Source organism: Geotrypetes seraphini, chromosome 14 (assembly GCF_902459505.1).
Source record: "Geotrypetes seraphini chromosome 14, aGeoSer1.1, whole genome shotgun sequence".
Classification (NCBI taxonomy): domain Eukaryota; kingdom Metazoa; phylum Chordata; class Amphibia; order Gymnophiona; family Dermophiidae; genus Geotrypetes; species Geotrypetes seraphini.
In genome coordinates this window covers 56222779-56324145 of record NC_047097.1, presented here as the reverse complement: position 1 = coordinate 56324145, position 101367 = coordinate 56222779, and the positions used below count along the sequence as shown (strand labels likewise).

Genomic DNA, 101367 nt, shown 5'->3' with positions numbered 1-101367 from the left:
CTGTTTGGAAAAAACAATGTTGATGCCCTCCCTCATCGGGCCCCCCTGACCATTTTGGACCCTAGGCACGTGCCTACTTGGCCTATTGGTTAATCCTGCCCTGCTAGCATGTGCCCTATTTTCAGTCAAACAGGAGCCTAAACTTTCAGACGAAAATACATCTTAATTTAGGAGCTTTAATAAAGTTAGACCTGCAAGGGTCCAATTTTATAAGTTTATGAGCTTAATTTACAGGACTTAAGTGCTGAAAACCAGTGCAAAGCTCATCACTTCTTTTCCTCACCATAAATCACCCCCTCCCCAATTGCCAACCACACTTTATGCTTCTAAATTTGAGTTAAGAGAATTTTTGGCCCTGATTCTATAAAATCCTCCCAACTCAATTGAACATTAAGGTTAATCGGTGCCGACATTGGCTCTGAACACCTCACAATCAGCTTTAATTGGTCTTAATTAAAAGTTAAGCGCCTAACTAAAAAAAAAAAAAAGATTCTATAAAAAGTGGGCACTAGCTCAAAGCGCCTACACTAAAACAGGGCGTGGCTAGGGGGGGGGCAGATCACAGGCGCGCTTTTTGAGTTAGGCGCCTCTTTGTGAATTAGGTGCCGTTAGTTGCCGATATCCGGTGCCTAACTTTAGGCCAAGAAAAACTCTGACATGAATTGGAGATGCCTAAATGTTAGGCTGCTGAGGGCTGCCTAAGCATGCTTAGGTGACACTAAGGCCCTCTTTTACGAAACCGTGTAGCGCGGGCCGCTGCGGTAACGGCCCCGAAGCCCATAGAGATTTAAAGGGCTTCGGGGCTGTTGCTGCACGGCTTTGTAAAAGAGGGGGTAAGTGGGATTCCATGATGGGCGCCTATGTTGTATAGAATCGGTGCAGATATCTACGCCTAACGTTTGGTGGACTTTATAGGACCAGGGCCTTTGAGTATAAATTGAGGCACTCAGCTCTAGTAAATTTCAAAGAGGACAATTTAAGAGCATATCTGTCAAAATTAGGAGTATTAATCCTCTGAACACCAGGCCCTAAGTTTTTATGTGAGGCTATGGATGGTTGTGGGACTTTACCTCGTAAGATCACCCAGAACTACAGTGGGATTTGAGCACTAGTTCCCCTTGTTCTCAGTCTGCTGCTATAACTATTAGGCTTTTCCTTCACTCCTGTGAAACCTTGGCCGTGGTATCCTATTAATGCATGCAATTCCTTTTCACAGTTTCTCCCTCTGTTGAATTCCAAGTCTTGTAGTGCTTCTCATGTATTCTCCTTGCTTTCATTCCTGGTGTTCTCATCTCTGCTCCATTCCTCTTCTTTGATCCCGTCTGCTAGAATCCATATTTTCATTCCATCAGCACTTTGCTGTCTTGGCCCTCCCCATGTGAATCCACACTCTTCTTTCTTCTCTGTGGTCATTGCTCCTTTAATACAATTTCTTTCTCTTTCCTTTGTGTTAACGATTTATTTTCTTTCCTCCGTTTTACAATATTTGGAGAAGCTTAGCTTATTTATCTCAGCGTGTTGCATATATTCACTGGGGTAAGAGGAAAGGATAAAGAAGCTAGGGCTCTTCGGCTTATAGAAGAGACAACTGAGGGGAGATACGATAAAGGTCTATAAAATACCGAGTGGTGTGGAACAGGTAGACGTGAATTGCTTGTTTACTCTTTCCAAAAGTACTAGGACTAGGGGGCACGCAGTGAAGCAACTAAGTAGTAAATTTAAAACAAATCAGAGAAAATATTTCTTGATTCAACATATAATTAAACTCTGGAATTCACTGCCAGAGAATGTGGTAAAAGCAGTTAGTTTAACAGGGTTTAAAAAAAGGTTTAAACAAGTTTCTCAAAGAAAAGTCCATTAGCCGTTATTAAGATGGGAAAATCCATGGCTTATTTCTAGGATTAGCAGCATAATATTCATTTTACTATTTTGGGATCTTGTGACGTGGATTGGCCATGGTTGGAAACAGGATACTGGGCTTGATGGACCTTCGGTCTGCTCCAGTATGGCGATAAATACATTCTTAAGGGGTTCCTGCAATAGATAGAAGGTGTTATGGTTGATAAACAGTCAAATGTTGTTATTTGTCAAATAGAATCATATGAGCATGTGTTGAAATCTTTTAGCATGCAGCAAGCATATTCTGAGATACCAGCCAGTGGCAAAGTCACGTTCATAATGCTTGAGGACACATCATAAAGGTGGTGACCTCAATGAAACCTTAATAGGACACTGAAAATATGGTAAATAAAAAAGATTGATAACTGACCTTTCTTCATTTTGAAATAGAAAACAAGTGATTTTAAGTCACTGAACATTTCATCTAATTCATGTGTTCAAATCTATGTATCTCCAGCACTGTCCAGCTGGAGATAAGACATTCTGCACTCATCAGTCCATTGTGGGTTATCTGCACTTCAGGTTAATTTTGCATCATGTGGTCATTTTTGCGGCCCTAAGATTTCTCAGGTTGACTCATGATTTCTACAAAATCGATTATTACATTGGAAGCTATGTCTGTTGCTGAAAGTGCTTATGAGTTCATGACAACAACTCAACGAAGATGCTTTCCCTTCACATATGCTCCTGTTACTTGATCCCACAAGTCAGAAAAAGTTTTAATGCCATTTCTCTCATCAACCTTATCACCACTAGTTTTGTCGGAGGGAAATAAAGTTTGCACTTTAAGTATGCTTTTTATGCTGAAAAATGAGCCATCTAGCGACTGTTCAAGCTGAAAATGCTAACAAATGAGGTGGCAAAGTAAAACATCTCACAAGTTATTAAGATTGAAAACCTGCATCATATTCAAATTTATTTGGGGGAGGATTTTTGCCCAGTGTAAACCATTTACTGGAAAAGTGCTCCATGGGAATGATAGATTGCTTGGATGACAGCCAGAAAACCACACTCTGTTTCCTTATTTAAGGACTTGTACTAGGAACTTTTCAAAAAAAAAAAAAAAAGTCTGTGCTTGGCTTTTTTAAGTGGTAAGGTTCCGGAATTTGCTGCAAGGCAGGTGCATTTCACAAGATGGCTTTTACTTGCCCATATGATCCAGACCTGTCAGTGAAAGGAGGGGGGAAGTGAAAACCAAGAAATGCCGTACTAGAAGAGGATCATTAATGCAGCCATTTTTGATTGGTATGAACAAGAGCATTACAAAGCAGATGGCCCCTCCAGTTATCTATTAGAGCACACAGGTCAAGCACCAAGGCCCGCGGGCCTTGTTGTTATTTTCAGAACATGATTAATGCATGAGGATGACGTGTGATATGGTGTCTCAGGGTGAGGAAGGATCTATACTTCTACTAAGACTAAGTATCTTAATAAAAAATTCAGCCCGCAACTTAGCCTGTGTTTTGGATTGAGTTTGACACTCCTGCATTAGAGCATTCAGCTAGAAGATAGAAAGTATCTTACGTATCAGTGGATTTCCAGATCTTTATCTTACCTTCCTTTAGTGCAGTGGTTCCCAAACCCTGTCCTGGGGGACCCCCAGCCAGTCGGTTTTTCAAGATATCCCTAATGAATATGCATGAGAGAGATTTGCATATAATGGAAGCGACAGGTATGCAAATCTCTCTCATGCAAATTCATTAGGGATATCTTGAAAACCCGACTGGCTGGGGGGTCCCCCAGGACAGGGTTTGGGAACCACTGCTTTAGTGCATAATGACTTGAAGCCAATTCTAAGCTTATGGTCCGCGACTGGTTCATTTCTAAAATCAATGCTGATCTATATAATTTTTTTTTTTTTAAATTAGGGAAATGAATGTATAAGAATCCCATTAAAAGAACGAAATTGGGAAGGAACAAACAGTTTTCCTCAAAGCCTATAATGAGTCCAATACTGACAAACCCCTGCTAATGTGAATGTGTAAGGAACTATGGAGGCAACAGTAGAACTGGGCATCTCCATATAGGCCTCGAGGGTGGTCAGTAATGGGGAAATTTTATAAATGGCACCTAAAAGTTATAATAGGTAAGATATAAACCAGGAAGCGTTTATTCCTATTTCCTCCCAGTGCAGCTTCGTACTTATAAGAGTAATTTATAGTGTTGGTATAAGAATATGACAAGATCTAGTTTAAAGATAAATATAGAATATAGAACAGATTGAAGTTTGCTAAGCTGTGAGGAATCTACAGTGTTAAAAAAAAAACAAAACTAGACAAAGATTGTTTTGTGCACAAATATCAAAACATGAACAATATCAATAAATTTGCAATATGCCTTCACTCACACCAGGCACCTCACCTAAAAATAATAATAATTTTAAAACCCTAAAATACATCACCACCACTTAGTGATCATCATGATGATGCCACTTTGCTTTAAACATAAATAGTTACCATGGGTTTCAGTTGAGAGGATATGATCCTTATTAAAAATTTGTTTCTAGAGAAAGATTATGGTTCTCATAGACTGGTGCAAGTTAAAAAAAAAAAAAGAGGTGGAAGAGGGTAAGTGTAGAATTCATTTTGAAGAAATTGAGAGGAACAGGCTCAACTGATCGCCAGTCAGGAAGCAGAAGAAAACAACCTGACGGTAGAAGGACCTGGTAGTGAAGTGTGGTTGTTTAGGTGAAATAGCCAGCGTGAATGTAGGCTTCTTGCCAAATGTTATGTATTCCAAATTTTATTGAAATTGGTCATGTTTTGACAAGAGTTATGCAGAAAACAAGCTTTGTATATAGGGTTTTTTTTTTTTTTTTAACAGTGTAAAGAAAAAATTGCAGTATCCTTATTAAAAAGCAGAATTCTGTTTTCTCAAGGCAGGGTTTAGCTGGGCCTGGTGTACTTAATCTCTTAGGTTAATTGTTGGTGTGTGGTTAAACAAGGGCCTGTATCCACTTGTGCTAGAAGTGTTATGTAGTTGAGGCCACTAATTTGTATACCTGTCAGCAGTTATAGCAGTTATGAAACCCCTAAATACCCCTAAGTATGCCTTTAGCTCCTTTCATAATTTGTACGTGAAGTAGTTTTCTGCTGTTTGGTTCTTGTGAAGTAGTTTGCACCATATGTTGAGAGAGGACGGAAGACATGAGTTTGCAAATGCTACTGTCTATATGAGAAATTTAATTGAACCTGTGAGAGGTCCTTCAGGTAGATGGAAAAAGAATTCCATTAAAGCTGAAAAGTGCTCTTCTGTGCCTTGAAGCTTTCCAGTTCATCTTTACAAAGCAGGGTGCCTTCAGGGGCCTTGCAGTATGTCATTTTCATCCCTTCTTTTTCCTCCAGGCCACCTGCCTGCTGGCAGTCGATTAACTTATCCAACATAACCTTCTTTCCATGCTGAAGGGAAATGATGTTTGGTGTGGTACAAGTGGTTTTCAAATCTAGTCCGCAAGACCAGCAAAGAGGTTTTATATTCAAACAAATCCTTTTCTTAGACCAAATGTGTGCAGATACGTCTCATTCATGCTCGTTATACATCCTGGGAACTGAAGTTGTTTTGGGAGCTGCGGGGGGGAAAAAAATCTTGAGGACCGGATTTGAGAGCAACGCGTGTGAAGTTTCAACACTTGCTATGCATTCAACATGGCCGTCACCTATTTCAGAAATCGGGAGGATCTCAGCAATCAAACATATTACCTTTCAGCTCCAAGCCACTGAGCTAAAGGAGAATCTCCCTTAGCTGATCTAGTCAAAGAGTCCAGATCAGTCCTATCTATCCCTTTCTTACAACTATGAGAGAGCTTTCAATTTAGTCTGGGCAGGTACCACATGACACCAGCCTACAGTAGAGTCTTGTGAACTGTGCTGCTTGTGGCCTCTTATCCACTTGGGTTTGTTGTGACTTTTTCATGTTTTTATATTTAAGACAGCCAAGGACCCTATAAGACCCCTGAGGAAGGCATTTTTATTCTGCCAAAACACGGCCCGTGTTGGGTCATTTTTATCTTATACATTATTTGATCTCTTATCTTGTGGGTCACTTGTGACTGTATACACCCTTTTGTGGATTGTTTTTAAGTTATTCGGATGGTTATTATATGACAGACTGGTACATCTGATCTTCTGCTCCACCACCTTTACGCTGTTTTGCCGCTTCATTTCCTTTGTGGAACCTTTTGGTGCTATTTGGATTTTGTTGTTTTGTCTCGGGTACCAGTTTCAACATTTATATGTACCTTTGTTTTTCAGAATAAAAGAGATGATGTGGAACTGCCCCCACCCACCCCTTTTGGCACAATGGAAATATCTGATTCTGCACGAAGCAAAGCTTTTCAAAGTTGTGATGGGCTCTAGGGAAAGGGAACTGAAGCCAACAAAGCAATCCGATTGGCTGTACAGCACGTTCCCTGTCTTCTTGCCATGCTCAGAAGAGTGCAGAACCTCTTGTCACATAAATGCCAAAATTCTGTCTAAGCTACATACCTGCTTTAACTGACGTAACGTATATTTGCAAGTGGGTGTACACACGAATACAGTATGGATGGACTCACAGTTTTGTAACTTATAGACTACTATAAATTATGCACATATCTCTAGCATCTAGGCACTAATAGAGCTGGCATAACCACTTGTGCCTCACTGTTACCTGCATATTTAAGTGGTTATGCTAATATTCTAGAAAGGAAAGTAGGTACCTACCTACATTCCTGTATCGAACAGGCTCCTACCAGGTGCCTCTTATAGAATTTTTGTTCTCTGTATGTCTCAGTGCAACAGGTGCCCCCATATTGTTGGGTGACAATGCCATGTAGCAATTTGCAATGTTTTCTGCTTACTATGGGTGAGATGAGGATGATTTTTCCATATTTTAGCATGAAAAGATTCATCATGCCCTGCTGTAACTCTGATAGCAGAGCTTGGGTTATTGAGACCAGTAGTGTGTGTGTGGGGGTGGGTGGGGGGGGAGAAGATGCTTACCTAGTTGCCTCACTCATTCATGTTCATCTTGGTCCTTTCGCATTGAATTGGCGGAGATGAGGGGCCCACTCTGGGCAGAATACATGTATTTTGAGAAGAGGAACTGAGCTCCTTACTTTTCCAGTTCTTTTCTCTGCCTTTGTAACATAACTCTCTTCTGGATCCATCCATCCGTTCCATAGGGTTCTCCTTTTGCCACGTCTTATAAAAGTGGAGTATTTTGAAGAAGATTTTACGGTGTTTAATAATTTGTTATCCACTCTGCTAAAAATACTCCTATTAAGACATCAGCACTCACCACCCCTGGAGAGGACATACTGGTCTTTCCACAACAGCAGCCCCTTACTGTCACACTCAGGGCCAAGGCTGCAGGATCTTGGGAGGAGCTTCAGGACTGTCCACATCATAACTGTACTGGGTCATTTGGTATAGCAATCAAAATCTGAGGTATTGTTTTAGAAGGCTCAAGGTTTAAGTTTTGGTTCACTTGAGACAAAGTCCCAAGGAACATGAGTAAACTGCCAAATCTTACTTTCTTCCCCATGTCCTCCGCCATCCCCCCCTTGACCCCCCCAAACAAAACAAGAGTAAGTGAAGTATTGAGGATGGCATAACTTGACAAGGGCTTTGAATCGTTTTCGGTGGTTTTGCAAAACCTTTGAATTTGAAGGTTTGGAATAACCTGCCGTTGTCTGTGTCAGACCCCCAAAAGTACCAGTTCAGGAAAACACTAAAAACATATCTCTTCTCTCTGTAATACCCAAAATTTACTCCAAATATATAATTGTAATGTAAACTTCTGATATCTTATTGTAAGCCACATAGAATCCTCGTTGAAATTTTGCGGGGTCTAAGAAATTGTATGGCATGGTATTTTACAAAGCACTTTGGAGCTCTGCAAATTTTTAGGAGTAAATATTTTCATATCTTCACATGGAAAGCAATGGAACTAGAATCTTGTAAAGGAAATAACTATTATTAAGGAAGTTCTTCTTCACCCAGAGAGTGGTGGAGAACTGGAATGTTCTCCCAGAGTCTGTTATAAGGGAAAACACGCTCCAGGGATTCAAGACAAGTTTGGACAAGTTCTTGCTGAACCAGAACGAACGCAGGTAGGGCTGGTCTCGGTTAGGGCACAGGTCTTCGACTTGGGGGCCACCGCATGAGCGGACTGCTGGGCATGATGGACCACTGGTCTGACCCAGCAGCAGCAATTCTTATGTTCTTAAACTTTTTGTCTTCTCTAAGTCCTCCCATTTGCCTAGGGATAATGCTGAGTTTGCTGTTCAGGACTTCAGTTAGTCATGGGCAGCTGTAAGAAAACTTTCTAATACTGGCTGCACATTTTCCTAGCTCGTATCAGCTGCAGATGAAAATGCAACTCCATGAATCACGATCTGCAATTATTTATTTACTGGCCGAATCTAAAACCTGTGTAATTCTAATGAGACTTTGAGTTAGTAACTCAAGCTCTCCCTTCCTTAAGGATCCAGGACAACTTTCAACCTTCCCCACACATGCAGAGTCGCTCACTCTCCTCTTAAATGTGTCTTTTCCCATGGGAGGGATTGGCTGTATTCTCCCAGTGATGGCATAATGATCTAGGGGAACTGCGCGCTAATGATTAGAACATGGCGCCCAAAATGGTTAGCGTGCCTTAGTAAAAGGAGCCCCTAGTTATGGCCATGCATGTTGCATTGTATAGGAATTTTCCAGTGTGATCTGTGCTGTTCCATCGTTTAAGAGGATTACGGTCTCCCTGGGGAAATGTATTGAGAATTCAGAGAGATTTATGGACTATTCCAGTGAACTGTACCGAAGCCTCCACAGGGTCTGTGCACATGTCAAAGGCAATGCTCACGTGATCACAGAAGTCAGATATTCAGGGTGTGGATCACTGAGACCCCCCCCCCCTCTGCAGTGAGTCTAGTGATATATTCAAGAATCAGGCTGAGCTCAGTGAGCGCCCTAGTCAAGGAAACGACCAACTTCAAGCCTACTCGCAAAGGTTCGAGAAGTAAGGCATGGCATCCCTGGCTCTGCACACTGCTTCCTCGCTCAGTTTATAAGCCTTTGGGGAATTAGAAATTTGCTACACTATGAAGCTTTGCTAGATCTTTTGGGATATATTTCTACCGCACAGTGCTGAAGTCAGACAATCACATAGAGCTGCTAGGATTGAGCCATCCTCCAATTTGCGCCACAGCGATCCTTTGTAGCCCTTTTTTGTGTGATGCTCCATTAACTCATTTTTCATACCGGTGGTGTGTATAGGATCCTGCACAGTTTTATATAGTGTATATTTCTGGCTCTACTTTTATAAAAAAAGAAAATATATGTACATATCGATGTACATCTACACTGAAAAAGCTGGTATGTTTTGGATGCAATAAAGTACTGTATTATATATGCTCTGTTTCTGTGCAGTCTGTCTTATTTATATGGATTTATTAAACTGCCCGATGAAAATTCAGGGCACTGGTCGCCGTACATGAAGAAGGACACAGTACTCCTCGAAAGGATCCAGAAAAGAGCGACTAAAATGGTTAAGGGGCTGAAGGTGTTGCCATACAGTGAGAGATTGGAGAAACTGGGCCTCTTCTCCCTTGAAAAGAGGAGACTGAGAGGGGACATGATCAAAACATTCAAGATAATGAAGGGAATAGACTTAAGACAGGTTGTTCACCCTCTCCAAGGTACAGAGAATGAGAGGGCACTCTCTAAAGTTAAAAGGGAATAGATTCTATAAAAACGTAAGGAAGTTCTTCACCCAGAGAGTGGTAGAAAACTGGAACGCTCTTCCGGAGGCTGTTATAGGGGAAAACTCCCTCCAGGGATTCAAGACAAAGTTAGACAAGTTCCTGCTGAACCAGAATGTACGCAGGTAGGGCTAGTCTCAGGGCGCTGGTGTTTGATCAGAGGGCCGCCGCGTGAGCGGACTGCTGGCCACGATGGACCACTGGTCTGACCCAGCAGTGACAATTATTATGTTCTTATAAGAATAAAAAATTGCTAGAAAAGAAAAAGAAGGCAGAAGTGAAATTTCAGATATCTTCCACACCTGGCTATGATGCATAAAAAGTCACTCTGCCTTATTGGCTTCATTCTTTTTTCCGCAGTTCCCTCCATGTGCAGGACCAACAGTCTCTGAATATCTGCTTATCATTTACTGAGATACTTCGGCAAATTTATGCATGATTGTTGCAGTTTTCCAGGTCTCACCGCATCTGGGTAGGTAGAACCGACGTTTCAGCTAGCATGCTGAGGCTTCCTTCAGGGTGAGCTGTGAAGTCTGCAGTTTATCTTTATATACAGGTATAGTGTGTCTTCAAGCCTAAACTAAACTAAAGCTTAACTTTATATACCGGGTCATCAACCTAAGGAAGCTCGACTCGGTTTACAACAATTAAATAAAAACTGAAGAAAGTAAAAACAAAGGTTTCAAAAGAAATGAATTTTCAAAATGTTTGGCAAATAGAAAAGTTTTTAGAAATTTACGAAAAGATTGGAAAGGACTGGGGCTCCTCAGAGTTAAGGGGAGTTCGTTCCATAATTGAGAAAGTTTAAAAGCCAAAAATTGACTGAAGATCTTAACTCCTTTAATTCCCTTTCTAGAAGGAAGGGAGAGTTGGAATTGTTGGATGCCTCTTGCAAAGGAAAATCTGTAAACGTTTTATAATAAGGGAACGAGGGGAATAAAAATAGCATATAAAATTTTGAAAGAAATGCAAGCAAACCTGATTAGCTGGGGCTTGAGGTGACTGAGGCAAGAAAGTCCGTTGGTCACGAATTTGAATCTTGGAAGGAGAGTCTGTTGGTCACATATTTGAATTTCATCCCAAGCCCCAGCCAATCAGATTTGAGGACCTACTACATAAAAAGACAAACTGCAGACCTCACAGTTTATCCTGAAGAAAGCCACAGCAATGATGACTGAAACGTCGGTTCTATCTACCCAGACATGACGAGATCCGGAAAACTGCAACAATCATGACGCCAGCCACGGAAGCCTAAGAGAACACAAATGTATGCATAAGTGCAGCCAGCTTGTGTTTACCTATTAGCAGGGTGTTCAAGTGCAACATTAAATATTTCTACTCTGTTCAGCTTTCATTGAAATTGTGGAACAGAAGATCAGATATACCAGTTTGTAGCTTAATAAGCGTCCAAATAACTTAAAAACAATCCACAAAGGGTATATACAATTTTCTCTCTATGCAGGCAGAGTTGAAATCAAGATGGAAGCTCCGAGCACTGAAAACACCGAATAAAGTACAAAAAAGGGAGGCCAGAACAGAAACACTCCTTCTGGCTCGCAGGTGGCAGTAGAGATCCCAGTGAAGTAGGAGGAGCACAGAAAAAAAATCCTGAGTGGATTCCTTCTGCATATGGCTCGCGGACATGCACCTGCTTGTCCAGAATGACACACCTATTGCACCGGAACAGACAATATTGCAAATATATATACTGTAAATTAACTATTTACAAAATGTATACAATTAGTATGGGGCTAATATCAGACTGAACAAGCTAATGTTAGAGAGTTGTAGAGGGACAGAAATTTCACCTATCCACACCCATCCCCCAATGTAATCTAACCCATACCTACCTGTACCAGCTAAGATCCATTCCCCATCATTAATCTATATCCACCAGTACCCGCAGGAGTCAACACTATTATTTACTTTCTCGTATCTCTCAGTTTTCTCCCAATCCTAACAGCCTCCCATGGTTTTTTTGGGGATGGTATTCACTATTTAACTAATGAGTGTTCCAGCTGCCTCTTTCATTGTCTTATAACTTCTACCATCTCCACAGGAATCTCTCCGCTATTTCTTTTGGGCCTGTCCTTGCTTCCATTGCTTTCAATGGAAGTAAAACCCGGACATCTAAATCTGTCCTCCTTTTTCTGGAGCCACATGGTAACCCTACCCACGGGATTCCTGCAGCCCCCATTTCCCGTGCAGCTTCTGCCCCATACCATCTGTATCAAAAGGGCCAAGTTTGGGGAGGGGTGAAGTTAGAATACAAAATGATCCAGGTAGCAGCAGTGGCATAGCGAGGGTGAACGGCGCCCTTCCCCCGTACCTTTTTAACTTCGGCATGGGCAGCCATCTTGCCGCCCGTGTTGGCTTCGGTGCTCTCTCTGACGTCAATTCCTAGGCATGGGTGCCGGAAGTGACATCAGCCAAAGCGGGCAACAAGTTGGTGGCTGCTCGTGCCAAAGTTAAAAAGGTACAGGTAAAAGGAAGGGGCATGTGCACGGCAGGGGGAAGTGGTGGAGCGAAGGAGGAATGACGGCATCCTGAGCAAGATGGCGCCTGGGATGGACTGCCACCCCACCCCCCTTACTATGTAACTGGATAGCAACAATATTCAGCTTCTATTTTCGACAGTTTCTGACTTGCTGAACAGAAGCCTAAATTAAACAGATACATGCTGGTGTGACACTGATTTAAGGTATTTTTTATTTAAATGCTGACGTTGGAATTGTACCAGCTGAATATTAACCCACTATCTTTGTATGACTGAACTGCAGTTGCATTATACATCTTCTCTAAATAAGGTTTTACATACTGTATATTCATTAATTCAGATCTGCATTTTCATACTGTTACTGGATTTAAAGCACGCATACTGTTTGGGAACCCATGATGATTGTATCTGTTTTACACTTTCTGCTGTGCACTCCTATTCCAGACCACTGGATCTATAAAGCCAGAAAAATTACATTGAGCTACTTTTTTTTGATGCATTTGGGGTTTTTGTGAGTCTTCTCCACGCTGTAATGGAAGAGGCTGACTAGAAACCCCTCGAGAGTCCAGCTGGCCTTATTTTTTTACCGGACCATCGTCATTAGGCGTACGGGGAGCTTTTTCACTGCTGCACCCCTGTTACCTTTTCCACCTTCTGATCATTAACACCCATCCCCTCTTATTGCCTGTGCTAGGGTTGTCATTTCAGACTGCAGGAGGGATTCCGGGGTGGAACTTTTGGGTTCTGAACCACCATTACACACACCCCACCCGGGAAGTCCTCGGATTGCACGGTGTACTTTCCCTTAGGTTCTTTATTCACACGCGCCCATTCTCGCTCTGCAGTTCCGCTGCCTGCCACCAGGGGCCGCTCGAATGGCGCAGTGATGACCATGTTGCTGTGCCCCCCCCCCCTACCCTTAGGGGCAGGGATCGGGAGGAGGTGCAGATACCGGGAAAAGTGAAAGAACTACGGCGACATAAGTGCGAGGAGAGAATTCCTAAATCGGGGGATCGCCCGGTGCATGATATGTGAAAATTGACTTCCTTCGTGTATTTTCAGGTTGGAGAGGGGGAGAAGGGGAACAGCAGAGAGCCAAGGGTTATAGAGGAGAGAGCAGAGTTCCGGCCCTACATCTGCTCATGCGCACAAAAACAGACTTCAATTGCCCTGCGCTTAGATCCAGTGACGTCGACACGCAGCTCCAATTGAAATGCCCTAGCAGTGACATACACGCTCAGAGCCCAAGTAGCTCGCCGTGATCGTATAGTGGTTAGTACTCTGCGTTGTGGCCGCAGCAACCTCGGTTCGAATCCGAGTCACGGCATTGTGAAAAAGCAATGGCACGGCAGTTGGGCACAAAATACTCTTTTTATTTGTGGAAGTATTTGAAAAAAAAAATGTGCTTGATAGCTGGCTTACAGTACACATATATTTTCATATCTCAAGGAATTTCCAAACTTTTAAACTTGCGCTTGATAAATGTTTTATCTTTGCATTTAAAATTCATATATTGCCTCTTCAGGTTTAGTACTTTTAAAAATATTTATTTTTATACACTTAAAATACATCTTGTTTCTAAAACAGTAAAATATAGAATCACCTGAAAAGAGAAAAAAAAAAAAAATCATGCACATATATGGTTATGAAACGCTACTTAAAGATTTCATGAAACAGAATTCAAAGAAACTGGGTGACCAGAGAATTGGATAGATGTGCTAGATGTGGTGAATTTAGATTTTAACAAAGTCTTTGACAGTGTTCCACAAAGACATAAACTGAGTGCCTTCGGGATGGGTCCCAAAGTGATGGGCTGGGTCAAGTGGAAGGTGACAGAGGGTAATGGTCAATAGAGAGCGCTCTGAGGAAAAGGTGTCACCAGTGGTGTGCCTCAAGGTTCTGTTCTTGGGCCTGTTCTTTTTAACAATTTTATAAACGATATTGCTAAGGTGACCATACGTTCCGTGTTCAACGGGACAATCCCGTTTTTTGATTGCCTGTCCCGTTGTCCCCACACACAGCTTCGGGACACCGTTTTCAGGGACAGCGTCCCGAAGCTGTGCTCGGGGACAACGGGACAGGCAATTGCTTCCCCTCAGTCCACCGCAGCTGCTACTTGCCAGCCTCTCTCCAGCGCCATTCAAACCACCCCCACCCGGTCCGCTGCTTGCCGTCCAGAATTCTTCATTCCGACGTCGGAGAGGAAGTTCCGGGCCAGCCAGGCAGTGATTGGCTGGCCCGGAACTTCCTCTCGACGTCAGCATTGACGTCGGGAAGAAGGATTCTGCCTAATCTTCTGAACCGCTTCCTTAATTTGCCCCTTGACTCCGGCCACCTCTCGCTGCAGATCGGCTTTCGTTATTGCAGCCGAGTTAGGAGGCGGGGAGGCAGCTCGCGGTTCATCCTGACCGGACTCAAGCTCGGAATCGCTGTCACCCGAACCATTTTAGAACCGCACCCATGCTCCGATCCTCCCAACGGCACCTTGTCAATCACCGGTTTCCTTTTGGCGGCATCACTCTGCTCCCCCACTCTTCCGATTGCAGGAACGCACTGGTAAGGGCCGGGAAAAGGGGTGCTAGCGCTAAATCGGGAGGTTTTAAGTCTCAAACAGGTCAGCTCCAGCTCTAACCGGCCATACTATCGGATGATGTCACCTGAAGCCAAGGAAGAAGGATTTTGGACTGCAAGCGGCGGCAGCGGATCGGGGGTGGTGGAATCGAGCGCGGTAGGGAGAAAGCTAAGCAGGCTGGCTTTGGGGTAGGGGGTGGGACAAAGGCTGGAAGGCAGTGAGGGGGAACATAGGAAGGAAGGAGAGAAAGAGGCAGAGAAAGGGGGGGATTGTAAGTAGAAGAAAGACTAGAGAGATAAAGGCCTGGACCAAAGGAGAAAGACAGGAGGCAGAAGCAGGACTAAGGGAGGTGCAGAGGGGGAGAGACCCTGAGGAAAAGCAGAGAGAGGCAAGATCATAACAGAGGAGGGAGAGAGAGGGAGACCTGGAACAAAGTACAAAGGAGAGCTGACACTGGATCTGGGGGCACTAAGGACATAGGAAGGAGGCACTGGGGACATTAAGGACATAGGAAGGAGGCACTGGGGCCACTAAGGACATAGGAAGGAGGCACTGAGGGCACCAAGGACATAGGAAGGAGGGAGAGAATAGAAAGGAACAATTGTTGGGCCTGAGTGAAAGAAAGAAATTAAAGAAAGGATGCACAGTCAGAAGGAAATGCCAGAGAATCATGAAATCACCAGTCAGCAAAGGTAGGAAAAATGATTTTATTTTAAATTTAGTGATCATAATGTGTCAGTTTTGAGAATTTATATCTGCTGTCTATATTTTGCACTATATTTGTCTATTTTTCTATAGTTACTGAGGTGACAACTTTGAAACCCCCCAAAATATAAATGATAACATTTTCTTTGCGTATAGGGTACTTTGTTTTTTAAAAAAAATTTTATGGTTACTGTTATGAAATAATAAGATATTGTGTGTACATGAAAAATGAATGGGAGAAATTGGGGGCGGGGCTATGGCGGGATTGGGGGCGGGACTGAATATTAATAGATGTCCTGTTTTGATGAAAAAAATAAATGGTCACGATTGATATTGCTGAAGTGCTGTCAGGTAAGATTTGCCTCTTTGCGGATGATAACAAAATCTGCAATAGAGTGGACACACTGGATGGTATGAATAGCATGAAGAAAGACCTAGCGAAGCTTGAAGAATGGTCTGAAATTTGGCAGCTAAAATGCAATGCTAAGAAATGTAAGGCCATGCATTTGGGCTGCAAAAACCCGAGGGAATGGTACAGTGTAGAGGGGTGAAGAACTTATGTGCATGACAGAAGAGCGGGGCTTGGGCGTAATTGTATGCAATGATCTTAAGGTGGCCAAACAGGCTGAAAAGGTGATGGCGAAAGCTAGAAGGATGCTAGGGTGCATACTGAGAGGTATGGCTAATAGGAATATTGTGGGCACTTTTGAGGACAGCACCTTCAAACAGATATAAAAAGGATGGAGTTGGTTCAGAGGAAAGCTACTAAAATGGTGCGCGGTCTTTGTCATAAGGCATACGGGGACAGACTTAAAGATCTCAATCTGTATACTTTGGAGGAAAGGCGGGAAAGAGGAGATATGATAGAGATGTTTAAATACCTATGTAATGTAAATGCGCATGAGTCGAGTCTCTTTCATTTGAAAGGAAACTCTGCAATGAGAGGGCATCGGATGAAGTTAAGAGGTGATAGGCTCGGGAGTAATCTAAGGAAATACTATTTTACAGAAAGGGTGGTAGATGTGTGGAACAGTCTCCCGGGAGAGGTGGTGGAGACAGAGACTGTGTCTGATTTCAAGAAAGCCTCGGATAGGCACATGGGATCTCTCGGAGAGAGGAAGAGATAATGGTTACGGCGGATGGACAGACTGGATGGGATAGGCTTGTGGGATCTCTTAGAGCAGTGTATCGCAAACTGTCTTCTGAGATTTCTGGTGTGCCGTGGTACACTAGGGAAGAGGAGAGGTACCGGCGCTGGATGACTGTCGACAGGAAGTGCCTCTCGCGAAGAGAGGCACATCCTGTAAGCAATCTCCCGACGCCGGCACCTCTTCTTTCTGCTGGCCCTTCTCTTCAGCGTGGGTCTTTGCGCATATGCTGACGGCAGTGCGCTAACATCGGGCAGACCTGGGGGGGGGAGGCAGGTCTAGGGGTCCAGATTTTCCAGACGGAAAATCTAGTAAGCCTAGCCTGGACCTAAAAGGCCCATGTGGGTATCCAGCCCTGAAATACCACTCAAGTAGTCCTCAAAGTGTTGGAGAAAGGACACTGTCCAGAGGGGGGGGGGGGGTTTCCAATGACCCACAAACCACAGGGATGGAAGCAGAGCACGAGAAGCACTGTATTTGTCTTTAAACACTGTTTCTTTTTCACTTTCAACTTTTTCATCCTCTTAATTTAACTGATCCCACCTAGAAGCCAGAGAAGCCTTTAAGTGCATCATCTCTTGCTGCTAGGGCCAAGTGATCAGAGTTGTGCCAAGTTGTGGATTTTATCGTGAGAGCTAGCTCCATCAGCAGGAGAAGATGCACTTGCATGCTTCTCTGGCGGGCAGGTGGGGGCTGCATAATTAAACTGAAGAAAAGTACAGAATTAACTATGCTTAGTCTTCCTGGTGACACAAATCACATGGTACCTAATACCTCAGATGCACTTTTAAGATGCCTCCTGAATACCATGTAATTTGTGTTATTTACCTTAGGACCCCTGAGGAAGGCTGAGCAATTGCCGAAACACGGACCTTGTAGGGTCCGAGCCTCCCTTTTGTGAGCATCAATCATCAGTGACACATTTAATACCTAAATAAACCCTGAGGTTGTTTTTATTATTATTATTTTATCTGATAATTTGAATAAACACATATTTCCTGGACCTCCGGAAATTGGTGTTCCAATTTGTGCTTTTGACCGTAGTTGGCTCCAGTTGAGGTTTATCAAGCGCCATGGAATAAATAAATAAAAATTAATTTAAATGATCTCCGTTTTAGGAAAGGATAGGCACAGAAGGGCTTAAAATTAATTGAAGAGGTGAAAGAGGGAGGTTTTCCTACCCTTGCATGAGCCCTGCTTCCTGAATCCTGCTTTAACATTTATTGAGGGGCAACAAAAAAAAAAAATTGAGAAATTGAGTCACCACCCCTTCCACTAGAGGGAGGACCTCAGCAAAATTTTGTTTGGGAACCCATCTGATGAGCAGAGTTCTATTAGGCTCTATGCGTTATAGATCAGAATATTACAATTGTGTCAGAGGTTTTTTTTTTTTTTAAACTTTATTTAAGTCAACATGAAACAAGGTACAAGCAAAAAGCAGAGTTTTATCATTTTTCTCCTAGTCACACATTTATTGCCAATTAATTGCATAGACAAGCTTTATGGCCTGATTCTTGCTGACAATAATTAGCCCATAAATTCCAACTCTGCCTTTTCTAATTACAAAAGTCGTAAATAACGCAGTCCATAAAAGAAAAGCCTAACCATGCGTGCAAACAGATGTACGATGCCATGCCTTATTGAATTTAATTTTCAGAATGGAAAGGTGTGCAAAATATTACGCACTGAGTAAATCTCTGGAATGCATAATCAAATCTGTTCCCAATCTCCTTTACAGCATGGGGAAAACTGCTACAGCAGTTCAGTTATGTTTAGGGCTTAGGCAATGTTGCTGATAGGAATGATCATATGTCTTTTTCATGTTGTTTGTTACTGGATAACATTGGTAGCTTGCATCTAAGAAGAATATCTTGCAAACTCTTGAAAGTCGTCAGATAAGTAACACAAAATCCCAACTTGCCCTGTGGTGTGAAATGAAACCAGGAAACCACCGTCACATAATGTTGTTGGTGATGAAAGACCTTCGCTAGTGTCCTCATAGAGATCAGAAGGTCAAAATTACACCAGGGCACTCAGTGCAAGAGGAAGTTACCGAAGACTCTGTTTGGTCAGGAAAAAAATCTTGAGAAACAGTGTTCCATTCTGGGAATATAGAACCCTGGATCCAAAACACTGCTGTTAAACTAATACACAAAGGAAAAAAAATTGATCCTGTAACCCCATTTCTCCCTGCCCTGGCATATCAGCCTCTCACCTCCCAGCATCTACGGCTCCCTCGCATTTCAACTCGCCAAATGCACCACTCTCTATTTCTTTGCACTGAACTTTAGTTGTCAGATATTAAACTCTTGCAGATCCTTTTTTTCATTTTCCACTTTCCCCGGTTCGTGCACTCTGTTACAAATCTTGGTATCGTCCGTAAAAAGGCAATGTTGCTCAGGAAGAAGATAGATGACAGAACTCCTTGAGTGTGCCTCATTAAAAAAACACAACTCTACTTCTTGTTTGGTTAAATATCCTTGATCAAAATCCATCTGGGCAAGATTCTTCATTTGCATCTGTAAAGATGGAGTGGGGTCTTCTTGCAATTCCTCATAATCGATATAAACAGATAATTGTTGCGTCATTGTAGTCACTCCTATCGAGCACCACCACTGCCCCACCTTTATCTGCCCACTAAGGGCTCCTTTTATGAAGCCGCGGTTTAATGCGTGTAATAGTGAGCGCTAAACTGCCGGCCCCGCTAGCCGCTACCACCTCCTCTTGAGCAGGTGGTAGTTTTTCGGCTAGCGCGGGGTTTCGCACGTGATGAAAAGTCGCATGCGATAAAGCGGCTAACGCGGCTTCGTAAAAGGAGCCCTAAATGATTACATCATAGTTGATATGGATAGGGACAACATCGCTTAATTCTGTTCTCTAGTACAGCATAACAACTTCACTGGCTTAAAAAAGAACCTCCTCATCTTAAATTCTGCTTTTGAGGATTCCTCATTCGCGCAGACTTACGATTCACTACTGTTTTCATATCAGGACTTAAGCCTGCATCTTGAACATCACCATCTCCACAGAGTTTTTGTTTTCGCTGGATTTGCATTTTCTGTGGCATTAAGGGTCAATCTCTTGCAGACAAAGTGCCGGGTTTTGAAAAGCCCTCTGGACTTCTGGTAACTCCAGTGACGGGGGAAGTCTTTTTGATGAAGCCTGTCTGCCTTCACGCTGAGTATACTGTAAATAGGTAAAGGCTGTTCTGCAATCAAGTTTAATAAATGCTCCAGTTGTTTTCATTTACACCAGGGGTACACAACTCCGGTCCTCGAGGGCCGAATCCAGTCGGGTTTTCTGGATTTTCCCAGGGCTTTGCATGCGATCTATTTGCCTACACTGTTTCCACTGTATGCATATTGATCTCGTGCATATTCATTTGGGAAATTCTGAAAACCTGGCCTGGCGAGGGCCGAAGTTGTGCACCCCTGATTTACACCTTGGACTGAGCTGACCTTCATTTGAGGGGGAGAGTGAAGAGTTCGAGTGGGATGAGTGAGACCCCAACATTTGCCGATCCTCTGGCCTACTTGAGTTTTCTGGTCTTGGCCAGCACCCAGGCTTGAATGAGAACCGTGAGTTTGTGAAGGTCTGAAATTGAGAAATATCTATCCTTTTTGTGACCCCCGGTGTCGGGCGGGTGTCCCCCTGGCTCGAAGAGCTGGTAGGAGCCCACGGAGCGAGCCACACAGCGAGAAGCCAGGGCTACATAGTGATATATAAAAATGTGATGAACAGAGTTTATCTATGGGAAAAGAAAATACTGAATAGAAAATGATAGGAGGAGGTTTTATTAAGCCAATGAAGTTAATTTCCTTTTTAGTCTATAAGCCAGTGGTCTCAAACTTGCGGCCCGGGAGCCACATGCGGCCCGCTAGGTACTATTTTGAGGCCCTCGGTATGTTTATCATAATCACATAAGTAAAATGAAACAGTTTCTTGATCATATGTCTCTTTAGCTATAAATGACAATATTATTATTAAGACTTAGCCAAAAGGAAAGATTTAAAAACTATAAAGAGTTTTACCTCATGCAAAATTGTCATTTCTTTAATAAGACATTAACTATTTTTTTTTTTTCTGAGGCCCTCCAAGTACTTACAAATCTAAAATGTGGCCCTGCAAAGGGTTTCAGTTTGAGACCACTGCTATAAGCTATCAGTCTTGCTCTAGTCATAATCTGCTATCTTCATCTTATCGTAACTTTACGTTGCTATTTATCCCCAACAGGTCCTGTCGGTCATTACCTACTAAAATGTACATATTACATTTTCGCTCAGCAAATTGTATTTCTATACTATTGCCTCCTGAGGCCTCTAATCTCTGTATTGCCTCTGAATATCTACTTATTGTATTTCGCTGAATGTCCAGCACTCTTGATTGTAAACCGCCTAGAAGTCGCAAGATTGTGGCGGTATAGAAGAATAAAGTTATTATTATTATTAGACAGGGCTCTGGGGCTTTTTTCTTCCTCATTCTATGCACTTAAATTTAAATATAATAACATACACCTTTTGTGAGTTGTGATTTAGAGGTACAATTTATATTTTGAAAGAAAGTTTCTTTTCTCACTTCCCAATCAAATAAACATGGAGGAAGGCCTATGATGCCAGAAAAAAAATGTCACATGGGTGTTGATGGTAAGCAAAAGGGAAAAGGAGAAAAGCACCAGAGCCAACAGAGGAGGTCCAGAGCAGTGTCAGGAGCTTTCCTGTATACCTGAAAGCTGTGGGAGCAAACTCCTCCCCGCACTCATACAGACACAAGCCCACTGTGATTAATGATTCCTCACTCGCTAATCTTAAAGGAGCAAAACACAAAGGTTTCCAGGTATGTTGCCAAAGTGAGACGCAGAAGGAGGAACTGGTCACTTGTGCCACATAACAAGGAAGAAATGACTGTTTCAGCTCTTGCTTATCTTTTCGTATGAGAAACGTGATTGCAGTTAGTAGCTAGTTTTTTTTATGAGAGTGGGGGTTGGAGGAAGGCATTAAAAGCCTCAGGGATGATTGGAGCTGGTCAAAGTGATGGTGTCTCTGTCTCAAAGATACTTTGGACCTTGTTCTCTTTTGACAATGCGTGCCATGGATGCAGTCTGATTTCAAGACTTCTTGCATGAAAGAAGCAGGATTGCAAAATTTACAACCGACAGACCCTGCCGGACATAACAGAGGCCGCACGATGAGTATGAAAATATTATTTTCTTTTTGCAAACAGTAGGGGCTAATTTCTCAAAAGCGAATTTGAATGCACACAAAATACTGGGCACTTTTATAGCCATTGTTAAAGATGACGGGGACAGTTTTGCAATTGTTCACAAGGGCGTGCACTTTTCACTCTGAAACTTTGCTGGATTTTCAAAATGAAAGTCCGTGCATTCTTTCACTTAAAAAATGATCTCAAGACAGGTACCCGCACATATTTACACATACTGTAAGATGGAACTCCTCTCGTATAAGGAAAGACTAAAATGGTTAGGGCTTTTCAGTTTGGAAAAGAGACAGCTGAGGGGAGATATGATGGAAATCTACAAAATTCTGAGTGGAGTAGAACGGGTACAAGTGGATCGATTTTTCACTCTGTCAAAAATTACAAAGACTAGGGGACACTCGAAGTTACAGGGAAATACTTTTAAAACCAATAAGAGGAAATTTTTTTTCACTCAGAGAATAGTTAAGCTCTGGAACGCGTTGCCAGAGGATGTGGTAAGAGCAGATAGTGTAGCTGGTTTTAAGAAAGGTTTGGACAAGTTCCTGGAAGAAAAGCCCATAGTCTGTTATTGAGAGACATGGGGGAAACCACTGCTTGCTCTGAATTAGTAGTATGGAACGTTGCTACTTTTTGGGATTCCGGAATCTTGCTTATTCTGAGATAATGGAATGTTTCTACTCCTTGTGTTTTGGCCAGGCAATAGTGACCTGAATTGGCCACTGTGAGAACGGGCTACTGGGCTTGATGGACCATTGGTCTGACCCAGTAAGGCTATTCTTATGTTACTAGTATTTTAGCCCGTTACATTAACGGGTGCTAGAATATATGTCTGTTTGTCTGTCTTTATTTCTGTCTCTCTCTCTCTCTTTCTCTCTCTCTGTCCTGCTGTCTTTCTTTCTGTTTGTCTCTGTCCCTGGCCCCCTTTGTCTGTCTGTCTTTCTGTGTCTCTCCCTGTCCCTGTGTCTTTCTTCTTTTCTTTCTGTCTCCCTTCCTCCCCCTGGTGGTAGAATATATGTCTGTCTTTCTTTCTGTTTCTCTCCATACCCCTGTCTTTTTCTTTCTGTCTCTCTTCCTCCCGCTGTCTTTCTTTCTGTCTCTCTCCCTCCCTGGCCCCCTTTGTCTGTCTGTCTTTCTGTCTCTCTCCCTGCCCCTGTCCCTGTGTCTTTCTTCCTATCTCCTTCCCTACTTCCCTGTCCAGCAGCCGCAGCATTCCCTCTCCCTCTATTTACCGCGAGAGGAGCCTGCACGGACCTAACAGCCCGAGCCCCCAGCAGTGTAACTTCCCGGCGGCTCCTCTCACGATCGCCGCCTTCTCCGACACAGGAGCAGCTCGTGAGAGGAGCCGCTGCAGCGTCTTTGAGAAGTTGAAAAAAACTTCGGCCCGTCTCCGTGCTCGGCCGCGGTGGGCTACAGCTGCCGCGGCCGACGTCCGCCTTGCCGTATTTTTTTTTTTTTAGTTGAAAGACGCGGCAGTAGCTCCTCTCATGATCCCCACCTGCGTCGAAAGTCCGACGCAGGCGGGGATCGTGAGAATAGCCACCGCTGCGTCTTTCAAAGAACCGTGAGCCGCGCATGCACACTTCCTATGGGTCGCTACAGCTCACGGAAAATGGACCCACGCGATGGGAGTGCGCATGCACGGCCTAGCGTTTTATTATATTAGATTATGTAAGATAGGCTTAGTCAGCAAAGTCCATCGAGCCTAGCATCTGTCTCAGGTAGTGGCCAGTCTGAGTCATAAGTACCCGGCAGAACCCAAAGAGGAGATCACCACTATTACTAGTTCTATAGCGCTACCAGACGCACACAGCAGCGCTGTACATTACTTTTTTTATAGCTTATTTGCAGGGATAAGCATTGGTTTTCCTTAGCCAACCTGGATCTCAGTTTTCTTAGGCCTTTCCTCTAGGGCAGGGGTATCCAATGTCGGTCCTCGAGGGCCGCAATCCAGTCGGGTTTTCAGGATTTCCCCAATGAATATGCATTGAAAGCAGTGCATGCACATAGATCTCATGCATATTCATTGGGGAAATCCTGAAAACCCGACTGGATTGCGGCCCTCGAGGACCGACATTGGACACCCCTGCTCTAGGGTCATGTCCAAAACTCTTTGGAACTTTGGCTATGTTAGTCACTTTGAGCACGTCCTCTGGCCACGGATTCTACAGTTCAATTATGCGCTGTGTAAAAAAAAAATAATAATACTGTCTTCAATTTGTTTTCCATCTGCTGGTTATTAGTTTCACAGTGGGTCCTCTGGTTTTTGTGTTGTTTGACAGGTTGAATAAACGGTTCCCTATTTAACTTGTGATTTTATAAACTTCTATCGTTTATCCCTCTCGGTCGTCTTCTCCAAGCTGAAGAGCCTTTTCATTTGTTTAGCCTCTATTGCAGGGGCGCCCACACTTTTTTGGCTTGCGAGCTACTTTTAAAATGACCAAGTCAAAATGATCTACCAACAATAAAAATGCTAAACGTATATTTATTTATTTATTTATACCAGGGCCATTTCATAAATAATGCACCCTATTTTTTTTTTTAATTTACACGTTTTATTTTTTATTTTTTTCAAGTATTTCTTTGCAATCCTTCAACATAGTCTCCCTGCTTTGCAATGACCGAGTCCCAACCTCCGGGAAGCTTCATTATTCCGTCCACGACACCATTTTGGTTCAGTTGCCGAATGGCTCGGGTACCGGCGGAAGAAAGCTCTTCCAGAGATGCAAAACGATGTCCATGCATAGGTGGTTTCAACTTTGGAAAAAGGGCGGAGTCTGGTGGACTCATGTGGACTGTAGGGAGCATGAGGTAACACCTCCCAGACGTATTTGCTGGTACAGGGAGGTGGGGAAGAGGAGGCCCAAGCGTGGTCGGGGGGGAACAGAGAGGTGCCGGCGCCCCTACCAGGATGGCACCCTGGGTGGTCTGCCCCCCTTCCTTACTGCGCCATTGCTCAAATCATAATTAGTGCCAGTAAGTACTCGTTAGCTCCAATAATTAAATCGTCGGAGCACATTGACAAATTATTTTGGACACCGATCTGGCATCTTTATAGAATCCAGGGGTGTATGTATGTGTGCATATTTTATAAAGTACACCCACAGAATGCAGCTCCACCCCTGGGAACACCAATGTCCACCATACATATAAACATGCACTTTAATGTACTTAATGCAGCTTACTAATTTTTGAAAAGCTACTTTTCGAAGTGTAACAATGGCTTTACAGTGTTCCCCCGCGAATCACGGACTCACTCATTCGCGATCTGCTCCGACCGCCTCTTCCTGTAGTAAAGTCGGGCTACAACAATCTGGAGCTGCGTGTCAAAGCAGCTCCTGATTGGGGTAGCCCGACTTTACTACAGGAAGAGGCGGTTGGAGCAGACCGTGAGTGATTTTCTTCACCCGCCGACGCTCCAGCTGCCCTCTCCTGCCTCCCTTGCCTTGCGGTTTTTCTAAATTCGCAGGGGTTCCTGGAACGGAACCCCCGCAAATTTCGGGGGAGTACTGTATATGCTAAAAAGCCTTCCAACAACAGCCCTGGCAAAGTCCAATTTTGTATATATTGTTTAGGCCAGGAAAAAAATAGCTAAGCTGGGGCATGTAGAGTACATTCTTGCTATTCACTGGGATTAAAGAGGACTGCAAAGAATTGCAAAGAGGACTGCGAAGAATTGCAAAGAGACTTGAACAAACTAGGGGAATGGGCGACGAGATGGCAGATGAAGTTCAACGTTGAGAAATGTAAAGTACTACATGTGGGTAGCAGAAACCCAAGGTGCAGCTATACGATGGGAGGGATATTATTGAAGGAGAGTACCCAAGAAAGGGACTTGGGGGTAATGGTGGACATGACAATGAAGCCGACGGCACAGTGCGCAGCGGCCGCTAAGAAGGCGAATAGAATGCTAGGCATAATCAAGAAGGGTATTACAACCAGAACAAAAGAAGTTATCCTGCCGTTGTATCGGGCGATGGTGCGTCCTCATCTGGAGTACTGCGTCCAATATTGGTCGCCGTACCTTAAGAAAGATATGGCGTTACTCGAGAGGGTTCAGAGAAGAGTGACACGTCTAATAAAAGGGATAGAAAACCTTTCATACGCTGAGAGATTAGAAAAACTGGGACTCTTTTCCCTGGAGAAGAGGAGACTTAGAGGGGATATGATAGAGACTTACAAGATCATGAAGGGCATAGAGAGAGTGGAGAGGGACAGATTCTTCAAACTTTTGAATAATAAAAGAACAAGAGGGCACTCGGAAAAGTTGAAAGGGGACAGATTCAGAACGAATGCTAGGAAGTTCTTCTTTACCCAACGTGTGGTGGACACCTGGAATGCGCTTCCAGAGAGCATAACGGGGCAGAGTACGGTACTAGGGTTCAAGAAAGGATTGGACGATTTCCTGTTGGAAAAGGGGATAGAGGGGTATAGATAGAGGATTACAGTCCAGGTCCTGGACCTGTTGGGCCACCGCGTGTGCGGACTGCTGGGCACGATGGACCTCTGGTCTGACCCAGCGGAGGCACTGCTTATGTTCTTATGTTCTTATTAGATTCCTAGGAAACCCCCTCAACATTTTATATACCCTTTTTGTAAAGAAAGCTTACTTATTATATTGTGCATTTTCTAAATGTATTTTAAACAGTTAAAAGAAAAAATAAAAGTACAGTATAGTGCTCCCCCGAAATATGCGGGGGTTCCGTTCCAGGAGCACCCGTGAATTTCAAAAAAACCTGCAAATGCGGTTTAGGAGTGGCAGGTGCTGAAAATCGGGTGCGGAATTGTTCTTAGTATTTTCTGACCGCCTCTTCCGGGAACTAAAGTCAGGCTACACCAATCAGGAGCTGCTTTGACACGTTATCTGACTTTAGTTCCTGGAAGAGGTGGTCAGAAAATACCACGAAAGACTGAGTCAGCGAATTGCGAATTCACAGGGGTTTACTGTCAGTGTTCCCGCTAAGCTGCGCTGGCGTGCGCTGGCGCACAAAATATACATCGCAGCGCACAAGTTTCTCGTCACAGCACACGGCGTACGGCAGATGGCAGGGCGGCGAGAGGAGAATCGGGCGAGTTGGCTCATAACTTGCTGGCGCCCGATATTTTTAGCTCACAGCGAAAAAAGGTTTGCTCACAACACCCGCCCGCTTAGAGGGAGCACTGTTTACTGTATATACCAAATTCTTGAGATAGCAAACCTCATAGCTCTCTTTTCCCCTCTGTACCATCCTGTAGAACAAAATGAAATTGTGGTAATGAAAACAATACATTTATTTCACCTATGACTAATGTATATGAAATTCTTAAGAACATAAGAATTGCCGCTGCTGGGTCAGACTAGTGGTCCATCGTGCCCAGCGGTCCGCTCACGCGGCGGCCCCTAGGTCAAAGGCCAGTGCTCTAAATGAGCCCAGCCTCACCTGCGTACTTTCCAGTTGAGCAGGAACTTGTCCAACTTTGTCTTGAATCCCTGGAGGGCGTTTTCCCCTACGACAGACTCCAGAAGAGCGTTCCAGTTTTCTACCAATCTCTGGGTGAAGAAGAATTTTCTTACATTCATACAGAATCTATCCCCTTTCGATTTTAGAGAGTGCCCTCTCGTTCTCCCTTCCTTTGAGAGGGTGAACAGCCTGTCTTGCAACATATTTCATATGCTGGACATCCAAATATATATATTTTTTTGGGGGGGGGGAAATCATCTTGGCCACCAGGACATCTAGGCAACTAGAATGTCTAACTTGATACCTCATTTTCGATCAGAAAAATATCCAGGTTGAAAACGTCCTAATCTTGACTATTTGGACGTGGATAGAGCCAGCATAGTAGTGGATTGCCCACATAGACATCCCGACAGAGCAATGGGACACCTCAGAGGGCACTGTTGTGAACTTCACATAAAGGGTGCCAGCGGTATATCTCAGCATAATCCCCTTATAATTTACGGTGACACCCAACCTCCCCCCAAACTCTACTATACCCTCCTGTGTACCACCCCAGTAGCACTTATAGGTGCAGATAGCAGCTATATGGCAGTACAGTAGGTTTGGGGAGGGCTCACACATTCTACCATAAATGTAGTGGTTAGAGTGACTTATAGGCCTTGGTCCTCCTCTCTATGGTTCATTAGCCCAGGCTACTTAAGACACCTGTGTGCAGCTCTACTAGGCTTCCCCAAACCAGATGCTGCTATTGTAGAGCCAGGTATGTACCTTTTTGTTCTCATTTTTGTGTGGTGGAAGGGGGTCAGTAAGCACTGGGGGAGTGTGGGGGTGTCTTACCTTGATATGTGCAGTGGTCATCTGCTCAGTTTGGGCACTTTTGTGGCACTTAAATGCTTCTAAGACAGGTCTAGTACCAAACGTTCTGTCCAAGATGTCTTGCAAAATGATTGTCGCTCCATCTGCCCTTGAGACCGCCTAAAACCGTCCCATAACACACCTCCACCAATTCGTGCTCTGGACGTACAGAGGCTGGAACACCTCGCTTGATGTACAGAAAGACGGTTTTGTTTATCGGCACTTGGACGTCCTGGCAATTAGGACATCCAAATGCTGATGTAGGATGCTTTTTGGACATTATGTTTTTTGATTATGAACCTGCTAGTCTTTATCTGCAGTCATTTTCTAGGTTTCTATGGGCATATTTTCACATGCACACCCCTACTCTCCTGAGTGATCTTTTTGTATGCATTATGAAAATGCAAATAGACAATATTGACTAACTCAACCTTATCTACATGCTTATTTACACCTTTAAAGAAGTCTAATAAAGCGTAGGGCATGTCCTTTCTTTGCTAAGTCTATGCTGGCTCTTCTCCAGTAAAATTTATGTTATTAAAATTAGCTTTCACCATCCCTATTTGCTAGACTCACCCTTTAAATCAACTTATCTATGAGGGAAGATTGTGCAACCATCACTTATCGACTCCCCTTGCACTGACCCTCATTCTTCTTCCTTCCTAAGGCTTCAACTTTTAGGGCTGAATTAAGGGACCCATTTCTGATTCCCAGCACTTTGTTCACCGTGTTTTGCCTCTCCTTCAGAAACAGGCCAGGTCTCCAACCATGTTTTTCGCGGTTTCACCATATTCACGATGGTTTTTCATTGAAAACAGCAAATAACATATAAAAATGTTATTCGCGGTTTTTCAGTATTTGCGGTTCTGTTAATCCCCTATCACAGCGAATACGGAGGGAGCAGTGTAATCAAACCTGTATCTACTACCAGGGGGAAAGTCATCAGAATACAGCAAGACAGTAGACATTTGCTAAATGTGTTCCCAATGCTGTTATTTTCTTGAGCTAAATGTATCTTAGAATGACGAAGAGAAAAGGTAGGGCTAGAGTCTTTTCATCTGGCTCAATCCCTGTTCCTGTACTGGGTCTGACTGACCATATTACACTGAGGAATCAGTGTATCTTGAGATAGAGACATTGGAGGTTTACTGGGGAGAATTCTCATAGGCCTTTGAGATCACCAGAAATATCCAACTGATCTGGCTGCGATATGGTGTTTTCAGAGTCATGTTGCTGTTTGATAATATTTCTGAGTGTGTGTCTGCTGGAACCACGGAGCCCTGATGGTCTTTGTGCCTGCTAGTTGCATCATCTCAACAGTGCCAGCTGGTGTGACCTCAATCATTTGCAGCAGCCAAGTAAGATCAGAGGGCTGTCCTAGAGACTATTAGAATTGCCATGAGAGCATCCGTTAGGTCAGGATTTCATCTGACCCTTTTCACTAGGCACAAGGATTTTCACCAAATTTCAGTTGGTATAAATCAGGGGTGTCCAACCTTTTGGCTTCCCTGGGCCGCATTGGCTGAAAAAAATGTTTCTGGGGCCGCACTAATGTGCAAACGCTGCAGCAAGACAGAGGAGGGAGCCGGCAAGACGGTAAACACCGGGGGGGGGGGGGGGGGGGGCAGCAGAGGAAAACACTGCATCGCCCTCGACCGGGGCTGCACCAAATACTTCACGGGGCTGCATGTGGCCCTCGGGCCACAGGTTGGACACCCCTGGTATAAATCATTGCGCCCAAAATTCAGCATGGATCCCAGCACCAGATGCAGTCCTATAAATGGTGCCCAACTCTGAGCACCTTTTATAGAATAATAGCCCACAATTTTATCAGCACTGATTTTTTTGCTGCTATATACAGAATTTTGGTCTAAATCACCTTAACATGCTTTGTTTGGGCACACTTATTGAATAAAAGTGCTCAAACAAATGCATAGCCTTAATAAATCTCTATAATAACCATTCTCATCATCTCTTATCCAGGTTTTCCTTTTCCATTCACTGCCCTCTTCACCTAAACTCACTCATATATTTGTAAAATAATGCAAAAATGAATAGCTCACTTATTTGATACATCTGTAAATACGGTCATTATTGGTATTATATTTTTAGTTGCCTTTTATTTTGCCTTACATTATATTCTAATTTCTTTTTTGGAGCACAATATGTTGTTAGAGATCTACTTTCAGGGCAGAATGAGGCAAGAGATCTCCAGCAACTGGAAATTAGAAATCTAATGTATAAAGTGGAGGTTGTCAGTAAACGAACTACTTTCCGTTAGTGGTCTGGAAGCAGAAGTGATGAAATGGATGTGGTATCAAATTTATGAAAGTCAATATCATAAATGAATAGCTTTTTCTTTCAAGTACTCAAACTGTAATGAGCTTTGGAATCCCATTTGGTCATTAGATGTTATCTATAGAAAGCCTTTTCAATAGTTTTATTAGTCAGCTATACTTAGTGGGCGGATTACTATTCAAACTATATCTGTAAAGTTTAATATATAAACCAGGTTAGCTTAGCAAAGCAGTTTGTGGAATTAGCTGAGCATAATAGCAGAGATCAGCTAATTGCCTCCCTCATCATGGCCAATTGTCTTGGCGTCAACAGCCATTGATTTTCTAAAGATATTATAAAGCACCAGAGGGCATTTATCCAACCAGGTCATTCAATTGGCTGAACGTTTCTTATCCTCATATTTGAGATATAGCATTCATTTGTTCAGTGCACCATAAAGTATTGGTGCATGAAATTTGCACCTGCTCTTTTGTAAGTTGATAAATGCATACAGACTCATATTAATGGCTCCCTTCTCCTTGGGGTTTCCCTGCTTATGGATAAACAGCCAGATGGAACTCAAGTCAAGCCTACCCTTCTCTTATAAATAAATAAGTCCATACTTTCCGTTATGACCATATACCCCTCTTTATGATGAATATGGTAAAGTGCTGTAACCCTTTCCCCGGCCTTTTGTCTGTTTTATATTGTTTGTTACAACTGTATACGCTTAAAGCTGTGTATATAAATGGTAAGTCACTTTGGTTTCAAGCGGATTATAAATGCTTTGAATAAATAACATCTCCTAGGCTGCTTTGCCTTGTGGCCTGTGTCTACTGCAACGCAGAGGAAGTTGAGGCTGATTCCTTACTCAAGGTCTTCTGCGTCCTGGGTTAGCATACTGCAGAGGCAGAGCACACAGCCCATGGAGGAGGCAGAGCCAAAGTCACTGCACAAGTGCAACACCTAGTGGCCACCTCTGTGTCCCGTGATTGCAGGATTCCTGTGAAGGAGCCCCGGTACCTTGTATCAAAAAGAGAGACGGTAACTTTCTCAGCAATGATGGAAGTTTCAAGCTTCAAGTTTATTTTTAACTTAATGAATCGCTTATTAAATTTTACTAAGCGATGTACAAATTAAAACAAATGAAATATAAATTTATATCAATTTAATTTATATACATTTATATCAAATTAATTTATATTAATTTATATCAAATTAATTTATATCAATTTATATCAATTTAATCAGTAAATAACATGGGTTAAACAGACTGACATACAAACTTACAGATACATAAGGAGAAGAAGGGCTGAATTACAATTATTATTATTAGGTATAGAAGAAGACATAAACGGTAAAAACAATAGGGAAGGGGGAATAAAGAGGTTTTTTTTTTTTTAAAAGAGGGGAGGGGGAGAGAATCTTTGCTCTTTAGGTAGGCCTGGGATGAAGCAGAAATCCCCTAGATGATGTATCTTAATGCTAGAAATGACAACACCCAGGACAACACCCAAAGAGGGTGATCCAGTCTTCATCTTGCCCCATCGCCTACATAATCTTATAGATCTGATTTTCTTAGGAACATCACTGAAAGTCAAAAGTTCAGGTAAGTCATGTAAGCCTTTGTCTGATAACTCTGTTATACGTACATGAAAGCACACTTTACACAGCATACAAAGGCAGCAAGGTATTTTCCATCACTTCTTAGGCCTGCTTGACTGGATGCCCTCTGTGCCAATGCTTTATATGTAACTGGAGAGCCAGCTTAATATCTGTACCGGATTTTGCAAATAACACAAAAGGAAAATGCATCAGTCTGGCTGAATACGGGAAGTTTCACTGCGAAGACGTGAACTATATAATGTTTCCTTAGACCGTGAGTCCACAGCCTGGCTCAATGACTCAGCCGAAACTGCAGATTAGCATGCAGGAAGCACAACCTGGAAGGACTGAAGACATTGCAGTGGCAGTTTTAACAGCGCTTATGAGAAACTCGCCAGTCCTTGATTTACCTCGGGGCATGCATAGAGAAAGAGTCCTGATGTTCCTTAGAGGAGGACCACATCTCCAAGCAGGGCTGGATCAATCTCTTTGGGCTGGATCAAGGTGACTTGGTGACCCTAACTTCAGGATGTTATTCAACAGGAAAATCTAATGGGGGGCAGCATCAGAGAAAAGATATTAGGCTCTGTAAGCATGCTTTCGACCTTGCACCCCGTCCGCTCTAATTCATTTTCAGCTGTCTTGGCTTTCAAATCAAGTTAATCAGCCAGGAATGGCCACTATGTGGCTATCCAGTCATTCTCAGCAGCTCTTGACTAGTTATTGGCGCTGAGAATGACCAGTTAGCACCAAAGTGAAAGTAGGCTTCATCAGGGGTAGGGTTACCGGATGTCCAGGAAAACCCGAACAGGTCCTCTTTTTAGAAGACTGTCCAGGTGCCCGGATGGGCTTTCCAAAACCTGGCAGTTTGTCCGGGTTTTGGAAAGCCCCAAAGAGCTCTGGCCACATCTGGAGGGCCTCTGGGCATGCGTGGATGATGTCACACACATCCAGCATGCTCCAGGCCCTCCAGACGCGGCCGGAGCTTATCGGAGAAAAAGAGAGTACACTTTGTGGGGGTGGGGTGGGGTAGAATGTTGGCGGAGCCGTGTGTCCAGGGTTTTGCAGCCCAAAATATTGTAAATCTATTCAGGAGCGTACTAGGGGGTGTTTCAAGGGTGGAGTTTAGTTAACTCCCAATACATAGAGCTAACCGGCCATGTTTAGTACATAACTAGGACTGCATAAATACCTGTCCTATCGCGTAGCTGGTTAAGTCTGAATATTGACTAAAACAGGCATGTGCTAGTCAGCTTAAAAAAAAGCAAACAGAAATTCAATGTCTAAGCCTGCACAGAGTGGCAGGAGGGAGTGGGCATCCCTCCTGCTGATCTTCTCTATGTGTTACTCTTTGATAGACAAATTGCAACAGCCAGAGAGAGGGGGAGATTTACCGTATCATATGCTGCGTTTTCTACACCGTGTTTTGGGTCCCCGGATGCCTTCAGTTCTTCCATTTTTATGTCAGTGTTCGCTAAAAACAAACAGAAAGGGAAAAAGACAAATAAGCAAACCTGAAACAATAATGAAAAGTACACACTAGAGAATGACACGGGGACAAATTTGTTCCCGTCCCCACGAGTTTTGTTGCTGTTCCTGCCCCATTCCTTTAAGCTCTGCCTTAACCGCATAAGCCTCGAACGCTTATGATTTTAAAGTGTTTGAGGCTTGTGCAGATGAGGACGGAGCTTAGGCATTGGTGGAATGAGGCATTATGACATCACAATCTGAGCTCTAGAACAATGGTCCCCATCCCTGTCTTGGAAGACCACCAGCCAGTCGGGTTTTTGGGATAGCCCTAATGAATATGCATGGGTGTGGGCTGGGGGGGGGAGGTTGGTCCTTGGTGCCGATTCGGTGGGGGGATGTTTGGGAGGGCCATCATCGGCGGAGGGGGCTTTTTTCTTTTTTTTTTTTTTAATGGGGCATATATTGTGCATATGTATAACAACACATAACATCTGTGCCCATAAAAAAAAGATTTGGCATGTTATAATATTTTTGTATTGGTGGGACAGGTAAGCGACTGGTCTTGACCAGTCACTTTTTTTGGATTGCTAAAAGCGATTCTCACTCTGCTTCTTTACATGGCATTCAATATGAATGACTTGCATGGCCAGATCGGAGAATGAGTGATCCTGCAGAAAACCATACAGTGAGCTGTTTTCTGCATCGTCTCGGCAAATCCGATCATTGCTAAACCAGTCAAAACCAGTTTAGCGACAACTGTTTGAGGATCACTGACTTTAGTGCATCTAGGCCTAGGTCACTTAGGGGTGGGGGATCCTAAACTGGGATCTCTCAGGTATAGGCAAATTTGGGCAAGTAATATACAGTAAAACCTTGGTTTGCGAGCATAATTCGTTCCGAAAACATGCTTGTAATCCAAAACACTCGTATATCAAAGCAAATTTCCCCATAAGAAATAATGGAAACTCCATAACCCCAAAACTTTAATAGAAAATACTGTATGTACTCATATTGCAAGATCTTGCTTGTTTAGAACAGTCACTACACTCTTGCAGTGTCAAGAGAGAGAAGAACTATCGGCTCATTTGTGATGTGTGTATACTGTATGTACTTGTATTGCAAGACTTTGCTTGTTTAGAACAGTCACTACACTCTTGCAGTGTCAAGAGAGAGAAGAACCATCGGCTCATTTGTGATGTGTGTATACTGTATGTACTTGTATTGCAAGACTTTGCTTGTTTAGAACAGTCACTACACTCTTGCAGCGTCAGAGAGAGAAGAACCATCGGCTCAGTTGTGATGTGTGTATACTGTATGTACTTGTATTGCAAGACTTTGCTTGTTTAGAACAGTCACTACACTCTTGCAGTGTCAAGAGAGAGAAGAACCATCGGCTCATTTGTGATGTGTGTATACTGTATGTACTTGTATTGCAAGACTTTGCTTGTTTAGAACAGTCACTACACTCTTGCAGTGTCAAGAGAGAGAAGAACCATCGGCTCATTTGTGATGTGTGTATACTGTATGTACTTGTATTGCAAGACTTTGCTTGTTTAGAACAGTCACTACACTCTTGCAGCGTCAGAGAGAGAAGAACCATCGGCTCAGTTGTGATGTGTGTATACTGTATGTACTTGTATTGCAAGACTTTGCTTGTTTAGAACAGTCACTACACTCTTGCAGTGTCAAGAGAGAGAAGAACCATCGGCTCATTTGTGATGTGTGTATACTGTATGTACTTGTATTGCAAGACTTTGCTTGTTTAGAACAGTCACTACACTCTTGCAGCGTCAGAGAGAGAAGAACCATCGGCTCAGTTGTGATGTGTGTATACTGTGCAAGACATTGATTGTATATCAAGTTAAAATTTAATTAAATGTTTTGCTTGTCCTGCAAAACACTTGCATACCAAGTTACTTGCAATCCACGGTTTTACTGTATTACTGAGTTACATCTTATGATTTATCATTTATTATCATTTAATATACCATCTTTCCTGATAAGATAACAAAGCAATAAACCTAATCCGAGAGATAAGACTGGTAATTGTCAAATGAAAGGAAATAAATTGAAGGAAAGGGTAAGAAAAGTAATATATTCCTGGCAATATTTCACTAGTAATATGTTACTTTTAAAAGTATGAGTAACCGCTGTTGAGTAAGTTACGTTCCAAAAGTAATATAAAACAGATACTAATTTCATAGGAAACAGGAATATGTTTACATCTCCTTTGTAAGGCTCATCTGCCTCCCTCTGAACTTTACAATTTACCGCTGTTGCCAAGTTATATGGCAGTCCCTCGCCATTCATCTTTCTACCTCTTTCTAAATACCACCTTTGTAACTCCGTTGCTATCTCCTTCCCGAGTCATATTGTAGCTTGTTGACACTGGTCACTTGTTCCTCTTTTGTAAACCGCGCAGAACCGCAAGGCTTATGCAATATATAAATAAAAATGTATGTTATGTTATGATACTGTGATAAATGATGCATATAGTTTATAGCTTATTATTCCGCCTTTATACAAGGCAGATCAGAACATCCAATATAATAAAGCCCGAAGCGCGCATGCGCACTCCCACCTGTGAGCTCCCATTTTCCGGGCGCTGTAGGGCACCGCAGGTAGGAGTGCGCATGCGCTAGAATCCCCCGAGGTGGATGTCGGCCGCGGCGGTGGCTCTCGGTGGTTGCAGGCCGCGGCGGCAGATATCCGAAGCCTGGCTGGAGGAGGACGAGGAGGAGCTGCGAGAGCTCCGCAGAGGCAGACAGAGACAGAGCCAGATGGATGAGAAGGACAGAGGGGCTACTAGGAGGACCAGGAGAGATGTTAGGGGATAGGGAGAGATAGACTTCAGGGAGTGTGTAGGGGGCAGGAGAGAGAGATGGTGTTGGGGAAGGACAGAGGGGGACAGGAAAGGGAAAGATGGCAAAAGGGGTGAAACAGGGTCAGAGAGAGATGGTAGAGGGTGTGAAAGGGGGAGATGGAAATGGTAGGACCACTGCTGCTTTGGGGCACTGAGGGAGGAAAGGTTGGTACGTCAGGACTGCTGCTGCCGCCTCGGGTAAGTAAAGACCCTGTCAGGAGGGCCAAAAGGCTACAAAGGAAATGGTGAAAGGTGAGATGGTGGGACTGGGATCAGTGGGAGGCAGGGTCCGGGCATGATAGAGGCGGGGAATGGGTGGGGTCAGAGTCAAGGTCAGGGTATAGGTGGGGCTATTCTAGCACCCGTTACTGTAACGAATGTAACGGGCTAAAACACTAGTTATATACATAATAAAATACAAAAACAAACAACACGGAAAACATGTTAAAAAGCAATCGATAGCATGCAAATATCAACAAAGGCTCGTCACAGAAAAGTGCCCGGAGAAAGCTGATCTCAATATCAATCAAGTGTCATAAAAATCTGTCACGTCAGGAGGCATATTTCATCTGACGAAAAAGAGGCCGCTTGAACGGTTTCGCAAATTGGCCCAGATCTTTCTGCTGTCAAACATACACTCTTAAGTTTGTTCCACTCCACAGGTCCTGCACAAGAAAAAAAACAACACACTTTTTCTGATTGTTTCATGTTGACAAGTTTTATCTGATGGAATTAGTAGGTCAAAGTGACCTGCAGAGCGCAATTGCCTAGAAGGTACATAAGGGACAACACAGTATTATTTCTAAAAGTAATATACAGGGTACCCACCAAAACACTCCTTGATTTTAAATGGTTACAAAACCAAAATTTATTGGGATATTCTTTCACCTTTGAGGCTACAGTTTCATCAACTCATAAAGTTTCATATGGTATCTGTTGATTACATACGCTCGATGTGCGCCCCCACCTGTTACTCGGTAAACATCGATGCGATAATCGAGCTCGGACCAGACTCTCCGAAGCATATCCGGCGTAATCGCGTTTATAGCTTCAGCGATGCGTTCCTGCAGATCATCCGTAGTTGTGGGTAGTGGAGGTACGTATACTCTGTCTTTCACGTACCCCCAAAGGAAAAAGTCACAAACAGCAGTGTTCGGTGATCTCGGGGGACCCTTGAGGAACACCTGGTCATTTTGTCGCGTTGCAATGACTGAAGATTGTAACTTCTGCACCAATTATGGGTGAAAGTGCAAGCGATTGTGTAAGATCTTGCTAACTGTGCTTTTTTGGGACTTATATTTGCTGCCGTCTTATAAACATATTCCAATAAGTTTTGATTTTGTAACCATCCGGTGCGTGCATTAAAAATGCTAGCTCACCTTTGTAAAAGGAGCCCTTAGTAATACTCATATATTATGTCCAATTCTGGGCGCAGGTTCTAGACGTAGGCTGTCTCGGGTGCAAGATTCCTTGCTTACATCATTTTTAATATCAGCCAGAATAGTTTTAACTGCCACATTCTGCAATAGTTGTAGAGTTTTAGAAATACTTAATTAGAAGAAGTTGTAGTAATTTAGTTGTGAAGAAATAAATGCATGCACCAATTTTTGCAAATCATCTAAAGAGAAAAAAAAAAGTCTTTATCTGACATACAAAATGTAATTTTTTAAACAGAACAAACACCGGATGACAGGCTTCAGTTTCTCCATTCAATTAAAAATTAATCAAGATTCCTTGGAATACCTTGGAAGGAAATGGTTTTTTAGACCATTTAAATTAAGGCCTATCAGTGGGCAAGGGTTACTTTTACTTCTTACCCAAAGAATCATTGTTTTCTCTGAATTTAACTTAAGTATGATTAGGTAGTTTGTCATCCATGTTGGTTACTCGGCGAAAACTAGAATCTCTCGAAAATTACAATCGGGTTAATAATCTACGGATTTTTAACTTTCCTAAAAATCCCACTACAACACCTCGAGATATGTTGAAGAGATATTTTCTTGAAGTCTTGAATGTTCCAGAACAGTCATTACCTCCTTTTGTTAAAGTATAGTACCTTCCAGATAAGAAACGACAGGAACATTCAGATCAAGACCAAAATGATCAAGATAAGCCTCTCGATGTTTCCGAATTGTTGGAAACTCCAGAGGAAATATTAGTGAAACCAGCAGCTTTATTAGTAACAGTGGCTCTTGCTCCTGATAAGGAATGGATAATGAGGTTATTTTTAAAAAATAAATCAAAAACATTTTTGAGATAAAAAATATTGATGTTTCCAGATGTCTCCAAAGATACTCAGAGAAGAAGGAGATAAATTTTGCTAATGAGACCAGCAGTTACTTCTATGGGTGGAGTTTCCTTTTTGCACTATCCGTGCAAGTGCATAATAAGATATAAATCCTTTAAATATGTTTTCTTTGACCCATCTCAGTTGTCTGGTTTCTTATCTCTAAAACGACTTGATAAAGTATAAGATATAACAACTTCATTTAACGTAGAATTATTCTCCTACCATTATAGGCTGTTCTTTTTCCTTGATTAACTAATTTGTTTGTATTATGTTTAGTCACTTAATGAATTTTGGAACCTCATAACTGAGGACTTGAGAATGACAGGAAATTTCCTGATCTTTTGGAAGTATATCCTTTATTTTATATTTTTTTTCAATTTCTGCCAATCTTTCTGTTCAAGATGATTATGCTTGGAAATGTATTTGAAAATTAAATAAAGACTTAATAATTAAAACCCAATAATAATTAATATGTTGGAAACAAAAAAAGTCATAAACTGATAAATTTCATCAAATGATATTACCACAGGAAAACCAATTTCATATCATCACCGTAAATATAGTAGAGGAAACCCCCAAAATTTTAGGAGACTAGGCAGGGGAGCATTGTATTGAGAAGTGTAAAGTATTGCATGTGGGAAGCAGAAACCGAGGTACAATTACACGATGGGAGGGATGTTATTGAATGAGAGTACCCGAGAAAGGGACTTGGGGGTAATGGTGGACATGACAATGAAGCCGACGGCACAGTGTGCAGCGGCCGCTAAGAGAGCGAATAGAATGCTAGGTATAATCAAGAAGGGTATTACAACCAGAACGAAAGAAGTTATCCTGCCGCTGTATCGGACGATGGTGCGTCCGCATCTAGAGTGCTGCGTCAAATATTGGTCACCGTACCTTAAGAAGGATATGGCGTTACTCGAGAGGGTTCAGAGGAGAGCGACACGTCTGATTAAGGGGATGGAAAACCTTTCATACGCTGAGAGATTGGAGAAACTGGGTCTCTTCCCTGGAGAAGAGGAGACTTACAAGATCATGAAGGGCATAGAGAGAGTAGAGAGGGACAGATTCTTCAAACTTTCAAAAAACAAAAGAACAAGAGGGCATTTGGAGAAGTTGAAAGGGGACAGATTCAAAACAAATGCTAGGAAGTTCTTCTTTACCCAATGTGTGGTGGACACCTGGAATGCGCTTCCAGAGGATGTAATAGGGCAGAATACGGTACTGGGGTTCAAGAAAGGATTGGACAATTTCCTGCTGGAAAAGGGAATAGAAGGGTATAGATAGAGGATTACTTCATAGGTCCTGGATCTGTTGGGCCGCTGCGTGAGTGGGCTGCTGGGCACGATGGACCCCAGGTCTGACCCAGCGGAGGCATTGCTTATGTCCTTATGTTCATTTTTAGTTATCCTGAAACTAAAACACTCCCTCCCCCCCCTATTAAACTTAGAAAAGCTGAATGAATTCAAAAGTGTGAGATGGAGGAGTGTTTCTAAAGAGCTGAAATCTCTAGGTGCCCTGAATAAAAACCCGAAGCCCCTTAAGATCCTTGAACTGCTCGTCGTAAGTGGCTGCAAGCGGGGGAGCTCAAGTAACATCCAATTCAGGTAGAAATCATAGGAGTTTGGTTCATAGTCATCAGTGCGCAAGACAAATGCACGCAGACAAACGTGAGCGGTCAGATGCGCGTAAGTCTTTATAGCGCAAGACAGCACGCAGGACTTTATAGCACACGTTAAATGGGCAATATTGTGTTTGCAGTATTGCGGTCTGTTGCCCCTAGTGCCTTCTTCCTGTGCCCGCCGTGTCTGAGTTGTCCGCGCGCTTTTGACTTGCCACCTAGGAGTTTATTTACAGTCAAGAATGAAAGAGTGAGTTGCAAAGTGAAACTATGGTTGCAAATCATGATTAAAGATTCCAAGCGGCCGGTGATGTCGTTTACGTTGGATTATATTCCCTTGTCAGCCCCGAAAGGATTTCGCAGCTTTCTGTCTAAATCTGTGCTGTTGGGAAAGAAGGCAATTTTGCTTTGCTGGATCACTGCTGCGTCTCCGACGCTTTCGCGGTGGCGAACATTGATGATTCATCGAGCATCTCTGGAGAGACTGTGTTTTTCTTCCTTGGATTCTACTCAGGGCCGCTTGTTTTGTCTTTGCTGGGCACCATTTTGGGACACTTTAACACCTAGAGATCGCAGAAGCTTATTGAATGTATGAGACTTATGTAGAGACTACACTGGAATGGACTTTGTGGTTTTCTTATGTTCAGGATGAGGGTGGGGGGGGAGGGGGTAATGGGGGGGAGGGTTCTCTGATGTAAGGTGAAGCTGGGCAGTATTTTACATAGAAACATAGAAACATAGAAATAGACGGCAGATAAGGGCCCACGGCCCATCTAGTCTGCCCACCTTAATGTCCCTCCCCTACCTTTGCCCTGTGAAGAGATCCCATGTGCCGATCCCATTTGGCCTTAAAATCAGGCACGCTGCTGGCCTCAATCACCTGTAGTGGAAGACTATTCCAGCGATCAACCACTCTTTCGGTGAAAAAGAATTTCCTGGTGTCACCTCGTAGTTTCCCGCCCCTGATTTTCCACGGATGCCCTCTTGTTGTCGTGGGACCCTTGAAAAAGAAGATATCTTCCTCCGCCTCGATGCGGCCCGTAAGATACTTGAACGTCTCGATCATGTCCCCCCTCTCTCTGCGCTCCTCGAGCGAGTATAGCTGTAATTTGTCAAGCCGTTTTTCGTATGGTAGATCCTTGAGTCCCGAGACCATCCGGGTGGCCATTCTTTGCACCGACTCCAGTCTCAGCACATCCTTGCGATAATGCGGCCTCCAGAATTGCACACAGTATTCCAGGTGGGGCCTCACCATGGATCTATACAATGGCATAATGACTTCCGCCTTACGACTGACGAAACCCCTTCGTATGCAGCCCATGATTTGTCTTGCCTTGGACGAAGCCTGCTCCACTTGATTGGCAGACTTCATGTCCTCACTGACGATTACCCCCAAGTCTCGTTCTGCTACCGTTTTGGTACTCAAGTTCTTTGACTGTACATCTTACATAATTGAAGTTTGTATTTTTTCGTAAAACGCAATAAAATATATTATTGAAAAAAGATTCCAAGCGGCCTGTTGAAATCAGATGTTATCTCCCCCCCCTCTGGAACCATAAAGGGGTGCTCTCGCCCTCACTTTCCAAGCTTTATCTTGTGCCACTGGCTGAGCTGTTGGAACTTGAAATCTCACTTTTTTTTTTTGTGGCTGACGTTCAAGGGCAAATTCCGTAAGAAGCGCCCAAGAGTTGGGCGCCAATCTAGGCACTGTTCAGCGCGATTCTGTGAAAATTGGGTGCTGTTTAGTGAATCGCACTGAGCGGCACCTGTTTGGGCACCTATTTTGGAGGTGCCCGTGAAATAGGCCAGCTCTAGGCACACTTAAAAGTTAGGCATCCCTGAGAGCACTCAAGCACGCTTAAGAGCAGTGATTCTGTAGGAAGGCACCTTACACCTAACATGCATAGCGCCTATTTTTTGGAAGGCCGCCTATATTTTTAGAGGTGTCTTGTTACAGAATCGCACTTTCTTGATAGGCGCCTACGTTTCAATGATTTCTGATTAAAAAGCTTAATTGAGCTTCTTAATCAATTTAGATAGGCGTCTATCTAGTGGGGCACCTCCAAAATAGGTGCCTAACTTTAGACGCTGGTTACAGAATTTGGGCAAGATAATCATATTCAGGTAATAGCTAATTTGAATTGCTAATTGACTATATTGGTAAATTGGCTGAGAGACCACATGAGCTTATTTTAAATGTTGATAAGAACATAAGAATAGCCTTACTGGGTCAGACCAAAGCTCCATCTAGCCCAGAAGTCCGTCTTTATGGTGATAATCTATTGCTATGTGGTTATCTTGGAAATTTGAACCATTTGTTCATCTAATGCAGGGTAAGCCGACCCTTCTTACAAAGGAAATCATCATTTTGGGATTTCATAAGAACATAAGAATTGCCACTGCTGGGTCAGACTAGTGGTCCATCGAGCCCAGCAGTCCGCTCACGCGGCGGCCCTTAGGTCAAAAACCAGTGCCCTAACTGAGACTAGCCCTACCTGCGTATGTTCTGGTTCAGCAGGAACTTGTCTAACTTTGTCTTGAATCCCTGGAGGGTGTTTTCCCCTACAACAGCCTCTAGAACAGTGTTCTTCAAACTTTTTACACCTACGGACCGGCAGAAATAAAATAATTATTTTGTGGACCGGCATCGGTCCACGGATCGGCGGTTGAAGAACACTGGGCTAAGTGGTGAGCCAGACCCCGCCCATCTCTACCCAATCTCCACCCCAGACCCCACCTCCATAATAGTATTAATTGTAACACTATTTTTTCCATTCATTTTTCATAGATACACACAATATAATCTTATTAACAACACATAACGGTTAACCACAAAATTAAACTATACATAGCACAATGACAGCATATATAAATTCTCAAAATTGACATAATTCAATCACTAAATTCAAAAATAAAATCATTCCCCCCTACCTTTTGTTGTCTCCCTCCCTCCATGCTATGCCTTATCTTCTGTCCTGCTCCCGCCTGGCCATTTTATGCCACCCCCGGTTTTATCTTCAGGTCGGCTCCCTCTTCCTCACCGATGTAGTGCACAAAACCATGGGCAGTGGCTCTTTGTGCGTCCCGCGCCTTATTTGGAAGCTAAGGCTTCCGGTCCAGGCACAGGACGCGCGTAGGAGCCCATGACTTTGTGCACTGAATCAGTGAGGAAGAGGGAGCTCTCTCGAAGATATTGCCACATCGATCACACCGTGGACCGGCGGATGAAAAATACTGTTTTGGGCCTGATGCACATGCCGGCCCTGTGGACCGGCAGGAAATTTCTGTGGACCGGCACTGGTCCATGGACTGGTGGTTGAAGAACACTGCTCTAGAAGAGCATTTCTGTTTTTTACCACTCTATGGGTGAATAAGAACTTCCTTACGTTTGTACGGAATCTATCCCCTTTTAACTTTAGAGAGTGCCCTCTTGTTCGCTCTACTTTGGAGAGGGTGAACAACCTGTCTCTATCAACTAAGTCTATTCCCTTCATTATCTTGAATGTTTCGATCATGTCCCCTCTCAGTCTCCTCTTTTCAAGGGAGAAGAGGCCCAGTTTCTCTAATCTCTCACTGTATGGCAACTTCTCCAGTTCCTTAACCATTTTAGTCGCTCTTCTCTGGACCCTCTCGAGTAGTACCGTGTCCTTCTTCATGTACGGATGCTGGATGCAGTTTTCCAGGTGGGGGCATACCATGGCCTGGTACAGTGGCATGCTATCCTTCTCCGATCTGTTTGTGATAATGCTTTGAAATGTGGCAAACAGTTGACAATGAAGCAATTTTCAGCTATGGCTGATTTGTCAGCCAAAATCTTTTCTAACACAGTTTAACGTGATCAAAATTGTTCGTGCACTTGTAACTAGAAGATCCGATTATTACAATTCATATTTCATGGTTTGAAAAAAAAACACAAAAATACAAGTCTTAAGAGGCTGTTTCTGGTTCAGAATACATCAGCATGCTTGATTGTCAATGGCAAGAATTTTGATCACATTACTCCTGTTCTTTAAGAATTACATTATCTTCCTGTGTCAGCCAGAATCTATTTAAAATTTTTTTTGCCTGGTCTTCAAGGCTTTTTGATTGGATGTTCCACAGTGGGTCTTATTTTCAAAAAAGAAAAATGCCTAAAAAATGGCATAAAGGCGCAGATGGATGCTTTTCTCGCCAAACCTTTCCAATTTGCTATTTTTGAATCCCATTTTCTAGACGGAATCTATGGTAGTTATCTGCAGTGTATCTAAACCTGAATGGGGCGTGTTGGAGATACGGTTTTGGCAGGATCTGAGTAAGTGTTACTCCCAATTTACTCAGCGGAATTTACCAAGCAAGAGTTTCTCCTGCCTGCTTAAATTGTTTTGAATATCAGGCCTTTAATTAATTTTTTATACCTTTATGCTTTTGTATTGGATAGAGGTGTGTACTAGAGAATGACACGAGGCCAAAATTTTCCCCATACCCGCGGGATTTCATTTTCCCGTCCCATCCCCACAAGTTCTTTTCCTGTCCCTGCCCCATTCCTGCAAGCTCTATCCTCATCTGCACAAGCCTCAAACACTTTAAAATCATAAATAGCAACATTCTAGAGCAGTGGTTCCCAACCCTGTCCTGGCGGACCACAAGCCAGTCGGGTTTTCAGGATAACCCTAAAGAATATGCATGGAAAAGATTTGCATGTAATGAAGATGATAGGAGTTCAGATCTGCCCTGTGCACATTCATTAGAGCTATCCCAAAAACCCCGACTGGCTGGTTGTCCTCCAGGACAGGGTTGGGGACCAATGTTCTAGAGCTCAGATTGTGATGTCATAATGCCTCATTCCACCAATGCCTAAGCTCCGTCCTCATCTGCACAAGCCTGAAACACTTTAAAATCATAAGCATTTGAGGTTTATGCAGTTAAGGCAGAGCTTACAGGAATGGGGCAGGGTTAGCAACAGAACTCGTGGGGACGAGAACAAATTTGTCCCCGTGTCATTCTCTAGTGTGTACTTTTTATTATTGTTTCAGGTTTGCTTATTTGTCTTTTTCCCTTTCTGTTTGTTTTTAGCGAACACTGACATAAAAATGGAAGAAGTAAAGGCATCAAGGGACCCAAAACACGGTATAGAAAATGCAGCATATGATACGGTAAATCTCCCTCTTGCTCTGGCTTTTGCAATTTGTCTTTCAAAGAGTAACATAGAGAAAAATGCAAAATATGATTGCAGATAAAGTTCATAGGGTTCTTCTAGACTGCCCAAACTCCTTGTTGCATGCCATAGTCCGTATTTGATCTCAGGCTTTCCTTCACACTATTATTGTCTCCAGACTCCATTTCTTCTTCTGAAAATTTGTTCCATGCCATTCCCCTTTTTTTTTTTTTTTTTTTTTGGGTGGGGGCATCACTTTCTAGTTTAATCAGAATTGGGGCTGGTATCCTATTTATTTGGATTTAGCCTGTACCTTTTCATTATCAAGGCGATTCAGACATAATAGGTATTGTCCTGTCTCCAAATGATTTACCATCAAAGGGATAAATTTACAGTACACTGTCAGTAGTATGCAGGACAATTGCACCCCAACAATTCCGCTCTGTCACATGCGCGCACCAACAAGTGCGCACATGAAGGGAGTGGGATTTTCAGGGCGCAATTGCAAGTGTAGTGTGGTGTTTTTTCTTGCAATGTTAAAATTGAGGCCTCATTGGACGAGAGCACAATTATAGTAGGGGTTCCCCACACACACACACCCTGGGAGTGGAAGAGCCAAAGAGTTTTAAGTGTACTGGGAGATTCCCCCCAGACTCCCCCCCTCAATTGGAGCTTGAGGAGTAGTCAGTGAAGTTGGGGGGGAGGGGGTTCTCCCCACACACACCCTCAGAGCACAAACTGGAAGGTCAGAGTGGATGACAGCTAACAAACTGGATGACAGCTCAAAAACCGAACTCCTCTGGATCAAGAAAAGAAGCACCAACTTCACCGCCCAACAATAACCTGGGAATCAACCTCCCTAACAACAAAGGACCAGGTACGCAGCCTCAGAGTGATACTGGACGGCCACTTATCCCTCTCGGCCCACATCTCACAGGCAGTCTTCACCTCCTTCTATTACCTACGATAACTCTGAAGGATTAAACCTTACCTCTCTAAACCTGACTTAACCCAACTCATCCACACCTATGTATTCTCAAGACTTGTCTACTGCAACTCTCTATTCAACGGCATCACCACAAAGGAACTCAAATGGCTCCAGCGGGTCCAAAATGCAGCAATACGACTCCTATGTACCCACTATCCTATGACCAGTCATGACCTTTTTCTTTTGTAAAATGTCTGCACTGTGAATGTCCTTATGTAACCACACCACACTATTGGGAAAGAGTATACCCTCTTGACAAATAGAGCATCTTTCAGACAGAATAAATATTCTTGGCAAAGGTGGTGCACTATTTTGAAAGAGCAAGCTTTCTTAACATCTCCCCCCCAAACAAAAATGAAGACTAACCAAAATAAACCAACTGGCTATTCCTGTCATCTTCCGACAAAGGGTCTTGGTTGAATTCTAAGTTCAAGCTCTTGTTCCTTCAGTCAGTTGGGCTGGGAATACTGTTCAGGTAGCCCTCGCGGTCTTTGCGAGCACTTGAAGGGCAGACTTGAGATATCTATAGCACTTACATCAGCACTCCAGGAGAACACTGAGAAAAGCATGGAAATGTTCATGAAGGCAACTATATCGTGCATAGAGATAGACAGTGAATGAGAAAATATTCAGAGACCACACTTGATAATTCCCTTTGAGTGGAAAACAAGTGAGGAGAAAGATCCTGGAAGAACAGGTCATCTGAACTAACCACTGTGTTCATTATAGGAAGAAGAGACTGCCGCTGATGGAGCACTGCCCCAGAAGACTGTCCACCAATCTAAAACTAAAAGAAACTCACGCCTACTGAGGTACACTAAATTATTCTTTCTTCAAAATTATGTTTATGTGTATTAAGATTTTATATACCACTCCAGCATTTTACTGACCTTAGCAATTTACAATGCAATAATCCAGATATCTTATACTTGTATTTCTATACCACAACATGTAATTTACTTAAATTGTTGTAATGCAATTCTCTCGGTAATGTCCTGATCTCTTTTAACTGTAATCCGCTTAGAACTGCAAGGCACAGGCGGAATAGAAATCACAAATGTAATGTAATAATTGTTTGTCTGGTTTTTTTATATATATAATTCTTTATTCGTTTTTGACATCAAATACAAAGTGCCAACACATGAACAATCAAGTAATATATCCTACTGCACTCTATTCCAACAAATAATGTAAACCTGTTTAAATCCCCCCAACCCTCCCCCAGCCCCTCCTGGATGTGTATAATAATCTTTCATGAATCAAAGGGAAATAATAATAATTCACTTTTCATAACTTCCAATACAACAATTGATTAAAGAAAGGAACTCCATTGAAGATAGGAAACATAGAGATAGAGACAAGATATGTATATCCTAACAAGAATTCAGTGAGGATGAAAACAAAAATTACCTTAAAAATAAAAATAAATTAAACAGAATTTGTCCCTGTCCCCGTGGATAACTGCGAGAAACCATCCTGTGTCATTCTTTAGTGTCTCTCTCAACCTCAGTCTTTCTGCACCCGCATTCTTCAGTGCAAGGCTTGAGGGTCAGTGGCTGTGTCCATTCATACTCTGATTCTTCCCTCTCTCCTTAAAGAATGACACAGGTTAACCTCGGGGACAAATTCTGTCCCCGAGTCAGCCCTGGCTGCCTAATTTTTATTAATTGCCGAGCCATTTTTGTGCCTGGGTTGACGCATCATGCATGTTGTTCCTTGTGTTATGAGAGGTTTCTTCTTCATCTTTTCAGCGCTGTGGCTCAACCCTTCCAAAAAGCAGCAACTTTCTGCAGAGCTCATGCCAAAGTCATCAAGATCATCACTGTGGCTGTTCTCTGTGCAGGTAAAGCCTTGGGAGCAGAGTACAGAAACAGCTTAGGCAAGGATTAGGAATGACATGCTGTCACCATTCAAGCACCTGCATTTGACTCTCACGCATGAAAATAGCACCTTAGAAATAGCACCTTATTGCACTCTGCTGTTAATGTCACCAGTTCAGCCCTTATTTAAATAACATTTTTTTAAATTGCACTTATAAGTTAATAAAAATGCATGAATAATACTCCCCTCGAGAAGCTGGCTACCAATCTGACATAGCTCCATGTTTCATATAATTTATGGCTATAGTCATATCACAATATTACTCAATTAAATGTTAAATAATTAATTTAAATAGTGCTCAGACCCACAACCATTAGTGTAGAAGTGTAAAAATACACAACACCGGCTGCCATCAGACCATCATCGCACTATTATTGTCTGTACCACCATTCAACAATCTAACATATTATTATATACGGTTAACTTATCTTTTTATGGTGGTTAATACTCCTCCGATGGCCATAACATAGGCAGCTTGGTGTGATAAAAGTGCTCGTGCTACTTCTAAATAATTACTGGAAGCCCAGAAATGTATGTCCTCCCTTCTACTCGAGTTTCGCCTTGTGCTTCCTCAGGAAGGGATTATCTGTCGATCAAGAAACATTGTAATTTAAGCATCTTACTACAAAACTTTAACACTAATGCTATTTATAAAATATAACAACACATTATACGGATTACCGTAAAATCTCACAAATCAGCCTCCAATGATGGACCCATCCAACCAGACATCAAGACGCCAACTGCCTTCCTCATCTTAAATAGGGAGCCTGATATCACGGCAGCCGGTGTTGTGTGTTTTTACACTTGTACTCTAGGTCTGAGCACTATTTAAATTAATTATTTAACATTTAATTGAGTAATATTGTGATATGAATATAGCTATTTATTCATTATCACAATTGGATATTTTATAGAGCCCTATATTTATTTATGTATTGAAATCAAATAATTTATGAACACAGAATAGGGGAAGTAACATCAGCCAATCAACGGGAGAGAATGAAGTCCTACTTTTAAATCTTTCTAATTGGTTGTTCAGTTGCGATTGATAAAGAAATACATGATTCAGAGATAAAAAGAGAAAAAAGCACCACCTGTTTCATGACAACCTCATTCAAGCAAAATTCAGTTCATAACTTAATATAACCTATGCTCCAAAGCACTCTCCCCCATTTAGTGCCCACCTGAAGACCTGCTGGGGTCACTTAAACCTCTATTCCCTCAGATACAAAATTAGATTGTGAGCTCTTCAGAGAAGAACACAAGTATTGCTATAGTGGGACAGACTGAAAGTCCATCAAGCCCAGTATCCTGTTCCCAACAGTGGCCAACCAGGTTCCAAGTACCTGGCATAAACCCAAAGAGTAGCAACATTCCAGAGCTGAGCTTGTGATGTCATAATGCCTCATTCCACCAATGCCTAAGCGTCAACCTCATCAGTGATGTCACAATGGCTTGACTGCCCTATACTTAAGAACATAAGAGTTGCCACACTGGGACAGACTGAAAAGAGATAAAATGGTGAGGGTAAAATAAGAGGGGAATAACCATAATATGCACAGGAAAGAAAGGAGATGGGTATCAAAGGGAGGGCAAAGTGGCTGATGGCTCTAGTCCATAGGCTCACACCAGAAGGGGATGCTGAGAAATTTAAACTAGAAGGTCAAACTAAAAGGTCTAATCTAGAAGGGATTTAAATAAAGGCCTCCTCATATAAAGAGATCAGATTTAAGTTTATCTAATGAGGTCTGGCTACACAGATGGTGGAGCAAAGCATTCCAGAGGGTAAAGCCCATGATGAAGAACATACAGTGGCGAGGGAAACCATACCTAACTTGTCTAAAGGAGGTGCCTAAGATATGTTGTTATTGAGTAGATTTCAGGGCCTTTGGTGAACAGTGGGGCATCAGTAAACAAGAAAGAAATTATGGAAGGCCCTTGCGTAGAATTTTGAAAACTAGTAAAAGGTTAACCCTTTTTTTTTTTTCTACCCACCGTTTCAGGGCAGGAACAGTCAACTGTTGTAGAGTATTTGCTTGCTTTACAGGCTGCCCATTTTGGGTCAGAGTTTATTCCTTTGATTGCTGGTTCCTCTTCTTAAATGCAATTCAGATGTAGGTTAAAAACTTGTTTGTTAGTCATTTTTTTTGTTTGGGATTTTTTTTTTTTTTCCTTCTCTTTCCTTTGTAATTATTTCTATGAACTGTAACTTTCTGTGATTATCCAGTTCTCTTGATATCTGTGACCTTCAATGAACCGTAAGGTATATGCAGTTTATAAATAAATTGTTATTCGGTGTGAGAGAGGAAGCCAGTGTACGGATTTAAGGAGGGGTGTGGCATGGTTGAATTTTCTAGATCCAGTTAAAATAGAAGTGTTTTGTATCAACTGTAGTTCTTTAGTGTTAAGGCCTGTATCCAATGTACAGAGCCATGGTGAGACCACATCTGGAATACTGTGTTCAATTCTGGAGGCCACATTACCGTAAGGATGTGCTCAGAGTTGAATCGGTTCAGCGGATGGCCACCAGGATGGTCTCGGGGCTAAAGGGTCTCCCGTACGAAGAAAGACTGAGCAAATTGCAGCTCTACACTCTCGAGGAGCGTAGGGAGAGGGGAGACATGATTGAGACATTTAAGTACATCACGGGACGGGTAGAGGTGGAAGATGATATCTTTCTTCTCAGGGGACCCTCGACCACAAGAGGACATCCGCTCAAGCTCAGGGGAGGGAAGTTTCGTGGAGACACCAGGAAATACTTCTTCACGGAGAGAGTGATTGAGCATTGGAACGAGCTTCCAGTGCAGGTGGTCGAGGCACGCAGCATCTCAGACTTCAAGAACAAATGGGATACCTATGTGGGATCCCTACGAGGTCATGCCAAGGGATAGGGTCACTAGGACTGAATGAGCGGGTCAGTAGAGTGACATTATAATTACAATTATTCTTTAGGGGGTCAGTAGATTTAAGAGGGTGGGTAAATAGTGTGGGCAGACTTGATGGGCTATGGCCCTTATCTGCCGTCATCTTTCTATGTTTCTATGTTTCTAATGCATTGCAGTAGTCAGTTTGGCAAAGTACAAGAGAATGAACAAAAACCTGAAGTGCAGATTGATGCAGAAGTAGTCTTAGCTGTTTTATCATGTGTAGCTCACCTTGAGCTATTACTGAAAAGGTGTGAACTAAATCCAGGTAAATGAATAAACACTTCCTTTGCGTTATTCCACTGACATGCATAAGCGCCAGATTTTGTAAAATTGCACCTACAACAGGAGCCAATTAAGTAGCTGAATTCTAAAGCTCAATTTTATTACTTTTTGTGGCCAGAGACATAAGCACGACTGCCCACTTCTTGAAACCCCAGGTTCAGCGTTCACATTTATGCATGATCGGGGGGAGGCACCACTGTTGACATGAAAATTTGTTCAAATATAAGTATATTCCCATTGTGAAATGAGACGTACGTCTATATTTTCAAAGCCCACCCATACCTAGAACATGTCCCCTTGAAATTTATGTATGCCATGGATATACATGTTAACTACAGGCTTTTTAAAATTCGCTACTTACCCATGTATGCTCATTTTAAAAAATGTGTTACCGCCACCTACCCCTTCTAAAATGACCTTCTTAGCATGTGCTCAAACTCCGGCATTGCTGTGAAATCTCACCTTCCCATTTCAGCCTATGCTGCCTACTTCATTGCTGCCTGCATCCTGAACTTCCAACGGGCCATTGCACTGCTCGTCCTCACCTGCCTGGTTATCTTCTTCCTGTGCTATGACTTTGTGAAAAGGCGCTGGGGAACGAAGATACTGAAATTCCTGAGTCCGGTTGGCAAGTGTTTCAGGAAGAACTGGGGGTGGTTAAAATGGTAAGCTGTGAAGACATAACACCTGCACCCCTAGATAAATTCTCATATTTGGGAACTGTAGAGTTCTAGTCGCCCAGAAATAGGGTTACCATTTTTCGGGCCGTAACAACTTAGATACATGGCCCCCACCCTGTTCTGCCTTTGGCTCTGTTCCAGCCCCTCCCAGTTCAGCCTCCAGCCCCACCCCCCACAAACCTCCTCTCTTCTTCCCTGACAAGCTCCGGCCGCGTCTGGAGGGCCTGGAGCTTGCGCGGATGTGTGTGACGTCATTCGCACATTCTCAGAAGCCTCTAGATGTGGCCAGAGCTCATCGGGGCTTTCCAAAACCCAAACTGCCGTGTTTTGGAAAGTCCATCCAAATGGTGGCTGACTAAAAGGGACCCCAGACAGTCGTCTAAAAAGAGGTCGTGACTAGGTTTTCCTGGACGGCCGGTAACCCTACCTAGACAGGACCATCTCAAATTGAAAACGTGCCCTGTACGACATACCCCCCTAAAGTTCCTATCCCACCCACTGCATCACAGCCAAGCAGAGAAGGCAATGGTCAGGGTACAATTTTGGAGCTCCCACCTTTCTTGCGACTCGTGTGGCTGCACTGCTCGCATATAGCTTGTACCCAGAACAGAGGCCAGCCTTAGCAATTATGGGGCCCTGTTCAGACTGGAGACAAAAAAAAAAAAAAAAAAGAGGATATAAAAATGGTTGCTACCTTTGTTAAAGAAGTATTTAATTGTAAATGGCTTTTAGTTTGGAATAGGCAATAATCTACTTTTCAAAAACTTCCAGGTTTGCGTTTGACTGAGTCTGAGCCAAAGTGTATTTATTAGAAGAGCAGATATCCATCAACAACTTTGGCTGGCTTCTGAGATACATGTCAAAGTATTTCTTTGATATATACTTAAAATTATGCAGCACAAACAAAATTTCTTTAACAGATTCAACCAGCAGGGAAACAGAGGATATCAGCAATACCTTTCTCTCTCTTTAGCACCTCTATATGACTAATAGGCCAGAGATGGTTTCATTTCTTGAGCAGGTGTATTGGTCATAGGCACATACAGGAAAAAGAAGATATTTTCCTAAAAATTAAAGAACCTGGAGGACATATCTGAAGAAGTCCAAAAGGAGGGCATATCCTTTTAAAAGAGGATGTATGGTAACCCTAAGGTTGATGGCCTGCTTGGGACTAAAGATTTCAAATGGGGTGTAAGGACTAGCCAGCAGTGTGGTGGGAAGAGTATGGAGCATGAATGTTGAGGAGAGGAAGAGGGAAGATAAGGCAACAGAGAGGTAGATGGAGATGGGAAGGGAAAAGAACCTTTAACTTTTAGTCAGCCACCAATTGCACAGCTGACATTGTTAAACATGGGGCCCTGTGTGACTGCCCCTGTCTAGGGTTACCATATTCATGACCTTACCCAATTTAGCCCTGCCCCCACCCCACCTTCTGCCCCCACAAAGCTTCCTCTCTTCTTCTAGACAAGCTCCAGCCACATCTGGAGGGCATGTGTGCGACATCATCTGTGCATACTCAGACGCCCTCTAGATGCCAGGTTGTGGAAAGTCCATTCGGGAGCCCGGACAGTGCTCTAAAAAGAGGACATGTCCAGGTTTTCCCAGATGTCTGGTAACCCTACCCCTGTCACACCTGCTTAAGACCAGCCCTGACCTGGAAGTTGGTGGAGACTGTAGGTGGAGGTGAGGAGATTGTAAGTGGGAGTGTGTGTGCCCAGAGACTGAAGAATGTAGTAACCGTAATGCAAGTGGAAGTTGGATCCTCTTCAGTTCTGGTAATTAGCACCTCCAAATCTCCAAATCTCAAAGTCCCTCCTCGAGGGCCGCAATCCAGTCGGGTTTTCAGGATTTCCCCAATGAATAAGCAGGAGATCTATGTGCATGCACTCCTTTCAATGCATATTCATTGGGGAAATCCTGAAAACCCGACTGGATTGCGGCCCTCGAGGAGGGATTTTGAGATCCCTTCCCTAGACAGTTGCTTCTATTTCCAGTTCCTAAAAATGCCCTTGCTTTTCCTGTACTGTACCATTATCAAATTGCAACCGGGTTGTGTGAATCATTGTTATGCTCTGGACTTGAATATAGGACCTCAGTGCCCTCACTCTGATATGCCTTCCCATTTCTTCTTGTGCAGGGTGCTGTTTGTGGCAATCTTGGTAGGCCTGGTATTATGGCTGGCACTGGACACATCCAAGAGGCCGGAGCAGCTGATCTCATTTGGAGGTGTCTGCATGTTTCTTATCTTCCTTTTTGCCTGCTCCAAGCACCATCTTGCGGTGAGTGGCGTGCAGAAGCTCAACCCGCTTGCTGGGGTCTGGAAGTCTTTCCATATTTTCGAAGTAATCCACACCAGAGCCATCACTTAAGGTCACAAATAATTCTCAGCTCTCTTGTTTAACATCTTCCAAAAGGCATCCGTTATATCCTAAGGGAATCTAAGCATTTAGCCTGCGTTAAATTGGCCAGCACACCTTAATCAAAGGACCCCCCGTAGTGCCGCCTCAGAAACGGAATTTTTCTGACCAACTGGCACACAGGATCATCATGCTCAACAGAAGCGAATAACGATGTCAAATGGTTCACGCGTTCCTCTGCACCAAATCTCCCATAATGCACTTGAACTTATGAATGAATAAATGAATTACTATCATGATGAATTCCTTAAAAATGGACCCCCTCCCCCCAAAAAAAATCAATCATAGAACCAACAGGTTCAGATTATATGATACTAGTCTTTAAGCCCGTTACATTAACGGGTGCTAGAGCAGATGTCTGTCTGTCTGTTTTGTTTTCTTTGTCTCTCTCTCTTTGGACACTGTCTGTCTGTCATTTGTTCTGTCTGTGGCTCTCCCTGGCCCCCTTTGTCTGTCTGTCTCTCTCCCTGGCCCCCTTTGTCTGTCTGTCTTTCTCTGTGGCCCCCTTCTGTCTCCCCCCAAAGCAAACCAAGATTGCTCCCTGCCCCCCAGCACACCCCTTCCCCCCTAAAGCAAAGCAAGTTTGTTCCCTGGCCCCTTTTCCCTCTTCCCCACCCCAACTTCCCTGTGCAGCAGCAGCATTTCCTTTCCCTCCCCCACCCCACTACCCTGTGTAGCAGCAGCATTTCCCTCCCACCCTTCTCTGTATAGCCGCAGATTTCCCTCCCCCCTCCATTTCCCTCCCCTCACCCTCCCCCACTTCTCTGTGCAGCAGCATGTTTGTTTCAGCGCACAACAAACCTTCCTCTTCCCCGGACCCAATTTCCACGCTCCCGCCCCTATACCGGGGAACACGTGAAGCGTCCAGTAGGTCGGTCAGTGCCCCGCTCCGCCACCTCAGCCAGTCACGCGCCTCCAGCCACCACACGCACCTCCAGCTAGCGTAGACGCCGTGAGGACTGGCACAGAAGCACACCTCACGGCGCCAGGAATCACGAACTTTCAAGAGCACATGCGCGCTCTAGGGTTTTATTATTTTATTATTATATGATATAACACAAATATATCATGAGTCTAAGCAGTTTACAAAGTTGATTAAAAATACATATATATATATATATATATATATATATATATATATATAGGGAATGAGTAGACAGATATCCACTAGACATTAGACAATAAAACAGACATCCAGAAGAGAGAACGAAGTAAGGAGTGGGAAGATGCAAAAGATAAACAGGAGAGATGGGGAGGGAAACATAAGCGGAGGGGAGGGGGTGTCATATATATAATTAATTACTTTCCTAGATAGACTGTACACTTTCCATATCCCTATGTTCGACTGATCAAAATTTCCTTTCTGTACCCTCCTTAAAGATTATCGACACGAGACGTACCGAGATCTTTTCTGTCATCGCACCATAGTTATGGAACTCACTCCCAGACTATATTAGAAAAGAATCTATATTAGACAAGTTGGAACCCAAGACCAGTACCGGGTAGAGCTTTGGATTCTTGTCCAGAAATAGCTAAGAAGAAAAAAAAATAAAAAAAAAATTAAAATTGAATCAGGTTGGGCAGACTGGATGGACCATTCGGGTCTTTATCTGCCGTCATCTACTATGTTACTATGTAAGTTTAAGAGTTCCTTGAAAACCTTTTTTATAAAGATACCTTTGAAAATTAATACCTTCGTTTACAGATAATATTACCATTGGGAAAAACTTTTCTTTATTTTATTTTTTAGAAATGATCTACTCTTTCTTTCTTCCCCAAACTATCATGTTACCCTTTAATATCTCCTTCTGCTTCTGTATGTTTGTCTTCAGAATTTGTCCTTGTACGTATAATTATGGGTTTTTGTTACCCCTGATAAATTTATCTCTTAATTCGATGTTTTTATTCTTAACATAATAATTTCACTGTATTCATTTAAATTTTTTATTGTCTTTTTAGTTAATATGCTTTATTCTCATGTCAATATTTTGTACTTCGCTGATTGTCCAGTTTTTCTCTCTTGTGTAAACCGCCTAGAATTCTTTTGATTGTTGCAGTACACATAATAAAGTTATGTTATGTTAATATATGTAATTCGCTTTGAAATAATTTTTAAAAAATTTTTTAAAAAAATTTATTCAATTTTTTATACCCAGGAGAGCTCAGAATGGTTTACACGAGTTTATTCAGGTACTCAAACATTTTTCCCTGTCTGTCCTGGCGGGCTCACAATCTATCTAACGTACCTGGGGCAATGGGGGGAATTAAGTGACTTGCCCAGGGTCACAAGGAGCAGCGTGGATTTGAACTCACAACCCCAGGGTGCTGAGGCTGTAGCGTTTGCATCAAATTGTAATACACTTTGAAACTCAAAACTTCTGTTTTAATTGCACTGATGGGAAAGAAGTGGGCAGACTGAACGAGCAAGAGAAAAAGCAAGAGAAAAAAATAATACACTTGTAGTTATGATTTGAACTTGAAGGAGGACCTAATGAGTCAACTTGCGAGAGACAAAAAGGACTTTTAGGACCACCTTACACACATCTTTTCTATCTTTCAGGTGTCCTGGTGGGCTGTGGTGTGGGGCCTTGGGTTGGAATTTGTTCTTGGAATCTTGATTGTCAGAACCGACGCTGGGTTTGAAGCCTTCCAGTTTCTTGGAAACGAGATTCAGGTACATAGTGTGATGTGTGCACCGGAGTCAGAGCTCTGGTTACCCATTGGCTGCAGAGTGTTGGATGTTTAACAGCAAAGAGCTCTTTCTCTTCTAGCTCCAAGGAAGAGTTTTCATCTATTGAGCTCCCAAAAGGGCTAAATTACCAGGGGCTAATGCACAATTAGGTTGAAGCTAATTTGCAAGCAGTCCAGATTTGAAAAATCATATCTCGTATGTTATGACTTAAAAATGAAAATGGGGCCAATATTTAGACTATGGGAGGCAGCCCGGCTAAGTCCTGTGGTTGGCAGTGAACCCAAATATTCAGTGCTGGACTGTATCATATGACTGGAATTGAATATCTGGGTTTTTTTTGGTAGCTATTAACTTACTGGCTAAGTCAGTATCCAGCACTGACCGGTTAAGAAAGGTCTGCTATTTACATGGCCTGATTTGGCTGCTAAACTTAGCTAGCCAGTGCTTAAATATTTGTGGCTAGCTCGCCAAGTCACGCAATATAGCTAACGTGACCATTTATTTTTTTCATCAAAATGGGACATCTATTAATATTCAGTCCCGCCCCCAATCCTGCCCTAACCCCACCCCCATAAAATTTTTAAAAACACAAAGCACCCTATACGCAGAGAAAATGTTAATTATCATTTATATTTGAGGGGTTTTCAAAGATGTCACCTCAGTAACTATAGAAAAATAGACAAATATAGTGCAAAATATAGACAGCAGATATAAATTCTCAAAATTGACACATTTTGATCACTAAATTGAAAATAAAATCATTTTTCCTACCTTTGATGTCTGGTGATTTCATGAGTCTCTGGTTGCGTTTCCTTCTGACTGTGCATCCTTTTCTTTCATTTCTTTCTGCACTCAGGCCCAACAATTGTCCCTTTCTATTCCCTCCCTCCTTCCTTCCTATGTCATTAGTGCACCCAGCGCCTCCTTCCTATGTCCTTAGTGCCCTTTTCTATGTCCTTAGTGCCCCCAGCACCTCCTTCCTATGTCTTTAGTGCCCCCAGCGCCTCCTTCCTATGTCCTTAGTGTCCCCAGCGCCTCCTTCCTATGACCTTAATGCCCCTTCCTATGTCCTTAGTGTCCCCAGTGCCTCCTTTCTATGTCCTTAGTGCCCCCAGATCCAGTGTCAGTTCTCCTTTGTACCTTTGTTCCAGGTCTCCCTCTCTCTCCCTCCTCTGTTATGATCTCTGCTCTTCCTCAGGGGCTCTCCCCCTCTGACTGCACCTCCCAAAGTCCTGCTTCTGCCTCCTGTCTTTCCCCTTTGGTCCAGGCCTTTATCTCTCTAGTTTTTCTTCTACTTACAATCCCCCTACCTTCTCTGCCTCTGTCTCTCCTTCCTTCATCCCTCCTTCCTATGTCCCCCTCACTGCCTTCCTGCCTTTGTCCCATCCCCTCCCAAAAAGCCTGCCGGCCTACCTCCCCCAAAGCCAGCCTGCCTGCCTCCCCCAAAGTCAGCCAGTCTGCCTGCCTTCCTCCCCCAGAGCCTGCCTGCCTACCTCCCCCAAAGTTAGCCTGCCTGCCTGCCTGCCTCCCCCAAAGCCTGCCTACCTACCTACCTCCCCCAAAGCCAGCCTGCCTGCCTACCTCCCCCAGAGCCAGCCTGCCTGCCTATCTCCCCCAAAGCTAGCCTGCCTGCCTACCTCCCCCAAAGCTTGCCTGCCTGCCTGCCTCCCCCAAAGCCTGCCTACCTACCTCCCCCAAAGCCAGCCAGCCAGTCTGCCTGCCTACCTACCTACCTCTCTGCCGCGCAAAAGCCAGCTTGTCTGCCTACCTCCTTCCCCCCTACCACGGGAAAAATAAAGCCTCCCTCCAGGCCCGACTTAAACTTTGGCGATTGGCTGGCCCTGAATGTTCTCTCCCACGTCAGAATTGATGTCGGGAAGAAGGCTTCTGGGCGCGATTAGGCAGGAAGGTAAGCAGAGGAGCAGTGGCGATGGACCTGGGGGGGGGGAGGGAGGAGTTTAAATTGGGCCGGAAGGGACGCCTTTTTTTTTGGTGCATCAGGGAGGGATAGGAAGCGATCGCCTGTCCCGTTGTCCCCGTGCACAGCTTCGGGATGCTGTCCCTGAATACGGGACATTTTGGCGTCCCGAAGCTGTGTGTGGGGACAACGGGACAGGGGATCCGAAAACGGGACTGTCCTGTTCAAAACAGGACGTATGGTCACCTTAAATATAGCCAGCTAGCAGCTAGCCGCTAATCGTAAGTGTTCAGCAGAGATAAAGAGCTATCACCCACTGAATATTAGCAGTTAGATAACCAAACGCTATTTAATCGGCTAGGATCCATTTCTGACCAGTTAAATAGAAACATGATGGCAGATAAAGGCCGAATGGCCCATCTAGTCTGCCCATCTGCAGTAACCATTATCTCTTCCTCTCTCTAAGAGATCCCACGTGCCTATCCCATGTTTTCTTGAATTCAGACACAGTCTCTGTTTCTATCACCTCTGTTCCACGAATGTTCGGAGGCATGTGTTTAAAACCTGAGAAACTGATTAAGGCTTGCATTACATTGTGATCTTTATACATTTCCCCCCCTAATCATCAGCACTCTCCCTCTCCCTCTGTCTGAAAATCTGGTTATGCTCATGGTTTTTAGAAGTCAAAGTAGCAATAAGGAAAATGGGGAGACCCAATGATCCACAGTGAAAATAATCCACCGATGAAAACAAACAAAAAAACAACAACAAAAAAAACTGTGGATTTAGATGTCCTGGAGATAATTTATTATACACTGACATATAAAAACATGAAAATTAAATTTAAAAAGTACAATGATAAAAAATACAGTGATAAAAATCCAACTGGACCCAAACGGACCCTAAATGTTACAAAATTTCCAAGTAGTTCAAAGGCTGCAATCAGGCAGCACACACACACAAACCCCAGCCAAAAGTTAAAGTTTGTGTATGTGCTGCCTGATTGCAGCCTTTGAACTACTTGGAAATTTTTGTGACTTTTATATTGGCTTTATATAGATAGATAGAGAGATAGATATATATAAAAGACAGCCAAGGACCCATTAAGACCCCTGAGGAAGGTATTTTTAGTTTTGCCGAAACATGGCCCATGTTGGGTCACTTGTAATTTTATATTTTATTTGGTTTAAACTGTGGGTCATTTGCGACGGTTTATATCCTTTGTGGTTTGCTTTTATGGGGTTTTTTTTTCGATGCTTATTAAACTGTACCAGGTACATCTGATCCTGTTCCACAATTTTTCTTGGTTTTCTGTTTCGTTTCTCTTGTGGAACCCTTGGGGGTGTCAGGTCAAAAGCGCGCCGGGACAAAGGCGCGCCCAGACAATTGAGCGCAGCGCGCGCCGCCGCACCGCTTTAAATTACTGTTTTTAGCGCTCCGACGGGGGGGGCGTGGGGGGGACTCCCCCCACTTTACTTAATAGACATCGCGCCGCGTTGTGGGGGCGTTGTAGGGGGTGTGGGGGGTTGTAACCCCCCACATTTTACTGAAAACTTCACTTTTTCCCTGTTTTTAGGGAAAAAGTTCAGTTTACAGTAAAATGTGGAGGGTTACAACCCCCCCAAACCCCATAACGCCGGCGCTATGTCTATTAAGTAAACTGGGGGGGGTTCTCCAACAAAACCCTCCGTCGGAGCCCCTAAAAACTGTAATTTAGAGCGGCGTGGCGGCGCGCGCTGCGCTCAATTGTCGGCACGCGCTTTTGTCTTTCGCGCCGTTGTCTATGAACCACCCTTGGGTGCTATGTGCATTTTGTTGTTTTGGTTTAAAATGTCAGAGAGTTAGGCACAGTTCTTCCCTCGATCACCCCGCCACACCCCGAGCCTCAATAAACAGTCAGCTGACAGTTCTGTGTCTCAGAGCATGGGGTAAATGCTGATGGCAAGATTATTTGAAGTATTCATGTAAAGACATTGCAGAAACTTTTGAAGCCCCTTCAAATCTGTGTGTGCTGCCTTTATACAAATAAAAATAGCATCTCATATCAGCACGATGATTTAGATACGTATGTAAATGCCTTTCTTTAAACGCTTGGCTCTTCTTATATGCCCTCCTACGTGTGACGAATCTGTTTCTCTTTTCTTGCAGGTGTTCCTGAACTATACCACGGTGGGCTCAGGCTTTGTCTTTGGGGATACGCTCATCAAGAATGTATTTGCCTTTCAGGTCAGAGGTTAAAGATTTATTTACCGTTTGGATGATAATCAGCCCGTGGCAGTCCGTGGTTTTAAAGCCACCTAGAGTTGTGGACTGATCTGGATATTAAATGTCAGGTCTTCTTGCCCAGGCACCGGTATTGACTAGCTGGGTCATCTATGGACTTGGAAGTTAAGTGGGTAAAGTCCTACATTCAGGGTCGGTACCTGAATACCTAACCCCCAAAAAGTAGGTTTGCTTCTTATGTAGCCTTACCTGCCCAGTTTGTTTTGGGGCATCAGGATTAAGTCCCAGATTCTATAAAAGATTCCTGAAGTTAGGCACCTAGATTGGCACACCTAGCCGATCTATGCGGCTAACTTAATTGGCGCTGATTACAAGCAATTAGCAACTCATAATAGGCTTAAATTAAAATTAAGCACTTTCCATTTTCAGCTAGGTGCTAAGTCCAAGGTGCCTACCAGAAAGTAGGGATGGTTAAGGGCAGATTGCGGGCTTGTTTTACATGTAGGCGTGGCGTGAGGCGCAGTGGTTAAAGCTACAGCCTCAGCACCCTGGGGTTGTGGGTTCAAACCCATGCTGCTCCCTGTGACCCTGGGCAAGTCACTTAATTCTCCATTGCCCTGATACAAAATAAGTATCTCTAGATTAGTAAACCACTTTAAATGTGTAACCACAAAAAAGTGGTAAAGAAATTCTATTCCCTTTCCCCCTGTTTAGGCCACGAAAACATAGAAACACAATGACAAATAAAAGCCAACTGGCCTATCCACAATCTCCTCCTCTCCCTAAGAAATCCCATGTGCCTGTCTCATGCTTCATGGAATTCAGACACAGTCTTTATCTCCACCAGGAGACTATTTCACGCATCTACCACCCATTCTGTACATAAGTATTTCCTTAGATTACTCCGGAGCCTATCACCTCTTAACTTCATCCTATGCCCTCTCATTCCAGAGCTTCCTTTCAAATGAAAGAGACTTGTCTCTTGTGCATTTATACCACGTAGGTATTTAAACGTGTCTATCATATCTCCCTTCTTCCGCCTTTCCTCCAAACCATACATATTGAGATCTTTAAGTCTGTCCCCCATATGCCTTATGATGAAGACCACGTACCATTTTAGTAGCCTTCCTCTGGGCCGACTCCATCCGTCTAAATGAGGTCTTATACAGGGACATTTTTCTTTCTTTCTGGGCAGGATCGTCTGACCAACCCCACTGCTAATATTCAACAACCGTTACTCGGACAGTACAGCACTGACCGCCACAGCCATATCATTAGTATCGGGGCAGTCTGTGGGCAGAATTGGAGTTTATTCTGTTAGGGCCATATTAAAACTGCTAACAGGCAAAAAGTCTATCCTAATTTTATTCAGTTTGCTATTTAGGCATCGGACTGAATATTGGCTGGTACCTACAGTGGCATAGTAAGGAGGGGGGGGGAGGGGCGGAGCACCCTGGGTTCCATCTTGGCAGGGGCACCACTCGGCAGCAGCCCAGCAACTGTGATGGGAGTCTCTTAGCTGTACTCCTCCCTCCCCAGTAACTCTGCTATTCTTCACGGGCAGTGGGCAGGGACTCCTACCTGCTCCTCACGCTGGCCCCTGAGCCCTCCTTCTGACACAATTTCCTGTTTGTAGGACCAGGAAGTTACATCAAACGGAAGGCTTGAGCTGGTGTAAGCAGAGGATAGGAGATCCTTCTCACTGCCGGTGAATAGCAGGACTTGAGAGGTACAGGGGGAGGGACGCTGGGCACCAGCTTCCCTTCATCCCAGGTGCTAACTTCCCTTGCCACACCCCTGGGCAGCCAAATAACTTCCGGTGGTCACACAGGACCCGGATTGGGCCCAGCCTTGAATATCCAAGTCAAATCCAGCCCCTATAGCAGTCAGCACTTTAAGAATCAATGAGTTTGTGTTTCATTTCCCACATAACATTCTAACATAATTTAAATTGAGAAATGAGTGTCAAGTATGCCAGTGATCAGCATGGTAATGCTTTTCCGATCTTGTGACGCTAATGCTCTTCATTCATAAAACTCTGCTAATTTCTCCTCAGGCCTTGCCCATCGTCGTCTTTTTCAGCAGTGTGATGTCCATTCTTTACTACTTCGGCCTCATGCAGTGGATTATCCTCAAGGTACACGCTCTGACGCTAAGACTAGTCTTCTGTAGGCAAACGCGGGCATTATTATACTGCATGGAAACAGAATTTTAACCATGTCTCATTTATGAACATATACACCCGCCAATGAGCAATTTCTGGCTAAGCAGTATTTGTAATCATGCTCTTAGATGCGATGGTCCATATTTTATGGGTGTGTGTTTACATGGGTGGGATTTAAGTTGGAGAATGACAGGGACAAATTTTTTTCCCCCCGTCCTCGCAGTAAATCAATTTCCCCGTTCCGTCCCTACAAGATCAAGGTCTCTCCATCCTTGTTTGTGCTTGTTTATATTTCTAAGAAAGTAGCCCAAAGGAGCAAACGTGTCAGATATATTGGTTAAAAGGGCTTTTATTGAGAGCTACTGACTCTGAGGTCAACACAGTCAAGACACTGTAGCATCCAGCACAATTTGCATATCCATGAAGATGAAATCTCTCTGTGATCAGACCGAGGTCTGACCATGTGCTCCAGTTGATGTATTTGCCTTCTACTGGACATAACAGTGCTTTGACTGTGTATGACCCTTGAAGCAGGTATACACTTCCCCCTCCGTATTCGCGGAGAAAAAGGATCAGCATGGCCCAAATACTGAAAAACCGTGAATAACTTTTTGTATGTTATTCGCGATTTTTCTTTAAAACCCCCCGAAAAAAGACACAAAACCACGAATAACCTTACCTGTTCCTGTGAAGAAAGTAACGTGATTTTCTCTGTACAACGCTGAAGACTGATTTTTCTCTGTGCATCGCTGGAAGCAGCGACTTCCTGTGATGTAAATTTGGGGGCGGAGCCTGTGCACGAAAACTAGCGAATAACTGAAACCGCAGACAACGAAACTGCGAATACAGAGGGGGAAGTGTATAGCCAAAACATGACCAGGGTCGGAGCATTTACCACACCGGCTCATGCTAAAACCTCTAGGGCAGCTTGATAAAAAGGGACCATAGACATTTTTGCCATTGAACTTGTAGCTATCAATAAATGCTGTTTTAACCAATATATTTGGCACCTTGGCTCCTTTGTTTCACCTATGAGCGGCTGTCGCCTTCTTTCGTTATAGATTTCTAAACATAGTAATTGCAAGCTTTTGGGTCATAAGGGTGTCTTAATTATAACAGTATTCTATTCCAATACACTCCAACCTTCCTGCATGGTTCCTCTAATTCTCCAAAATGAAAAAAGGGTCAAAATAGCTGCAGCAAGACTCCAAGTATCGGACGAAGAGCAGCTGAACGGAACCAACCAGTAATGGTCAAATTAATACAATTTTTAAAAAAGATATCTAACATAATTTTGCAAGATAATTCTTGATGAGAAAAGATTGAAATGATAGAACATTTACCCCTTTTTACTAAGTCCGATAGCATGGGCCAACAGATTAAATGCTCCGATGCCGATAGGAACTGAATAGACATTGGAGACTTGCACCCACGGCTTACTAAAAGGGGGCCCTAATCAATTCCATAACATTATAGCACACCAAAAATCACTAAATTATGTACATGTAGATATGTAAATGCCTTTTTTTTTAACGTGACTCTTCTAAGATCACCTCCTAAAATAAATAAATATACAGGGTGCCCACAAAAATACTCCTTGATTTTAAATGGTTACAAAACCAAAATTTATTGGGATATTCTTTCACCTTTGAGGCTACAGTTTCATCAACTCATAAAGCGTCATATGGTATCTGTTGATTACATACACTTGATGTGTGCCCCACCTGTTAGTCGGCAACCATTGATGCGATAATCGAGCTCGGACCAGCCCGGATCCGAAGCATATCGGGCGTGATTGTGTTTATAGTTCAGTGATGCGTTCCTGCAGATCTTCCATAGTTGCGGGTAGTGGAGATAAGTTCCCCCAAAGGAAAAAGTCACAAACATTAATGTTCGGTGATCTCGGGGGCCACTTGAGGAACACCTGGGCATTTTGTTGCATTGCATTGTCTGAAGGTTGTAATTTCTGCACCAATTGTGGTTTATAAGGCTGAAAATGCAAGCGATTGTATAAGATCTTGCTAACTGCGCTTTTTGGGACTTGTATTTGCTGTTATCTTATTTATAAACATAGTCCAATAAGTTTTGATTTTGTAATCATTTAAAATCAAGGAGTACTTTTGTGGGCACCCTGTGTATATATATATACCCTGTGTGTGTATATATATATATATATATATATATAAAAATTTATGAGAAAAGCAACTTTTGGATAAAAAGTTAGGGCCCCATATTCAGACCACAGGAGTTAGCCAGACTGACTCCCATGGTTTGCAGTGAGCCATGTTATTCAATAACTTTCTGGGTTAAAGTTAGTCACCACAGTCTTAGCTGGCCAAGTCAATATTCATCATCTGGCCAAGGCCTAGCAAAGATAGACCTGAGTTTTAGGCAGATCTATTTGGCCACGAGCCTTAGCTGGCAAGCCAATGAATATTAGTGGTGATTGACTATGTTGTGTGGCATAGCCCGTCACCAGCCAATCCACTCAACAGGATATTTAGCAAGAGACAGCCAATTATAGCTATCTCCCGCTGAATAACCGTGCTTAGTTGGCTTAGTGGTACTTAATCAGCCGAGAGTGGCTAAGTACCACTGAATATCGGGCAGACTCTGTTTATCCAAAAGTTGTTTTTCTGGGCGTGGCTTGATGCGAGCACGAATGGAAGCGTAATCGTAAAGCTCCTCTATAGCCAGGCACAGAATATAAAATAAAAATTCCCTTCTTTATAATTTTCCTCAAAGAAATGAATACAAAAGAAACGGAACACAAGACAATTCAAAATATCTTCTTTTGTTAAAGCTGAAACGAAACCCGAGTAAGTTTTGAGCTGAAAGGCAGATTGCCGTTTTTTCTCTTCAACGGTTTTTAGAAGACTTGATTACAGCGCTGAGATCGTGAAGCGTGAGTTAAAAAAAATTACTACTGTTGAGGTATACCAGCCAGTGACGAAACTGAAGAGGCTTGAAAGAAAAAAAATTTAAGAAAGTAATGGCGGCGAATTAAATTGTGAAGCGCCAAGAATAGATGAAATTTAAATGCAAGAATATTAAAGTAAAAGAAGATTATTGAAGTAAATATAGCTCTCCTCTTTCGCAGCTGCGACTGGGCTTGTGAGAGGAGAGCTAGAAGAAAAGTTTGCCGTTTTTTTTTTTTTAGCGCTAAAATTTAAAAGATATAGCTGTGATGGTTTGAAACAAACTTCTCTTGCCCGCGCTGAACAGAGACTCTGAGAGCAAAGGATCGGCAGATTTTCTTCTCACTGAAATATTAGGAAACTGAAGAGGAGGTTTGCTGGAGCGATTAAAACTGACAAAAAGAAAAGAACTGATTTAATTGTGAGACTGTTGTCAGTTGATTTGTGTGGTAATTTGATTTCTACTGCCGGCGCTGACTCAGAGCCCTACGGGTGGTGAATGAGAGAGATCAGTATTGTCCTTTTTGCCGGTTTCTTTATGTGAGGACAGATCATTGAATAAAGAAAATTGGATTGGCACGGGATAGAGAAGGGATATTAGAAATTTAATCTAACCAAAAAAAGAAGGAAAGTAAGAGAAAGAATGATTCTAGTGTGAAGCCTGCTGTTGATTGAATTCCTGAGCTGTGACAGTCTGAAATTGCCCTTTACAGCCAATTGAAGCCCTGAGAGAATAATTAATAACTTGAAGTATTGAAAAAAAAAGATTGATAAAAAATATACTGCCTAATAATCAAACAATAGTCTGAAGGAGGAAAGTAAAGAAAGAGGGTTTGTTTCTCTTTATGCTGAATTCTTTCATGACAGGAAGTTGATAGCCAGAGCAACGGGGCATATTTAAAGTAAACTCGGCATAGGGAACATCAGCCTGACATTATAAACTGCCAAGCCTGGATAAGATATTAAAAGAGAAGCTTGAAATATAAAAAGTGTTGTTATTTCTCTGTGCGATGAATAACTGTTGAAAAGGAAGCCGATTTTGATGTGGGGCTGCTGACGGTTGATTGTGGACTGAGACAGTTTGATACAGCCTTCTCCTGCCAGCGCTGAAAAAGGTTGATAAAAAAAATTTTTTTTTCCCTCCGTGCTAAAACGAATAGATATTGGGAGAGAGTAAAGCTGAACGGAGATAGAGGGAAAAAGAGCTGACAATATATGTGAAAGCCCTTCGGTGACGACGCTGAAAGGGGGGATTGATTGAAGAAAACTGAGTGAAAGAAATACCGGCGTTTTCTCTCAGTGATTGAACACTGAGACGCTGAAGACAGAGAAAGAATATAAACTTACTAAATAAACAAAAAAACTGAAATGAAATTGCTTTTCTCTTACAAAGCTGCGATTGGGCTTGTATGAGAGGAGACAGAGGAAGGGGTTAACTGAACTTTTGGAAAAAAACTGAAGCGGCAAGACATCGAGGCAGTTGAGAGACGCTAACTGGAAACAAATAACTGACACTTACTTCAAAGAACCTTTTTACCAATATAAAAGAGATAAGACAGATAACTGAGAAAGAGAAAAGGAAAAGGAAAAAAGGCAAAAAAGGAAAAGAAAATTTCTACTTTAAAAGATAAAACTAAATTTTGGAAGAAAAGAGATTATAAACAACAATATGACAAGCACCAGACAAAACAAAAATGAGGCTGGTACATCTGCAAAAAGACAGAAACAAGACCAAATAACACCAAGCAAAATACCACTTCCTATCGAAGAATCAGACACATTAAGCAAAGCTGAAGTCATGGAAGAATTAAAACAAATCAAACAAATGCTTAAAGAAACTATAACTAATATGTCTGAAATGAAAGAAGAAATTTTAAATATACATAGACAAATGGAAGTTAACAACAAAAGAACAACTGAACTAGAATCAAAAATGGAAACTATAGAATGTGAATCAAAAAGATGTAAAAACGACAGCCTGGAATTAAATAAATTAAAAGATCAATTGGAGGATTACGAGAATAGAGGAAGAAGAAAGAACATCAAACTCTTTGGAATACAAGAAAACTTAGAGGGAAAAAATACTATCCTTTTCCTTGAAAATTTAATTCCAAAAATTTTACAATTAGACTTGAAACAACCAATTGAAATTGAAAGGGCGCATAGAATCCCAATTAAAAACTTAGAAAATAAAAACAGACCAAGACCAATCATTTTCAAAATGTTGAGATACCAACAAGCACTAGAGATACTAAATGCCGCAAAAAAAGATAAAAACTTAAATTATAAAGGATCAAGATTATGGTTTTTACCAGACTTCGCCAAAAATACAGCAACTAAAAGGAAAAGATTACTAGACATGAGACCTCTACTCAAAGAAAAAGGATTTAAATATGGTCTATACTACCCGGCGAAAATGAGAGTGTCATCTGGAGACAAGTCATTATATTTCGAGGATCCCGAAAAACTAAAAGAGTTTCTCTCTAAACCAGAACCTATGATATATTAACATAATATATTAAGATGGTTTTGAAGACTCTATGAAAAAATAGAAAACATAACATATCGAAATATTTGAAGAAATGGAGGAAAACAATACAAAGAAAAGACAATAATAATTATATGAAAGAAAGAACAGAATATAGGAAAATTATTAAATAATACACTGCATATATGTTTAAAATAATTATATGTTGAAATCATAATACTAAGGAAATACAAATTAACATATTGTTAAATGGAAAATGATACATTAATAAAATGTTATGGAAAATGATTAAATAAATATAAAAGATTCAATATAGATAGATAGAAGGGAAATTTGTTTAAACAATTGAATATTGATTGCCTGGAATGAGGAGACTGTTAGGATTACAATTCCAATGTGTATCCTTAAGCAGCCAATGTATTGGGTGGGAAAGGGAGGGATAAGGAGAATATATATTAGAATAATTAAGGGAGATACATTAGGGTTAAATATGTGTGTCATGAAGAAAATTTTTTGGATATTAAATATGAAGAAGAGAGGAAAGAATAAGATAATGAAAAATATTAAAATATATAATGTCTTTTAAAATATATTCTATTAATGTCAATGGCCTGAATCACGTAATTAAAAGGAAAAAAATATTAACATTTTTAAAAAAACAAAATGCAGATATTTACTGTCTGCAAGAAACCCATCTTAATATGAAGGAATCACAGAAATTATCAGGTGGATGGATAAAAGAATGTTTTTTTGCTCCAGCAGTGGGTAAAAAAGCAGGGGTTGCAATCCTTATAAATAAAAAATGTATGGCCAATATAAAAGTAAAAAATTCAGATCCACATGGAAGATGGATACATATCGATATAGGTATGGGAAATGATACCCTGACGCTATTTAATATATATGCCCCTAATTCGAATCAATCAGAATTTTTCAAAAAGCTACAAAATATGTTATTACCACTGGCTGCCTCTAATTTAGTGGTGGCTGGAGATTTTAATGCTGTAATGGATCCATTATTGGATAAAAAACCTGGTAAAAATATTAAATCTTTAGGTCTAGATAATTTAGTTCGATCATGTGATTTGAAAGATATATGGCGTATTCTTCATTTTAATGATCAGGAGTATTCATTTTGTTCACAGGTTCATAAATCATTTTCAAGAATAGATTATATTTTTGTTTCAACAAATAAAGTGCAACAAGTGATTAAAGCCTCCATTGATCCTATTATCATTTCGGATCATGCGGGAATATGGATAGAATTACAATTAGATCAATTAGAAAATAATAGACCTCTTTGGAGATTTGATAATGCATTGCTTGTGGATGACAAATTTTTGGAAAATTTTAAAACACAAATTAATGAATTTTTTCAAATAAATTTAGTGGAAGATACATCTATAGAGAATGTATGGGATACATTTAAAGCAACTATGAGGGGTAATATCATATCATATTCAGCTTTTATTAGAAAACAAATTAAAAAACAATATATAGAATTAGAAAAAGAAATAAAAATATTAGAAGCTAAATTGATAAGTAAATGGGAATATGAAGTTTTGCAAGCTCTTTTGAAAGTAAAAGGTAAATATAATGAATTAACTTCAAAAATGATAAGAAAAGATTTGTTTTCCAAACAAGCGATGTATTATGGAAATTCTAATAAGGCGGGAAAATTATTAGCAAATTATCTTAAGGCAAAAAAAAGGAGAACTAATATTAATGGAATAAAAGATGATAATGGTATAATAACAAATCAAACAAATATAATATTAAAACAATTTTTTAAATTTTTATAAGGATCTATATTCTTCCGAACCTTATTTGGAGAAACAAAAAGATGGAAAAAATTTTTAGATTTAATAAATGGACCTAAGATTCCTGATCATATGAAACGAAGTTTAGAAGAACCTATATCATTAAAAGAATTAGAAACAGCATTGAGATCTCTTAGAGTTGGATCCGCTCCAGGTGGTGATGGTTACACAGTAGAATTTTATAAAACATTTCAAAATATCCTCTCCCCACATTTATTAAAATTATATCAGACACAACTTATAAAAGGTAATATAAAAGGTACTATGGCTGAATCAATAATAATTGTTTTGCCTAAGCCAAATAAAGATCCTACTTTGGTTTCAAACTACAGGCCTATATCATTGATAAACGTTGATAATAAACTTTTGGCGAAAATTTTGGCTTTGAGATTAGCCAAAGCTCTCCACATATTATAGATATGCATCAAACGGGTTTCGTTGCTAAAGACATTCCTCCAATAACTCTAGACTATTATTTCACATGCTAAACTTATCAAAAAAAATGGATGAACCGGCATTTACAGTTTCATTAGATGCTGAGAAAGCATTTGATAGAGTAGAATGGAATTTTATGTATCAGGCTTTAGAATGGTTTGGTATAGGTTCTGGATTTATACAAATGGTAAAAACATTGTATAGCTTCCCGATTGCAAGATTAAATATTAATAATAAAATATCTGATGGTTTTCAATTACAGAGGGGAGTTAGACAAGGTTGTCCTTTATCTCCTTTGTTATTTGATGTTGTATTAGAACCCTTATTGTTAGCAATACAGCAAACAAGGGAGATACAAGGAATTCCATATTCAGATATGGAATATAAAATTTCGGCTTATGCTGATGATATTTTGCTTTATTTGAGAAATCCAGAGTCTACCTTATCTTCTTTATTGGAATTAATTGATAAGTTTGGCAAATTTTCAGGTTATAAAATTAATTGGAATAAATCTGAAATTATACCTTGAATGTTTACTGTGTAAAAGGATTATTTTGATATTTTTCCATTCATATGGAAAGAAGAAGGATTTAAATATCTAGGCATTCAAGTTAAAAAAACAATTGAAGATACTGTAAAAGAAAATGAAAAATATGTACTAAAAAAGTAACAGAGTTATGTTGAACAATGGAACCCATTACATATATCTTGGTGGGGTAGAGTTCAAACTATTAAAATGATGATGTTGCCTGTGGTTTGCTACCAAATGAGTATGATACCTATTTATTTTCAGGGGTCCTTTTATAAAAAGCTTAATAGAATTTTAACAAAATTTCTTTGGCTTGGTAAAACACCTAGAATAGCTTTAGTAACCTTACAAAAATCAATTAAGGAGGGAGGGGTAAATTTTCCAAATTTCTATAGGTAACATCAAGCCTATATTCTACGTCAGGGTATGTATTGGATCCTCCCAGAACTTATAGATAATGCACCAGATTGGTTATATTTGGAATGGCGCCTTATGTTTCCCCTAAATTTAGTTCATTTACCAAGTATTAATATACCTAAAAGATACAGAGAAAATAAAATAATAATGGATACTTGGAAAACATTGAGATTTATTGATAAATTAACACCCATCCCAATATATAAATCAACTAATCAATCCATATGGATAACTCCAAGATCAAAGTAGGCGGAGCTCAAATCCTTTGGAAGAACTGGATTATTGCAGGAATTAGATCTCTAGATGATATTATTTCAGAAGGTAAACTGCCTGGATTTTTTCACAATTGCAACATAGATTTGATCTTAATAAAACACAAAGTTTTAAATGGATGCAATTGAAGCAGGCCATTCAGGTTGGGTTCCCTGAATGGAAATCATTAAACAATCAATATAGTTTAAAGTTCTTATGCTTTAAAGCAGACTTCCTGGGACATCAAGCCGCATTGTGGTATAAATTAATATCTGGATATTTAAATAAAAAACCAAAAAATGGTCTAAGAGACATTTGGAGCATTGAGATTGGACATCAAATTAATGCATCTCAATGGCCACTAATTTGGTCTTGGAGAATGGGATGTACAATGTCAGCATCTATGAGACAAACATGGTTCTTTTTATTACATAGAGCTTTTTGGACCCCTACTCGTTTACAAAAACTAGACAGTTCTAAGTCTAATAGATGCTGGCACTGTAATCTAGAACCAGGGACATTAGATCATTTGTTATATTACTGTCCTTATATTAAAATATTTTGGAATTCAATTTGGCCACAAATTAATAAATTAATGGAAAATCATATTGCAATATCATATGATACAATTTTATTTGGAACAATGATGAGAAAAAAAAGTCAAATTTCACCAGAAAATAATAAACTTTTATTAATTATGACAGGGGTTGCCATTCAACATATAACTAACAATTGGAAAAATTACAACAACCTAAACTACACATTTTGGTGGAATACAATATGCCATGTTTTTAAAATGGAAAGAACAATATCAATACAAAAGGGAACATATAATAAATTTATAAAAATATGGGGGCCATTGACAAAATACTGTAATGATTAAATAATAGAATACTTTTTCTTCCTTTCTTCTTTTAGAGACTTTCTTATGACACACATATAGGGGGGGTAAGGAAAACAATTTATATATAATATATTATAATATATGATACAAAATGTAACAAATGATTAAGGGATAATAGAAGGGTGGGGGGAGGGAAAATGAATAAAATTTATCCCGAATATATTGTATTAGATATAAATATGTTATTGAATAATTATCAATAGTATCTTAATCTGTTATATACTTTTATAAAATTTGAAAATATTATATTAAAGTGATGAAGGGTTGGGGGGAGGGTGAAGGGGAAAATCAAATTCAGACATACATTGTGTTAGATATAAAAGTGATACCATGCATGTATCAAATGTATTTTATTATTGTGTACACTTTTTGTGAAATTTGAAAATAAAAATATAAGGGAAACAAAAGTTGTTTTTCTAATAAATGTTATTGATTTGACCTTCACTATCAGTTCTGTTTGGCTGCGCTTCTTCCAATACTTACTCTAGTGTTCACCTTCTGTAACACTAGTTCATCTATGGTCTTTTTTTATTTCTGAAAGACTGTAGCTCCCATCAGCTCTTCATCTCTCTGGCCTTGGCCTTTCCTCTCAATTTCATCCTGACTTGTTCAATACATAATATCCCCAATTTCCCCCCAGATATCCTGGTTGATGCAAGTCACGATGGGCACCACAGCTACCGAAACACTCAGTGTGGCAGGGAACATATTTGTTGGCCAGGTAATTACTCCAACTGATCGCATACATCTGCAATTCTGACACCATGAGCTGAAAATGGAACTCCAGTTGATTTCTAGAATCCAGAGTGCTGAAACGAAAGAGGATACAAGTGCAGACTAATATTGTAACCCCCAACCTGCTGTCGTGCCAGCGTCGGCTCTTCCTCTGATGTCACTTCCTGGACCCTTGCCTAGGAAGTGATGTCAGAGGAAGAGCCGGTGCTGGCACAACAGTAGGTTGGGAGTTACTGCTTGCGCCAGGAATGTTACAGAGGTACGGGGGAAGGGAAGCAGCATGAGGCGGTGAAGGAGCGTGTGGAAGTGGGGGGGTGGGGGTGGAGAAGAGGACAGGGGAGTGGTGCCTATCACCCTCGCTACTCCACTGGCCTACACTTAGGCGCCTAGACCGACACGCCTAACTTAATTATTTAAAAAGATTAATTAGCACTTTATAATTAGCTTAAATTAAAATGAATTTGGTGGTAGGGCTTTTGGGAAGACGCCTATTAGAAAGTAGGCATGGTTAGGGGTGGATTGCGGGCAGATCTTGGGCGTGTTTTGTTTGTTCAGTAGGCACTAACTTAGGCACCAAGAACACCCCGGCATAAATAGGGGGTGCTAAGGTTTAGGCACGATTCTATAAACAGCACCTAACTGAAGACTGACAGGTGCTATGTGCAACGTTTCTCAGCAACTATATCTTAGGCACCATATATACAATCAGGGCCTATCTGCATACAATGGGTCTTGCAGGAGATAAAATGTCATAACAACATCAGCGCATGATAACCATTATTAAATGACTCCCTCATAAGAATCAGGAAATATAAATTGAAAAAAAGGAACAGGGCTCACATGCGCACCCCTTCCCCTGTGCCTCTTAACTTTGCTGGCTTGCCTAGCACTGCCAACTTGCTGCCTTCACCAGCCTTGGCTCTCCTTCTGATGTCACTTCCTGGTCCCTTGACCAGGAAGTGACATCAGAGAGAGAGCTAAGGCCAGTGCAAGCAGCAGACTGGAGATGCTGCTCGCACCAGTGAAGAGTTAGAGATACCGGGGGGGTGGAGCGAGAGAAGAGTTGTCAGTGGCCCCACTATGATGGCGCCCAGGACAGTCCGTCCCCTGTGGTTACAATCAAAGTGGTTTGCATATTTTAGAAAGGTACAGTACTTATTTTAAGTGTTAAGTGATTTGCCCAGATTCTAAGCAGCTGCAGTGGGAATTGAACTCTCAACCTCAGGGCTGAGGCAGCTGCTCTAACCACTAGCCCAGCCCTCCCCTAAAATCCATCTTAAATAGAAGATGAAAAATATAGTTCAAGTCTTGAGAATTTTCTGTACTTCGCTGCTGTGGATTGATGTTTCGCTCCCTTCTAATCAGACAGAGGCCCCGCTACTGATTCGTCCCTACTTAGCAGACATGACCAAATCAGAAATCCATGCCGTGATGACCGGGGGATTTGCAACAATAGCAGGCAGCGTGCTGGGAGCTTACATTTCCTTTGGGGTAAGACAAGCACCTTAAGAAAACTTCAGTTTTGCTAACCGAAATATTCTGCTATGTTAGAGAATATTGCCCAATGTCTGTTCATTGACATAAATGGCAGACGCAGGCTCTGTAATATTGTCTCTTCATGTTGCGTTCAGTGCACACTATTAGTGCAAATCAGCTGCTTTGTGCACACTTTGAGAGGGGAGGGAACTGTTCCTTCCAAGCTGAGCAGGACTCTTCCAATAGCATTGCTTCCAGTGGGGGCGGAGGGAGGGGAGGTTTAAAGGCTAGGCCCAGTAGGCACATGCCTCAGGCCCAAGGAGGTCAGGGGGCCCAATGCGCTACTACAGGGGGGGGCCCCTTCTTTTTCCCCCTCCTTCCTCTTCCTAGTGTCCCTCCCCTTTCCTTCCTCCCATGCCGGTTCTTCTTTGACCCTCCCTTCCCGCAGCCCAGCTAATTTTTTTTTCCTCACGGTGGTAGCGGCACCATCACCCACTTCAGAGGGGGGAGGGGGGGTTGCTGAAAAGTTCTCAGCCCAACCAACCTCCTAAATTCTGAGCGTTATTTTGCCACTGGAGCTGAAAAGAGTGCTATCTTATTCCGTTTAGGGTTCATAGACAACCCCGCGAAAGACAAAGGCGCGCGTCGACAACTGAGCGCAAGATGGAGGCGCGCGCCGAAGAAAATTACAGTTTTTAGGGGATCCGACGGGGGGGTTTTGTTGGGGAGCCCCCCCAGTTTACTTAATAGAGATCACGCCGACGTTATGGGGGGTTTGGGGAGTTGTAACCGTCCACATTTTACTGTAAACTTAACTTTTTCCCTAAAAACAGGGAAAAAGTGAAGTTTTCAGTAAAATGTGGGAGGTTACAACCCCCCCAAACCCCCCACAACGCCCCACAACGCGGCGCGGTCTCTATTAAGTAAAGTGGGGGGTTCCCCCCCCCATGCCTCCCCGTCGGAGCCCTAAAAACAGTAATTTTGTGTGGCGTGCGCCCCCGCGCTGCGCTCAATTGTCTGGGCGCGCCTTTGTCCCGGCGCGCTTTTGACCTGACACCCCGTTTAGTGCCAATTTGCAGAAATGAAATTCTATGTTTTGATATTGTGTCAGATCATTGATTGAACCATATCCACGTTATTCTCTTCTTGGCTGGGCTGGGAGCTTTTCAGCACCCCTGCGTAAAAGCTCATTTTCTGCTTCATATAAAGAGAGCAAGAGATGGGGGGATGGGAGGGGGGGCGGAGCTGAGGGAGCCGCTATCAGAATAAGAAATCAGGATTGTGATCACCTGGAAGTACGATCTGTAAATTATGGTCTGGGTATCTGAGAGAGGAGGTTTATTTGTTCACAGCATGGTGTCAGTACCTGACGCATGTGGTAGGTTTGTACTTTGTAAGGTGTGAGCACCTGTGTTTCAGATTGAGGCCTCCTCACTGATAGCAGCCTCAGTGATGGCAGCTCCGTGCGCCCTTGCCCTGTCCAAGCTCGTCTATCCAGAAGTTGAAGAATCCAAGTTTAGGATCGACGAAGGAGTTAAAATAGAGAAAGGGTACGTACTAACTGGTTAATCAAGTCTTATTAGGGTTTTATATACCACCTATCAAGGTTATCTAAGCGGTTTTACAATCTTTCCATGAATCATTTTAAAATAACTGAAGCTCTTTCTATCAATTAATTCTCTTCATAATTTTTTTCTTTTTTCTAAATTGACCCTACCCTTATGTATAAACCTTAAATGTTTTTTTTTTCTTTTTTATGCTTATTTAATTAATTTTATAAGACGGGGAAGGTGGAGAAGGACGCTGAAAGGCCATGGGGAAGACGGGGGGGGGGTGGAGAAGGACGCTGAAAGGCCATGGGGAAGACAGAGAGGGAGAAGGACGCTGAAAGGACATGGGGAAGACAGAGGGGGGAGAAGGACACTGAAAGGACATGGGGAAGACAGAGGGGGGAGAAGGACGCTGACAGGACATGGGGAAGATGGGGGGGGGAGAAGGACGCTGAAAGGAAATGGGGAAGAGAGTGTGGGAAGAAGACAGAGATGCCAGACTATGGGGGGAGCGGAGGGAAGAAGATGGGTGCCAGACCAATTTGGAAAGGGGGAGAAAGGGAGAGGCACAGTAACAGAGCAAATGGAAGACGCAGAAGGAAGAGAGACAGTGGATGGAAGGAACTGAATGAGAGCATGAGGAAAGCAGAAACCAGGCAACAAAGGTAGGAAAAGAAATCTATTTCTATTTCTTTTTTTTTTTTTTTTTTGCTTCAGGATAAAGTAGTATATTAGTTGTATTGATAAAAATTTATAAACAAAAGAGGCTCTGGTAGAAACCCGTTTACAAAGTATGTATTCTTCCCAATTAATATTTCCAAATTAATAAAGTCTTTTTGCTTATTTGTAAATGGGTTTCTACCAGAGCCTTTAATTCAGTAGCATAATTAAATGAAATAACTATTTCTGAAGTTTACAGGGACGGGCGGGGACGGAGGGGATTCCTCACGGGGACGGGCGGGGACGGAGGGGATTCCTCGCGGGGACGGGTGGGGATGGAGGGATTCATCGCGGGGACGGGTGGGGACGGGTGGAATTCCTCACGGGGACGGGTGGGGACGGTGAGACTTTGGCGGGGACGGGTGGGGACGGGTGGGATTTCTGTCCCCGCGCAACTCTCTAACTGCAATACCATGGAAGTTCAATGCGGTTAACAAAAGAAGAGACTGTACATTTACAGCAATGTTACATATATGGCAATGAAAAGGCATATAATGTGGAGGCCTGACATAGACAGGACAATTAGATAAAACAGAGATTGATTAAGAGAGGCCATAAGTGGCTTGGCAAGGAGGGTGAAGTCAGAGAGTTTGGAGACATGAAATTCTGAAACACAGGACTAACAGTACCACAGCAAATGCACGGGTAAAAATTCACTATGAATTACTACCCAGGGGGGCCTATAGGTTTGAGAGAGTGTAGAGAGGTCTGAAGGGGGTCTCGAGGTGGGGGGTGTCGCTGGTTGGGGGAAGGAGGTTGGGAATTTCCAGGGGGTGGCAGCAGGAGGGAATGGGCATCCTTCCTGCCAAGGGACTTCTCGGGGGGGGGGGGGTAGGAGGTGGGCATCCCTCCTGCTGGGGGAACTTCACGAGGGGGTGGGAGTGTCGTCAATTCAAGCATAAAGGAGTGGGTATCCCTCCTGCCAGGGGACTTTGCGGGGGGTTCCTGCTGCAGCCGCTCAGCATGGCAGAGGTATTTTCCCCCCGATCAGCTGAGCCGGCAGGACTCCCTGAAGCGACATCATTGGGGAAGCCTGCTGGCTCAGCTTATTAGGGATTCCCTTGCCGTGATCAGTTGATGGTAAGGGATCCCTGATCAGGGAGGCGTAATTCTGTAACCAGCACCTATGACAATTATAGAATTGGTGGAGGAGAGGGTAGGCGGGATTAGGCATCTGTCCCTTAGGGTAGATGTGATTCTGTATAGGACACCAGTGTGCTATTCTCAGCCACTTCCTAAGCGGCTGCTGAGGCCGGTGCCCTCTAGTGGTCAGCTGCTCAATCTGAGCACCTTTTTGTAATTTAGACGTGATTGAAACGAGTCTAGATAAAAATGTCCTTTTTACACATGGATATTTTTTTTCCCATTCTACAATCGCTATTGAACAGCCTGCTTTTGGCCCCTCCTTTGTCCCACCCACAACACGCTCCCTTGTTATTTGGATGAACTGCAGTGTGAAATGCCCAAATTCTGACTTTTCAAAATTGGGATTTGGGCGTTTTTAGCAGATGAACTTTTTTAAGCATTTTGAGGCATCCATCTGCTTTAAAAATAAGCAATAAAGTTAATTGAATTGCAATGCAGAGCAATGAAATTGTTGGGATAAAAACATTAACGGTACTTGCATTCGTGGTTGTTATGGTCATTTTCCTTTTTCTCAAAAAGTGTAATATTAGGCAATGCTGGAACTTTTTTTTTTACTTTTATTTACGTAAATTTTATAATGTGTTTCTCACCGTACTTTTAAGTATTAAAAAAAACAACATTTAAATTACAAGTTCAATAGTGAGGGAGGGGGGTTATTTTACTATTACATATTCTATAAGATATATGGTAGGAAAGGGTGGGAAGGGGGGGGTGATAAGAGTTTATGTTTTGTACCAATGATGATTATTAAGTGATGTATTTATTGTTAATTTGTTTGAACATATGTCACACTTATTGTAAGTTTGAAAATGAATAAAGAATTAAAAAAAAACCAACACATTTATTTTTCACTTTTGCTTAAGTTCTTTGACCAACACTGTCTCTACAAACCTTCCCATTAGACTTCAAAGACTGAGCCAAAAACGTCTGCTTTATTTGTCCCTTTTTCTCTTTTTATTTCTTCTCTAGAGAAGAAAAGAATTTTCTGGAGGCTGCCAGTAATGGGGCATCTCTATCTATAGGACTCGTGGCAAACATTGCTGCCAACTTGATTGCGTTCATGGCGTTGCTGGCATTCATCAACTCTGCCTTCTCTTGGCTGGGAGGGATGGTGGATTATCCACAGCTAACACTCCAGGTAACATATACAGAGCAATGAAATAATTATTCATGATGGACAACATTTGTAAAGCTCAGAATAGATTAACTTGAGTTTTGCAAATTGCTCTTAAAATTTCCTCTGGGGCAGTGGTTCTTAACCCTGTCCTGAGGGACCCCCCAGTCAGCCGGGGCTTCAGGATATTCCTAATGAATATGCATGAGAGAGATTTGCATATAATAGAGGAGACCGGCATGCAAATATGTCTCATACATATTCATTAGATATAGCCTGAAAACTCGACTGGCTGAGGGTCCCCCAGGACAGGGTTGAGAACCACTATTCTAGGGCAGTATATCAGCCCCCAACCACTTCTCTAGGGCAGCTCTCTGCCCCCAACTCTCTTGCTCTCTGCCCCGATCGTCGCCCTGCTTCTGCCCCGACTCTCCTGGCCTTCCCCTGCAGTGCGAGCCCGTGGTTTTAACCCATGGGTTTAAAGCGGATTAAAAACACGGGCTCGCTATATTCAAAAGTTTAAAAAAAGTGAGTGTCTGCTTGGGGGGTTTTGTACTTCAAAAACAAAATGTCAATTGTGTGAGGCATCTGACCATTGGGTTCCTGTTTTGTGACTCCTTAGCTGTCATGGGTTTCTAGAGTTGGTATCTATGCCTGATCTGTTTGTTCTGCTTTTTGTGACCTGGTTGTATGTTCCCTTTGCAATTGCTAATAAAGATAATACTTAAAAAAAATAAAAATAATAAAAATAAAGTTTGCTGCTTTGTAAGCATGCGCAGACCATCTACAGATGGTCTGCGCATGCGTCAGGATTGCTATTCAGCGATCCCTGCAGTCGGTTGGGGGACGTGATTCCGAGCATCCTCATTTATATGGGGAGCTTCGTGAATCAGCCTCCCGCCCCTGGATTGGATCCGATCCATGGGCTTAGTGAATCTAACCTTGTGCCTTGAGATCCCATAAATGGCCTGATTCTCAGTTGTGCGTGCAAACAAATTGAGTAATGAGCCAATTAGCACCAATAATTGAGTGCTAACAATCAATTATTGGCATTGGGCAACATTGCATGCACATCTTGCTAGGCGCTAGTCTATAATGACCTGTGTGCAAATCTTATGGCATTCAACTCAAAGGGGGGCAGGGCCACGGGAGGAGCATGGGCGGGGCAGGAGCGTTTACTAAAGATACGCGCAGTATTACAGAATACGTGGGATTTGCACTTAAATTACACACCAGGATTTACACCGGATTTCAGTTGGTGTAAATCCTCACTCGCAAACATTCATAGCAGTTTGCGGCACAAAATGAAGTACCTCTAGGGAGAGAGGTTGGCCCGGGGGGGGGGGGGGGGTGTCTACCTAGACACTGGGGAGTGAGTTGTGGGTGTTTTGGAGTGGGGAAGGTGGAGTGGCTTATGACTGCAGTCTGGTGGGAGTGGGAGGGGGAGAGAGAGAGAGATCGTCAGGGGCTATAATTTTTTAAAAAGCTTATGCGGGTCCTGACCTAATATTCAGCTGAGACCTGCATTAGCTAAGCAGGTAAATTTAGGACACTTTTGATGCCTCAGAGGAAAGGGCTGGCCACGAGTAGCATTTTGAGTTTGCCTCCTGCTGACCGCTGTGCTTCGGGTAAGGAAGTGAGGGAGGGAGCGAAGGGGTTCGCAACTCAGCACCACTCTCTGCTGCCATTTCAGGGCTTGAGGGAGGGAGGAGGGCTTTGTGGCTCAGGACCGCTGCCATGCTGGTGCTTCAGAGAGGGGGGGGGGAATTGAGAATATGTTAGACAAGGTTTCTAACACACTCTCAATTAACAAAAAAACCCCAGTTATCCGGTATCCACCAATCCCCTTGGTTGCCGGATAACTGAGATTCTACTTTATTTATATAAAAAAGGTGCAATATGTGCACTTATCTGCCTTTTTCTGCCTAGTATATGATGGTCAAGGGAGGGAGGGACGAGAGATGGGAACTAGCAACATCTCCTTCTTTGCAAGGTCATCCATTTTTGCAAGGTCATTGACATGAAGGTCTCTCTCTGCACTTCTGTCCTTCCAGGTTCTGGCAAGGCAGGAATTTCACACCTTCTTCTTCAAATATTTATTCAGTTCAATTTATTCAAATTACTAATCACATCCTACTTTATTTAAAATATTAAAACAGCAGAAATATTCATTAAAATGAATTAAATGGCATAATAATCATCACTAAAAAAACTAAACATAAAATAAAATTCTTCATATATCACACTTTACTATAAAACCCCTATGAAATTTCTTTTCTTAAAGACATTTTTCCTTTCTAATGCATCACTTGTTTTCTTTTTACCAGACATATCATTGCATTCTTCTGTGTCCTTGTCTTGTCTCTCCATCAGCTGATCGTTTCCTATATTTTCATGCCTGTGGCCTTCATGATGGGTGTACAGTGGGATGAGGCTCAGATGGTGGCTGAAATGTTAGGCACAAAGATCATTCTCAATGAGTTTGTGGCTTATGAAAAGCTTTCAAGTTACAAGAAACTACGTCTTTCGGGTGTGGAAGAATGGATAAATGGCGACAAGCAATGGATTTCGGTAAGTAAGATGCCAATGCAGGAGAGGCATCTGGTTTTCTACTGCGGATTTAGGGAAGAGGTTTATGGTTCAGTTTTATTGAATATACCACCTTTTAACAGAGTGGTTTACAAAATTACAATTACAATGAAAGAAGCTCCAAATCCAAATTAAAAGGAAAGAACAGAATAAAAAATTAGTGTGGCGCAGTGGTTAGAGCAGGGGTAGGGAACTCCGGTCCTCGAGAGCTGCATTCCAGTCGGGTTTTCAGGATTTCCCCAATGAATATGCATTGAAAGCAGTGCATGCAAGTAGATCTCATGCATATTCATTGGGGAAATCCTGAAAACCCGACTGTACTACGGCTCTCGAGGACCGGAGTTCCTTACCCCTGGGTAAGAGCTACAACCTCAGCACCATGAGGTTGTAGGTTCAAATCCCTCACTGCCACTTGTGACCCTGGACAAGTCACTTAATCCCCACATTGTCCCAGGTACATTAGATAGAATTTGAGCCCGCAGGGACAGATTGGGAAATATGGTAAAGTACCTGAATATAAACCACTTAGAATGTAAATGGAATATATACAGTGGTGCCTCACACAACGAACTTAATCCGTTCCAGGAGCAAGTTTGTTATGTGAAACGTTCGTTGTGTGAAACGCGTTTTCCCATAAGAATACATGTAAAAGAAAATAATTCGTTCTGCAGCCCTACATTTCCCTCCCTCCACCTCACCTTATATGCAGAGTTTGCCAGCTTTCTTTTTCACCCAGCCGCACGCTTTCAAAAAGCTGTGCACGCGCAGCTGCTGGAGTTGATCAATGTTCTCCTCTCCTGCAACTTCCGGTTTCCGGTTGCGTCAGAGGAGAAGATTGAACAACAGAGCATGCGCGCATGTGCTGCTCTTTGAAAGTGTGTGGCTGGCCGAAAAAGAAAGCCGGAAAACTCGGCATCTAAGGTAAGGTGGAGGGAGATGACGGAACACTGCATTCAGACAGGAGGGTGCTGCTGTTCCCGGCTTCGGCGAGAGTAGTTCCGCCCCCCCCCCCGGGCCCCTCGGGCGACTTCGTTGTGTGAAACGAAGTTCGTTATAGGGAGCAAGACAAAAAGTTCGTTATGCGCAGCGTTCGCTGTACGAGGCGTCCGTTATGCGAGGCACCACTGTATAATAAAAAAGGGGTTAAAAATGTCCTGCAGATTGCTTTGTTAGTAAACCCTCACAAGACCAGGGTCACCTAACTAAATAGAAAAGGTTTTCTCGAAGACAAACATTTTTTAAAGACTTCTAAATTTCAAATACAGTAAGACAATTTGAGACGGATTTGGAAGAGAACTCCACAGAGATGGTGAAACACAAAAAAAACCTCTCTCTCTCGTTAGTTCACAATGAACTGCATGAGCAGAAGGAATCTGAACACGATCATTCACAGAACGCAGAAGTCGTGAGGGACAATAAGAACTAATAAGAGAAGAAAGATAAGCTGGACTATTATTATAAAGAATTGTTTTAAAAGTTAAAAGAAGAAATTTAAATTGACTACAATAGGGAATTGGAAGCCAATGGCGTTGAAGAAACAGTTATAAGTGTGGGCTACTGTTAAAATAGGTTATTTTACCACAAGTCGTGCTATTTGAATACAGAGTTTCATTCTATTCAGTGAGTCCCTGTGCTAAAATAGCACAACTTGTCGGTGGCATAGTATGGGCAGGAGGCGCCCGGGGCAGGGCACCCCTCATGTGCCCCATTCCACACTTACACTCTCCCTCCCCCCCCCCCCTCACCTCTTAATCTTCGCCAGCGCGAGTGGCTTCTGCAAGCATGCTCCTCACGCCAGCAAAGGATTCCCTCTGATGTCACTTCCTGGTCCCGTGACCCTTTGACACGCAGCTCCTGATTGGTAAGGCCCGACTTTAGTGCAGGAAGAGGCGGTCGGAGCACAGAGCGAGTGATTTCCTTCACTCGTCGGTGCTCCGCCTGCTCTCTCCTGCCTCTCCCGCTGCCCTCTCCAGTCTCCTCCAAGAAAAACCATATTCGCAGTTTTTCAAGATTCACGGGGGTTCCTGGAACGGAACCCCCGTGAATTTCAGGGGAGTACTGTACAAGTTTCCATTCTCATTTCAGCTAAACCAGTGACCACTATCAAAGAAAATGACTTCATGTTTCTACATATTAGAAAAATGAAAGCAGAAAAAGACCATATGACTATAAGGCCTATCCATGTCATGTATTATCACTTCCTCTCACTGGTTGCGGGTGTCAAACATAAGTTAGTCAGAAGTAGGGTTGCCAGATGCCTGGATTTCCACGGACAAGTCCTCCTTTTGAGGACATGTCCAGGGGTACGGACGGCTTTTCAAAACCCGGTACTTTGTCCGGATTTTGGAAAGCTTTCCTTTGCGCAGTAGAGCATCTGCGCCTGCGAGGATATGACGCGATGACGTCGTGCGTACATATGACATCATTGCGAACCAGGGCTGAACCAGGGAATGACAAGCCGGGGATGGATGGAACTAGGCGGGGGCTGGATTTTCCCCCTAGTCAGAAGAGCAATTTAATTATGCAAAATCCTTCCCGTTCACTAGCTCATAGAAGTCATTTGAATTTGGATTAACCTAGAGCCGGCTGCTTCTGCAGTCTCTGATTCATTCGGTGTGAAGCTGTTTGTCACTTGTCTTCCAGGTGAGAGCTGAGACTATTACTACCTTTGCCCTCTGTGGATTCGCCAATATCAGTTCCATTGGCATCATGCTTGGCGGCTTGAGTAAGTCAAGAACTGAAAAGGAAACGAAGCAGCTGAGATTCAAAGCAAATTAGCCGGCTGCTGTCTAGTTAAATCGCTTGGTTGGGACTAGCTGCTCCTTTTCAGTGGCACTTCACTGCCTAAGTGCTGCTGAATATCGCAGTTAGCGCCTAGCTCACATTTGGTTATGTTAGGGGCGTTCTGGGGGGGGGGTGAAGTCAGCCCTTGGCTGCTTAAGTGATGACGCATAAATGGGATTCCTACTCTAGAACAAGAGACCATGGTATGAGGTTCCAGTGAGATAAACCAGTGACGTGGCATAGGCCCACCCATACTTGGCTCAGCCCTGTCTGGCCCTTCAACACCCTTCCAAGGTTAGGGTTACCAGATGTCCAGGAAAACCTGGACACGTCCTCTTTTTAGAGGACTGTACAGGTACCCAGATGGACTGTCCAGGTTTTGGAAAGCCCCGATGAGCTTTGGTCGCATCTGGAGGGCCTCTCAGTATGCGCGGATGATGTCACACACATCTGTACATGCTCCAGGCCCTCGTCAGGGAAGAAGAGCAGAGGATTGGTGGGGTCTGGGGGAGCAGAACTGGGTGGGGCTGGAGCGGACTGGGGCAGGACCATTTGTCCGGAGTTTTGCAACCCAAAATATGGTAACCCTATCCAAGGTGGTCACTTGGCTCTTCTTGCTTCCTCTCTTCCTTCCTTGGATCTGTGCATGGCCTGGCAACTCTCTCCCTATTTAATTTGCTACGTTTGCAAGTAGCAAATCTGCTGCCTGTACCGATCTTTGCAGGCTTCCCTCTGCCATGTCCCACCCTCACTGATGTCACTTCCTGTTTCCTCTGGCAGGATGTAGCAAATGAAAGCCTGCAGCAGGCAATAGATGTGTTTTCCTGCTGTTGCCCACAACTGTGGTGTGTTACACTGGGGAGCAGAAGTTGCCGGGGTGCAGGTGGGAGCAGACACCAGATCTGGGAGGACAGGAGAGAGAGAGAGAGAAGCAAGACAAGGAGGGAAGGGGAATCGGAAAGCCCACACAAAATACCGATCTAGGATAAACAGAAGGAGCATAAGGAAATATTTCCTCATGGAAAGGGTAGTAGATGCATAGAAAGGCACCCAATAGAAGATTTAAAAAAAAAATGTTAACAAACAGAATACATGAAAGTAGCAGATCCTTATCAGCAGAGAAGTGAATGGAAAGCTAGAGATGTATGGCTTCAGGAATGAAAGCAGGCAGATTAGATGGACCTTCTGGTTCTCATCTGCTGCCTGTCAAGTAAAGGAAAAAAATATTTCCCCTGATCTCATGAAATGTGTCAGCACTGCGCTGCTAGCATTCTTTTTTTTATATATTTTTATTAATTTCAACAATAAACTGATTCAAGAATTGTTTTGCACAAGGCATATATTTTCCTAGGAAATAGAAAAACAGGCAATAAAGGGAAGTCAACCGTAGAGAAACTGCAGGACAGATATCAAATTATAAATATAAAGGAAACGTATAGTTTGATTATGTATTGATTTATTTACTTATTTTCCTTTGGAATTATTGGATATTGTAAATGTATTCAAAATTTATAAATTTTTTAAAAAAATATATATATAAAGGAAACATAAGCTACCTTATTCTTATTTTGCTTTATTTCTGTTGATTTGAATGATCCAATTCTGATTTTACCCCAACACACTTTTCTCAATAAGGAAATAATGAAATGCACGTCCATGCACACCAGCGGGTCAAAGTGGACTGCCTCAGCCTAACTAGTTGTCTGTTGGAGACCCTGGCTCTTAAAGTTCGGTGGTGTGATGGCCTTATTTGTTTTTCAGGGCTCCTGTCTCAGTTGCCCTATGACCCGATCATAGTCCAATCAAAAAGAGGCTCACAGAAATCAGGGCTTGCTGATTGGATGCTGATAGAGAGGTAAAGGATAAGATGGCAGTCAGAAGCGGAAACAAGGCATGAGTCAATAATTTCCATCAATTTATGATATGAAACGTTGTTTTTAAACCCGGAGCAACTACATTTTCCTTCACTACAAAGAAGAAATCGTACTTCAGAAAGCATAATGTTTTTCTGTTCTAAGGACAGATTATTGTTATGATAAACTAGCCCTTCTTTCTTAAAATGACAATCTGTCAGGAACACAGAGAGAACCAAGAACTCATGGTCTTTGCACTTCACCCTCCCTTGGCTTCAGGGCTGGAGAGAAGATCTTTTGATATTATGTTTCACAAGATACCACTAATTCAACCCTGTTTATTAATTTGGGTAACTGTAAAAGAGACAAAATAGGTGGTTACATTACTGTTGGGCAGCTAGGGGAGGGCACTATGACTTCTGTCATTTTCAAATAGCCCCATAGTCTGTGCCCTTTCCCATGCTGGATGGAAACATAGAAACATGTTGGCAGATAATGGCCAAACAGCCCATCCACAGCATCCACTATCTCCTCCTCTCCCTGTAGGCTAAGGCTCTTAACATTTGCATCTCCTCTTCCTATAGGCTAAGGCTCTTTATACCTGCATTGTGATGTCATAGAGCTTTATAGTTATAGAAACATGATGGCAGATAAAGGCCAAATGGCCCATCCAGTCTGCCCATCCACAGTAACCATTATCTCTTCCTCTCTCTAAGAGATCCCACATGCCTATCCACAATACCTCCACGACGAACAACAATTAGCCAAATTCAAGATAAATCTAAAGACTTTCTTATTTCGGGACGCTTTTAATCAAACCTAAATTCTTTTTTTTTTTTTTTCTCTCTCTCTTTTTTCTTTCTTTCATCAGGCAAGCATCCATCATCTACACGCCTCCCCTTCCCTTCGTTCAATCCCCCCCCCACTTTTCCCATTTCTTCTATACAATGTAACTTTTTCCCTTTCCTCCCCTATTGCCCTCACACTCCAGTACGTCAAGTCTTTGTCATTTACGTTTAATTTTAGACTTCTTCATGCACATTCTACTACATTTAAACTCTTTATTAATTTTATTGTTAACCGGCCAGACAATTGTTTGATGGTCGGGATATTAAAAACTAATAAACTTGGAAACTTGCCTATCCCATAGTACATAGATGAAAGCGCACGGGACAATCGCGCGAGGTCAAAGGAGCTCAGACAAATGCGCGCAGGACATCAGCGCACTGGATTAAAAGTTAAATTTAAAACATTCTGAGGGGAGATGGGGGGGGGGGGAACGCCCCAGTTTACTTAGAAGTGTTGGCGCTGCCGTTGGGGGGCTTTAATTTTTCCCAGTTTTAGGGAAAAATTAGTTTCCTCTGTAAGTGTGTGTATGTGTGGGGGGGTTCCTCCCACCCCCCAAACGGCAGTGCCAACACTTCTAAGTAAAATGGGGGTTTACCCCCACCACCACCTTGGAGAGCTTGAAATATAACTTTTAATCCATAGCGCTGACATCCTGTGTGCATTTTTCTGAGCTCCTGTCGGCGCACGATTGTCTGGCGTGTTTAGTTCCATCACCATATCCCAGGCTTTCTTGAATTCAGACACAGTCTAATCTAATCTAATCTAATCTAAATCTTGGGTTTATATACCGCATCATCTCTGCAGATGGAGCTCGACACGGTTTACATGGTTAGGGAAGGAACGGAACTCCAGTGGAATTATATAAGTATGAGAGAAGAGAGGTTGGTGTGAGAGTGCCAGGAGCGGGATGGGGTTACGTTCTGGAGAAGAGCCAGGTCTTCAGATGCTTACGGAATGGTAGAAGGGGGCTCAAATTGCGGAGAGGGGAAGGGAGACTGTTCCAGAGCTGAGTGATTCTGAAAGGGAGGGAAGAGCCAAGTTTACCAACAAGGGAGATGCCTTTTAAGGAGGGGTAGGATAGTTTTAATTTTTGAGTGGATCTAGTGGAGGTTGGATTTGAGTCTCTACCAGGAGACTGTTCCATGCATCTACCACCCTTTCTGTAAAAAAGTATTTCCTTAGATGACTCCTGAGCCTATCATCTGTTAACTTCATCCTATGCCCTGGTACTGAGCCAGGCCCTCATAGAAGGGAGTGCTGGTACCATATTACTATGTGCCAGCACTTTTCACTCACGCTAGTTTGTTAGGAGTATCCTGTTAAGACTACGAATGATCCGTTCTATAGCAAATTTATTAGAACCTTCCTCTCTGAACATCCTAATACAGTGGTTCCCAACCCTGTCCTGGAGGACCACCAGGCCAATCGGGTTTTCAGGCTAACCCTAATGAATATGCATGAGAGAGATTTACATATAATGGAAGTGAGAGGCATGCAAATCTGCTCCATGCATATTCATTAGGGCTATTCTGAAAATCCGATTGGCCTGGTGGTCCTCCAGGACAGGGTTGGGAACCACAGTCCTAATACACTCCCTCATTATATCAAGATTAGACTACTGCAATGCACTCTATAAAGGTATCACCCAGAAAGAACTAAGATTACAAATAATATAAAACACAACAATTAAACTTTTAGCAAAATAAAAAAAATACGACCACGTAACATCATTGTCGATAAAGGCTCACTACCTACCGATCTCTTACAGAATAACTTACAAAATTCTATTGCTGGCCTTCTCACAAGCCAGAATTTATACATAGACTGCTTATCCCCTACACACCTACTAGAACACTCCGATTTCAAAACCAACATCTAGTAATACCACCATCCCCAACAAATAATATACGATACCTCACGCTCATCAATATTTTCAATCTCAGCGCCCCACTTATGGAATTCAATGCCTATGCTCCTTCGGGAAGGAAAAGATCTTGATAGATTTAAATCAACCCTAAAGACTTTTCTGTTCAAAAACGTGTTCGATCTGATGCCGTTTTCTCTTACAGATGTAATTTCCCTCTCCCGTATGTACTTACCTTTCATATCTTCCTCTCCTATTCAATATTGTATTTCTCTACCTTAACCCCTCATTTCCAAAGTTTTATATTGTGTAATTATCTGTCTTGAACTGTATCATAATGACTATTGTTTGTATATCCCTCCATTTTATGATTTTATTATTGTAAGCCGCTTAGAAATTTGATAAGCAGGATAACACATTTTAATACAACTTGAAACTTTATTGTGCTTTGTTCTGTGCAGCTTCCATGGCTCCTCAGCGGAAAAGTGAGTTTGCACAGATTGTCTCCTATGCCCTGATGACAGGTGCCTGCGTCTCCATGGTCAATGCATGCATCGCAGGTATGTTCCCCTTACTTTTAACTATTGAATGTGTGGAACTGAGACAGTGTGATGGTGGTGAAGATTGTGATGCAGTGAGTGGAGCCCAGAAATCTAGGAACCTTCTTACCTTTATAACTATGGGGCTGTCCAGCAATGGTAATAAAGCCTTCAAGAATAAACATTAACCTTACACAGCAATTAAAGGACTTATTTCCAAAACCCTCTAAGTCCAATGCAACAGACATGGATTTAGGGTTTTTTGGAAATAAGCCCTTCAACTGTGTTTCTCAGCTTCCTTACAAAATTCACAAATGAAAATGAAATATACACATGGCATCAGCAGAGAGGCTCACATATTCTCTACAACAGGGTTTAGAAAGCTATTAAAAAGGTTAGAACCCATTTTGGATTGCTATTCATTCTGTTATGTAGTCTGTAGAGCTTTTGGCTTTCTGGGTATGTTTATGATTTGGTATAGTATGTGTGGGATTTATTTTTGTTCAGAAATAAAATTAATTTTGTTGAACTTATGCACCTCTTATTGCTATAACCACATCCCAAACCCACAGACTACACATGCAAAATAATTGGCTAAATTGGTACTAACAATCAGGGCCGGCTTAAAACTATGGACCGGGTGAGGCTCTGGCCCAGGATGCCAAACTCCTGGGGCTGTGACATAACTTAACCTTACAACTCTTCCCTCCTCCTCCCTCTTCTGATGCTGCTGTCCAGTCCCGGTAGGGTGCGGCTTCATGGACCAGCTGCCATGAAGGAGGAGGGCCAGCATCAGAGGGAAGTGTGATACTTCCCTCCACTGATGCTACTGCTTCAAACTGACACTGGCCCTCTCTCCTTGTGGCAGCTGGTCTATGAAGCCACATCCTGCCGAGACTGGGCAGTAGTGTCAGAGGAGGGAACTAGTCGGGAATTGAAGAATGAACCGGGGTGGGGCATGGATCAGGAGGGTACTGTAATCTCTTCAGCCAGCCCTGCTAACAATCAATAATCAGCATTGACAAGCACTGGTCGCCGTACACGAAGAAAGACACGGTACTACTCGAAAGGGTCCAGAGAAAAGTGACTAAAATGGTTAAAGGGCTGGAGGAGCTGCCGTACAGTGAGAGATTAGAGAAATTGGGCCACTTCTCCCTTGAAAAGCGGAGACTGAGAGGGGACATGATCGAAACATTCAAGATAATGAAGGGAATAGACTTAGTTGATAGAGACAGGTTGTTCACCCTCTCCAAGGTAGAGAGAACGAGAGGGCACTCTCTAAAGTTAAAAGGAGATAGATTCCGTACAAACGTAAGGAAGTTCTTCTTCACCCAGAGAGTGGTAGAAAACTAGAACGCTCTTCCAGAGTCTGTCATAGGGGAAAACACCCTCCAGGGACTCAAGACAAAAGTAGATAAAGACAGGTTGTTCACCCTCTCCAAGGTAGGGAGAACGAGAGGGCACTCTCTAAAGTTAAAAGGGGATAAATTCCACACAAATGTAAGGAAGTTCTTCTTCACTCAGAGACTGGTGGAAAACTGGAACGCTCTTCCGGAGGCTGTTATAGGAGAAAACACCCTCCAGGGATTCAGGATAAAGTTAGACAAGTTCCTGCTGAACCAGAAAGTACGCAGGTAAAGCTAAGCTCGGTTAGGGCACTGGTCCTTAAACCAAGGGCCGCCGCGTGTGTGGACTGCTGGGCATGATGGACCACTGTTCTGAGCCAGCAGCGGTGATTCTTATGTTCTTATTTGGCAGTCATTAGGAATTATGCGCATATCGGCCCTATTCTATAACATGCACACCTAATTTTCTTAGCGCATAACTCCAGAGGGGGCATGATCGAGTCAGGGGCATTGCCAGAATTTAGAGGCAGTGTAATAAAATGCCTACATTTACATATCTAACTGCCATTAGTTGGGTGCGACACTAATAAAAAAATCCCAATGCACATAATCGAGCATTCATTGGGGTTCCACATTCATCTGGGGTAACTTTAATTGTTGTCTAATGCTTCAATACTTGCTCTAAACAAATATCAGTTGGTAATTTTTTCACACAGGGGGTCTTAGCCCCATGATTCATAACACTCTTCATCAGTTTGATAAGTATTAAATATTAATCAAGGATTTATAGAAATATATAACTTTCAGAAAAAGTAACAATTTTGACAAACCAAAAGTCTTCTTCTCTCAATACTCCAAAATACGACCTATCAGATATCCAGCACTCAGCTTCTTCTTAAGCATACAACTCATTTCTTCCAATATGGCACCCACCTCTGTGGAATGTCGATTTTAAAGGGCACATGACCCCCTCCTCCAATCAAAACATGCCACCTCAATTCAAAGTCAAAACAATGAAGTCCAATCGATTTCCATATTCAGCTCCACTAGAGCCACTGCTTTTAACATGTAAATCCACCTTTGCTCTTCAAAATTTAAGAGGCAGTCTCTAGCCCCTCCCTCCCACCCCATCTTGCCATTTAAGATCATTAGTATGGAAATGTATTTTCTCTTTCCAATGAGCAACTAATGGTCTCCAAAAATGCGGGATTTGTACTCTCCCAATCTTTTCTTAACGGGATGTGAGTTTCTACCAATGTAGATCTTATCACAAGAACACTGTAAAAAAATAAACTACATACAAGTTCCAAATACCTAATTTTATTTGTATTTTATTGTAACCCCAGGATCTAGGCTCCTGGGGAGGACGGGCTATAAAAATGATAAATAAATATTGTGACTCACATTCCATATTCAATCTTATAGTTACTCTTTGACACATTGCTGGATGATACCAGTCAAGCCCTTCCATGGTAATATCACACTGCTCCTGACCTTGTAAAGGTATAGTAGTGCCCTGATAGTAAATTCATTTGTAGGACAGAATTTCCCAATGGAATGACCTCTTCAATAGGCTATGAATGGATATTCTTTAAAACATTCATGAACTGTTAAAACATGCCAATATTTGAAAATCAAACAAGTGATGTCTCCACTTACAGATGAATATGGCAATACTGCCACTATTCTTTCATTTAAATATATCACGGGTCGTATCGAGGTGGAAGAGGATATCTTCCGTCTTATAGGACCTTCTTCCACCAGAGGGCATCCGCTGAAAATCAGGGGAGGGAAATTTCATGGAGACTCCAGAAAGTATTTCTTCACTGAGAGGGTGGTCGATCATTGGAATGAACTCCCACGGCAGGTGATTGAGGCCAACAGCGTATTAGATTTCAAAAATAAATGGGATATTCATGTGGGATCTCTAATGAGGTGAGGGCAGGGGGTGGTGAGCAAAATCAAAGAGAAGGGTCAATGGAGTGGGCAGACTTGATGGGCTTTGGCCCTTTTCTGCCGTCATTTTTCTATGTTTCTATTGCTTGATGGCATTTTATATTCCAATAATAGGTCCATCTCAGCATAATGTGCTCACAAATAAACCTTACGAATAACTGTTATGGCATAACCGCTCTCCAGAAACCACTTAGTCAAGTCCTGTGCCTAGATCTCAAAGTCCTCCTTAACTTAACAAATTCTACATGCTCTCAAAAACTGTCAAATAGCAACTCAGAGGAATCTGTTATTGGAATATAAAACGGTAACAACCAGTGAGAGAATAGTGGCAGTTATGCCATATTCATCTGTAAGCGGGGATATCACGTCCCTAATTTTCAAATATTGGCATGTTTTAACACATCACACAATGTGTAATTAAACTCTTGAATTCGTTACAGGAGAATGTGGTGAAATCAGTTAGCTTAACAGGGTTTTTAAAAGGTTTGGATAATTTCCTAAAAGAGACGTCCATAGTCCATTATTGAAATGATTTGGGGGAATCCACTGCTTATTCCTAGGATAAGCAGCATAAAATCTGTTTTACTACTTGGGATCTGGGTTGGCCACTGTTGGAAACAGGATACTGGGCTTGATGGACCTTCCGTTTGTCCCAGTAAGGCAACTCTTATGTTCTTAAGTATAGGACAATCAAGCCCTTGTGACTTCACTGATGAGGTTGGCTCTTAGGCATTGGTGGAATGAGGCATTATGACATCACAATCTCAGCTCTGGAATGTTGCTACTCTTTGGGTTTCTGCCAGATACTTGGGACCTGGGTTGGCCACTGTTGGAAACAGGATACTGGACTTGATGGACCTTCGGTCTATCCCAGTATGGTAATTCTTATGTTCTTATGGCTATCCACCAATATTCAACAGGAGATAGTTGGCTGTCTCCCGCTGAATATTCTAATCAGAGGCTAGCCCAGTGACATAGATGGCCACCAACAATATTCAGTGGCTGGCTAAGTTCAGTGGCCAGATAGGTCACCTAAAAAGCATTTTTTTCATTGGCCACTAGGACTTAGCTGGTCAGCTGATGAATATCATCTTTGTCTCTGTCTTGCCTGGCCAAAAGAAACCCCGGAAATTCAATGCAGTGCGCTAGGTGCAGCGCCAGCATTAAATTTCCAGTTTCACCACCGACCGCGGGAGATAGCTAGCTGTCTCCTGCAGTCTGACTATCATCCCCCTGGTTTCCTGACATGCCCTTTTAGGGCCCGATACTCAAAGAAGTTTAACCGGATAGGAGAGGATGTCTTACAGCAATGGTACTCACTGATAATCCCTGAGGACCATAGATGGGTCGAGTTTTCAGAATAGATCACCTACCCACCTCCATCCACTACCCTCTGGCTCCTCTCTGCAGCTTGAGTTCTCGAGCAATGTCTTGGGCATCATCATTGATTCCACATTGTCCTTCAATGACCACCTCCAATCCTTGGTAAAAAAATGCTTTTTCAGCCTTCACATGCTGAGGAAAGTTAGATCCTGCTTCCATCAAAAACATTTTACCCTCCTTGTCCAATCCATCATCCTCTCCAGATTGGACTATTGCAACTCTGTCTATTTAAGCCTAACTAAGAAAAACCTCCACAGACTCCAACGGATTCAGAATGCCGCGGCCAAGCTTATCTTCGCTAAAAGTAAATTTGACCATGTCTCCAAGCTCCTGGCCAAGCTCCACTGGCTTCCGATAATCGCCAGGGTCCACTATAAATGCGCCTGTTTAACTTTCAAAATCCTATATGGTATCCTCCCTCCCTTTATCCCTCTTTCTTGGAATTCCTCAAACCCTAATACCACCAGATCCTCCCACAAATTAAAACTATCCTTCCCCTTGCTAAAAGGCATTTCCCACACAGGAAAGCTAGGGACCTCCCTTCACTTCAAAATCACTGAGCTCTGGAACAACCTTACCTCCCCTCTTCGGAACTTGAGCTCTCTCCAAGTTTTCCACAAACATCTGAAAACCTGACTTTTCTCAAAAAATGTAAGTCTCCCTCCAACTTAGGAATCAAGGAAACTCTTATATCTTGGCATCCCAAGTCCTCTAAAGTTTCTTCACACTTCTACCTCTAACCCTCTGTTGTAGTTCCTTCCTATTTCTCCTACTGTAAACCGCGTCGAGCTCTATGAACGTGGAGATGATGCGGTATACAAACCTAAGGATTAGATTAGATTAGATAAATTTGCACGAAGACTGCCTTAATTGTATGCAAACCTATCTGTTACATATTAAGGGTATCCTGAAAACTCAATTGTTCCCATCGCTTGAGGACTGGGAGGGATTAGCCCTGCGGAATGACACATTTCTACCAAAGAAACACAAGTACAGTCTATGGCAGCATTGATTATGGCTTCTATTCTCAGTCCTCTTTTTCTCCCTAGGCATCCTGTATGTTCCCCGGGGTGAGGTGCAGTGCCTCTCCTTCTTCAATTCAACACACTTTAACAGTACCGACTACAATGTTTACGTCTGCTGCAAAGAGCTGTTTGCAAAGTAAGTGCAACTCGTAGCTCCAGTACTGTTCCCAAACTCTGCCCTCCTGAGAATGGGCGAGAGCCTGCCAGGGCCAGCCAGTGTGTGTGAGTGGCAAACAGGGCAGTTGCCCTGGCCCCACAGCTACAAGGGGTCCACGACTACCTAGTGAGGTGAGCTTCCCTCCCTTCCCTGCTTGTTACTCACTCCTGCCAGAGCATGCAAACAAATCTAACCTGTGCCACTGCCGGCTTCCCTCCACGAAATAGGAAGTTAAGTCATGAGGGGGAGGAAGGGAGCCGTCAGCGGCACAGGCACGTTAGTTTTGTTTGCATGCTGCGGTGGTGCCGGGAGAGCAAGTGAGCGACAGGCAGGGAAGGGTGGGAAGCTGGCAGCTGCAGGTGTAGAGTTAGGGCCCCGCAGCACAGGTGACAGGCAGGGTATCTAGACGGTTTTCTAAAACCTGGTAGTTTGTCTGGGTTTTGGACTCCGAGTCCAGCCTAAATTTTTTTTTTTTTTTTTAAATCTTCGGGCGGACAATGGGGGGGGGGGGTCATCCACGGGTGGGAGCTGCCTCAATTGCATTCCTGCTGCGGGTACCTGCGGTCCAAGGGCTAGAGCTCATTTCATGCTGGCAAGCCCGACCATTGCTATTTTCCACAGACTGCCTCATTTTTCCGCCTCTACTGAATTATGCAAATGAGGCCCTGTAATAAGTTGTGTATATGTCCTGCCTCCCTTCGCATCCGCCATAAGCCATAATAAGAAGCATCTACTACCTTGGTATACCCTCATGCATACATATTCATATTGCGTTCTTAAGGATCCTCAGCGGCACCACTTAGGGCTCAATTCAATCTCATTGCCCCAAGCTTTACTTGTCAACTCTTCATCGGGTCCTATCTTAACTTAATTGTATCATTTTTATATGTCATTTTTTACTTATAGTATATCCTGGTTAGAACTGATCACAGTCGGCAGATTAGCGTGGTTAAAAAATTTAAAAAAAAGGAGCAAACGGAGGGGATGTTCCTTGATAAAGCTAATATATAGCGAAACATGTCGGTATGACAATCCCTGGTCCAGAGACCACAAGTTTAAGAGCTAAGTATAGCTTTTTACAAAAATTGTACTAATTTAATTAATATATAAAAAAAACTTTAACAAAAGTAAAAAATGACATATAAAAATGATACAATTAAGTTAAGATAGGACCCGATGAAGAGTTGACACGTAAAGCTTGGGGCAATGAGATTGAATTGAGCCCTAAGTGGTGCCGCTGAGGATCCTTAAGAACGCAATATGAATATGTATGCATGAGGGTATACCAAGGTAGTAGACGGTTGGCTATCTTTGGAAGAATAATTATTGATTAGAGTCCCTTGTGAAGAATTTGTGTGGTGCTATTGCAAAGATAATAAGAAGCATGGCATCTTGCGACGGGGGGGAATTTGACAGGTACTTGTGGCCTGGATTGGTTACTGCTGATCAAGATGGACCTTTGATCTGACTCCGTATGGCACAAATTTTACATTCTTATCCTGATGCTTCTGGGTCATCTTCTTTTACCATTATACACCTTATGCGCTTATTCCAAACTTTTTTCAGTTTCATAGCTCCTTCCTCTCCATCACCTTCTCCGCTTGGAGTGGAGGAGAAGAAATGCTGGAGACTTTTCAAGACTCTTCCCTCAAATCTGTGCGATGTTAGATAAATCCCCCCACCCCCTTCCCTGAACCTCTGGATTTGGAATTTCTTGGCATAACCTCAGAATGAGTGTCTTGTGCATTATTTGTAAATCTGAAGTAACCCCCACCCCCACCCCCGGTTTTTAATGCTCTGCACTGCTCTGACGGTCACAGAGTTCCTATGAGCGTTGGAGCAGTGCAGAGCACTAGCCGGTGATAAAAATCTCTTGTGCTTTTTTGTAAAAGGGAGGGAGGGGTAAGTGATATAAAGAAACAAAATCAGGATGGGAATGCCTTAGTATAGAGAATGATATGGGGACAAATTTGTCCTCTTCCCCACAGGAACTCAATTTCTCCATCCCCGCAAGTTTTGTCAGTGTCCCTGTCCCATTCCTGTACGCTCTGCCTTAACTGCACAAGCCTTGGACACTTAAGATATTAAAGTGTTTGAGGCTTGTGCAGATGAGGACGGAGCTTAGTCATTGGTGGAATGAGGCATTATGACATCACAATCTGAGCTCTAGAATGTTGCTGCTTATGATGTTAAAGTGTTTGAGGCTTGTGCAGATGAAGACGGAGATTAGGCATTGGTGGGATGAGGCATTATGACATCACAATCTGAGCTCTAGAATGTTGCTGCTTATGATGTTAAAGTGTTTGAGGCTTGTGCAGATGAGGACGGAGCTTAGGCATTGGTGGAATGAGGCATTATGACATCACAATCTCAGCTCTAGAATGTTGCTATTTATAATTTTAAAGGGTTCGAGGCTTGTGCAGATGAGGACAGAGCTTAGGCATTGGTGGAATGAGGCATTATGACATCACAAGCTGAGCTCTAGAATGTTGCTATTTATGATTTTAAAGGGTTTGAGGCTTGTGCAGATGAGGACAGAGCTTGCAGGAATGGGGCAGGGCCAGGAAAAGAACTCGCTGGGACGGGACAGGAAAATGAGTTCCCACGGGGACGTGGAAATTTGCATCCGTGTCAATCTCTACCTTAGTGTAACCAGAACTGCTCTGGTCACCTGTTCATGAAAGGTGCTGAAGAAAATAGATTGTTTGTCTCAGACCCTAGGTTTTATCACGTGTCATCTTTCTTTTCAGCACTGTACAAGACAACGTGACACTAGGATTCACTGGAGCCTGGGAAGGACTTGCACATAGTGCTGAGTATCTCCAAAAGTGCTGTACTTTCTACAACAGCACGTTCTGCTAATCCCAGCCCTGACCCCTTCCAGGAAAGCAGAAGGAGCCCGGATCTCCAGTGGGAGTGATGAGTCAGGGTGGGGAGAAGAGGAGAGGATCCGATTGTTGTATCAAGTTCCTGCTTTGCACTGCACTTGAGATACTACTCAACTTAGTCAGCTCCGTGAAGGAGTCAACGCACTGCTCTGCTACATGGCCAGAGAGCACTGAAGCCTCATTTCAAGAAGGTCCCCTTTCCCTGATCTGCTTCCAGAGAGGATGTTGGTTTTCTAAAGCACTTGTCAGATAACCTGGATGCAGAAAATGCAACACTGAGCAACTAGACTGCAGTGGTTTGATTTAAGTGCTGAAACAAGGCACACTTAAAACAGAGAGGACAGTTCTCAGAGAACACGGGACTTTCACTGAAATTGCATTTTCTCATGGATACGGAAGTCAATTCTTAAAGAATCATAGAAACATGAGGGCAAAGGCCAAATGGCCCATCCAGTCTGCCCATCCGCAGTAACCATTATCTCTTCCTCTCTCTAAGCGATCCCACGCTTTCTTGAATTCAGACACAGTCTTTGCCTCCACCACCTCTACTGAAAGACTGTTCCACGCATCTACCACCACTTCTGTAAAAAAGTATTTCCTTGGATTACTCCGGAGCCGATCACCTCTTAACTTCATCCTATGCCCTCTCATTCCAGAGTTTCCTTTCAAATGAAAGAGACTCGACTCGTGTGCATTTACATTACATAGGTAGTTAAACGTCTCTTATCATATCTCCCCTCTCCAGCCTTTCCTCCAAAGTATACAGATTGAGATCTTTAAGTCTGTCCCCATACGCCTTATGATGAAGGCCACACACCATTTTAATTGCCTTCCTCTGGACCGACTCCATCCTTTTTATATCTTTTTGAAGGTGCGGCCTCCAGAATTGTACACAATATTCAAAACGAGGTCTCACCAGAGTCACGAACACAACCCTTTGAAAATCGATCTGGTTCGACCACTCCTCCATCCCTATTCACGTTTGTCTTCTGTGGTCCCGCTCCCGGCGCTTCAGCCGTGAACACAGAACAGAAATATTTGCTAAGCATATCAGGGCTGATTTTATATACGTCACCTAAAATTTGGCACCAAATAGTGTGGCACTGGCGTAACGAGGGTGGGAGGCACCCAGGGTGGTGGCATCCCCGCGCCCTCTTTTCCACTTCTCTTGCTGTGCACGCCCCCCGCGCCCCTTCCCTTCCCCTCCCCCCATAACTGTTTAACTTCCATGGTGAGCAGCATCTCCAACTTGCTGCCCATGCTGGCATCGGCTCTCCCTTCTCTGATGCCACGTCCTAGTCATAGGACCTAGAAGTAACATCAGAGGGGAGCACCGAGGCCAGTGCCAAGCAACGGGTTGAAGCTGTTGCTTGCACTGGTGAAGAGCTAGAAGTATGGCGGGAGGGAAGTGAAGATGCCTCCAAAACACCTCCAAAAAGTCCAGAACTTAGCAATTCGACTCCTATGCAACCTCAGCTACCATGACCCCATTACTCCAGCGCTCTATGCAGCTCACTGGTTACCAGTCAAAAAGCGATGCATCTTCAAAGTCCTGGTCATGACACACAAGAGATTCTACCAAAAATCCCAGCCTACATAGCATCCAAGCTACGCCTATATACCCCTAACCACCCCCTCCACTCCAAAGCAGAACAAAGGCTCAGCATTCCCGCAGGGAGATCCCTCCGAATGAGTACGGCGTACAAAAGATCCTACAGCCATTTCCTACCTCAGCTATGGAACCGACTACCCACACAGATCAGGTCGCTAGACTCACTAATGACCTTCCGCAGAGCAGTAAAGACCTTCCTCTTCCGCCAATCGGGCCATTAAAAACTGCCTCCTCAATAGACTTCTCCTAGTACACTTCGCTATGACCAGTCTGGTCTCTAGAATAAGCTCTGTTATCGTCTACTGTAACCTATTTGTTGTCATGACTAGTCTGTTTTCAAATGATTGTGAATGTCTACATGTAACCCGTTCTGAGCTTCTGGGAGAAGGGGATAAAAATCGAAAAATAAAAATAAAATAAAATGCACAGGGGAGGAGTGAGAAGTATCAGGGGGGGGGGAAGAGGTGCCGGTGCCCCTGCCAAGATGGCGCCGAGGGTGGTCTGCCCCCACCCCCGC

The 101367-nt window shown here is 42.7% G+C and overlaps 1 protein-coding gene and 1 non-coding gene across 2 annotated transcripts; both read left to right on the top strand.

The window, feature by feature from the left end:
* The first annotated feature begins 13389 nt into the window (after positions 1–13389).
* On the top strand, positions 13390–13461 carry TRNAH-GUG. The gene has a single exon. It is a non-coding gene; the product is annotated as a tRNA-His (tRNA).
* A 7919-nt stretch (positions 13462–21380) lies between these two features.
* Positions 21381–99775, top strand: SLC28A1 (solute carrier family 28 member 1). The gene is made up of 18 exons (XM_033921089.1): positions 21381–21747; positions 45245–45324; positions 47044–47126; positions 48066–48157; positions 51883–52072; positions 54225–54366; positions 57065–57178; positions 61263–61340; positions 63394–63474; positions 73905–73985; positions 75365–75490; positions 76895–77025; positions 79861–80029; positions 82379–82576; positions 85238–85319; positions 90406–90504; positions 96218–96329; positions 99101–99775. Exons 1-18 carry the CDS (start codon positions 21651–21653, stop codon positions 99210–99212), a joined length of 2067 nt encoding a protein of 688 aa, XP_033776980.1. The 5' UTR covers positions 21381–21650; the 3' UTR covers positions 99213–99775.
* Positions 99776–101367: the final 1592 nt, after the last annotated feature.

Bases quoted from the DNA above. Each gene is read 5' to 3' on its own strand.
- SLC28A1 (XM_033921089.1), top strand. From the start codon at position 21,651: ATGCAGTCTGATTTCAAGACTTCTTGCATGAAAGAAGCAGGATTGCAA. The intron at 63,475-73,904 runs GTACACGCTCTG...ATTTCCCCCCAG, and splicing joins TGCAGTGGATTATCCTCAAG to ATATCCTGGTTGATGCAAGT. The intron at 85,320-90,405 runs GTAAGTCAAGAA...TGTTCTGTGCAG, and splicing joins CATCATGCTTGGCGGCTTGA to CTTCCATGGCTCCTCAGCGG.